Raw genomic sequence first — 144,179 nt, forward strand, 5'->3', positions numbered from 1 at the left:
TAGTTGTGTGTGGGATCTGAATTGTAGGAACGAACAGCATAATCATAAGACTGGTTTGTTATTTTACCTGTTTTGTGCCTCGACTTGAGTATTGGACAGATCTCCTCTCACTCTTACTTTTAATATTTTCCACCCTGCTTGTCTCTATCCTATCTTTGCAAATACATGTTGTCTATTTACATTTTTAATAAATATATATCCTATTTGAATGAAACAGCCTCAAGGTTAATTCATGCAGATCAACCTCACTGCTGATCTGAGCTTCTATTAGTAAAGTATTGTGGTAACTTGCGTATCAACCCAGTCTCGTTTTCAGAGGACTTGACCGCTGTGGGTTATATGTGTGGGGGTCACTAGATAACAGGACTTTATTCAGCAATGATTATTTCTTCGGATATTGATACCAGATAAAACGAAAACTATAGTTTAAAGTCCTAAGACAATCGAAAGTACTTACTAATAAAACAATAACTGTAATGATAAATTAAAACAATTTGTCCATTGCAACATTTTGGCTGCATCTTATCAGATCAGCATGCTTTCATTTCATTAAACTATTTACAAGAGGAAGGGGAGTAGGGAGACAGGGCGGTAGTTCTGAGGAGAGGTGGGGTCAAGAGTAGGTTTCTTGAGGAGTGGGATGACAGCAGCTTGTTTAAATGCAGAGGGGAAACAGCCAGAGAGGAGTGAGGAGTTGAGGAGGGAGGAGATGAAGGGGAGAAGATCAGGAGCAGTCACTTGGAGGAGGCAAGAAGGGAGAGGGTCCAGGGCACACGTAGGTTTGTGACGTGGGAGAGCAGAAACTTCAGCATCTGAGAGGGGTGAGAATGAAGAAAAGGAAGCTTGATTGGTGGGTGTTTGGGTGTGATGGGAGAGGAGGGGGGAGTATTGAAGAGCCTGCGGATGTCTGTCATCTTGGAGGAGAAAAAGGAGGCGAAATCATCAGCAGTGAGAGATGAGGGAGGAGGAGGGGGAGGGGGGGCAAGGAGGGAGGAGAAGGTGGAGTAGAGTTTGCGGGGGTTGTTGACAGAGGATTCTGAAGAGCCGGTATGTTTTATATAAACTGTATTATGTTTTATATTAATAATAGTATGCAGACCGAGCAAATTAGATTTATCGAGCTAGCAACAGCCACCAAGGCAGATGTTCAAGGCATACCCTCTAGACTTTCCTCTCTCCACTTTGACTTCTGTTTATTATGATGAGAGGATCACTCAAACAGATAAATAGCCCACAGTTGCCAGTTTGCTTAGTATCTGTTTGTAGATTTGTTGTTTATCCATACAGGCAGGAGCTGTCTTTAATAATTATTGATTGACAGTTGCTAATGATGACTGTGGGATCAGACCTCTCCCAGTATATCAAAGGAAGCCATCTGGTTTCCACATCCCAAACCTCCCCCCAGGAAGACGAACTTTACAAGGGCCAGAGGCCTGACCTCAAGGCAACACTTCTTGGAAACCTGTGACTGACCTGCCCACAGAACCACATGTCATGCAATGTATAAAAGCTGTAAATATCTTGTTGTTCAGAGAGACTCTACTCAGGTGGAGAGCTTCCATGTCAGAACCTCCCAGGCCTGGCATGTTAAATAAATACATTATCCTCTGTGCTTCAAGACTACAATTCTTTACTGGGTTCTTCAGATTCAAAGAGTGATTAGAAGTAAGACTTCTTGGCTGAGGTGAGTGAGGAGGAGAATGTGGACAGTAGAGAGCGGTAGAGTTCAAGGGTAGCTGGGAGTTTGGACATCTTCCACTTCTGTTCAGCAGCATGCAGACTGGATCGGGTTGAGCGGAGAACGGAAGAGAACCAAGGATGAGATGAGAGAGGACAGAGAGAGTCAAGGGAGGAGGTGAGGGAGGAGAACAAAGAGGAGGTAGCACAGTTGACAGATAGATGGGAAAAACAGTCAATGGAAGGTAAGAGAGTGAGGGCAGTGGAGGAAAGGGAGACAGAGTGGAGATTACAGCAGAAGGTGACAGAGGGAGTGGGTGGAGTGGGGAGGGATGGGAGAGAAAGGGAGGAGATGAAGTGGTGGTCCGAAATGTCCATGGGTGTCACGGAGAGTGTTGAAGGGGAGCAGCCTCTAGAAGAAGATGAGGTCTAGCTGGCGGCCAGCCCTGTGAGTGGGGGGAGACGGGGAGAGAGAGAAGTTAAAGGAGTGAAGGAGAGGAAGAAATCTGGCACAGTGGGAAGGATTGGAGAGGTGGATGTTGAAGTCTCCCAGGAGGATGGTAGGTGAGGACAGCGAGGGGAGGGAGGAGAGAAGAAAGTCAAGTTCATCCAGGAAGCAGGTTAGTGGACCGGGAGGATGGTAGAGAACTAGAAGGAAGAGGTGAGAGGGAGAGGTGATTTCCACTGCATGGAATTCAAAGTTGTGGGTTGAGATAGAGGAGAGAGAGGGGGGGGACAGAGAAGAGGAGAGAAGGGGAGAGCAGGAGACCTGTTCCTCCTCCCCGCCCGGTAAGACGAGGTGAGTGGGACAGGACGAACAGAGAGGATAAGGCAGCAGAGGTGGTCGAGTTCTCAGGGGAGATCCATGTATCGGTGAGAGCGAGGAAATCCAGGGAGTGGTGGGAGGAGGAGGCAGAGAGGCAGAGAGATGAGGGATTAAGGAGGCAATGGCATGCAGGTGCACCCCGAGAGGTAGGATAGAGCAGGACAGGAATCGGAAAGAGATAGTCATGGCTGCCTGGTGTTGCTGTGCGGCGTCTCCTGGCAGCCTTCTCCTCAATGGAGTCCCACAGAGTCCCTGCCCTTTGGAATTGTGGCCCTTCGGAAGGGGGGCGCTGAGGCTACTGGTGCTGACTGCTGGCACAGAGGTCCAGAAGGCTGTTAAATACTCCACCTGTAGCTAATTAGGATGGTACACACCTGCGTTGCGTTGAATGACACAAGGCTGTCGAGATGGCACAATCCCTCCCAGACCGGACTGCTAATAGCAATGCCAATGCCCGTGCACAATGTGAGGTCCATACAGAAATGGTTTGTCGAGATCACTGTAAAATAACTTGACTGGCCTACACAGAAACCTGACCTCAAACCCACTGAACACCTTTGGGATGAATTTGCCGACTGCGAGCCAGACCTGACCTCACTGATGATCTTCTGGCTGAATGGATGCAAATCCCTCAACAATGTTCCAACATCTAGTGGAAAGCCTTCCCAGAAGAGTGGAGGCTGTTAAAGCAGGAAAGGGGGGACCAGCTACGTATCAATGTTCATGATTTTGGAATGAGACGTTCGACGAGCAGGTGTCCACATACCTTTGGCCATGTAGTGTGTTTGAGTTATTGTGGCAAAATAAGGGCAGAACTGTACACCTGCAGAATGGAGGCCAGTGGATTAAATAGAAATCAAAGCTGCAAATGGCCTTCTGCTACTTACAGGCATGAATAAAAGCAACCATAAGCCCATTAATGCCCTGTGCTCTGAGACAGCTGAGATACAGACTAGAGACTACCTGATCTGCCCTCTGCAGGGGGTTTATCAGTCGCTACCCCCATAGCTCTATTGTTTTTCAGTACTCTTTAGCATATAAAACAGTTCATTCAGTTTTTCTCCTATATACCCATTTTAGGTCATCAATTTAGTAATTTATAATGCCATACATCACGTAAATTAAACACCTTCCAACTGAGCTGTTGCTATATGCCCACTTTATGTATTCAACTCAGTTATTTATAATAACACCATTGATTAAGTTTGAATAAAGTGATATATGATAAATATCCCTTTCTTTATCATTGTTAAAATTCAGCATGTATTTGACTGATCAGGTAAATTCAGATTTAAAATGATTTACCTGTGGGCAATAGTACAAATGCACTCCAGAACAAAACTTGAACACATATGGTATGAAATACAACAAGTTTGAATTAAACAGTCAAACAACTAATACAAATGACCCGCTTCCTGAGACTAGAAAACGTATTTAAACCTCTCAAACTGGAAGAACAAGCCACTCACTCATGAATTCAGCTACTTATTTGAGACTTCCTTCTAATTTAAGGAGGGAAGTCAGATATGTGTTTAGGTTTGAGAGTAAGTTACCCATTAAAGCTTGTATACTAATGTGTAACTATGGCCCATTCTCTTTAAAGCCTGAGAAATCCAGTCAACCAGTTTCTATAACATTACAACAATGGTGAATGTCATATTTTGAATAGTGTACCTCAGTGCTGTATGCCCCAGAGATTAATAGCCGTGCAAGTTCATTAACTGTGTCACGTGATTTCAAGGTAACCATTTAGATGCTACTTATTCGTAAAACTAGAATCTGTTACATCTCTGAGTCATTTACTTTTAAACACTTTCAAATTAGTTGTTTTTAGTGACAACATTCAGAAACTTAATTTGTTTAACACCCCCACACATTTCTTTTTAAACAGGTGGTTAGGTGGGCAGTTTAGGTACCCAAACCAGTTGTTTGTAATAAATAATAGTGAAATCTTGTAAAGTAATAATACTATTTACAAAACATAGCCATAGAAAGACATAAAAACAACTACAATAATAATCATAGTAAAATAAAATAAATCAAGGCATCTTACAGTTTTCCTGTGTTTCTGTGCAGCCTTAATTGTGTGAAATAAATGAACTTCGTAAGTGGATAACTAAAATAAAAATAGTAATGAAACCTTCAAATATTATCCTGTCAGTCTTGTATTTATAACTCATAACTAAGTCCACTGCTGTTAAACCCACGTTTCTGTGCCTACCTCATTCCCGCTCTATTCTCTATTTCTGTCTCTGCCTGAAAAGCAACAACAAAGCAATGTGTCTCTCTGCCTGTCCCTCTGTGCGCTGATCTTAGAGCATAAGACCATAAGACAGTGTCCAATCGAGAGGAGGCCATTCGCCCCATCGTGCTCGTTTGGTGTCCATTAATAACTGAGTGATCCAAGGATCCTATCCAGTCTGTTTTTGAATGTTCCCAAATTTTCAGCTTCAACCACATCGCTGGGGACAATCCATAAACCTAAACCCTCTTTCCTACACCAGGATTTCAACCCTGTGTTAAACTTTCTAATCTCCCTGGCCTGGCACGTGGTACCGGAAGTATTTCAGAGAAAACTACCGTGGAGGTTCTGCTCTTTAGTTTTGTTCCTAACTCTTTAAATTTGTCTTGCAGAACCTCTGTCCCACCTTTTCCTATGTCATTGGTTCCAATGTGGACCATGACCAGCGGATTCCCCCCGGCTTTGGTATATCTGTTTGTGTCACTCTTAAGTGTGTGTCAGTGTGTGACTGTGTCAGTTTGTGTCTCACTCTGGGAGAGCTGGAAAATTTAATAACAGCACACATACCTCAGATATTCCACACACACACACATACACCTCAAATATTCCACACACACACACACCTCAAATATTCCATACAGCACACCCACACACACAACACCAAACACCCACAGGGGGCACTCTGCCTATTCCTCCTTTATTCAGGTTTAACAATCACATCACTAGTTAACAATTAAACACAATAAACACTTCTTTCAAACAAAACAAAGAAACAAAAAAGCAAAAAAAAAGAAAACAAGGAAGAAAGTTAAGGAGAGAAAACAGAGACACCGGAGCCCAAATGCGTGTTTATCTAAGCGGAGGCAGCCGCCGCTGTGCCCGGCGCTGTGCGGTCAGTCTGCGGACGCGCGCTTGGCTCTCAGCAGCAGCCCGTGAGGAACGACAGGCCAGGCCACGGGGCGGCCACAGGGACGGGCTGCCAGACCTCTGTGTGTGAGCGGGGGGGCGGCAGCGTGTGTCGGGAGGGACGTGTCCTGCATTGTGCTCCTCAGCGGCGCACGGACTTATGAGAAAACGCAGACGGACGCGGCAGCCCTGTCGTGTCACTTGTCCCTGCCCTCGTTCGTTCTCCTTGGAGTGGGAGAGCCTGAGCGGTCAGCGCTGGCGGGGGGAGGACCGGGTCCCGCTCTACCAGCACACTGCGCCCCCCAGCACACACACCTCCCCCAGACAAACACTGCGCTTAGAATCACAACACTATCAATACTCACCTCATAACAACAATCATTAATATTATAATCATTATATCTTTTTTAAAACAACATTCTTTGACTGCAGCCCTTGACGAAAGGCAGATTATTTAGAAAGGACGGACCCTCTGACAGGAACACTCAGGTGTGGGAGTTGTGCTCGACAGCCACAGAACTACAGAGAGCGCTTGTGCGTCACATAGAGTATATTCAAATAGAAATATGTGTGTGTGTGGGGATTGTATACAAGGATACAGACGAGAGCAAGCATCATTAGACCAGGGACGGCACGCTACAGTAAAAGTGGCCACAAACAGGCACAGGAAGAACTCAGTCTGAGAATGACCGTGGCACCGACATCACGCAACTGAAGCCCACGCGGGGGGCTGCGGACCCTGTGGAGCGCCTCACCACCTGGCCACCAGCAGAGGCTGGAGCACAACGGCCATTCGCACTAGTGTTTGACTAGAGTGTGTGTGTTTACGTGTGTGTGTGTGTATATCTGAGTGTGTATCTATACTATAAAAAAAATATATCTACAAACTTCTCGTCATTCAAAATAATATCTTCTACCTCCCTTTACCTCAATCAAGGAATACGAGTACAGCGTTATTGCGTTGTTTGTTCAGATTAAATTACTTTGTTCAGATTTCACTATTTGGTTCAGGTTCAGTTGTTCCCCTCCAGGATAGAGGTGGCGCTGCAGCCTGACAATTCAGTGCAGGAGAGCGCTCTGCCCCACCCTGCTCTGCCCGTGGCTTCAGGGCAAACGGTGAGCTGGAGAGGCTCCTAGCACCAAAAAACGAACAGAAGAATTCTGTGAAAAGAAAGAATGAGACCAGATCCCCTGTCTGAGCCACAGCCTCACTATAAGAGTGACAAACCTGCTGCGCCAGCAGACCATGTCCTGACAGCAGAGGGGGTGTGAACGCAGTGCCCAGCTCAGACAGGGGTGACATCACTGATGACCTCACACACTGAGCCCTGGGACACTCAGAGAGGGGTGATGTCACTGTGATGACCTCACACACTGAGCCCTGGGACTCTCAGAGAGGGGTGATGTCACTGTGATGACCTCACACACTGAGCCCTGGGACACTCAGAGAGGGGTGATGTCACTGTGATGACCTCACACACTGAGCCCTGGGACACTCAGAGAGGGGTGATGTCACTGTGATGACCTCACACACTGAGCCCTGGGACTCTCAGAGAGGGGTGATGTCACTGTGATGACCTCACACACTGAGTCCTGGGACTTTCAGAGAGGGGTGATGTCACTGTGATGACCTCACACATGCTGTGTGTAAGGAGCTGCAGAATCACACAGCTATGCAGGCAGTGGGGGGTTGTATATAAAGGGGGTCTGGCGCAGTGGAAGTTTGTGTTTGGTATCCCTGCAACGGGACTACAGTCAGCCGAGCCCATCTATCTCTGTTCATTCCACAGGATCAGACTTTCTCAGATCTCCAGCAAACAACTTACACAACTTACACCATTAGCCATCCTGCATACCTAACTTCCCGGCCTCAATCTCACGGGCCACCTGGCTGGAGGTGTGTCTATCTGTGTGTGTGTGTGTGTGTGTGTGTGTGTGTGTGTGTGTGTGTGTGAGTGTGTGTGTTCACCCAACCCCCATCGGTAAAAACCATCATATTGCTTTAAGAGAACAACGACAAAAAAGTCACTAAAACAAAAAAGTTTAAAATAAAAACATAAAATTATAAAAAAATAAGATTAACAATTGGAAAGAAAAGCCCCGAACAGCACAGTTATTATTACAGAGATTATTCAAACACGTCACCACAAACACAGAGCTGACAGTCGAGCGTCGTCTACAGTTACACACAGGCTACATGTGCTAGTTGTCATGAGTGAGACGTTGCTGAAAGAGAGCGAGAAGAGACTGGGGGGCAGACCTCAGGGGTCAGGGGTCACCTGACCTCCCCACAAGGCGTACACTGGGGAGGCGGGGGGGCGTCAGGCCGCTCTGTGAGCCGGAGGGATAAAGTGCACAAAGACTCGTCGCCATGAGGCTGGGCGGGGCTGTGGGGGCTGGTGCATTGTGGGTAACAGTGCGTGCTCGGGGGTTAGATTAATACTGATCCAGACTGCAGCTGGGGGGGGGGGGTGGAGGGGCTGGCCAGGTCAGTCTGGTTTATTGGGGGGGCTCTACAGTGCTTGTTAGGTGTTCCAGGTGGGACAGCGTTGGTCCTGGGGGGTGCGGGGGATCCTATCTGGGGCAGGGGAGGTGAGGGATGGGGGGGAATGAGAAGGGGGCTTGATTTGGGTGGGGGGTGCAACTGAGAGATGGAGAGAGGGATGGGGGGCATTGAGGGGTGCTATTGAGATCAGGTTCCCAGTCCGGCCGCTGACCCCCTGACCCGGAGGGGCGGAGGAGCCGGAGGAACCGGGGAGTTGCTCGGAGACGCGCGGTGGCGCGGGGAGATCGGGAGACGGTGTCGTCGCTGTGGTCGGTGCGCGCCCGAGCTTCTCACGAAACTGCAGGCACTGGATCTCAATCTGCAGCAGGAAGAGGAGCGGGAAAGACAGGGAGAAAGAGACAGAGAGAGAGGGGATAGAGAGAGGGACAGGGAGGGAGAGGGAGAGAGAGGGACAGAGAAGAAGAGCGGGAGGGAGAGGGATAGAGAGGGAGAGGGACAGAGAAGAAGAGAGAGACAGGGAGGGCGAGGGAGAGAGGAGGAGTCGGGGACAGGGAGGGGTTTGGAGAGGGCAGAGTGACAGCACAAAGCAGGGTTAAATGCCTGAAAAATAAAAAGTCAACACAAGGCTCGGGTCAGGGGACTGAAACTGAAGACGCACAAACACACAGGAAACGCACAGGAAACACACGCCTCAACCGCACGGTCCTGCAACAGGAGTGTGCAGCAGACACACACTCCTCACACACACGCACACACACACAGCCGCACACTTCCGTCCCCACGCTGCTCCTGGGGACAGTGGTACAGAGGGAGAGAGAGAGAGAGAGGGAAAAGGAGAGAGACAGAGAAAGGAAGAGAGACACCAACAGAGGGAGATAACTCGTCACCAGAGCGCAGCGAGGGCAGAGCGGCTGTGACAGTGGGGGTGTAACACACTGTGTGTGTGTGTGTGTGTGGGGAGGGGGGGGTGTAATGCTGGGTTAAAGCAGGTGACCATGTGTTACACACCCACTGTGCTGAATCAAGATCATTTCAATTACACAAGATGAGCAAACATAGGTGAGGACAGAATGCAACACAGTGCTCTCCAAGAGGAATACCCTTGTGACACAAGGACACACGATTCTTCACACTGTAGGGTGGCAGGGGGTTACAAACACAGACCCGAGCCTGACCTCCTGACCCTACAGCCTCCCAGCACCTCACAACCCTACTGCTGCCTGTATGGGATAGGGCCTGAACGGAGTAGATTGGACTGGAATAGACTGGACTGCACAGTCCAGTATGGCTCAACTCAGCCCAGCCCAGCCCATTCCAGTACAGCTCAGCCTAGCACAGTCCAGTCCAGCTCAGTCTAGTCCAATCCAGCTCAGTCAAGTCTAGAACAGTCCAGTCCCGCTCAGCCCAGCTCAGTCCAGTCCAGTACAGCAAAGTCCAGATACACTGAGTCCAGTCCCGCTCAGCCCAGCCCAGCTCAGTCCAGTCCAGCTAAGGGGACGGATGGGGGGCAGGGAGACACTTACTTGTCTCGGGGATGTGAGAGTCCAGGGTGGGGAGATTGGTGTTCCCCTGGGCCCCACATGGCCCGCCCTCCCTCACACCGTTCTCCCGCGCCACGCTGCCCGCCAGCACCTCGGCCAGGCTGCCACCAGGGGGAGCCACACCGCCCAGCACGGTGTCCTGAGCCCCCTCAGCCTGGAAACACAGAGTGGGGGGGGCAAGGCGGTGGTCAATATGGGGTGCAGGTGGGATGGAGGGCACAGAGTGGGGTGAGTGGACGGGTCAACACTAGGGTGACCATTTCATTGCACAGTCGAAGGGATGCTCAGGAACGGATCAAGACTCAGCAGCTCATATTAGTGTTCATTTCTTGGTAGATGCCCTCGTCTGGGGCCTGAACCTGGCTATCACCCTGGCACAGTGCCATTAATATGAAATTAATATCACGGTATTTTCCACCATCCAGACAATAATGATATATCACGATATACAAAAAAAAAAAAGTGACATTTTATGAGTCCTTCAAATAATTTTAGTAATAATATGAATAATAATAAATGACAAGAGATTACTTTTAACCTCATCAAACATGGAAGGTGAGGCATTGGACATAGTATTGTACCTGAAAAGCTTTTAATTATGCAAATGTTTTATTTTTTGTGGCAAAACTGTGCAAACATGCAACACACATAAAAGTATATTAATTAAATAAGTAAAACTGAAAATTACTCTGGATGTAAAGAAAATTTAAACCATTATTCCTACATGGTAACAGGTTTTTTTTTTTCAAATACAAAAAGCGCAGCCTGTTTCCAGCACAACACCGTGTTACAATGTAACCTTCTCAAACGGAAACTCTGGTCAACTTCGCCCCCGTGTAAGGGGGCGGCCACCAGCCGACTTTCAGAGCGTTCACGGACTTAAAAACCTGTTACACTGCGCCCTGTTTTTCCTCTGTCTTTATTTGTGTGTAGCTCCTTGATAGTTAGTGCCATCTGCATTTCTTAATCAAATGAGATAGAAAAAAAGGGGTTAATCTACAGAAGCTGCAGGAAAAAAATAAACATTAATATTTTGAGGGTGTACTGCTGCCAGGGAATTTATTTTTTAATTGCCACAAAATATACTAATTAGAAACATGTACCAGACAAAAGACAGGATTCGAACCACACACCACCGGCGCCGCGCCGTCTTCACACACTGTATCCTGAAGGAGAGTGTATCGCACCAGAAATACACTCGTTTATGAAGTTTCTGTCCTGCCTATCCAGTTCTGTCGTATCGTACACTGTGGCAGCAACATGCTTCCGTATTAATCGGCTGACCGAGTAACAAATAAAGACGCAAGCAGATGCAAATTAGCCCTGTGTGCTCTGAGAGATGGCAGATTGCGCAAACCCCTACATACGCAAGTGAGACATCGTCTGAAAGATCCTGTCTCTAGTTATCACCAAGTAATTAACGGTAATTCTGTGCAAGATGAATTGTGGTGTGCTTCACAGCGGACGGGGTGTTGTGTCCTCGGTGTCGACGGCAGTTTAATAATGCTCTGACTTGCTACACGGACCAGACGCAGATCAGTCTGTATGTTGGAAGAAGTGATATTTCTCACATGCCAAAATGGGCCCCTCTGGGTATGTTTAAGATTATGACATGCATAGCAAAACACACTTTACTGTCAAGCTGCACAACATTGAGTTGTTTATTGTGTGTACAATGTATTCAGTGTGTGTGTACAAAGTGTTCAGTGTGTGTGCAGTGTGTTCAGTGTGTGTGTGCAGTGTGTTCAGTGTGTGTGTACAATGTGTTCAGTGTGTATGTACAATGTGTTCAGTGTGTGTGCAGTGTGTTCAGTGTGTGTGTACAATGTGTTCAGTGTGTGTGTACAATGTGTTGAGTGTGTGTATAGTGTACAATGTGTTCAGTGTACGTACAATGTGTTCAGTGTGTGTGCAGTGTGTTCAGTGTGTGTGTACAATGTGTTCAGTGTGTGTGCAGTGTGTTCAGTGTGTGTGTACAGTGTGTTCAGTGTATGTACAATGTGTTCATTGTGTGTGCAGTGTGTTCAGTGTGTGTGTACAATGTGTTCAGTGTGTGTTCAGTGTGTGTACAATGTGTTCAGTGTGTGTGCAGTGTTCAGTTTGTGTGTACAATGCGTTCAGTGTGTTCAGTGTGTGTGTACAATGTGTTCAGTGTGTGTGCAGTGTTCAGTTTGTGTGTACAATGTGTTCAGTGTGTGTGCAGTGTTCAGTGTGTGTTCAGAGTGTGTGTACAATGTGTCCAGTGTGTGTGTTCAGTGTGTGTGTTCAGAGTGTGTGTACAATGTGTCCAGTGTGTGTGTTCAGTGTGTGTGAGTGTGTTCAGTGTGTGTGTTCAGAGTGTGTGTACAATGTGTCCAGTGTCCATGATACAACACTGTCATGACAGACTGCGCTCAGGGCTGTGACCCCGTGACCCCTGACCTGCGACCTCACCTTGGCATCGCCGCCGCTGGGCTCGTGGCCCACACTGTCTATGGAGCTGACCTTGGACTGGGCCTTGTCCTTGAAGTTCACCTTGTGGGTCTCGATCTTCACCTCCCCACCCCCTGCGGGAGAGACAGGCCACGGTCAGCCACACCCTGAGTGACCATCCTGCACAGGCAGACAGACAGGCAGGCAGACAGACAGACGGGCGGGGGTGCAGATGGGCAGACAGAACAGACAGGTGGCCGGGCAGACAGACGGGCAGACAGACAGACAGACACCCCCCTGTGGGACAAAGACACAGTACTGTACCTGGCTTGTGCTTGATGTTGGCCTTGGAGCCGCACTTGGACGTGATTTTACTCAGGTCCACCTTCTTATTGAGGATCTGGACCTGCGGGGAGACAGGAAAGTGAGGGGGGCCACAGCGTTGAGCGTGGGACCCTCCGCTGGGACACAGGGACACTCACAGCCCACACCCTCCCAAGAAAATTAAGAGATGTAAACAATGAGGATGGTTCTCTGGGCTGGTCGGGTGTGCAGCATGGGGCCCAAGAGCCACAGAACCGCAGGGGACACTGGGACCTTTAAATGACGAATGAGGTGAGACTCCCAGGGGCCACCCTGCCAGAGATGCCACACCCACATCCCCCAATAACCGCACACACCCCAGAGACACGCTCGATACTCTTAACTGTGTGCATGGTGCTTTTTGTCACTGTGGCAGTGGCAGCTGCGCAGGTGAGTGGACTTCCTCTCACTGGATGAATGGACGTGTCCCACTGTACGCACCTTTGCACCCAGTCTAACTGTGTTGCGCTGTGTCCATTTCTTCATGAACTCCCACAGGTGGGATGAGGAATCACACCGAAACTAAACTGACCTGAATGAAACTGAGTTGTGGCGGTAGGGGGTGAGTGCTGCTGCCTCACAGCTCTTCTGACCCGGGATCTGCTTGTGTGGAGAGGCCCCTTCTCCCCGGGGCCTCCGTCTTCCTGCCACAGCCCACACACAGGCTGACTGACCAGTGTGTGTCTGTGTGTGTGTGGTGGGGAGTGTGTGTGATGCCTGGCTTCCCGTTCTGGGTGTGCCCTGCTGTACACCCTGTGCCCACCTGCTCACCACCACCCCGTACTAGATGGTGCAGTTACTGACAATGGATGGATGGATGGATGGATGGATCACAGTGTACTGATGCAGATCTGGAGCTCAAGCCACAACATATCGAGAAAAAATCTCACGGCGATGGTCTAGCGCTTGCCTCACAAAGCAGAGCGAACCTCAGTGCCCCCTGCCAGTGCCCTTTTGTGAGGAGCTGAGGTGTCCCGGGCCCCTGCAGACGCCACTAGAGGCGTGAAAATTAAAATGAGAAGGAGTGACAGGGCGCTGTTTAAACCCATGATGGCAGGAAGTCACAGAGAGCCTGGAAGAGTGGCGCTGCCCGGGATTTCACACCCTGCAATTCCACCTCAAAGAGACTGGGCTGTGTGTCCGCTGTGCCCCCCAGCACCGGTCCCTGTCCACTGTGCCCCTCAGCACTGGATCCTGGGCACCCTGTCGGTTCTGCAATGTTGTTGCCCTGAGAGAGTGAGGGTGGAGGTGACGCACAGCGGTGTGGTGGACAGGGCTGCGTGTGGCCCAGGGACAAGTCAGCGGTGTGGTGGACAGGGCTGTGTGTGGCCCAGGCAGCGGTCAGCAGTGTGGTGGACAGGGATGCGTGTGGCCCAGGGAGAGGTCAGTGGTGTGGTGGATAGAGCTGCATGTGGCCCAGGGAGCGGTCAGCAGTGTGGTGGACAGGGATGTGTGTGGACCATGGACGGGTCAGTGGTGTGGTGGACAGGGCTGCGTGTGGACCAGGGAGCGGTGAGCGGTGTGGTGGGCAGGGCTGCGTATGGACATGGGATGGGTCAGCAGTGTGGTGGACAGGGCTACGTGTGGCCAAGGGAGAGGTCAGCGGTTAATGAATTGTTGGTTATTTTGCAGGCAGTCGGCAGCCAGAGAGAAGCAGAAGCAGGTTAATGAGGGGACCAGTGGGCCCCGGGCCACAGCACAAGGCCAGTGAAGACCACAGAGGGACATGTGTGTCTGAGGTCAGGAAGAGAGGGAAGCGCTGAGCAACGATAGCAAAAGTGAGATGGGGCATGACTCCCGCCCTCTGACCTCTGACCCTTTGCCCTCTGCCCACCATGACCGCCAGGCTCCTCTCCCACAGCTGGCCCACATGGTGACCCCCCAGCCCAACCCCGACTGGGACAGCTCTGTGGTTCAGGCCGCAGTTGCGTGCCAGAGCAGCTCGGCCCGCGTGGATCAGTGGTGCTGCTGGAGTGACACAGAGCAGTGAGAGGAGCTGTGCTACACAGGCAGCATGGCACCACTGAACACACACCCACTCAACACCGATGGGAGCCGGGCGACCCGAGAAGCTTGTGCCCCGGTGTTCATGGACCGCACACCGGCAGCCCTCAAGGGCATCACCCCCTGGCACCGGCGCCGCCCTGCGATGGCATGACTGAGCATGGAGGAGGATGGCGATGGTGGGGAGGATGCTGATGAAGAGCCCGCACTGAGAAGCAGGCCCCTGCTGGTTTAGTCCCCCTGACCGGGCCCTGGGCTGCTCACCCTGCACTGAGAGGCAGGGTGGGTCACAGGTCCCCCCCAGCTCAGGTTTCGGGTGCGGCTGGCTCAGCCTCATTAGCCAGTCAATTAGTTACCAGGCAATCAAGCAATTAACAATGCCCGGCCAGCCGAACGCTGTGTTGGGGGGGCGGATTAGAGCCAGGGACCCGCATCACTGCACACGGCCCACAGAACCAGCGCGGGCCCAGTGCGGCCCCAGGGAGTGAGGGATGGCAGAGAGGCGAGGGCGGCCCCAGGACCCCCGTACTTACATTCCCGCCACCCGGCACATGCTTGATATTGTCCTTGGAGCCACAGCGTGAGGTGATGTGGCTGAAGTCCAGCTTTTTGGTGACTATCTGAACCTACAACAGAGCAGCACAGCAGAGAGGACGGGGTCACCGGGGGGTCAGGAGGTTAGAGGTTAGGTAGGGGGGGCGCAGGCGGCAGAAGCTTCTACAAGCAGCGCAAACACTCAGCTCTGGAGGCACTCACTCTCGCACACTCACACACTATCACACTCACTCAACCGTAAAGGCACTGAGTCTCTCACACTCACACACTCAGCTCTGGAGGCACTTACTCTCACATACTCACTAAGCTCTGGGGGCACTCACTCTCTCACTCAGCCCTGGAGGCACTCACTCTCTCATACTCACACACTCTCACACTCACTCTCACACACTCACTCAGCCCTGGAAGCACCCACTCTCTCACACTCATACACAATCTCACACTCACTCTCACATACTCACTCTCACACACTTACTCAGCCCTGGAGGCACTCACTCTCTCACATACTCACTCTCACACACTTACTCAGCCCTGGAGGGCACTCACTGTCTCATACTGTCCCACAGGCATGCTCACTCTCACACACTCACTGTCCCACCAGCATGCTCACTCTCACATACACGCACACCCTCTCTCTCGTATACACAGTCCCACTGACACGCTCACACTCTCTCATATTTACAGTGAGGGGAAAAAAGTATTTGATCCCCTGCTGATTTTGTACGTTTGCCCACTGACAAAGAAATGATCAGTCTATAATTTTAATGGTAGGTGTATTTTAACAGTGAGAGACAGAATAACAACAAAAAAATCCAGAAAAACGCATTTCAAAAAAGTTATACATTGATTTGCATGTTAATGAGGGAAATAAGTATTTGACCCCTTCGACTTAGTACTTGGTGGCAAAACCCTTGTTGGCAATCACAGAGGTCAGACGTTTCTTGTAGTTGGCACCCAGGTTTGCACACATCTCAGGAGGGATTTTGTCCCACTCCTCTTTGCAGATCCTCTCCAAGTCATTAAGGTTTCGAGGCTGACGTTTGGCAACTCGAACCTTCAGCTCCCTCCACAGATTTTCTATGGGATTAAGGTCTGGAGACTGGCTAGGCCACTCCAGGACCTTAATGTGCTTCTTCTTGAGCCACTCCTTTGTTGCCTTGGCTGTGTGTCTTGGGTCATTGTCATGCTGGAATACCCATCCACAACCCATTTTCAATGCCCTGGTTGAGGGAAGGAGGTTCTCACCCAAGATTTGACGGTACATGGCCCCGTCCATCATCCCTTTGATGCGGTGCAGTTGTCCTGTCCCCTTAGCAGAAAAACACCACCAAAGCATAATGTTTCCACCTCCATGTTTGACGGTGGGGATGGTGTTCTTGGGGTCATTCCTCCTCTTCCAAACACGGCGAGTTGAGTTGATGCCAAAGAGCTCGATTTTGGTCTCATCTGACCACAACACTTTCACCCAGTTCTCCTCTGAATCATTCAGATGTTCATTGGCAAACTTCAGACGGGCCTGTACATGTACTTTCTTGAGCAGGGGGACCTTGCGGGCGCTGCAGGATTTCAGTCCTTCACGGCGTAGTGTGTTACCAATTGTTTTCTTGGTGACTATGGTCCCAGCTGCTGTGTAGTTCTGGGCTGATTCCTCACCGTTCTCATGATCATTGAAACTCCATGAGGTGAGATCTTGCATGGAGCCCCAGACCGAGGGACACTGACAGTTATTTTGTGTTTCTTCCATTTGCGAATAATCGCACCAACTGTTGTCACCTTCTCACCAAGCTGCTTGGTGATGGTGTTGTAGCCCATTCCAGCCTTGTGTAGGTCTACAATCTTGTCCCTGACATCCTTGGACAGCTCTTTGGTCTTGGCCATGGTGGAGAATTTGGAATCTGATTGATTGATTGCTTCTGTTGACAGGTGTCTTTTATACAGGTAACGAGCTGAGATTAGGAGCACTCCCTTTAAGAGAGTGCTCCTAATCTCAGCTCGTTACCTGTATAAAAGACACCTGGGAGCCAGAAATCTTGCTGATTGATAGGGGATCAAATACTTATTTCCCTCATTAACATGCAAATCAATTTATAACTTTTTTGAAATGCGTTTTTCTGGATTTTTTTGTTGTTATTCTGTCTCTCACTGTTAAAATACACCTACCATTAAAATTATAGACTGATCATTTCTTTGTCAGTGGGCAAACGTACAAAATCAGCAGGGGATCAAATACACCGACTCACATATGCACACACCCACAGTCAGAGCAGTGCCCGTCACATCCCAGCCACACCAGGAACTAACAGTAAAACAATTAGTAAAACTACTACTAATAACAACAGCAATAATAATAATAATGAATGTGGCTCCATAACCGAGGCATCAGCATACGAGGATGTGGTGGAATTACTCAGTGTCACTTCACACAGGCGTCTCTTTCACTCCGGGGGATTCCTGGTGGGGTGCTGAGTGTGTGGGACAATGTGAGGGGGGTAGCATTCACCTCTCCCTCTCCTTCCAGACTGCGCTGTGTCTCAGTCTCTCCCTCCCCTCAGTGTGATTCCAATGCTGTGCAGTTGGGCAGCATTCAGTGAGAGCACAGTGCTGCAGTGTGTGTAGTGCTGTGGGGAGAGTGTGCAGTGTTTGTAGTGTGTGCAGTGTGCTGTGGGGAGTGTGTAGTGTGTGTAGTGTTGTGTGCAGTGTGCTGTGTGCAGTATGTGTAGTGTTGTGTGCAGTGTGTGTAGTATTGTGTGCTGTGTGCAGTATGTGTAGTGTTGTGTGCAGTGTGTGCAGTGAGAGTGAAGCACAGCTTTCATCAACTTCGTGAAATCGCTTCTTACATTACAATGATGATTATTATGACCTCATTATTATTATTATGACTTCATTATTATTATCATGACCTCATTATTATGATTATGACTTCATTATTATTATTATAACCTCTTTTCACACACTGCCCCCCCCGCCCCTGCAGAGCCCAATGCCCCACCGAGCCCTGGCAGAGCCGTGTCATTGTGGGGGGGCCAGGGCTGCATCAGTGCAGGCAGACAGGGGCCCCCAGCATAGCAGCCTGTCTGTCTGTCTGTGTGTTAGTGTTTAATTAGTTAATGAAGATCCTGTGTCCAGCTGCACTGCTCGCCTGGTACACAATCAGGGAGGGACACACACACACACACACACTCAAAGACACACACAGGAGTGCATGGCAGATGTCTGTTTGTCTGTTAGACTCAGTGTGTGTGGGTGTGTGTGTGTGTGTGTGTGTCCTGCTCCAGGCCATGCAGTGAAGGAGAACACATTAGTGACAAGCTCAGCCATGGGAGCAGCAGCTGCCACATTAATACAGATGTGGATACAGATGTGCAAGCCTATGTGCGTACAGAGTGTCTGAGCATGCATGTACAGAGAGTATGTGCGCACCAGTGTGTGTCTGGTTACAGCAAGTGTCGTGTCTTGTGTGTGTATCAGTGTCAGCGTGTGTCAGTCCTTGCCCTTGTGCATGGCCATGTATCCTTGTGTGTGTATCAGTGTGTGGGTGAGTGTGTGTCAGTCAGTGTGTCAGTGTGTGTGTGTGTGTGTGTATCAGTCCATGTTCTTGTGCATGGCCATGTATCCTTGTGTGTCTCTTTTAATATTTATTTCAATGTTTATCTTAAAATAGAATAATGAAGGTTGGCATCCATGCATGTCTGCAGAGTCAAGGGGGGCACACTGCCTCACAGTGTTGGGCTCAGGAGACACTCCACACGTGTGACACACGTACAGTGCATTCTCAAATATAGAGGTGCATTGTGGGTATTCTCCACAGCGATCGTCCAGTTTCCCACGGAGAGGACCAGGCTGACCGATCGCTGCGACGGAAGAATGAAACACGCGGAGAGGAGGAATGAGAAACAAGGGAACATGAGAGAACGACAGAGGAGGCAAAGGACGGGAGAAAGATAGGATTCCAAGGAGCTGTGAACAAGAGATCGATGGAGGAGTGCAGAAAATATCTGAGGTTCACGAGAGAGTGTGAGAGAGAGAGAGAGAGTGAGAGAGAGTGAGAGCAGTGCAGACAGGAGCTGGGGGAGCAGAGGAGGGCGGTGGTGGGTGGGACTCACGCTGCCCTGGCTGCTCTGTCTCTGGGAGCCGTGTGGCCCCGACACTGCCTCCCCCCGTGGCCCCGCACTGCCCTGGGGAGACAACACCAGCCCAGTCACACTGGGGCACAGGAGGGACAGGGGGCAATCACCCCCACACAAGAGAGGCAAAAATGTCACACGGGGGACAGAAAGGCAATGCCCTCAATCGAATGGAGAGAGAGAAAGGGGGGGGGACACCCCAGGGAGAGAGACACTGAGAGACACAGACACTCAGGGGGGCAGAGAGACAGAGGAGGACAGACAGCCGGGTGAGAGAGACACTGAGAGACATCGGGACAGACAGTGAGACAGGACTGCAGCGTGGATACTGTAACTAAGGGGGCTGCGGGGGGCTGCAGGGGGCGGGCCCTCTGACCGGCAGGGGGAACGGGAAGTGGACCGAGCTGCCCGTTGGTCTGGGTCAGCTGAGACAAGGGGCCCTCTGCCCACTGAGACACGGGGCCCTACCTCTGCCTGTGTCGTTTAGCGCACTCAGCACAGCCAGCCTGTCCCCCCCCGCACTGGGTCCAGACACGGGGTCTTGCTGTGGGGGGGCACACTGCCATAGTGAGGCTAGGCAAGGAGGACGGGGTCAGTGTGTACTCAGTCCCAAAGCCCCGCCCTTCTCCCTGTCCTGCCCAATCGCTCAGCCGGGAGCCTAGCAGTCACCACAGTCGCTGTGATTGGCTGCTGCTCCCCAGTGAGTCCCAATCAGGTGCCTGGACTGTGACAAGGCGTGGGAAGTCCAGTAGAACAGCAGAATAAAGAAAAAGAACGTCCTGAAATACATGTGTCTCTGTCTCTGTACACTGTAGGGCTGCGACGCACAGACATTAAACACAGACAGAAAAGAGAAAAAACATCTTGGCAGATATTTACACTGTCCTTCTCGCTGTGTCTCACACACACACACAGAAACACTCACACACACACACACAGATACACACAAACACTCACAGACACGAACAGACACGCACAGACACCCACAGACATGCACACACAACACTCATACACACACACACAGTTCCCCGCACCCCCGATGGCCTACCCTGCCTCCCCCCGGCTGATACTTCATGTTGTCGGTGGAGCCGATCTTGGAGCGCACGTTCCTGATGTCGGGGGCGGCGCCGGTGCTGGGGCTGGTGGCGGGGCGCGGCGCGGGGCGGGGGGCCGGGCTGCTGCGGGGGGGCGCGCGCGGCACGGGGGGCTTCCTCTCGGCCGTGGGGGTGCGGGTGCACTCAGAGGTCACCCCCGGGGTGCTGGGGGTCGTGGCCGAGCTCCTGGTTGGGGTCGTCCGGGGTCGGCTGGGGTCAACTGGTCCAGAGAGGGGTTTGTGAGGAAGAGAAGTAGAGACAGAAAGAGAGAGACATAGAAAGAGATTGGAAGAGAAGTAGAGGCAGAAAGAGAGAGATGAAGAGGAAGAGAAGTAGATACAGAGAGAGAGAGGAAGAGTAAGAGCAGTAGAAACAGAAAGAGAGGAAGACAGAGAAAAAGAGTGGAAGAAGAAAAGTAGAGACAGAAAGAGGAGAGGAAGACAGAGAGAGAATTGATAATACTATTTTTCTGGTGTATGTTCTTGTTATTTCTGTGTTGATGTACATTAAAATGATCTTATTTTTTAAATATAAATTATAATTAATATCATACTTTTATTTTTTCTGTACCTTAATACAGTTTATAAAGCATGTGATTTTGTATTTATTTACATATATATTAATTTACATATAAAGCTCCTTCAACAGAACTGAGTAAGAATGAGATGATCTCCAGTAGCGCTACTGAGAGCTGAGGCTGCAGTCTGTCGGCCGGCCACTGGGGGCACCTGTGCCTGTGAGGAGATCGCCGACTCCTGGTGCACTAAAAAGGTCTTACTTTAAGTCTTGGCCTTAGTCTAAGTCCTGTGAAACTGGACTCACGCAAGACCTCGTGATAAGACCGTGGCAGGTCCGCGTCAGCCCTGGCTCAGCAACAAAGTCTGGTCTTATTATGTTTGTGAAGAACGTAAAAAAACAAATGGCTGCTTGTAAAGTAAAAAAATATCAATTTCACAGAAGATTAAAAACTTGCGATAGTGTGATAGCGATAGCAACTAATCTTAAGAAAACTTGTAATTCTGTGGGAAAATGCAGACAAAAATAAAGCCTTAAATGAAATAACACAAAACGCAAATGCCATCAATGCCACCGTAGTGCCCACTGTACGTGTCATTTTAAATTCGTTTTTAAAAGTACTTAGTTTTACATAAGATTAAATACAGTACAAACAATAATAGACATATAGTTTTTATAGAAACGAGCAGGGAAGCCACGCCATGCCATGCTGGCGAATTTTTCTAAAGCTTTTGCATTCTCCTGTGTTATTTCTCATACTGTATGTATATGAGAAGGCTTTTGCCTGAAATACCCTTTAAAGTAATCATTCAGAATGACCTGGCATACGTGCTGCCATATTGGTTTCAGTTTCTATAGTAAGAGATACCTTTTCCCCATTGAAGCCTGGTGCAGGGTAGGCTTAACAAATGACTTCCATTTCAGACCAAACTGATTTTATTTAGTTTTGTGCAACAGGCCTATTTATTTTGGACCTGGGCCAGGCCACTGAACCGGGCCTGCATGGCTTGAGGGCAAGTGCGGAAGACGCCCAGCCTGCCGGGGGGGTTGTGTTTGGGCCGGGTGGGGGGGCTCGGCTCTGTCTGATCTGTTTGATCGGTTCCGTTGCATAAACAAAGGCCGCTGCTTTGGCAACGCTGGTGCCCTGATGTCTGGCCAATCAAGAGAGCCGAAGCGGCACGGGGCCAAGCGAACCTGGCGTGGTGCGCAGAGAGATGGGCTTCCTCGCCTCCACGGGCTTACTGTCCGTCTTGATGGCTAGAGAGAGAGGGAGAGAGAGAGGGAGGAAGACAGGGAAGCAGAGAGAGAGGGAGAGGGGGAGAGAGAGAGAGAGAGAGAGAGAAAAACATAAACTTTGTTCTGCAATATCATAAGTATTATTATTAACACATTTCTTCTGTATTATTATAATTTTTTCCTTTAATGCTCTGGCAACACCAGAGCATCATGCCAATAAAGCTTAGTGTGTCAGTCAGTGTCAGCGCATCAGTGTCTCAGCATGTGTGCCAGTGTGTCAGTGTGTGAGTGTGTCAGTCAGTGTGAGTGTGTGTCAGTGCGTCAGTGTCTCAGCATCTGTGCCAGTGTGTGAGTGTGTCAACGTGAGTGCGTCAGCGTCTCAGCATGTGTGCCAGTGTGTCAGTGTCAGTGTGTCGGGGTTACTCACAGGTGGGGCGCCGGGGCGGTGGGGCGCTGGTGGGGGTGCGGGCAGGGCGGGGAGTCGGTTTGGCGGGGGCTGTGGAGGGGCTGGTCTTGGCGGCAGCCATCCGGGCTGGGGGGGCTGCGCTGCTGGCTTTGGGCACCGGGGGGCGCTTCTCCACACTGCGGCCCTCAGGAACCTGGAGGGACAGAGAGACAGGTGTCAGAGAAAGAGTGAGGGACAGTGCGGTAGAGTGTGGTGCAATGTGATGCAGTGTGGTACAGTGTGATGCAGTGTGGTAGCGTGTGGTTCAGTGTGGTAGCATGTGGTACAGTGTAGTACAGTGTGATGCAATGTGGTAGCGTGTGGTACAGTGTGGTTCAGTGTGATGCAGTGTGGTAGAGTGGTACAGCGTGATGCAGTGTGGTAGAGTGTGGTACAGCGTGATGCAATGTGGTAGAGTGTGGTAGAGTGTGGTACAGCGTGATGCAATGTGGTAGAGTGTGGTAGAGTGTGGTGCAGTGTGGTGCAGTGTGATGCAGTGTGATGCAGTGTGGTAGAGTGTGGTACAGTGTGATGCAATGTGGTAGCGTGTGGTTCAGTGTGGTAGCATGTGGTACAGTGTAGTACAGTGTGATGCAATGTGGTAGCGTGTGGTACAGTGTGGTTCAGTGTGATGCAGTGTGGTAGAGTGGTACAGCGTGATGCAGTGTGGTAGAGTGTGGTACAGCGTGATGCAATGTGGTAGAGTGTGGTAGAGTGTGGTACAGCGTGATGCAATGTGGTAGAGTGTGGTAGAGTGTGGTGCAGTGTGGTGCAGTGTGATGCAGTGTGATGCAGTGTGGTAGAGTGTGGTACAGTGTAATGCAATGTGGTAGCGTGTGGTTCAGTGTGGTAGCATGTGGTACAGTGTAGTACAGTGTGATGCAATGTGGTAGCGTGTGGTACAGTGTGGTTCAGTGTGATGCAGTGTGGTAGAGTGGTACAGTGTGATGCAGTGTGGTAGAGTGTGGTACAGCATGATGCAATGTGGTAGAGTGTGGTAGAGTGTGGTGCAGTGTGATGCAGTGTGGTAGAGTGTGGTACAGTGTGATGCAATGTGGTAAAGTGTGGTAGAGCGTGGTGCAATGTGGTAGAGTGTGGTACAGCGTGATGCAGTGTGGTAGAGTGTGGTACAGTGTGGCGCAGTGTGTTGTACTGTGCTGCAGTGTGGTGCAGTGTATTGTACTGTGGTAAAGTATGATGCAGTTTGATGTACTGTGCTGCAGTGTGGAGCAGTGTGGTAGAATGTGATGCAGTGTGGTAGAGTGTGGTGCAGTGTGATGCAGTGTGGTAGAGTGTTGTGCAGTGTGATGCAATGTGGTAGAGTGTGGTGCAGTGTGGTACAGCGTGATGCAGTGTGATGCAGTGTGGTAGAGTGTGGTGCAGTGAGATGCAGTGTGGTACAGTGAGGTACAGTGTGATGCAATGTGGTAGAGTGTGGTGCAGTGTTGTACAGTGTGGTACAGTGTGATGCAGTGTGGTGCAGTGTGATGCAGTGTGGTAGAGTGTGGTACAGTGTGATGCAGTGTGGTAGTGTGTTGTACAGTGTGATGCAGTGTGGTAGAGTGTGGTGCAGTGTGATGCAGTGTAGTAGAGTGTGGTACAGTGTGGTGCAGTGTGGTAGAATGTGGTACAGTGTGATGCAGTGTGATGCAGTGTGGTGCAGTGTGATGCAGTGTGGTAGAGTGTGGTGCAGTGTGATGCAGTGTGGTGCAGTGTGATGCAGTGTGATGCAGTGTGGTAGAGTGTGGTGCAGTGTGGTGCAGTCTGGTAGAGTGTGATGCAGTGTGGTAGAGTGTGGTGCAATGTGATGCAGTGCGGTAGAGTGTGGTACAGTGTGATGCAGTGTGGTACAGTGTGGTACAGTGTGATGCAGTGTGGTAGAGTGAGGTACAGTGTGATGCAATGTGGTAAGAGTGTGGTACAGTGTGATGCAGTGTGGTAGAGTGAGGTACAGTGTGATGCAGTGCAGTAGAGTGTGGTACAGTGTGATGCAGTGTGGTAGAGTGAGGTACAGTGTGATGCAATGTGGTAGAGTGTGGTACAGTGTGATGCAGTGTGGTAGTGTTGTACAGTGTGATGCAGTGTGGTAGAGTGTGATACAGCGTGATGCAGTGTGGTACAGTGTGGTACAGTGTGATGCAGTGCAGTAGAGTGTGGTGCAATGTGATGCAGTGTGGTAGTGTTGTACAGTGTGATGCAGTGTGGTACTGTGTTGTACAGTGTGATGCAGTGTGGTAGATTGTGGTACAGTGTGATGCAATGTGGTAGAGTGTGGTACAGTGTGATGCAGTGTGGTAGTGTTGTACAGTGTGATGCAGTGTGGTAGAGTGTGGTACAGTGTGATGCAATGTGGTAGAGTGTGGTACAGTGTGATGCAGTCTGGTAGAGTGTGGTAGAATGTGGTGCAGTGTGATGCAGTGTGGTAGAGTGTGGTGCAGTGTGATGCAGTGTGGTAGCGTGGAACAGTGTGATGCAATGTGGTAGAGTGTGGTGCAGTGTGATGCAGTGTGGTAGAGCGTGGTGCAGTGTGATGCAGTGTGGTAGAGTGTGGTGCAGTGTGATGCAGTGTGGTAGCGTGGAACAGTGTGATGCAATGTGGTAGAGTGTGATGCAGTGTGGTAGAGTGTGGTGCAGTGAGATGCAGTCTGGTAGAGTGTGGTAGAGTGAGGTACAGTGTGATGCAGTGTGGTAGAGTGTGGTACAGCGTGATGCAGTGTGGTAGAGTATGGTGCAGTCTGGTAGAGTGTGGTAGAGTGAGGTACAGTGTGATGCAGTGTGGTAGAGTGTGGTACAGCGTGATGCAGTGTGGTAGAGTATGGTGCAGTGCGGTAGAGTGTGGTAGAGTGTAGTGCAGTGTGGTAGAGTGTTATGCAGTGTGATGCAATGTGGTAGAGTGTGGTGCAGTGTGGTACAGCGTGATGCAGTGTGATGCAGTGTGGTAGAGTGTGGTGCAGTGAGATGCAGTGTGGTAGAGTGAGGTACAGTGTGATGCAGTGTGGTAGAGTGTGGTACAGCGTGATGCAGTGTGGTAGAGTGTGGTACAGTGTGATGCAGTGTGGTAGAGTGTGGTAGAGTGTGGTACAGCGTGATGCAATGTGGTAGAGTGTGGTGCTGTGTGTTGCAGTGCGATGCAGTGTGGTGCTGTGTGTTGCAGTGCGATGCAGTGTGTTGCAGTGTGTTGTACTGTGGTGCAGTGCGATGCAGTGTGTTGTACTGTGCTGCAGTGTGGTGCAGTGTGTGTGCAGTGTGGTTGTGGGCCAGTGGGTGAAGGCTCAGGGAGAGGGAGACAGGGGCAGGGGGGCACTGAGTGAATGAGAGACAGTGTGTGAGTGAGGGAGTAAGGGAATGATGGAGTGAGAGAGTGAATGAGTGAGAGATTGACCCCCCTATTCACACTGGGTTTGTTTCAGATGACCTCAGCTCAGTTAGTTTGCTTTGCAACAGTAGGTGCATTTGCACGGCCATGTCTGACGCATCGGTACGCTTGATCAGGATCAGTGGTGTTGCGTCTACACGGCCGTTTGATCAGATCAACTGTCAGCCGCCACAGGGGTCTCGATGCACACCAGCACCAAGACTGCATTATGTGCACATCCTTTAGAACACAGGGCTGCATCAAAAACTGTCCTTTTATCTCGTTGCGAATTATAGTTTCTAACAAGTTAACCCAATGCACTTTTTCACAACCGAATAATTTAAAATTAAAATAGTTATATATTTTTGCTAACATAAAATAACAAGCCACTTAGTGTTAGTTTTAACAGTATTTTATGTATAGTCTGCTCCACTGCTGTGAAGGCTATTTGTCTGCTCCTGTCTCTAAAACACACCGCCGCAGTGCATGCTGGGACTGGAGCCCGTCGAGCGTGTACACTGCCAGGATCAAATGCTACTGGTCATCAGATCCGGATCTGAACCATCTGCCTGAGAGGTGTGTTTGATCCGATCGCCGAGCGTTTACACTGCCATTGCGGAGCAGATCAAATGGTACCGACGCCTTTGATCTAGATCAGAAATAACGCGTACAATAACGAATATACATGACTAATAAAGTACATACATACAGTCATCCCAACACACGTGACAGTCAACCAAATCATATACGTGTGCGTCACGATGTGCAGGATCTCATCAACCTGTGCAGCAAAGCACAGCAGTTTCTGAATCTAGGTGTAACAGAGCACTGCAGTGCACAGGAACCCAGCGCAGAGAGGCTGTCAGAGACAGTCCAGTCCAGGAGAGTTGCTGAGGCAAGCAGGAGGTCAGATATCAGGAAAGCAGACTGGTGAGGACAACCCAGGAGCCGCGGTCAGCAGTGCAGCTGAGGTCAAAGGCAGGGAGTCACAAAGGCACAGGAGAAAGCTCAGAGATGGAGCAATGAAGATGACCAGACTGGGCAGAGATGCAGGCACAGAGGGGTTCAGATGGGGAGTGCTGGTCCAATGTGAGCTGAGGGTGCACAAGGTGCTGAAGCGTGTGATTGAGTGGCTGAGTGGTTGGGGGATGTGGCTGAGCCTGGATCAGAAGGCGGGCGATGACCTCTGCTGGCGCACTTGTGAACTGTGGGACTTGTGGACGTGTGAGGTGAAAGTGTGACACTGTGGCAGCAGTCTGTATCGTTTAATCACGCTATGGTAGTCACTGCACACAACAACGGGCTGCTGTGCTCGTGAATATTACAATCAGTGCTGCACTGCCGAATGGTGAATGTTCTGCCTATAACAATATACAATACAGTGTGACGTCCCCTAAATATCTCTGGAGTATTGTACTGCTACTGCCATACAGATATAGTGCTACTTTACACAACACATACACAACAGGGTGACTTCAGCAAGGGTTTTTACAGCAATGCGTTATTTGTGACATTTCTCACACAGAAGTATAAGAATGAGCTGTGCGATGAAAGAAAACATGACGGCTCACACGCAGCATCTTTAGACCAAACTGCAGATCTGTGTGGCATTACCTCTAATGTGCATTTCTTTCCATTCAGAAATACCTGTGTAACACCTGGATGAATATATTGAACAATATCCAGTTGTGTTCAGATCACTGATGTTACTGTTAACAATAAGTAAATGGACAGACACATACAGACTCACTGGAACTGTACAGACACGCTGCTACACGCTATCTCTCAATTCCTGATGGCTAAAGAACCCAGACCCCTCCGTGTCACTCCAGTGCACCAAAAGCAGCTCCTTCAGGCCCAGATCGGTTTGCTTGCCAATCGAAACCTCACACCGAACCGAACTGAGTACAAAGAAAACTACACTGAGTGAGTGAGAGTGAAGGAGAGAGTGAGAGAATGAGGGAGTGGGGGAGTGAATGAGTGAAAGGGAGAGAGTGTTGTTACATTGTTATATATATATATATATATAATTTTATTTTTTTATAATGCTTTGGCAATACTAATGTACACTCACCTAAAGGATTATTAGGAACACCATACTAATACTGTGTTTGACCCCCTTTCGCCTTCAGAACTGCCTTAATTCTACGTGGCATTGATTCAACAAGGTGCTGAAAGCATTCTTTAGAAATGTTGGCCCATATTGATAGGATAGCATCTTGCAGTTGATGGAGATTTGTGGGATGCACATCCAGGGCACGAAGCTCCCGTTCCACCACATCCCAAAGATGCTCTATTGGGTTGAGATCTGGTGACTGTGGGGGCCAGTTTAGTACAGTGAACTCATTGTCATGTTCAAGAAACAAATTTGAAATGAATCGACCTTTGTGACATGGTGCATTATCCTGCTGGAAGTAGCCATCAGAGGATGGGTACATGGTGGTCATAAAGGGATGGACATGGTCAGAAACAATGCTCAGGTAGGCCGTGGCATTTAAACGATGCCCAATTGACTCTAAGGGGCCTAAAGTGTGCCAAGAAAACATCCCCCACACCATTACACCACCACCACCAGCCTTCACAGTGGTAACAAGGCATGATGGATCCATGTTCTCATTCTGTTTACGCCAAATTCTGACTCTACCATCTGAATGTCTCAACAGAAATCGAGACTCATCAGACCAGGCAACATTTTTCCAGTCTTCAACTGTCCAATTTTGGTGAGCTTGTGCAAATTGTAGCCTCTTTTTCCTATTTGTAGTGGAGATGAGTGGTACCCGGTGGGGTCTTCTGCTGTTGTAGCCCATCCGCCTCAAGGTTGTACGTGTTGTGGCTTCACAAATGCTTTGCTGCATACCTCGGTTGTAACGAGTGCTTATTTCAGTCAAAGTTGCTCTTCTATCAGCTTGAATCAGTCGGCCCATTCTCCTCTGACCTCTAGCATCAACAAGGCATTTTCGCCCACAGGACTGCCGCATACTGGATGTTTTTCCCTTTTCACACCATTCTTTGTAAACCTTATAAATGGTTGTGCGTGAAAATCCCAGTAACTGAGCAGATTGTGAAATACTCAGACCGGCCCGTCTGGCACCAACAACCATGCCACGCTCAAAATTGCTAAATCACCTTTCTTTCCCATTCAGACATTCAGTTTGGAGTTCAGGAGATTGTCTTGACCAGGACCACACCCCTAAATGCATTGAAGCAACTGCCATGTGATTGGTTGGTTAGATAATTGCATTAATGAGAAATTGAACAGGTGTTCCTAATAATCCTTTAGGTGAGTGTACAACTGTCATGCCAATAAAGCAATCTGAATCTGAATTTGAGTGAGAGTGAGAGAATGAGGGAGTGGAGGAGTGAGAGAGTGATGGAGTGAATGAGTGAAAGAGTGAGGGAGTGAGAGTGAGAGAATGAGGGAGTGGAGGAGTGAGAGTGAGGGAGTGAATGAGTGAAAGGGTGAGTGAGTGAAGGAGTGAAAGGGTGAGGGAGTGAGAGTGAGAGAATGAGGGAGTGGAGGAGTGAGGGAGGGACACTTCCACTCTCCTGTCATTGCTGCCGCAGGGGCAGGAGAAGGAGGTCGGGGGCTGGGGCCTCGCACTCACCTTGGCTCTGCCCTCTCGGGGCGTGGCGGGGGGGCGGGGTGCGCTGGGCGTGGCGGGGGGGCGGGGCGCGCTGGGCGTGGTCCGCCGGGCGCCAGCGGTGGGGGTGGTGGCCGTGGCACCGGAGGTGGTGGCCATGGCACTCGGGGTCTTTTTGTTGGGGGTGGTGGCAGAGGAGGAGGCGGTGGGGCGCTTGGGGGCAGCCCCGGTGGCCAGGGTGGTGGGACGGGGTTTGGCAGAGCTCAGCCTGGGAGCAGCCCCCCCCACCCCCGCCTGAGAGAGACCACGACACCCACACAGACACAGACGAGACAAACACAAACACACAGCACACAACACACAAAGAAAAACAAAAGAGGAAGGCATGACATGACAGCAGCCAGCGAGAGAAACCACAACACCTGCAGCAACAACAACAACAACAACAACAACAACAACAGGGCAGCCAGAGCAGCACAGCATGAGGCTGGGCACTGGCCTGAGAGAGGGGACACATTGACGCACCCACACACTGATGCACCCACACACTGACGCACTCAAACTGGTACACACACTGACACACACACTCACACACTGGCACACTGACGCACTCTCACACTAACTCTCTCTTTCTCGTCGCTCTCTCCCTCAGCAGCAGTATAAAGCAGGTGAGAAAAGCAGGCCAAATGAATAAAATAATAATAATAATAATAATAATAATAATAATAATAATAATAGTAAACAGGGTGGCAGCTCCGTGACCTCTGACCTGTGTGGAGCTTACCCTGCTCTTCTTGTCCGGACTGGGCGGCAGGTCCTTGCTGGGCGCTGTGCTCACACCGTTGGCAGCTGGAGCTTTCCCCGCCTTCACCTTCTCTTTCTCCTTTTCCTCTTTCTTCTCTTTCTCTTTCTCCTTCTCTTTCTCTCCTTTCTCCTGCTTGATCTCCTGTTTATTCTCCTGCTTGTTCTCCTGCTTGTTCTCTGGTTTGTTCTCCTGCTTGTTCTCCGGTTTGATCTCCGGTTTGATCTCTTGCTTCTGGGGCTTCTCTGAATTCACTGAGAAGAAAAAAAAGACCAACCTCAGGGCGGTGTGAGTATAGATTACAGAACAGAGAGCCTTTACACTGTGTATAGTACACAGCCCCTACAGCATAGAGCCCTGAGCCCTGACTCTACACACAGCCCCTACAGTACAGAGAGCCCTGACTCTACACACAGCCCCTATAGTACAGAGAGCCCTGACTCTACACACAGCCCCTACAGTACAGAGCCCTGACTCTACACACAGCCCCTACAGTACAGAGCCCTGACTCTACACACAGCCCCTACAGTACAGAGAGCCCTGACTCTACACACAGCACCTACAGTACAGAGCCCTGACTCTACACACAGCCCCTACAGTAAAGAGAGCCCTGACTCTACACACAGCACCTACAGTACAGAGCCCTGACTCTACACACAGCCCCTAGAGTACAGAGCCCTGACTCTACACACAGCCCCTACAGTACAGAGCCCTGACTCTACACACAGCACCTACAGTACAGAGCCCTGACTCTACACACAGCCCCTACAGCATAGAGCCCTGAGCCCTGACTCTACACACAGCCCCTACAGTACAGAGCCCTGACTCTACACACAGCCCCTACAGTACAGAGAGCCCTGATTCTACACACAGCCCCTACAGTACAGAGAGCCCTGATTCTACACACAGCCCCTACAGTACAGAGAGCCCTGATTCTACACACAACCCCTACAGTACAGAGCCCTGACTCTACACACAGCCCCTACAGTACAGAGAGCCCTGACTCTACACACAGCCCCTACAGTACAGAGAGCCCTGACTCTACACACAGCACCTACAGTACAGAGCCCTGACTCTACACACAGCCCCTACAGTACAGAGCCCTGACTCTACACACAGCCCCTACAGTACAGAGAGGTCTGACTCTACACACAACCCCTACAGTACAGAGCCCTGACTCTACACACAGCCCCTACAGTACAGAGAGCCCTGACTCTACACACAGCACCTACAGTACAGAGAGCCCTGATTCTACACACAGCCCCTACAGTACAGAGCCCTGACTCTACACACAGCCCCTAGAGTACAGAGAGCCCTGACTCTACACACAGCCCCTACAGTACAGAGAGCCCTGATTCTACACACAGCCCCTACAGTACAGAGCCCTGACTCTACACACAGCCCCTACAGTACAGAGCCCTGACTCTACACACAGCCCCTAGAGTACAGAGAGCCCTGACTCTTCACACAGCCCCTACAGTACAGAGAGCCCTGATTCTACACACAGCCCCTACAGGATAGAACCCTGACTCTACACACAGCCCCTACAGTAAAGAGAGCCCTGACTCTACACACAGCCCCTACAGTACAGATAGCCCTGACTCTACACACAGCCCCTACAGCATAGAGCCCTGAGCCCTGACTCTACACACAGCCCCTACAGTACAGAGCCCTGACTCTACACACAGCCCCTACAGTACAGAGAGCCCTGACTCTACACACAGCCCCTACAGTACAGAGCCCTGACTCTACACACAGCCCCTACAGTACAGAGCCCTGACTCTACACACAGCCCCTACAGTACAGAGCCCTGACTCTACACACAGCCCCTACAGTACAGAGCCCTGACTCTACACACAGCCCCTACAGTACAGAGAGCCCTGACTCTACACACAGCCCCTACAGTACAGAGCCCTGACTCTACACACAGCCCCTACAGTACAGAGAGCCCTGACTCTACACACAGCCCCTACAGTACAGAGAGCCCTGATTCTACACACAGCCCCTACAGTACAGAGCCCTGACTCTACACACAGCCCCTAGAGTACAGAGAGCCCTGACTCTACACACAGCCCCTACAGTACAGAGCCCTGACTCTACACACAGCCCCTACAGTACAGAGCCCTGACTCTACACACAGCACCTACAGTACAGAGCCCTGACTCTACACACAGCCCCTACAGTACAGAGCCCTGACTCTACACACAGCCCCTACAGGATAGAGCCCTGACTCTACACACAGCCCCTACAGTACAGAGAGCCCTGATTCTACACACAGCCCCTACAGTACAGAGCCCTGACTCTACACACAGCACCTACAGTACAGAGCCCTGACTCTACACACAGCCCCTACAGTACAGAGCCCTGACTCTACACACAGCCCCTACAGTACAGAGAGCCCTGACTCTACACACAGCACCTACAGTACAGAGCCCTGACTCTACACACAGCACCTACAGTACAGAGCCCTGACTCTACACACAGCCCCTACAGTACAGAGAGCCCTGATTCTACACACAGCCCCTATAGTACAGAGAGCCCTGATTCTACACACAGCTCCTACAGTACAGAGCCCTGACTCTACGCACAGCCCCTAGAGTATAGAGCCCAGACTCTACACATAGCCGCAGTGAAAGCACATTGTGAGTCTGTGGAACAGCCTCCCATGACACAGCGCCACTCACACAGACGGCACACACAGCCTGCACTGCTCAAAGGAAAGCTGCAGCATTCTCCCTCACTCTCCCTATACAACTCTCTCCCTTCCCTTCTGCCTTTCATTCTCACTCTCTCCTTCTCTCTCTGCCTTCCTCTCCCTGTCCTCTTTCTTCTGTCTATGTCTCCCTCCCTCACTCCTCCCCCTCTTCTCCCTCTTGCTGTCCCTCTGTATATATAATATACACTGTTATTAAAAGTGCCACATGCAGTCAACCTTTGACCCCCTGTTCTGAGAAAGGCCCACCCCTAGCGCAAGGCTGACGGTGTCTGGCAGATCTGATTAACATGTGTGTGTTTATCTGTGTGTGTCTGTGTGGGAGCTGTGTGTGTCCAGTCCTTGGTATTTTTTTTAAGCTATGGACAGAAACAACAAACATTTTCAAGGACTGGCTGCCCTTGAGTCGCATGGCTCCCAGCGGCCCAGTCTGCTGTCCCTCCCTTCTGCAGACAGTGACAGTAGGGTACAAACACAGTGACAGTAGAATACAGACACACTGACAGTACAGACACAGTGACAGTAGAGTACAGACACAGTGACAGTACAGACACAGTGACAGTAGGGTACAGACACAGTGACAGTACAGACACAGTGACAGTAGAGTACAGACACAGTGACAGTACAGACGCAGTGACAGAAGAGTACAGACACAGTGACAGTACAGACACAGTGCCAGTACAAACACAGTGACAGTAGAGTACAGACACAGTGACAGTACAGACACAGTGACAGTAGGGTACAGACACAGTGACAGTACAGACACAGTGACAGTACAGACACAGTGACAGTACAGACGCAGTGACAGAAGAGTACAGACACAGTGACAGTACAGACACAGTGCCAGTACAAACACAGTGACAGTAGAGTACAGACACAGTGACAGTACAGACGCAGTGACAGTAGAGTACAGACACAGTGACAGTACAGACGCAGTGACAGTACAGACGCAGTGACAGTAGAGTACAGACACAGTGACAGTACAGACACAGTGACAGTACAGACGCAGTGACAGTAGAGTACAGACACAGTGACAGTACAGACACAGTGACAGTACAGACGCAGTGACAGTAGAGTACAGACACAGTGACAGTACAGAACAGACACAGTGACAGTAGAGTACAGACACAGTGACAGTAGGGTACAGACACAGTGACAGTACAGACGCAGTGACAGTAGAGTACAGGCACAGTGACAGTACAGACAGTGACAGTACAGACAGTGACAGTAGGGTACAGACAAAGTGACAGTACAGACAGTGACAGTAGGGTACAGACACAGTGACAGTAGAGCACAGACACAGTGACAGTAGGGTACAGGCACAGTGACAGTAGAGTACAGACACAGTGACAGTACAGACACAGTGACAGTAGAGTACAGACACAGTGACAGTACAGACACAGTGACAGTAGGGTACAGACACAGTGACAGTACAGACACAGTGACAGTAGAGCACAGACACAGTGACAGTAGGGTACAGACACAGTGACAGTACAGACACAGTGACAGTAGAGCACAGACACAGTGACAGTAGGGTACAGACACAGTGACAGTACAGACACAGTGACAGTAGAGCACAGACACAGTGACAGTATAGAACAGACACAGTGACAGTACAGACACAGTGACAGTACAGAACAGACACAGTGACAGTACAGTACAGACACAGTGACAGTAGAGTACAGGCACAGTGACAGTAGAGTACAGACACAGTGACAGTACAGACACAGTGACAGTAGAGCACAGACACAGTGACAGTACAGACACAGTGACAGTACAGACACAGTGACAGTAGAGTACAGACACAGTGACAGTAGAGCACAGACACAGTGACAGTACAGACACAGTGACAGTACAGACACAGTGACAGTAGAGCACAGACACAGTGACAGTACAGAACAGACACAGTGACAGTACAGAACAGACACAGTGACAGTACAGACACAGTGACAGTAGGGTACAGGCACAGTGACAGTACAGACACAGTGACAGTAGAGCACAGACACAGTGACAGTACAGAACAGACACAGTGACAGTAGAGTACAGACACAGTGACAGTACAGACACAGTGACAGTAGAGCACAGACACAGTGACAGTAGGGTACAGACACAGTGACAGTAGGGTACAGACACAGTGACAGTAGGGTACAGGCACAGTGACAGTAGAGTACAGACACAGTGACAGTAGAGCACAGACACAGTGACAGTAGAGCACAGACACAGTGACAGTACAGACACAGTGCCAGTACAGAACAGACACAGTGACAGTACAGTACAGACACAGTGACAGTACAGTACAGACACAGTGACAGTAGGGTACAGACACAGTGACAGTACAGACACAGTGACAGTAGGGTACAGGCACAGTGACAGTAGAGTACAGACACAGTGACAGTACAGACACAGTGACAGTACAGACACAGTGACAGTAGAGTACAGACACAGTGACAGTACAGACACAGTGACAGTAGAGCACAGACACAGTGACAGTACAGACACAGTGACAGTAGGGTACAGGCACAGTGACAGTAGAGTACAGACACAGTGACAGTACAGACACAGTGACAGTAGGGTACAGACACAGTGACAGTACAGACACAGTGACAGTAGAGCACAGACACAGTGACAGTAGGATACAGGCACAGTGACAGTAGAGTACAGACACAGTGACAGTAGGGTACAGACACAGTGACAGTAGAGGACAGACACAGTGACAGTACAGACACAGTGACAGTACAGACACAGTGACAGTAGAGCACAGACACAGTGACAGTACAGACACAGTGACAGTAGAGCACAGACACAGTGACAGTACAGAACAGACACAGTGACAGTACAGAACAGACACAGTGACAGTACAGACACAGTGACAGTAGGGTACAGGCACAGTGACAGTACAGACACAGTGACAGTAGAGCACAGACACAGTGACAGTACAGAACAGACACAGTGACAGTAGAGTACAGACACAGTGACAGTACAGACACAGTGACAGTAGAGCACAGACACAGTGACAGTAGGGTACAGACACAGTGACAGTAGGGTACAGACACAGTGACAGTAGGGTACAGGCACAGTGACAGTAGAGTACAGACACAGTGACAGTAGAGCACAGACACAGTGACAGTAGAGCACAGACACAGTGACAGTACAGACACAGTGCCAGTACAGAACAGACACAGTGACAGTACAGTACAGACACAGTGACAGTACAGTACAGACACAGTGACAGTAGGGTACAGACACAGTGACAGTACAGACACAGTGACAGTAGGGTACAGGCACAGTGACAGTAGAGTACAGACACAGTGACAGTACAGACACAGTGACAGTACAGACACAGTGACAGTAGAGTACAGACACAGTGACAGTACAGACACAGTGACAGTAGAGCACAGACACAGTGACAGTACAGACACAGTGACAGTAGGGTACAGGCACAGTGACAGTAGAGTACAGACACAGTGACAGTACAGACACAGTGACAGTAGGGTACAGACACAGTGACAGTACAGACACAGTGACAGTAGAGCACAGACACAGTGACAGTACAGACACAGTGAAAGTAGAGCACAGACACAGTGACAGCACAGACACAGTGACAGTAGAGCACAGACACAGTGACAGTACAGACACAGTGAAAGTAGAGCACAGACACAGTGACAGCACAGACACAGTGACAGTACAGAACAGACACAGTGGCAGTAGAGTACAGACACAGTGACAGTACAGACACAGTGACAGTAGGGTACAGACACAGTGACAGTACAGACACAGTGACAGTAGAGCACAGACACAGTGACAGTACAGAACAGACACAGTGACAGTACAGAACAGACACAGTGGCAGTAGGGTACAGACACAGTGACAGTACAGACACAGTGACAGTAGGGTACAGACACAGTGACAGTACAGACACAGTGAAAGTAGAGCACAGACACAGTGACAGTACAGACACAGTGAAAGTAGAGCACAGACACAGTGACAGTACAGGCACAGTGAAAGTAGAGCACAGACACAGTGACAGCACAGACACAGTGACAGTAGAGCACAGACACAGTGACAGTACAGACACAGTGAAAGTAGAGCACAGACACAGTGACAGTACAGACACAGTGAAAGTAGAGCACAGACACAGTGACAGTACAGACACAGTGACAGTAGAGCACAGACACAGTGACAGTACAGACGCAGTGACAGTACAGACACAGTGCCAGTACAGACACAGTGACAGTACAGACACAGTGCCAGTACAGAACAGACACAGTGACAGTAGAGCACAGACACAGTGACAGTACAGACACAGTGACAGTAGGGTACAGGCACAGTGACAGTAGAGTACAGACACAGTGACAGTACAGACACAGTGACAGTAGGGTACAGACACAGTGACAGTACAGACACAGTGACAGTAGAGCACAGACACAGTGACAGTAGGATACAGGCACAGTGACAGTAGAGTACAGACACAGTGACAGTAGGGTACAGACACAGTGACAGTAGAGGACAGACACAGTGACAGTACAGACACAGTGACAGTACAGACACAGTGACAGTAGAGCACAGACACAGTGACAGTACAGACACAGTGACAGTAGAGCACAGACACAGTGACAGTAGAGCACAGACACAGTGACAGTAGGGTACAGGCACAGTGACAGTAGAGTACAGACACAGTGACAGTAGGGTACAGACACAGTGACAGTACAGACACAGTGACAGTAGAGCACAGACACAGTGACAGTACAGACAGAGTGACAGTACAGACAGAGTGACAGTAGAGTACAGACACAGTGACAGTAGAGCACAGACACAGTGACAGTAGAGCACAGACACAGTGACAGTAGAGCACAGACACAGTGACAGTACAGACACAGTGACAGTAGGGTACAGGCACAGTGACAGTAGAGTACAGACACAGTGACAGTAGGGTACAGACACAGTGACAGTACAGACACAGTGACAGTAGAGGACAGACACAGTGACAGTACAGACACAGTGACAGTACAGACACAGTGACAGTAGAGCACAGACACAGTGACAGTAGAGCACAGACACAGTGACAGTAGGGTACAGACACAGTGACAGTACAGACACAGTGACAGTAGAGCACAGACACAGTGACAGTAGGGTACAGTAGGGAGCTGAACTGGGACAGGACGCTGCTTCATTAATCACTCTGTCCTCGTTAGCACAGCAGCCCCTTTCACTGTGCTGTAAACGGTACAACCCCATTCTGCTCCCCACGCTCACAGCACTGGGAGCGTATGTTAACCCCCTGCACCCTGTCCTGCCCCTTCCTGCATCCAGTCCTGCCCCGTCCTGCATCCAGTCCTGCCCCGTCCTGCATCCAGTCCTGCCCCCTGTCCTGCAGCCTGTCCTGCCGCCTGTCCTGCCCCCTGTCCTGCATCCAGTCCTGCCCCCTGTCTTGCCGCCTGTCCTGCCCCCTGTCCTGCATCCAGTCCTGCCCCCTGTCCTGCAGCCTGTCCTGCAGCCTGTCCTGCCACCTGTCCTGCACCCTGACTCTGCCACTTGTCCGGCCCTCTGTCCTGCCCCACCAGTGCTCCCACTACAATCCAGCAGCTAAAGCAACACTGCAGCACTTCAGAGAAGGGGGGGACAGTAGGGAAATAGTATGAGGACAAGTGAGAACAAGGAGCAGCTCACAGCCAGAGTGACCGGTGCTGCTGTCTCCAGTACCGTGAGCACCTCGGCCTCGGACCGGCCCGCAGGCGCAGCTGTGGCTGTGCTGGTGACCCGCGCTGGGATGGGGGTTCGGACCCCAGGCGGGAGGAGCAGGGGGTCTGACCACACATATCAGCGAGACGACGGCGCAAACAGACCCTGAATCAAACGCCTGCCTGCAGCTGCGCAGACAAAAGATGCCGTTTCACAGAGAGACGCTGAGAGCAGACGCCCCTGAGAGCCACGCTGCTGTCTGCCCCACCAAGCGCTGCGGGAACCAGGCACTGGACCAGAGCATCGCCCGTATCGCACTAGCACACCGCACAACACACACTATCGCCCTCTCTAACACACACACTCACTCACACAGTACACACACAGCACACACACACAGACACACACACACACACACAATTGAACACACCGCTCACACTCACTCACACACACATAGTTTAAGCCACCACTCACACTCACACACACAAACACACAGACGCACACGCACTCACACCCGAGGGCTGTGTACGCAGGCAGCAGGTGGTCAGTCAGGCTCTGACAGCAGTTTGTGGAGCAGCAGACAGACTGGCCGAGGCCAGACAGCCCTGAAGACACAGCACACAGCCCTGCGCACACAACACACCACAACACAACACACTGCACCTACTTGCCAAACAACACAGCACAAACTACACACTGCACTGTCCCTCCACCACAACACACAAGATACACAAAGCACACTACACCGTGCTCACAACACACATCACAGCACACTACACCATGTTCACAACACAGAGCACAGTAATATACCAGAACTTACAACACAAGACACAACAACACTATACACACAGCACATAACACAGTGCATATAATCATACACACACACAGTATCACAGCTCAGTGCTTTCAACGAACAGCACAAGGAGTGGAAAAACAGACATAACGCAGCGCTCAGAAAACGCAACACTTTAAACGCATCACACAACACACACACAGAGCTTCACACTGGCAGACACCCCTGACATGCCCTTTAGGAGAGGGCTGACCGGGGCTGGTGGGCACTCAGTGGGCACAGACCCGGGGCCCCAGCCATTCAAGGCAACCACAGTCGGCTCAGGTACAACACTGCGTGAGAGCGAGCTTTCTGTGTCTTAGCCTTCCTTTGTCACAGCCTGCCCCTCTCTCCCTCCCTTCCTCCCTCCCTCTCCCTCTCAGTGGATTGTCAATGCTCGGCAGGCGTGACAGCTCTGCCCGTACCAGCGCGGTCACCGCTCTCACAGCACAGCGCTGCCGGTGCACCGGAGAGGAAACCACAACAACATTGTCTGTGCACCCCCTGTCAAACTCTACCTCCCTCTCTCTCTCTGTGCACCTGTGTCACTCCTGCATCTGATCCGTGCACACAGACACACATTCCTCAAGCCAAGCGATGATCACAATACCCCCCCACACACACAACCCTCACCCCACCTCTCTGGACTCACAACACCCCCCACTCACACGCTGTACAGCATCCAGCAGCCTGAACTGTCAGAGCTCAAAGGACGCCTGAGTCTGTGCAATAGACATATATATAAATACAGCAATGTGCTTAAATGACAAACAAACACACACACACACCCCCACTCAGACAGGCAGCGCTCCACCTGTGTGTCACGCAGGTGACGCAGCACTTCCACACGTGTGTGTCCCGACACCGTGGGCACTCCGTGGGTACACAGCGCCGGCACGGCCTCAGGCCTGCTGACATTTCTTTTGTCCTTCAATATTAGTACAATGAATATCAGGGAGGGGGGGCTGACGCTGCCGAGACCCTTAAACCTGCGCAGACCCCCGGGGCCTGTCCTCGCAACACAACACAAAACAACACAGTCAGTGCTCTCGGTCCCTGTCTCCTGTGAGTCCACAACCCCCCCAAGGTGGACACGGCTCCTCTCGCTCACCTGCACGCCGGTGCCCCCCTCCCCTCTACTCCCTGCTGTTGCAGCTGCCACCCGCCCCCCATCCTCTCCCAACTCCTGTTCTCTCTCGCTCCCCCCATCTTTCACCGCTTTCCTCTCCGCAATCCTCTCTCTTTCTCAACCGAGAGGAAAACAAAAACACACAGAGCGGCAGGAGAGACGCAGAGCGGGCAGCGTGGGGCACACAGGCCCCGGAGCTGTGAAGGGCGTTTGGAGGAGAAGAGAGGCAGGGCTGAGGAGCACCCCCGCGCCTCTCCGGCCCCCGAGAGAACACGGCTGACCTACCCTGGGCCGGGCTGGCGGGGCCGCCGCTGTGCCAGGCGCTGTGCGCTGGGGGGGGCACCGGCTCCCGTGCCGCGCTCTCGGGGATGCCCTCCAGGGAGCCGTGGGAGAAACCGGGGGGAGGGTCACCCGGCCTTGCGTCGACGCGGCCCAGCGTGGGGGGGGGCGTGGGCGGCTGCTCGTCGGACACGGTGAGGGAGCGGCGCATGCTGGCGGGGGGGCGGCGGGGGCTGCCGGGGCCGGCAGGTGCACCGGTCGCAGGGGGGGCAGGGTAGGTGTCGGGCAGCTGCAGGCTGGAGGGCACGGACAGGTGGGAGCACTCGGACAGCGCCCGTCTTATGGCCTTGCGCTGTGGCGCCCGGCCCCCCCTGCACAGCCCCCCCTCCTCACCGCTGTCCTCCGAGGACCCGCCGCCCCCCGGCCGCCCCGCACCGCCCCCGCCCTCCAGGTAGTTGTCGTTGACGACCCCGATCACGCACGAGGGGTCCCACGGGCCGGCGCCCCCCGGCTCGGACGAGACCGACAGGTCCGGCAGCCGCACAGGCGATGGGGGGGCCCCCGGGAGCAGCCCGTTGTCCGTGCGGCGTGGGGGGGGTGCCAGGTGGCCGGGCGGGGGGGTCTTGCCGCAGGAGGAGGGCGAGGAGGACAGGGGGCTCTCCGGACTCTCGCCCGCGCTGCCCAGCCCCGCCCCCCCCCGGCCCGGCACCCGCAGCTCCGCGTCCGGCCTGCCCCCCCCAGGCCCGTCAAAGAAGCACAGCTTGTCCTCGTCCGTCAGCCCGGGCCCCCGGCCCCCTGGCCCCTCCGCAGGCCCCCCGCCTGGCGGTGCGCCCCCCCCGCGCTGCCAGTCCCACCCCGCCTCCTGCAGGGGGGGGGACTTGCACAGCTCACTGTACTCCGAGAGCGGAGGCCCCCCCGGCTGCTTGGAGAGGGAAGACATCGCTCTTCTCGGTGCCGCTGCGGTCGCTGTGGTCTGCGCTGCCTGCGTATGCGTGTGCGTGTGTGTCTGTGTCTGTCTCTCCGTGCCTCTATCTCTCTCTCTCCACTGCACGGAGACTGAGCTGGCTGCTCTCCTCTCTCTTCCTTTCTCCCTCTCTCTCCCTCTCTCTCTCCTCAGTTCTCATCACGTGACTCCCTCTCAGACGCCCCCCAGCTCCCCATTCGCTGTGCTGGCCAGAGTGGCAGCTGCCTCCTCCAGTAGCGAGCCCCATCCCGTCCCTCTCTCTCACTCCATACGTCCCCTCCTCTCTCTCTCTCTCTCTCTCTCTCTCTCTCTCTCTCTCTCTCTCTCTCTCTCTCTCATCCCACCCTCCCCTGGGAACCTGGCTCCACCGTGACAGACTCCAGCACAGAGAGCAGATCAGAGACCCGTCCCCCCTCAGCAACACTGTCCCCGGGACACAGCAGTCCATAGCCCGCGTGTCTGAGTGTCTCAGTGTGTAAACCTACAGCGGGCAGGAGGGGTGAATCAGTGTGTGTGTGTGTGTGTGTGTGTGTGTGTCTCAGTGTGTGTGTGTCTGTGTCTCTGTGTGTGTGTCTGCGTGTCTCAGTCTGTGTGTGTGTTTGTGTGTGTGTGTCTACGTGTCTCAGTGTGTGTGTGTCTGCGTGTCTCAGTCTGTGTGTGTGTTTGTGTGTGTGTGTCTACGTGTCTCAGTGTGTGTGTGAGTGTGTGTCTCAGTGTGTGTCTGCGTGTCTCAGTCTGTGTGTGTGTTTGTGTGTGTGTGTCTGCGTGTCTCAGTGTGTGTGTGTGTCTACGTGTCTCAGTGTGTGTGTCTGCGTGTCTCAGTGTGTGTGTGTCAAGGCTGTGTGTGTGTCTCTGTGTCACTATGTGTGTATGTGTGTCAGTGTGTGTGTGAGGCTCTGTGTCACTGTATGTGTCACATAGTGTCAGTCTACCCAATTACTAGGTTAAAATACATTACAAATACTTCACAAACTACTACTGCTATTTATATTCTTGATACAAATTGTTGGATTGATCTACACAGGGGTTCCCAGTCCTGCTCCTGGAGGAGCCCCCACTCTGCTGGTTTATGTTCCAACCGAGCTCTCAATTATTTAATTGAACCCTTAATTGAAGTAATCTGATTACATCTGACTCTTTAAATCTTTAACTGATAAAAAGTTGGTTCCTTAATAAGATAATATTTTTTTATTCTTAACTTAAAACCCTTACTGTTAAAAGTAATTAAAAGGCTCAGACTTAAGAAATTATTAGTTCAATTAAGGGTTCAATTAAGCAATTGAGAGCTCGGCTGGAACAAAGACCAGCAGGGTCAGTGTCCCGCCAGGACCAGGACTGAAAATCTCTGCTCTATACAACGAGTGTAAAATAATTAGTCACAGGTCGTTTCGAGCGATAACTTCCTCATCTGTAAGTCGGGTCTTTAACCTTCACGTCGGGTAACTTATTTTCTAACTCGTCCTCTCGCCTCTCACGATGTACACGTATATTTATTTACCACAGTAAATATGGATGACTTTTTAATGACAAATTAAGCTATGGTAACAAGGCTTAATCCAGGCATGTGCATGTTCAGTACAGCTGCTGAACCCGGGGAGCTTGTGTCAGTCCCCTCGGCTCGGCTCGGGTCCGGCCCGGCTCCGGCCCGGCTCAGGGTCGGCTCGGGTGTGCCAGTGGAACACAGGCATACACGTCCAATGAGAGGCAGTGGAAGACAAAATATTTGTGTGTCAGTGTGTGTGTGTGTGTGTGTCTGTGTTTCTATATTCATTGTATTTCTCCTCGGATGAATCCTCCGCTGGGACAGGCTGACCTTTCTTACAGTAACATTTTATTCTCAACACTTTCGTAACACTCTGTCATTCTCTCTCTCTCTGCCCCCCTCTATTTCTCTTGCTTTCTTGCTCTCCCTGTCTACCTCTCTCTCTCTCGTCCTGCCTCTCTCTCAGCTAGTTTGCTCCTTCTCCTTCTCTCTCCCTCTTCATCCCTCGTTTCCTTGCTGTATCCTGGCTCTGGCCCTGTAGTTGTTTTCCTGCCCGAGCCTGCTGTGCTCTTTGTTAATTGTGCGGCTGTCTTTGTTGTTGCCCAGCGCCCCGGCCTGTGAGAACACAGAGCCCCGGCATCCAGTGCACACACAGGAGGAACAGGGGGAGGGGAGAGAGGAATGGAGAGATCGCAGGGATAGAAGGATGACCTGCTGTGTTTACAGTGTGTTTGATGACTGTCAACTCCGATCACGTCAGCCTGACAGTCAGTGTGAACAGAACACACACACACACACTGACACAGAACACAAATACACACACACACACACACACACAGACACAGCACACACACACACACACTGACACAGCACACACACAGACACAGCACACAAACACACACACATACACACACTGAAACAGCACACACACACAGACACAGCACACAAACACACACACATACACACACTGAAACAGCACACACACACACAGACACAGCACACACACTGACACAGCACACACACACTGACACAGCACACAAACACAGCACACACACACACACACACACTGAAACAGCACACACATAAGAAGAACAAACAAGAGGAGGCCATTCGACCCATCGTGCTCGTCTGCACATATATACACACACACATTGATACACACACTGACACAGCAGACACGCACACCCTCACACACACAAACACAGACCCACACACACACATACACACACACAGGCACACACCCTCACACACTCACACAAACACACACACAGCATACTCACACACTGACACTCACACAAAGAGAAAGAGGCAGTGGGAAATATCCCCGCAATGTGCAACACAAAGTGTGCTGCTGGAGTCCGCGGTCCCCCCCATCCAGCTGTGTCGCTGGGCAGCGCTGACTCAGGGCTCTGCAGCAGGAGAGTGGAGCCAGCCAGTGGCAGCACGGTGAGGGGCAGGGCTCGGGCGGCACAGCACTGGAGATGCACAGGTCATCCCAGAGGTGTTCTGTGCAGGAGCAAGGACAGGGCTCTGAGCAAGGGCTGTGCAAATTATACAGCACTATCCCCCTTCAACGTACAGTGCTCCACCCAGCTCTGTGTGTGTGGTGTGTTGTGTTGTGCTGGTAGAAGTATCCCTCAAATCCAAACTGGCAGCGACTCTGCGGTCCAGAGCCTCACAATACAGCACTGTGCCGCCCCACAACGGTGCCCGCTCTCTGCCCAGCACCGAACCTCTGTGGCCGTGGCCCCTCGGCTCTGAAAGGATAGCCTGTCCCATTATCTCACACAATGCGCTGCTCAGCTGAGCTGCAATTATCCAGACTCGTTATGGAGCACAGATTTAACTCACACATCCCCGTCACTACAGCATCCCAATTGCTCCCCCAGACCAGGGCAGCACAGGGCTGGAGAGCAGACACACAACCCCCCCACTCTCCTCACGTCACCCAGCAGCACACTGATACGGGTGTGGGACTCAACAGTGCCCCCATCACACACAGAAAGCTTGCCAGGGGCCCAGGCTCTCTGGCGCTTTGTGATGACATCACTGAGATGCTCGGGTAAGAGTGAGGCCAATAGAAACCCTCTGTACGACTGTGAGCCCCTGCTGTATCTGCACATGATGACACTGTGTGGCTGAGTGCAAGGACCTGCAGTTCCCCTCCCACACTGCTAGCGACCCACAGCGGTCTGGTCCCACCCGCCCAGAACTCCACACACATCGCGCCCAGCGAAGATCAAAGCACGATGGGCAGCACCTGCACTGTTCTCACACTGAGGACCAGACTGATACACACAGCAGCAAAGTGCAACTCACACACACACATTGTCACACACACACACTCTTACTGTCACACAACAGACACACCACACACTCTTGCACACATACTGTCACACACTCACACACCGTCACACTCACGCACACACGCATGCACATAACATCGTCACACTGTCACACACACACAAACATACTGCAAACACAGCTGTGTGCTCCCCACGCTGGAGAGTGGTGTTGGGGTCAGACATCTGGGTGAGACAGAGCCGATAAAATAATCACAATTCAATCTCTGCTCTCCAAACACAAAAACTAAACCCTGCTGGCCACTCTGCACCCCCCCACGTCAACGACTGACTGACTGCCTGACTGACTGACTGAGAGAGTAGAGAAAGCAGAGCGAGAGACAAAGAGAAATGGAGAGAGAGACAGCTTGGGGGTAGGTTGGGTGACTGGGGAAGATGGCAGCAGCATGTTGGGCAGAGAGAGAGGGAGGGAGAGAGGGAGATGGAGTGTGAAGGATTGTTAGAGAGGATGGGGAGCTGGGGGGAGGGGGTTCACAGTCTTGTTGGTGTTTCTATTCTTGGCTTCTGCACATAATCCTGCACCCCCCTCCCCCTCCCCCTGCACCCTCCTCCTTTCGGCACCCCCCCCTCTTTCCTCGACATCCCCCGAACCCGCGGTAGCCTAGGCAACCGCCTCCTGTCCCCATGGCAACAGGCTCCTCGTCATGTGACCCGGGAGAAGATGGAATTCAAGGGGAATGAGGAAGGGCAAAGAGAGGGAGAGAGAGAGAGACAGGGAGAGGGGGATAGGAGTGAGGGAGTGGGAGATAGGAGTGAGGGAGAGAGAGGAGTGGAGTGGAGTGAGGGATATGGGAATAGGAGTGAGGGAGGGACAGGGAGAGGGGGATAGGAGTGAGGGAGAGAGGGGAGAGTGAAGTGGAGTGAGGGAGAGGGGGATAGGAGTGAGGGAAAGAGGGGAGAGTGGAGTGGAGTGGAGTGAGGGAGAGGGGGATAGGAGTGAGGGAGAGAGGGGAGAGTGGAAAGTGGAGTGGAGTGAGGGAGAGGGGGATAGGAGTGAGGGAGACAGGGAGATCAGAGTGGAGTGAGGGAGAGGGGAGAGGGAGAAAGAGATAGAGGGGCATTGGAGGCAAAGAGGAATAGACAGTGAAAGAGAGATTAAGAGGGAGAGAGGGAAGGGGGGACTAAGGAAGGGAGAGAGGGGGAGAGGACAGAGAAAGGGAGAGAAGAAAAGAGAAGGAGAGGACAGGGAGTTAGGAAAGGAGGGAGAGGGAGGGGAGAAGAGAGAAAGGGAGAAGATGAAAAGAAGAGAGAGAGAGAGAGAGAGAGAGAGAGAGAGGGAGCTGGCTGAGTGCCACTGGGGTACTGTAGTGCCGTGTCACAGAGGTCCGAGGAAGGGGGTCACAGCTGCGTTCCGGCAGTCAGCCAACGCTGGCCCAGCGCTGCGGGGGTTACCTGGGACCACGGAGGAGTGACTCAGTGATCCAGCAGTGTGTCAGAGAGCAAGGCGCACAGACACACACCACTGACACACTGCCTGGGGCCGGACTGGGCAGCCAGACGCACAGGGAACAGAGAGAGAGGCAGAGAGGGGGAGTGATTGTGTGTGTGTGTGTGAGTGTTTGCTGTGTACAGGTGTGAGTCAGTGTGTGTGTGTGTGTCTGTGTGTGAGAGTGTGAGTCAGTGTGTTGACTCTGTCTCTGACTCAGCACCACAGGGTCGCAGCTCCGGACAGTCAGCACTGTGTCTGCGCTCATCAGCCTCTTGTCTGGGCTGTGCAAAGCGTGGCGCTGCTCATGCGACCGGACGGCCGGTCCCGGGCTCGGGCTCACAGTACCACACTGGAGTCATTCAGCACAGCCTTGAGACACAGACAACACACAGGAGGACAAGGGCACCCAGACCGGGGGGAAGGGGAGACGGGCAACGGAGAACAGCCCCATGGTCGGCACAGGGCATGGTAGGGGGGCAGAAAGAACAGCCCCACGTATGGCACAGGGCCAGGGCATGGTGGTGGGGGGCAGGACAGAGAGGGAGCTGCAGCCTCAACCTACTTTCAGTGCCAGATCTCTGCAGCATCTGCCCCGGCTGCCATGGCAACAGCAGCTGCTGCTCAGCCAGGGAGGCCCCCCCCACCCCACCTCTCCCCCTTTCCCCAGCGGGGGGGGCACTGTCTCACACACAGAGACAGAGGGGGGGCAGCAGCACTGCAGACCAGCTGTCACGCACTCTGACCCTTGACCCAGGGGGCAAAAACAGCCACCCCTCAGAGTCCCCCCTCCATGGGAGTCTCCCATAATTGTGCTCCTGTAAACCTCGCACACGGCGCTATTAATAATAATACTGATAATATGAATAATCTGTTGCAGGGCTGTGTGAGTTTCCTGTGCAGCCAGGACTTCAGTGACAAAATGAATCCAATACTGTGAGCAGATCAGGTACAGAACTAACCTCAGCTAAAGAGTGATGTCATCAACAAGCGCCAGCGACCCGTGCCCCATGGAGACTCTGTGAGCGTGTGAGTGGCCCATGTGCTGCCCTACAGGGAGTGATCAGGACAGAAGCGCCTCCTCTTCCCAACTGATCTCCTGAGGAGGAGACCGAGACGTCCTGGCACAGACATCTGCGCCCCCCCCGGCAGTGCACCTGGGCCCCCAGCACAGAGCATCTACAGCACACCTCCACTCACGGCAGAGTGGAAACAAGAGCTAGACGACACGGCAGACAGAGACCGAATGGCCAGATATTGAACACTATTTTGAAGACCTGCAGAGTGAGTCCCCTGAACCTGACACCGACCCTGAACACGCACACAGACAACCCTCCAGTGAGACCCCCAGACACACACACCACACGCCCCGCACATCACCGCCCCAACACACACAGATACACACAAACAGATACACACATATATTTACACACATATACATATACACTAGGACTGGGCGATATGGCCAAAATACAATATTGCGGTATTTTTCACATTCTTGACGGTATGACGGTATTTTTTAAAGGCCATTTTATACTGTTCATAAAGCAAAAATAATAGGACACAACTGACATTGAATTACGTTTCCTGTTCTGTGTCAGTTGTCTTGAAACCACATAATGTACACACTATCGACGACGCACCTTTATTCGGGATAGATTCACTGGTGTCACTTTGCTGCGAAGTTTCAGCAACACTCCTCTCCTCCATCTCGTCCTTGTTGATTGTGGATTGATCACGTTTGTTTATGTCAGCACGCAATACACATGGAATTTATTTTCGATATTTGACTGAGGCACATTCATTCCAGAACAAGGGTCACGTTCGAGAAGTTCAGTTCTGCGCAGAGACTTAGAGATGCACATTACTGCAGTGTTTCTGCGTGACGCCACTAAGACCCAGCCACAGAAATCTGCGCAGAATCACACAGCCCAGCACAGCTCTGAGATGCTGCTGCGAGAGGCGAGCTGTGGCTGTCAGACAAAAGATTATGCAGAAATCAAGAGGGACGTGTTAAGCTGAATGAAAACTACTGCTGCCCCCTTGTTAGTGGAGGCGAATGTCAACTTTCATTATACAGTGAAGCTGTGAACAGCATTGTCAAAACCACAGATTATTACAATTAAATTATTACATCAATTATTTTTTTAAATTGAATGTAAATCTATGATGCACAATAATTAAGTTGTTACTTAAATGATTGGCAATTCTATTTTTTTAAATAATAAATCATCCAATTACATTGATTTCTGCAGGGTTTGTGAAGAAAGGTGGTCGCGTTCTTGTAGCGCAGATTTGAGCAGTTCTGCGCAGATCTGCAGGATCCAACCTATCCCATTGGTGGAGCTGTGAAGATCTGTGGAAATTTGCGTTACACAAACTCATTTACACGTCTCATTTCAGACAGCGTAGTCTCAAGCAGCCGGCGCAGCTTACTGGTAGCTGAATACTATGACTCAATGACACAGTAACTAGTAAATTATTCAAAACTTTAAAATACCGATATGAAGGTATAGTAAAAGTCCCAACCGGTCCGTAAATGAATACCGGTGTATCGTTTTTTATGGTATACTGCCCAGCCCTAATACACACACACACAAAAAAACAGATACACACACACATATATATACACTCACACATAGACACACACACAAAGCGAAAAAATCAGTGTCTCTGCAATAGCGGTCACAGTGCCTCACAATGCTGTCGCTCCTCCTGGGTGGGAGTGGGGGGCAGTGGGGGGCCGCGGTGTCCAGGGTTCGACTGGGAGAGAGGGGGGAGCATGGCGTTCCCGTGGCGACAGACCCAGATGTGTGCTGACACAGATTAACGAGCCGCGCTGCCACGGTAATTAAGGAGAGCGCAGAGCCTGACGCCAGAGCAGGGGGCAGAGTAATTACACAGCAGCACCAGGAGCTGCCTGACACGCCCCCCATATAAATAGAAGGACCAGCTCGTTACATAACTACACACTAACACCTATCAATACTGAATGAGCTGCAGGGAGCGCAGAGAGAGGGAGAGAGAGAGGGGAAAGAAGAGAGAGAGAGAGAGAGACGTCGTTCTGAGTGCTCAGAGCAAGTCTGCTACAAATACAGTCCTGCTTTGTGTCAGAGAGAGATCAGAAGACCTGCTGCCTTAACTCTCACACTGCCAGACACACTCACACACACATCAAATAACACAACACACACACACATTTAACACACACATACACACACAAATCAAATAACACACTGATCCACTGAACACACTGATCCACTGAGACACTGAGCTACTGAACACATTGTATCAGCCCATAATTGAGTCACAGAACGTCTGAACACAATGTATCAGCCCTGCACTGAGACACTGGGCCTCTGAACACACTGTATTAGCCCAGCACTGAGACACTGAGCTACTGAACACACTGCAGAACTGAGACACTGAGCTACTGAACATATAAGCCTGGCACTGAAACACTGAACACACTACCACCCACAGAAATACAATTCAGCAAATGTATTCTTTAAACATTAAGTCACAGACAGCTGAGCAGTACTGATGAGCAGACAACTTCAGTAGAGACCCCCCCATCGCATCTTCATACCCCCTCCACACACACACACAGCTCCCTCGTTAACGTGACTGACAGTCAGCACCACTCCCCTCTCCTCCAGCGTCCTCTCGCTGTGTTAACGAGCTCTCACAGTGACAGCCAGCCCTGACACTCCGAAAACCTGCCCCCAAAATTACACAGTGCTGCTGCAGCTGCGCCACACTGTCACACAGACACCCGAGGAGTGAGGGAGAGAGAGAGGGAGAGAGAGAGAGAGAGAGAGAGAGAGGACACATGTACCAGGAAACACAGTAATAAGGATAAAACAGTACTGACCTGTGTGAGGAGGCAGCGGCAGCGTGTGGGTTAGGGGTCAGCGGCCGTCAGCACATGGAAGAGAAAGAAAGAGCTCCAGTTATTGATGGGGGCCAGGCAGGCTGGGGCGTGGGGCATTAGTGTTAAGTGTTATTACAGGAGACATGAGGCAGAGAAGATGACCCCACTCACTGAAACACAACACGGCTGCAATGCCAATAACCAGACAGAACCAGGAGGAAGAGCAGGAAGAAGAGTAGAAAAAAGAAAATAGATACCAACAATATTGACATGAGTTTATTACCGCTGTTATTATACTAACCTGAGTCTATTACCACTGATATTACACTTTTGTGAGTCTATTACCATTGTTATTAGACTGACTTGAGTCTATAACCACTGCTATTACACTGACCTGGGAAACACAGTGTACTTCCACTGCTATTACACTGACCTGCATCTATTACCACTCCTATTACACTGACCTGAGTCTATTACCACTGCTATTACACTGACCTGGGAAACACAGTATATTACCACTGCTATTACAATGACCTGCATCTATTACCACTGCTATTGCACTGACCTGAGTCTATTACCACTGCTATTACACTGACCTGGGAAACACAGTCTATTACCACTGCTATTACACTGACATGAGTCTATTACCACTGCTATTACACTGACCTGAGTCTATTACCACTGCTATTACACTGACTTGAGTCTATTACCACTGCTATTATACTGACCTGGGAAACACAGTCTATTACCACTGCTATTACACTGACTTGCATCTATTACCACTGCTATTACACTGACTTGAGTCTATTACCACTGCTATTATACTGACCTGGGAAACACAGTATATTACCACTGCTATTACACTGACTTGCATCTATTACCACTGCTATTACACTGACCTGAGTCTATTACCACTGCTATTACACTGACCTGGGAAACACAGTCTATTACCACTGCTATTACACTGACCTGAGTCTATTACCACTGCTATTACACTGACCTGAGTCTATTACCACTGCTATTATACTGACCTGGGAAACACAGTCTATTACCACTGCTATTACACTGACCTGAGTCTATTACCACTGCTATTACACTGACCTGAGTCTATTACCACTGCTATTATACTGACCTGGGAAACACAGTCTATTACCACTGCTATTACACTGACCTGAGTCTATTACCACTGCTATTATACTGACCTGGGAAACACAGTCTATTACCACTGCTATTACATTGACCTGAGTCTATTACCACTGCTATTACACTGACCTGAGTCTATTACCACTGCTATTATACTGACCTGGGAAACACAGTCTATTACCACTGCTATTACACTGACTTGCATCTATTACCACTGCTATTACACTGACCTGAGTCTATTACCACTGCTATTACACTGACCTGGGAAACACAGTCTATTACCACTGCTATTACACTGACCTGAGTCTATTACCACTGCTATTACACTGACCTGGGAAACACAGTCTATTACCACTGCTATTACACTGACCTGAGTCATTCTCGTTCATAATCTACCTCAATCCATCACTGAAGCAGCAGGAATCTCAGTTCCAGGCAGCAGGAAAGCTCTGGACTCTCAGAGGCCTGCAATCTATCTCAATCCACCACTAAAGCAGCAGGGCCTGTAGCTTTACTGAAGCTCTGAAGGCCTGTAGCAGCTTTTATTTCAAGTGACTGTCTTCTGAAAAGTAAGAATTAGATATTTTATTGTTATTTCTGTGGTCTAATAGTAATGTATTCTGAAAATGATGATAAGAATGTTATGTTGTCAGTGTAATATGTTCACTGTGGTAAGTTATATTGAGTTTACTAGTGACTTTACATGTAAAAAATGTTTTTTAACCAGGAAATTGCTGCTAAAGTAGGTGCCTTAGAAGATCATATTGCTACTTTAAGGGACATTATAAAAACTGAGCAATTAATAGAGGCCAGCTTTAATAAAACAAGACTGACGGGGTGTGTCTCGTTAAGTCACACTGAGATGGAGGGTGTTCCTGGCTTTCCAGTTTCTATCCAGGATGTTGGGCTCACCCCTTAGTTCCTGAAGAGGTGCTGGAGGTCCGGCCGTCTCTTCCTCTCTCTCCACCATGAATAAACAGCAGTGGATTACTGTCAGAAGGGGCCTAAAGTTAAGGCTGCTCCTACTGTTCCTGTACTTAATATTATGAACAGATGTTATGCTCTAACACAACATAAAGAGGTTATTTTAGTTGGAGACTCCATTATTAAACATGTTGGTAGATCCTCTAGAATTACAAAGAATGTTTTCCAAGGGCTAGAGTCAAAGATATTACCTCTCAATTAGATCATGTAATAGAACAACACAAACAGATCTCTACTGTGGTTTTACATGCTGGCACCAATGATACAAGGTTGAGAGAATCGGAGATCCTTAAAAAAGATACAGAACTCGTTCAAAAGCTAAAGGAGTATGAGAGGAACATTATAATTTCAGGCCCATTATGGGCAGAGGTTGTGAAGCTTTTAGCAGACTGTTCTCTCAACAACTGGTGAAAAGTTTGGTGTGCTGTGGAGAATATTGGATTTATTAACAACTGGGATATGTTCTGGGAAAGACGTAGTTTTTCTGGAAAAGATGGATTACATCCTAACAGGAGGGGTAATTTGATTTGATTAATTTGAAAATAATTTGATTTCTTGTCTTCCTAAGTGTTGACTACATTTCCCCAATCCTGGTATTCTTCCCGATTCTAAATCCTTTTCTGTACAGAAAAAACAATATGTCAGTATAATCTCTGAGCTGTCCTGTAATAATCGTATTAAGACTATTAAATGAACATCCAGGAATTATAGTAGTAGGCACGGTCATTCACTCCTAAGTGTTAATGTAAATAATCTGATTAGAGTCCCAACCATCGCAGCTACACCTTCAGTAATTGAAGATGTAAAACTGCCGTGCCTTACTCACTATTCGCTCATTAAATAAATCCTCTCTTATCAATGATTTAATTTCACATTATAAACTTTACTTTCTGTTCTTGACTGAGACTTGGCTTAGTTTAGATGATAACATCTCTTTGATTGAAGCCTCTCCTTTAATTATACTTTTGTTCAATGATCATAACTGCAGACAAAACAATGGGGAGGAACTTTCTTCTTTTGAATCCTTGTCTCTGTTATTAGCTAGCCAACCACCTTTTTTATTGTAATAATTTATCGCCCACCTAAACCTAGTCAGTTTTCTCTGTCTGAATTTGCTGAATATTTATGACACATTAATTATGATAGGATTCTTGTACTTGGAGATTTTAACCTTCACATTGATAATAAAGCTGATTCAAAGGCTATTGACTTTTTAAGGCTCCTGGATTCTCTTGATTTTATTCAGCATGTTTCAGGGCCTGCCCATAATCATGGCCATACCTTAGATCTTGTCATCTCTCATGGTCTAGTTGTTAATATTTCATCCATAATTGATCCTAATATCTCCGATCACTCTTGTATTTTATTTGAAGCCATTGTATCTGTACCCAGAAAGAGTGGGGCCCACACTATTAAAAGTCATGTTATTAATTCTTCAACTGTACAAAAGTTTTCTGAAATAATAAGTTCAGCGCCATCACCTCCTTTGCAGTCTCTGTCTACTGAATTACTAGTTGACAGATTTAACCACCTTTGTACTACTACTCTTCATACAGTTGCTGCAGTCAAGGTTAGATTAGCTTCACTTACACATAATGCTCCCTGGATTAACAATACTATCCGTCAAATGAAAAGAGACTCGTAAAATGGAATGAAAATGGAGGGCTACAAAATTGCATATCTATTTTGATATTATGAAAGATTATCTATCAAGGTACAATGAAGCTATAAGATCTGCAAGATGTGCATATATATCCAAATTGATTGAGGAAAATAAAAATAACTCAACAATAGATACATTGATAAATCCTTCATTCTCACCCATCCGCAACATAGAAGTGTCTTCGTCCAAGTGTGAAGAATTTCTCAATTACTTTGAAAATAAAATAAAGACTATTAGGGAACACATTCCACCTTATGGTTCTAAGTTAATTATTTCAGATAGATGGGAAAGTAGTGATGGAATCATTTTCTTGTATTACTGTACAGGAACTAAACATGATTGTCATGCACATGAAACCCACAGCTTGTATGTTAGATCCCATTCTAACAAGTTCCTGAAGCATGTCCTCAGTTACTCGTGTAATGATATTCTTGCCATTATGAACAGTTAGCTGGAAAATGGAATCGTTCCGGCTTCTTTCAAAATTGCTCTGGTTAAAAAACCCAACTTAGACAGTTCACCCATTTCAAATCTCCCTTTTCTAGCAAAAGTTCTGAAACAGGTAGTGCTTAAACAACTTAATGGGTTTCTCATTACTAATAATATGTTTGAAAATTTTCAGTCTGGGTTTCGTTCAAATCACAGTACAGAAACTGCCCTGGTAAGAGTAATAAATGACATATTAATATTAATAAGTGCAGATTGAAATGCTATATCCATTCTTGTTCTTTTGGACTTTAGTGCTGCGTTTGATACTGTGGATCATTCCATCTTAATTAGTTGTCTTAAGGGATGGGTGGGTCTAGATGGTAAAGTACTAAACTGGTTTAGATCCTACCTTACAAACAGGCAGTTTTTTGTTTCACTGGGGGAGTCTGTCTGTGGTGTCCCTCAGGGTTCGATTCTGGGTCCGATTTTATTATCTTTGTACATGTTACCTTTAGGTCAGATTATTCATAAACTTGCAGTAAATGTCCACTGCTATGCTGATGATACACAGTTATACATCTCTGTGAAACCTGGGGACATCAGCACAACAGCAGCTATACTTGAGTGTATCACTGATATCAAAACTTGGATGTCCTTACATGTTTTGCAATTAAACTCTGATTAGACAGAAGTGTTGTTAGTAGGCTCTCGGCAACAAAATGATTAATCAAAAATACATTTGGGGGACTTAACTCCTAATTTGAAGTCTGAAGTGAGTAATTTGGGTGTTATCCCTGATTCTATTTTAAGTTTCGAGTCACATATTAAAATGATTCCAATAGTATGTTTTTATCATCTAAGAAACATTGCCAAAATTAGATCTTTTCTTTATCTTTATCTGATGCTGAAAAAATAATCCATGCTTTTATTTCATGTAGACTGGACTACTGTAATGCTCTTTTTTCTGGACTTACTAGCCAAGCTTTATTAAGGCTGCAGCTTGTGCACAATGCAGCTGCAAGGCTCCTTACCAAAACCAGAAGGAGAGCACATATAACTCCTGTACTTGCTTCTTTGCACTGGCTTCCAGTGAAATATCGAACTGATTTTAAAATGTTATTGCTTACATTTAAAGCACTAAATGGAATGGCACCAGATTACCTCTGAGCTGTTGTCTCTTTATCAACCTCGGCGTGCATTGAGGCCTCCTCTGTATTCCAAGACTCAGGAGGAGAGGAGAGGTTGCCTTCTGTGTTTCTGCTCCGCAGCTGTGCAACTCTCTCCCCGACCATGGCAGAGCTCACCTACAGTAGCTACTTTAACATCTAGGCTTAAGACCTATTTTTATAATTTAGCTTCTTGAATTTATATATTGTTGTTTTTAGTTGTTTTAAATTGTCTTTTTCTCTTTTTGCGATTTATGATGCTTTTCATTTTGTTTAATTTATTTATTAATTTATGTCTTGTTATTAATGTTGATTTCAATTTTTGTGTTCTGTTACCTTCTTTTTTGTTTTTGTGCAGCACCTTGAACCTTGTGGTATGAAAGGCGCTCTATAACTAAAGATTATTATTATTATTATTATTATTATTATTATTATTATTATTACCACTGCTATTACACTGACCTGAGTCTATTACCACTGCTGTTAAACTGGGCTGCAATTGTGTAAGTCTGCAGACTGATTTGTACTGAACAACACAGAGGTAGACAGAAAGACAGATAGATAGATGATAGATAAATAGACAGACACCCCTGAGCCCCACGCCCCCCCACTGCAGTAGCCAGCCAGCAGGCCGTCAGCTCATCACCTTGCCAAGCGACCGACGCACACAACGCCTCCTATCAGCCCACCTGAGTGAGGTGAGCTGTCACCCCCCCCACACACAACCCACTGCCCAGCCCCTCACCATTAGTGCAGCAGAGACACACCATGCAGGGCCAAACCCAGACGACACACACTCTCACAGTGACACTCACACACTCACACAGTCACACTCGCACAGTGACACTCACACACTCGCACAGTCACACTCGCACAGTGACACTCACACACTCGCACAGTGACACTCACACACTCGCAGTCACACTCGCACAGTGAGACTCACACACTCTCACAGTGACACTCACACACTCGCACAGTCACACTCTCACAGTGACACTCACACACTCGTACATGGACACACTCGCACAGTGAGACTCACACACTCGCACAGTGAGACTCACACACTCGCACAGTGACACTCACACACTCACACAGTGAGACTCACACACTCTCACAGTGACACACACTCGCAGTCACACTCTCACAGTGACACTCACACACTCGTACAGTCACACTCGCACAGTGAGACTCACACACTCGCACAGTGAGACTCACACACTCGCACAGTGACACTCACACACTCGCACAGTGACACTCACACACTCGCAGTCACACTCGCACAGTGACTCACACACTCGCACAGTGAGACTCACACACTCGCACAGTGAGACTCACACACTCGCACAGTGAGACTCACACACTCACACAGTGACTCACACACTCGCAGTCACACTCGCACAGTGACTCACACACTCGCACAGTGACAGTCACACACTCGCAGTCACACTCGCACAGTGACTCACACACTCGCACAGTGAGACTCACACACTCTCACAGTGACACTCACACACTCGTACAGTCACACTCGCACAGTGACACTCACACACTCGCACAGTGACACTCACACACTCGCAGTCACACTCGCACAGTGACTCACACACTCGCACAGTGAGACTCACACACTCTCACAGTGACACTCACACACTCGTACAGTCACACTCACACACTCGCACAGTGAGACTAACACACTCGCACAGTGACACTCACACACTCACACAGTGACTCACACACTCGCAGTCACACTCGCACAGTGAGACTCACACACTCGCACAGTGACACTCACACACTCGCACAGTGAGACTAACACACTCGCACAGTGACACTCACACACTCACACAGTGACACACACTCGCAGTCACACTCGCACAGTGAGACTCACACACACGCACAGTGACACTCACACACTCGCACAGTGACTCACACACTCGCACAGTGAGACTCACACACTCGCACAGTGAGACTCACACACACGCACAGTGACACTCACACACTCGCACAGTGACTCACACACTCGCACAGTGAGACTCACACACTCGCACAGTGAGACTCACACACACGCACAGTGACACTCACACACTCGCACAGTGACACTCACACACTCGCAGTTAGTCAGTGAGTCAGGCAGGCAGCGAGTCAGTTGCCCCAGGCCTTGCCCCAAGGCCATGCCCCCAGGCCATGCCCAGCCTCTCGCTCTGGGAGCTCATGCTGCCGCGACGCACCTTCCTGCCCTTCCCTTCTCTCCTCTTTCTTCCCGTCCTGCGCTGACTTCGCCGCTACCTGCCTCGGCTCCTGCCCTGGAAAGGGGGGCGCGGCCAGCACCCTTGCCCCTTCCACAGACTGGGGGGGCGCAGCAGCAGCTTCCTGGGGGGGGACAATCTCTGGAGGCTTCTCAGTGGGAGAGGGGAGTTTGGTAAAGCTGGAGGGGGCATCTGGGGCATCTGTAGGGGGGAGGACTGTGGTATCTTTTGAAGGGTGGACTGTGGTATCTTTTGCAGGGGAGGTTGGGGTATCTTTAGAAGGGGGGACTGGGGTATCTTTAGAAGGGGGGACTGGGGTATCTTTAAGAGGGGGGACTGGGGTATCTTTAAGAAGGGGGACTGGGGTATCTTTAGGAGGGGGGACTGGGGTATCTTTAGCAGGGGGGACTGGGGTATCTTTTGCAGGGGGGACTGGGGTATCTTTTGCAGGGGGCGCTGGAGTGTCTTTTGGAGGAGGGGCTGGGGTATCTTTAGGAGGGGGGACTGGGGTATCCTTAGCAGGGGGGACTGGGGTATCTTTTGCAGGGGAGGTTGGGGTATCTTTAGGAGTGGGGACTGGGGTATCTTTAGGAGTGGGGACTGGGGTATCTTTAGCGGGGGGGGCTGGGCTATCTTTTGCAGGGGAGGCTGGGGTATCTTGAGGAGTGGGGACTGGGGTATCTTTAGCAGGGGGGGCTGGAGTGTCTTTAGGAGGGGGGGCTGGGGTATCTTTAGGAGTGGGGACTGGGGTATCTTTAGCAGGGGGGGCTAGAGTGTCTTTAGGAGGGGGGGCTGGGGTATCTTTAGGAGTGGAGACTGGGGTATCTTTAGCAGGGGGGGCTGGAGTGTCTATAGGAGGGGGGGCTGGGGTATCTTTAGGGGGGATTTTGTGTAGGCTGGATACAGCAGTTGTATTGCCACTGGGCGAGTGAGGCAGGGGGGCAATAGGGCTTGAAGCAGGGGGAGGGTTAGGGGAGAGAGTCGGGGCATCCTTTACCCCAGAGGCAGTATGTAGCTCCTTGGTGGGGGAAGAGGCTGCTGGTACAGGGGGCAGCTTCTCACTTAGGGAGGGGGGTTGGCCAGGGCTGGAGGGGGCTGCAGTAATCTGTTTAGGGGAGAGGGCAGGGGTATCAGCAGGGGGTATTTCTGGCTGGATGGATACAGTTAAAGGGGCACCCTTTACCCCTGGGGCAGTACCTGGCTCCAGTGCAGGGGCATCTTTAGGCAGTTTGGGAGAGGAAGTGGGGGGCTGCGAGAGTGAGGGGGGGGCTGTGTCAACAGCTGCGGGACAGGCAGGGGCCTGCACAATGTGGGGGGGGCAGCTGGGTCCTGTCGGGGAGGCAGCAGGGGGGAGCAGGGGAGCACCTGGCACAGGGGTCTTCTCCTGGTTGTGGGTGGGGGCTGGAGCAGCAGTGAGCTGTTGAGTGCTGGGCACATCTTGTTTGCCCCTCTGTCCATCAGGCTGGGGGGCCGGCGGGTGGACAGTGGGGGCTATCGGCGAGTCCCCGTCCCTCTCCCCCTCCCCCTCCTGCCCTCTCCTCCTGCCCTTGCCCTTCTTGCCCCTGCCTGGCCGCCCACCCCAGTCCTCGTGCTCCCAGCCCTCCTCCCGGCGGGGGGGGATCCTGTAAGGGGTGAACGGGGAGGCCACAGGTGGCGTGTTCTCTGAGGGGGGCCCCTGGGGGAGGTCCCACGCCTCCTCCCTCGGCCTCCTCTTCTTCTTCTTCTTCTGGTGCTGCTGCCTGCGGTCCGGCCCCTCGCTCTCCCTGCCCCCCCTGCCCGCGGCCTCCTCGCACGCCAGGCTGATCACCGTGGCGACGCTGGGGGTGAAGAGGGGCAGGTCCGCTCGCAGCCCCCCCACGCCCCCCCAGCCAGGGGTCACGCTGGGGTCACCCTGGGCTTCACACAGGGAGAGGGAGGAGACACAGATTACACTGACATCCTCACCCAGCCCGGGGTACACTGTCACACTGACACAGTCACACTAACATCCTCACACAGTGACACACTGTCCCCTATACCCAGCCTGTAGTACAGTCACACACTGACACACTGTCCTCTATACCCAGCCTGTAGTACAGTCACACACTGACACACTGTCCTCTATACCCAGCCTGTAGTACAGTCACACACTGACACACTGTCCTCTATAACCAGCCTGTAGTACAGTCACACACTGACACACTGTCCTCTATATCCAGCCTGTAGTACACTGTCACACACTGACACACTGTCCTCTATACCCAGCCTGTAGTACAGACACACACTGACACGCTGTCCTCTATATCCAGCCTGTAGTACACTGTCACACACTGACACACTGTCCTCTATACCCAGCCTGTAGTACAGTCACACACTGACACGCTGTCCTTTATACCCAGCCTGTAGTACAGACACACACTGACACGCTGTCCTCTATATCCAGCCTGTAGTACACTGTCACACACTGAAACACTGTCCTCTATACCAAGCCTGTAGTACTGTCACACACTGACACACTGTCCCCTATACCCAGCCTGTAGTAGTCACACAGTGACACGCTGTCCCCTATACCCAGCCTGTAGTAAAGTCACACACTGTCCCCTATACCCAGCCTGTAGTACACTGTCACACACTGACACGCTGTCTCCTATACCCAGCCTGTAGTACAGTCACACACTGACACGCTGTCTCCTATACCCAGCCTGTAGTAGTCACACACTGACACACTGTCTCCTATACCCAGCCTGTAGTACAGTCACACACTGACACGCTGTCCCCTATACCCAGCCTGTAGTACAGTCACACACTGTCACACTGTCCTCTATACCCTGCCTGTAGTACACTGTCACACACTGACACGCATGTTCCCTATACTCAGCCTGTAGTACACTGTCACACACTGTCACACTGTCCCCTATACCCAGCCTGTAGTGCACTGTCACACACTGTCACACTGTCCCCTATACCCAGCCTGTAGTACACTGTCACACGCTGACATGCTGTCCTTTATACCCAGCCTGTAGTACAGTCACACACTGTCACACCGTCCCCTATAACCAGCCTGTAGTACAGTCACACACTGTCACACTGTCCCCTATACCCAGCCTGTAGTACACTGTCACACTGTCCCCTATACCCAGCCTGTAGTACACTGTCACACTGACACACCGTCCCCTATAACCAGCCTGTAGTACAGTCACACACTGTCACACTGTCCCCTATACCCAGCCTGTAGTACACTGACACACTGTCCCCTATACCCAGCCTGTAGTACAGTCACACACTGACACACTGTCCCCTATACCCAGCCTGTAGTAGTCACACACTGTCACACCGTCCCCTATAACCAGCCTGTAGTACAGTCACACACTGTTACACTGTCCTCTATACCCAGCCTGTAGTACAGTCACACACTGTCACACTGTCCCCTATACCCAGCCTGTAGTACAGTCACACACTGACACACTGTCCCCTACACCCAGCCTGTAGTACAGTCACACACTGACACACTGTCCCCTATACAAAGGCCTGTAGTACACTGTTACACACTGACACACTGTCCTCTATACCCAGCCTGTAGTACAGTCACACACTGACACACTGTCCCCTATACCCAGTCTGTAGTACAGTCACACACTGACACACTGTCCTCTATACCCAGCCTGTAGTACAGTCACACACTGACACGCTGTCCTTTATACCCAGCCTGCAGTACTGTCACACACTGACACACTGTCCTCTATACCCAGCCTGTAGTACAGTCACACACTGACACACTGTCCTCTATACCCAGCCTGTAGTACAGTCACACACTGACACACTGTCCTCTATAACCAGCCTGTAGTACAGTCACACACTGACACACTGTCCCCTATACCCAGCCTGTAGTACAGTCACACACTGACACACTGTCCTCTATACCCAGCCTGTAGTACAGACACACACTGACACGCTGTCCTCTATATCCAGCCTGTAGTACACTGTTACACACTGACACACTGTCCTCTATACCCAGCCTGTAGTACAGTCACACACTGACACACTGTCCCCTATACCCAGCCTGTAGTACAGTCACACACTGACACACTGTCCTCTATACCCAGCCTGTAGTACAGTCACACACTGACACGCTGTCCTTTATACCCAGCCTGCAGTACTGTCACACACTGACACACTGTCCTCTATACCCAGCCTGTAGTACAGTCACACACTGACACACTGTCCTCTATACCCAGCCTGTAGTACAGTCACACACTGTCACACTGTCCTCTATATCCAGCCTGTAGTACACTGTCACACACTGACACACTGTCCTCTATACCCAGCCTGTAGTACAGACACACACTGACACGCTGTCCCCTATACCCAGCCTGTAGTACACTGTCACACTGACACACTGTCCCCTATACCCAGCCTGTAGTACACTGTCACACTGACACACTGTCCCCTATACCCAGCCTGTAGTACACTGTCACACTGACACACTGTCCCCTATACCCAGCCTGTAGTACACTGTCACACTGACACACTGTCCCCTATACCCAGCCTGTAGTACACTGTCACACTGACACACTGTCCCCTATACCCAGCCTGTAGTACACTGTCACACACTGTCACACTGTCCCCTATACCCAGCCTGTAGTACAGTCACACACTGACACACTGTCCCCTATACCCAGCCTGTAGTACAGTCACACACTGTCACACCGTCCCCTATAACCAGCCTGTAGTACAGTCACACACTGTCACACTGTCCCCTATACCCAGCCTGTAGTACAGTCACACACTGTCCTCTATACCCAGCCTGTAGTACACTGTCACACTGACACACTGTCCCCTATACCCAGCCTGTAGTACAGTCACACACTGTCACACCATCCCCTATACCCAGCCTGTAGTACACTGTCACACACTGACACACTGTCCCCTATACCCAGCCTGTAGTACAGTCACACACTGACACGCTGTCCTTTATACCCAGCCTGTAGTACACTGTCACACACTGACATGCTATCCCCTATACCGTGTCAGGGGTACACTGTCACACACTGTCCGTGTCCTGTGGCAGCAGCACTGTGAGCGACAGTGGGCTGCGTGTCCATCAGTTCAGCGTGTGGGTCATGTGACACTGCAGACTCAGCTAGAGACACTAACAGACAAAGTAACATACAGTATGTCAAGTCTAATCTAGTCTAGTGTAGCACAGCGTTGTGCGATACAGTGCAGTGCGGTATAACAGAGCATAGAACAGTACAGTATTATAGACTGCATTGTCCTGTACTGTACTGTATTACATTGTACTGTATTGTATTGTTCTGTAATGTATTTTACTGTACAGTATTGCTCTGTACTGTATTGTGTTGTATTGTGCAATACAGTATTGTACTGTATTGTATTGCTCTGTACTGTATTATATTGTATTGTATTGTGTGACACTGTACTATATTGTATTGTGCAATACTGTATTGTACTGCAGGAGAGAGGGGTGCAGGGGTGTGAGGGACAGGGGGCAGGATGGAGGGACACAAGAAGGAGGGCACAAAGGAGCGAGTGACAGATGGACAGAGCATGGTGGGAGTCGGGTCACTGGGAGTTAGAGGCAGACAAAGAGCAGATACGGGGGGTCATGTGAGTGCTGTGCCTGGCACTGCCACCCACTGGGAGGGGTGGGCGGGAAGGAAGCCATGGCACGAGGGCAGAGAGCCAACCTCTAACCAAAAGCACTGTCTGTGTGAATATTAACGCACCTGTGCATTGCGGGGAACAGCGCAGTGTGTTAAATACAGTGTGAACTCTGCTGACTGAACAGTACTACTGTAATACTGACACACAATCACACAAACACACACACAGACATACACTACACACTCACACATACACTCTCCACACACTCTCACACAAACACACACTTCACACACACACAGTCTGCCTTGTCTGCTCACAGTGAGAAAGAGCTGTAATCCCATAAACCTCTGGAGGAGATGAACGCCCAAGTGAGAGAGGTGTGTGTGTGAGAGAGAGTGAGTGAGTGAGTGAGTGAGTGAGTGAGTGTGTGTTTGTTTGTGTGTAAGAGTGCGATTGTGTGTGTGTGAAACAGTGGGACTGTGTGAGTGTGAGGGCCCAGACCCCTCCATGGCCCCGAGGCAGAGCGCCCCCTACCTTTGGCCAGCTCCTGTGCCGGGGGCTCCGTGCTGTGCAGCTCGGCAGGGGAGCGGGGGCTCAGTGGCACAGCCGTTGAGGGGGGGGTCTGCTGGGGCTCAGCGACACTACGGGGCTCCCTCTGCTGGGGGGGGGGCCCGACATCAGCCAACAATGACACCCCTTAAAAACAAACACACACACTGAGACTGACACAATAACACACACAAACACACACTGAGAGTGACACACTGACACACAAACACTGAAACACACAGGGTGTGTGTGGGGTAAAGTCGTCTACATAAAAAGTTATTTGCTGGAGTTCAACCGCCATTTTTAAAATGCCAGCAGAGACGCAAGAAGTGAGGAGAGTTTTGATTAAAAATGAGCGAAATCAGCAGCAAACAGCGGTCTGTCGAGGAGAGACACTTCAGTAACAATATGGTCTCACCAGGTCAATAACTAGTTAGGAGTTGTCAAATGGCAGCAATGAACACACAAACAGTGGGACACAAAGACCCTGTAACACACACTCAGTGAATTTGACACATTAAAGCCCTGAAATGTCACACAAAGCACACACACACTGAAACACACACAACACACACACACACTGAGACACAGATACACGCACAACCTGACACACAGAGACACACACAAACACTGACACTCACACACACACACAGTCACAGCAGAGTCAATCTGACAAGAGAGACACGGAGATGAAGACCTGTGAGGGTGGGTCCTACGGGGGGCAACGGGCTGCCGAGCTTCGGCTGAGGAGGGCCTGGCTGAGACCCCCACACCTCCGGGACACCCAACATCCCTGCTGCGCCAGAGAGAGAGAGAGAGAGAGAGGGGGGTTGGCCATCCTTGTAGGGAGGACACACACACAGAGGTGAGGACGGGTATAACGGGGTTCCCACCTGACAGGAAGTCAGCAGCCAGTATGTGCTGCTCTGCAATGGGCCGCACTTCCCCCTGGGCTTCCTGGTGCTGCACTGGCGTCTGTCCGCCCTGTGTCACTGCAGAGACGGCTGTACAGGAAACACAAGCAGCAGCGCGTGAGTTCCTCCGGGGGCCAGCACTGCTGACCAGCACTGAAAAGTGTACAGCAAAAAATGCTATTGCTGTCGAGAACTCAGTTAACCAACACTGAAGAGGAAGGGAGAGATGGGTAGGGAGGGAGGGAGAGAGAACCCCGAGCCTTGTTAGACTGCAGTCACCGAGACTGACCCCCGACTGACCCCAAACTCCTCTGTGCTGTCTGTCTCCAGGGATGACTAACTAATGATTCACTGCATTTCTCTGTCTGTCTCTCTCTCTCTCCCTCTGTCTCTTCCTCAATCTCTCTCCATCCTTTTCTTTTCAGTACCTCTCTAACTGTGAAAATCTCTCTCTCTCTCTCTCTCTCTGCGTTTGTCTCTGTCTGCCCTCACCCCCCCGCCCTCCCCTCCTGTGTGTGAATGTTGCTGCCAGAGGAGCTGAGCTGCAGTATCCCAAAATCACCCCCATGCCAAATCTCTCTGCAGACAGCACCCAGAGAGGGGGGAGGGGGGGGGGAGGGAGAGACAGAGGAAGAGGGAGATCGGGGGAAGGGTGGGAAGGAGGGGGAAAGAGGAATGTAGAGACGATGGGGGAGAGGGAGAGGTAAGGAGTGGGGGAGCAAGAGACAGGGCAAATTAGGAACAGCCAGCCAGGGAGAAAAGTGTGAGAGGGAGGGAAGCAGGGTGAGGGTGAGGACAGAGGAGAACCACAGGCACACAGAGAGAGAGAAAGACAGAAGCAGAGGCACTGCTCTGTGACAAACTCGGTCTGAATGTCAGTCTGAGGTTTATTTTACCCCCCCCCCCACATCCCCCAGACTTGAGTCTCAGAGACAAAGTGTGAAACTGAATCGCCTTCGGAGGGAGAGAGGGAGAGAGGGAAAGAGAAATACAGAGTTCTGACTTTGTCTCTATATGAATGGACATGTTTATTGTCCTTTATCATTTCCCTCTGATGCACCGGTGCCTCTGCTCTGGACTCTTACAGTGAAGCTGCGACTTCATTTGCATTTCAGCTGAAGACGGACAGAGAGCCAGGCAGAGAGACAGAGAGACAGCCAGGCAGATTGGCAGACAGGCAGGCAGACTCAGCGGTGCTGTGAAAAGTGCTGAACTAGTGCACAGAAACACAGACACAACGACAGAGCTGTCCAGCCTGTAGAAGTCACTGCATCCTCAAAGTGTGGCTACATACCTACTGGGACCCTGCTGACCTGGACACCTCACACCAGCTCCTCACACACAGCTGTGTCACAACAGCATCTGAGCACGTGATAGCACCCCCTGTCCCGCCCCGTCCTGTCCCACAGAGCGTGTGCCTCTCGCTTCTGTCTGTGTGTCTGTGTCTGCAGTGTGCTCAGTGCTCAGTGTTGTGTCTGTGTCTGCAGTGTGCGCAGTGCTCAGTGTTGAGTACTCGTGACTGACACACATTCAGCCTCTTTCTAACTTTTACTTTTCTTCGTTCTCTCTCTCTGTCTCTCCGAGTCTCTGACCCACTTTCTTTCCTCCGAATTGAGCTCCTCGCACTGCAGAACCCCCCCAGGACGGGACTCTCAGGCTATATTTATCCCTGTCATTATTCAGCGCAGCTGGCAGTGAAGCGCAGTGCTGACCCAGCAGCGCCGCACGAGCCCAGTTAACCCTTCACTGCATGGCACCCCCGGCACACCCAGTCCTGCAGCACTACAGCCTGGACCGACACGAAGACACACACTGAGAGTCAGAACATCACAACACAACGACACAGCGAGAGTCAGAACATCACAACACAACGACACAGCGAGTCAGAACATCACAACACAATGACACAGCGAGAGTCAGAACGTCACAACGACACACACTGAGAGTCAGAACATCACATCACAATGACACACACTGAGAGTCAGAACATCACAACACAATGACAAACAGTGAGAGTCAGAACATCACAACACAATGACACAGCGAGAGTCAGAACGTCACAACGACACACACTGAGAGTCAGAACATCACATCACAACGACACACACTGAGAGTCAGAACATCACAACACAACGACACACACTGAGAGTCAGAACATCACAACACAACGACACAGCGAGAGTCAGAACATCACAACACAGCGAGAGTCAGAACATCACAACACAACGACACAGCGAGTCAGAACATCACAACACAATGACACAGCGAGAGTCAGAACATCACAACGACACACTGAGAGTCAGAACATCACAACACAACGACACAGCGAGAGTCAGAACATCACAACGACACACTGAGAGTCAGAACATCACAACACAACGACACAGCGAGTCAGAACATCACAACACAATGACACAGCGAGAGTCAGAACATCACGACACACTGAGAGTCAGAACATCACAACACAATGACAAACAGTGAGAGTCAGAACATCACAACACAATGACACAGCGAGAGTCAGAACATCACAACACAATGACACAGCGAGAGTCAGAACATCACAACAACACACACTGAGAGTCAGAACATCACAACGACACACAGTGAGAGTCAGAACATCACAACACAACGACACAGCGAGAGTCAGAACATCACATCACAACGACACACAGTGAGTCAACATCACATCACAACGACACACAGTGAGAGTCAGAACATCACATCACAACGACACAGCGAGAGTCAGAACATCACAACGACACACACTGAGAGTCAGAACATCACAACGACACACAGTGAGAGTCAGAACATCACAACACAACGACACAGCGAGAGTCAGAACATCACATCACAACGACACACAGTGAGTCAGAACATCACATCACAAGGACACACACTGAGAGTCAGAACATCACAACACAACGACACACAGTGAGAGTCAGAACATCACAACACAACGACACACAGCGAGAGTCAGAACATCACAACACAACGACACAGCAAGAGTCAGAACATCACATCACAATGACAAACAGTGAGAGTCAGAACATCACAACACAATGACACAGCGAGAGTCAGAACATCACAACACAACGACACAGCGAGAGTCAGAACATCACAACACAACGACACAGCGAGAGTCAGAACATCACAACGACACACACTGAGAGTCAGAACATCACATCACAACGACACAGCGAGAGTCAGAACATCACAACACAATGACACAGCGAGAGTCAGAACATCACGACACACTGAGTCAGAACATCACATCACAATGACACAGCGAGAGTCAGAACATCACAACACAACGACACACACTGAGAGTCAGAACATCACAACACAATGACACACACTGAGAGTCAGAACATCACAACACAATGACAAACAGTGAGAGTCAGAACATCACAACACAATAACACAGCGAGAGTCAGAACGTCACAACGACACACACTGAGAGTCAGAACATCACATCACAACGACACACACTGAGAGTCAGAACATCACAACACAACGACACACACTGAGAGTCAGAACATCACAACACAACGACACAGCGAGAGTCAGAACATCACAACACAACGACACAGCGAGAGTCAGAACATCACAACGACACACACTGAGAGTCAGAACATCACAACACAATGACACAGCGAGAGTCAGAACATCACAACGACACACTGAGAGTCAGAACATCACACAATGACACACACTGAGAGTCAGAACATCACAACACAATGACAAACAGTGAGAGTCAGAACATCACAACACAATAACACAGCGAGAGTCAGAACGTCACAACGACACACACTGAGAGTCAGAACATCACATCATAACGACAAACAGTGAGAGTCAGAACATCACAACACAATGACACACTGAGAGTCAGAACATCACAACACAATGACACAGCGAGTCAGAACATCACAACACAATGACACAGCGAGAGTCAGAACATCACAACGACACACTGAGAGTCAGAACATCACATCACAATGACACACACTGAGAGTCAGAACATCACAACACAATGACAAACAGTGAGAGTCAAAACATCACAACACAATGACACAGCGAGAGTCAGAACGTCACAACGACACACACTGAGAGTCAGAACATCACATCACAACGACACACAGCGAGTCAGAACATCACAACACAACGACACACACTGAGAGTCAGAACATCACAACACAACGACACAGCGAGAGTCAGAACATCACAACGACACACAGTGAGAGTCAGAACATCACATCACAACGACACGCACTGAGAGTCAGAACATCACAACACAATGACACAGCGAGAGTCAGAACATCACAACACAATGACACAGCGAGAGTCAGAACATCACAACGACACACACTGAGAGTCAGAACATCACAACACAATGACACAGCGAGAGTCAGAACACCACAACGACACACACTGAGAGTCAGAACATCACATCACAACGACACAGCGAGAGTCAGAACATCACATCACAACGACACACAGTGAGAGTCAGAACATCACAACACAACGACACAGCGAGAGTCAGAACATCACAACACAACGACACAGCGAGAGTCAGAACATCACAACACAATGACACAGCGAGAGTCAGAACATCACAACGACACACAGCGAGTCAGAACATCACAACGACACACAGTGAGAGTCAGAACATCACAACGACACACACTGAGAGTCAGAACATCACAACACAACGACACAGCGAGAGTCAGAACATCACAACACAACGACACAGCGAGAGTCAGAACATCATAACACAATGACACAGCGAGAGTCAGACCATCACAGCGACACACTGAGAGTCAGAACATCACATCACAATGACACAGTGAGAGTCAGACCATCACAACGACACACAGTGAGAGTCAGAACATCACAACGACACACACTGAGAGTCAGAACATCACATCACAACGACACACACTGAGAGTCAGAACATCACAACACAACGACACACAGTGACTCAGATCATCACAACGACACACACTGAGAGTCAGAACATCACAACACAATGACACACTGAGAGTCAGAACATCACAACACAACGACACACAGTGAGTCAGAACATCACAACACAATGACACACTGAGAGTCAGAACATCACAACACAACGACACACAGTGAGTCAGAACATCACAACACAATGACACAGCGAGAGTCAGAACATCACAACGACACACACTGAGAGTCAGAACATCACAACACAATGACACACAGCGAGAGTCAGAACATCACAACACAACGACACAGCGAGAGTCAGAACATCACAACACAACGACACAGCGAGAGTCAGAACATCACAACGACACACAGTGAGAGTCAGAACATCACATCACAACGACACACACTGAGAGTCAGAACATCACAACACAACGACACAGCGAGAGTCAGAACATCACAACGACACACACTGAGAGTCAGAACATCACATCACAACGACACAGCGAGAGTCAGAACATCACAACGACACACACTGAGAGTCAGAACATCACAACACAACGACACAGCGAGAGTCAGAACATCACAACACAATGACACAGCGAGAGTCAGAACATCACAACACAATGACACAGCGAGAGTCAGAACATCACAACGACACACACTGAGAGTCAGAACATCACAACACAACGACACAGCGAGAGTCAGAACATCACAACACAATGACACAGCGAGAGTCAGAACATCACAACACAATGACACAGCGAGAGTCAGAACATCACAACGACACACACTGAGAGTCAGAACATCACAACACAACGACACACTGAGAGTCAGAACATCACATCACAACGACACAGCGAGAGTCAGAACATCACATCACAATGACAAACAGTGAGAGTCAGAACATCACAACACAATGACACAGCGAGAGTCAGAACATCACAACACAACGACACAGCGAGAGTCAGAACATCACAACACAATGACAAACAGTGAGAGTCAGAACATCACAACGACACACAGTGAGAGTCAGAACATCACAACGACACACACTGAGAGTCAGAACATCACAACACAACGACACAGCGAGAGTCAGAACATCACAACGACACACAGTGAGAGTCAGAACATCACAACGACACACACTGAGAGTCAGAACATCACAACACAACGACACAGCGAGAGTCAGAACATCACAACGACACACAGTGAGAGTCAGAACATCACAACGACACACACTGAGAGTCAGAACATCACAACGACACACAGTGAGAGTCAGAACATCACAATGACACACTGAGAGTCAGAACATCACATCACAACGACACACAGTGAGTCAGAACATCACAACACAACGACACACAGTGAGTCAGAACATCACAACACAATGACACACTGAGAGTCAGAACATCACAACACAACGACACACAGTGAGTCAGAACATCACATCACAACGACACACAGTGAGTCAGAACATCACAACACAATGACACACTGAGAGTCAGAACATCACAACACAATGACACACTGAGAGTCAGAACATCACAACACAACGACACACAGTGAGTCAGAACATCACAACACAACGACACACAGTGAGTCAGAACATCACAACACAATGACACACTGAGAGTCAGAACATCACAACACAACGACACACAGTGAGTCAGAACATCACAACACAACGACACACAGTGAGTCAGAACATCACAACACAAAGACACAGTGAGTCAGAACATCACAACACAACGACACACAGCGAGAGTCAGAACATCATAACACAACGACACACAGTGAGTCAGAACATCACAACACAAAGACACACTGAGAGTCAGAACATCACAACACAACAACACACAGCGAGTCAGAACATCACAACACAATGAAACAGTGAGTCAGAACTTCACAACACAATGGTGCCAATGAACCCGTCAAGGCTCCTCCCGCTGACGTCGGGAGCGCAGAGTCCGGCTTTCAAACCTTGCTTGAACACATGAATAATTAATCTGAGCCGTTTCTTGCAGCGTGGGGTGTTGTGTATTAGAGATGTGTGTGACGCACACTGCGAGCCTGTCCTTCACGCCTGTCCTTGCCTGCGTCCGTATGGCAGAGCGCATCGTGAGGTCCGCACGCAAGGTTATGTATTATTAGTCTGCGTGGCGATGCTGACGATTCCATCTAGTACTGGCTCTCCTCCTGTGGTTGTGAAGCTCTCAGCGTGAAACCCTGCAGAGATGTGGCTACAATAGTCATCGTTGGTTATACCTCTATCAAATCAAGAGGCAACGCCCCCCTTTTCTTCCGGCATTGAGACACGATGCATTATGGGATTACACGGAGGTCCGGTGGAGAGAGGGTCTTTGGTTAGACCTGAGTGTAATCAATGCAGGACAGTAAAGTGTAGTAAAATTACTCTGGTAAGACATGGGATGTGCTTGGGGCAGGAAAGAGAGGACAGAAAAATAACACGCACACACACTCTGAGAAATTATGGTTTGGAGATTGTGTGTGGTACAACTGGACTTGTAGTTGCATCGTACCGTGGTAAAAACTTAGTAAAAAGTAGTAGTATGGTGTGGTAAAAAAAAACATGAAATAGGCTGTATTATGGTTTACCGTGGTAAAATCAATCAAATGTGGTAAGAACACAGTAAAATGTAGTGTACTGCACTTTGGCAAAAACACTCCGACAAAAACGGGGCCTCTGGCCCTTATGGCCTGTGTGTGTTCGTGTGTATCCTGACCAGGATTGTACAATGTTTTTAGCAGTTTTATCCTGTTATGGACCATGGTAAACTCCACTCACAGAGGGGCTATTTCCACTGCAGCTCAACAACATGGGCGTGTCTAATCCCCGTCCTGCAGCCCTCTTGGGAAAAACCCAGCCGCTCATGCGGGTCAGCGCCCGAAGGAGCGGTGTGACGATTGTCGAGGCGCCCCACGTCCGTGCTTCTGCTAAGACACGTCACTGTATTCAGACACAGCCACGTCCTGGAAGACCAGGAATCTCCAGAGCTCAGCCGGGAAGCTCCTTCCTGCGTCCTGTTTCTCTCCCAATCTCTCCACCCCTCCCTCTCTGCACATCTATTCTCTCTTTCTTAATCCATCTGCTCTTCTTCCTCTTTCCCCCTCACTCTCCTTCTCCCTTTCTGTTAATCCCTCTCTCTAAACCTCAACCTCAACCTCAATCTCTGGGTCTCAGCCCTCCCCCTCGCCATTAATCCTGTTCATGCTTCTTTCTCCATATCTCCGTCTCCCTCTCTCTCCCTCCATCAGTGTGGAGTTTCTCTTCAATTCTAAGTTATATTGACTTAGACAAGTTAAACAGGGATCACCAAAGCTTCTCAACTTTACACTCGTGCCCTTGCCTGGTCTCTCTCTCTCTCTCTCTCTCTCTCTCGCTCTCTCACTCTCTCCCTCTCTCTCTCTCTCCTCTGTGAAGCCACTCTCGGTGCATTTCATTCCAGGTACACGATTCTCTTCAGTTCAAAGCTGCTTTCTCGCCGGCGCTGGCAAAGTAAAAGTGACACGCACAAGACAGACATTTAATCTCCGCTTGCGCTCTCCATCTTTCCGTCGCTCTCTCTCTCCATCTCGGCCTAACAGGTGGAGGGAGGGGGAGAGGGACGGAGATGAGGGGAAGAAGGAGATGTGCGTGCGCGAGAGAGAGTGTTTCAGCGCTTCTTGCTGCGGAGGACAGAATCTATAAAAAGCCGTGCTGGCAGTGCAGTCAGCAGCCCAGCTGTGTGAGACGCCGCCTGACCCAGGCTGAGCGGCCCGGCGCGGCACGTGGCTGACCGCCCCCCCGAGGACTCATCGGTACAGAGAGAGAGAGAGGGTGTCCTTTCAGCACAGGACTGACCTGCACAACCCTGAGGACTCATCGGTACACTGAGAGAGAGAGAGAGACCCATGAATCATGCTTTGACAGCTGTGCACACTCTCACACACACACACACGCACAGTGGCTCTGGCTCTCGGGGCGCTTGGCAGGGGACCTGGGGGACCCCGAGTCTGGAGCATATCCTCTGCAGGGCTCAGGCAGGGACAGCCTTTATATAAGAGCCCAGTCAGCGCAGTCCAGCGCGGCAGGCTTTACATAAGGCAGCGTCCCCCCCAGCGCAGGCCATCAGAGCCGCAGCTTATGTAACACAGCACAACGCAACACCTTTCACACTCGCCCCACTGCTCAGAGATGGGCATGGGGGGTAGGGAGATGAGCTCATGTGAGGGACGTGTCTCTGCCGCAGTTCTCTGGGAAATGAGGTCCACACTGCACAGTGACACAGATCCCAGCCCCCCTGGGACCCCCCCCACACACACACATACTCACACTCACTGACACACAAACACACACAGACACACACAGAGACACACACACAAACACTCACTCAATTACACTCACACACGCACACACACCTCCCCCGGGGGGCATAGCAGGCTGCTCCCCACTCTCTCACACTCGGAGCAGAGACACGACTCACAGACAGGAGATGCTGCGCACACAGCAGAGCGCCCCACTGCGGTGTCTCCTGTGTGTAGGATGTGCCATGTTGTATGTGTAATCTGGTGTGTGTGTTTTTACATGTTCCCCCTAGCTTGCATGTATCTATGAATTCATAGATTTCCGTTTCCTTTCTGTCTGCACTATCCATTTTGATATAATTGGTGGTGTGGAGCAGGAGGGAGAGAGGAGCGAGACGGATCCAGAGGAAGGAGGCTGGACGAGGTGTGGTGTGAGACAAGACTTTATTAGCACAGTGCAGCTACACACACACACACACACACACACACACACACTCAGAGCGATGCAGAAACAACCACAGACATGCACTGGCACCCTCTTCAGTGCAGTGTCACACAAAGAGAGAGAGAGAGACTGACTTTTAACAACATGGATAAAGAGGAGAGAGACAAGAAATCTGAGAAAAGAAGAGAGAGGAGGCTGTGTGTGAAGGACAGGAGACAGGAGACAGACAGGCTACGAAACACAAAGACAAGTCAGGTCAACCAGCCACTCAGTCAATGATACAGTCAATCCATCAAATAAAAATGTATAAATATATTAATAAATAAATCAATCAGTTAATAAATTAATAAATCAGTGCAATGAGATCGGAGTCAGAAAGGCAAGAGCATCATCAGAGTGCAGAGCGCAGTTGCAGTGCCGAGTCAGGCTGCCACCCGTGCGGTTAGTGAGGTCCTGCTGCTGCGGAGATTAGGGCGGAGCTGGGCAGAGGTGTGGGCAGGTTGTGTAGAGCTGGGCGGGTTGTGTAGAGCTGGGTAGAGGTGTGTAGAGCTGGGCAGAGGTGTGGGCAGGTTGTGTAGAGCTGGGCGGGTTGTGTAGAGCTGGGTAGAGGTGTGTAGAGTTGGGCAGAGGTGTGGGCAGGTTGTGTAGAGCTGGGCAGAGGTGTGGGCGGTTTGTGTAGAGCTGGGCAGAGGTGTGGGCACGTTGTGTAGAGCTGGGCGGGTTGTGTAGAGCTGGGCAGAGGTGTGTAGAGCTGGGCAGAGGTGTGGGCGGTTTGTGTAGAGCTGGGCAGAGGTGTGGGCACGTTGTGTAGAGCTGGGCGGGTTGTGTAGAGCTGGGCAGAGGTGTGTAGAGCTGGGCAGAGGTGTGGGCAGGTTGTGTAGAGCTGGGCAGAGGTGTTTGGGCGGGTTGTGTAGAGCTGGGCAGGTGTGTAGAGCTGGGCAGAGGTGTGGGCAGGTTGTGTAGAGCTGGGCAGAGGTGTGGGCGGGTTGTGTAGAGCTGGGCAGAGGTGTGTAGAGCTGGGCAGAGTTGTGGGCAGGTTGTGTAGAGCTGGGCAGAGGTGTGGGCGGGTTGTGTAGAGCTGGGCAGAGATTTGGGCAGGGTGGTGGGGTGGTGCAAGTGACAGAGGGGTAATAGATGGAGGGGAAAGGTGGGTGTGGGGGCAGCAACCTGACAGGTCTGAGCCCTGGGCCTGATCACCCGGTATTGTGCACGGTCAGTCTGTCCACTACTGTCCTGCTGATCTCTGCAGTGTCCATGTCCCATGTCCTTCTATGTGTGTCCTCTGTCCCTCCATCCCACCCCCAGGGGCCATGTATGCGTCCAGTCCTGTGCATTGCGTCTGTGTGTGCGTCTGTGTGTCCATTCAGTCTGTCCGGGGTTGATTTTGCGAGTGTCCACAGGGCCCTGTCTGTCTGTCCTTCGGTCCCGTTTGTCATGCAGATCGTCTTCAGCATCCACAGTCCATCTGTCCCGTCTCTCCACCCGCTGTCCCCCTGTAGTGTACTGCCAGTACAGTTTCTGTGTACACAGTCTGCCTGTCCCCGTCTCCCAGCAGCCCCTGTCCGTCTGACTTTCTCTCCATCTGTGACGGACGAGCCGGAGACAACTACCCCAGGCCAGGAGGGACAGGGGAGCGGCTGGGAGAGAGGGACAGGGGGAGGAAAGAGAGTGGGGGGGGGTGGGCAGGTGGCTGGAGTGGGCAGGGGTCCAGGGTTTGGAGTCGGGGGGCCCCAGGGACACAGCTGGTCTTCTGACTAGACTGGACTGTGAGAAGCAATGGAGGGAGGGAGGTAGAGAGGGGAGAGGGGGCAGCGCTGGGGTCACTTCATTCTCTAAACTGTTGGAATAGAGGGATGAGGGAGGAGTGGAAAAATGGGAGGAGGGGAGAAGGAGGCGAGTTGGAATTGCAGGTAGGGGGAGGAGAGAGATAAGAAAGGGAGAGAAGGAAGATAAGGACACAGAGGTAGAAAGACAAGAAGAGAAAAGAAGAGGCAGATGAAGGGGGGGGCAGTGGGATGTGGAGAGAATGAGAGAGAGTTGGTTAGTATTGGCCTCAGCACTGAACAGCACACTGCACCCCCGCATGCACCCTGCGCCACAGCCACCCATGGACATACTGTCAGCTGACCCCTGTCATCACTCCCTAGTATGCCGAGCTGTGCCGGAGCCCCAAGTGTAGCGTGCCGTGCCGTATTGTATTGTATTGTATTATATTGTGTTGGAATCATCAAGAGTCAACGAGCTGAGCCAGGGGAAAGTACAGCCCCCCCACCATGTCCGTAGTCTGTACTATTCCAGCAAGCAACACACACACAGATCGGCATGCACCCCCCCAAACTGCTGACACTGCATGCAGGACGACACACAAGCAAGCAGGCTGACAACACCACGACTGAGACAACACTGGCACTCTTGACGCACCATGCTGTGTTACTGCTCCCTGCCTCTCCACCGTGACACACTGCACTGTGTCACTGCTGTCTCCCCTACACCTCAGAGCCTAAACCAATACAATCCCTCTGTGCCCCCCAACACCACAAACACCCCACAGGCCAATACAATAAACTGCACAACACACACCAGCCTAGAGCAGACCAGCCCCAGGGGAATGCCAGCCCCTGCGTATACACACTGTGTAAACGCCCAGACACACTGCAAATACAAATACTGACCCACTCTTTATGAACACACTGTATACGGTCACTGTACACACACACTGAGTACACGATCAATTCATTTACACACACACACAACCCAAGTACACAGTCAGTATATACACACACACACACACACACACACACTCAGACAGAGCTCTAGGGCCGGCACACACAGCCTGTTTATCATATGATTGCTTCCGTTTCACTCGTGCTTTTGTAGTTCAGAAGACACAAAACACAGCCAAGCACACATAACATTAACACAAGATTTCACAGATACAAGATATGACTTGATATTACAAAATAAATCCCTGCGAAGGGAACTTTACAAATAAAAATGTATTGATTGATTGATTGATTGATTGATTAACTGTAGCCTCTGTAATGCAGCTGAGGTTGAGTGCTGCAGATAACACTGAATGAAAGTTGTTTTTGTTTATATTAAGCATCCCGTTTTAAGAAAGGGTTAATTCAATATTTTGGATATGTGGCCTGCGAGGTGAGCACCTTTGGTCTAGAGTGATCCTCAAAACAAACAGAAAAGGCAGGAGAGAAACCATACAACCCACAAAGATAAAGATCTGATTAAATAAAACACACACACACACACACACACACACACACAGAGCACTCAGAGAGAGCGACCACACACAGGACGCTGGATTGGATTTAGACTGTGGCCCCTATGGGCTAGGGCTGTGCAGCAGGGGGCAAAAAACACTGCAGGACACACACCCCTCCAGGCCAAACAACAGCACAGCAACTATACAACTAGCCATGCAGGCTGGAGAGCTCATCCAATGGGCCACATGCTCCTCACAGCGTCTGTCCTGTTTATTTCCCTTTTATTCATTTCAGTGTTGATATGGTAACTGCTTTTTATCACTTTTACTCTATTACTTTATTGTATTAGTTAATTGTATTGCATCCCTTTATTGCTATTTATGTATTTATTGTAGTGCTAACTCATACTCTGCTGTTTTTATCTCTAGACATTTCATTTGTTAATAGTTTAATGCTTTTGTGAAACGCTGTCACTGTTCTTGTAATGAGAGGCATTCGACAGATACAGGCGTTGATGAAGATCAATGTGTTATTCTTATGACACAGTAGGAAGTGCAGCCTGGTCTGCCCTTGGATGGTCAGTGTCCACTGAGCAGGCGTCTCCGAGGACACCAGCCCGGACGCCTCTGCCATAATGCCACAGCGTCTCGCCCGCCTAGGTATGCAGACACACGGAGCCCAGGAGCCACAGGACGCAAAACTGAACTTAAACAAATCTAACGCAGACGAGACGTGAGACCGGCAGCCAAAGTAGGCGAGACAGAGAGAAGTGCGTGCCCAGGGGTCAGGAAGAAGAGAGGGATTGTGGGACAGCTCTTACCAGGTTTCTGTGCCCCCTGTCCCTCCTGCTCCCCATTCTCCAACACGGCCTGCACACCGCCTGCACAGACAGACACACAGACGCGTTACTGCACAAACAGATGCACTACTGCACAGACAGACACACACATACATTACAGTAGAGCCGCATTTCTGCGCAGACAGACACACAGATGCATTACTGCAGAGCTGCATTACTGCGCAGACACAGACCCACTACTGCAACGAACAGACGCACACAGACATTACTGTAGAGCCGCATTACTGTACAGACAGACATATTACTGTGCTGACAGACACACAGATGCATTACTGCAGAGCTGCATTACTGCACAGACACACAGCCGCATTACTGCACAGACAAGCAGCCCACCACTGACACAGACACGCACATGCAAACACGCACAGAACACCACACTGACACACACACACACAGCACCGCACTTACACTCAGACACGCACACACAGAGCACTGCACTGACACACACAGAGCACCGCAGACACGCACACACGCACATGCACGCACGCAGCACTGCACTGACACACACAGACAATATTGTCTGCCTGTGTAACACTGCAATAACTGAACAGACAGCTCATACTGAAACCCCCCCCCCACTCTAACCTCCCTCCCTCCGCCAGACGTCCCCAGGACCAGTTATATAACACTGACCTGCTCTCTCTCTCTCTCTCTCTCTGCGCTGTAATTTTCCATCCCTCTCTCCCCTCCCCTGAGCTTCAGACTGATGCAGACAGACACATTACTGTGCTGACAGACACACAGATGCATTACTGCAAAGCTGCATTACTGCACAGACAAGCAGCCCACCGCACAGACAGAGCACCGCAATGACACACACAGACACGCGCACGCACACACACACACCCCCACAGAGCACCACACTGACACACATTAGGTGCGCCTTTTGAATATACACCGATCAGCCATAACATTATGACCACCTGCCTAATCTTGTGTAGGTCCCCCTTTTGCCGCCAAAACAGCCCTGACCCGTCAAGGCATGGACTCCACTAGACCTCTGAAGGTGTGCTGTGGTATCTGGCACCAAGACGTTAGCAGCAGATCCTTGAAGTCCTGTAAGTTGCGAGGTGTAGCCTCCATGGATCGGACTCGTTTGTCCAGAACATCCCACAGATGCTCGATTGGATTGAGATCTGGGGAATTTGGAGGCCAAGTCAACACCTTGAACTCGTGATTCATCAGACCAGGCCACCTTCTTCCATTGCTCCGTGGTCCAGTTCTGATGCTCACGTGCCCATTGTAGGCGCTTTCGGCAGTGGACAGGGGTCAGCATGGGCACCCTGACTGGTCTGCGGCTACGCGGCCCCATACGCAACAAATTGTGACGCACTGTGTGTTCTGACACATTTCTATCAGAACCAGCATTAACTTTTTCAGCAATTTGAGCTACAGTAGCTTGTCTGTTGGATCGGGCCAGACACGGGCCAGCCTTCGCTCCCCACTTGCATCAGTGAGCCTTGGCCGCACATGACCCTGTCGCCGGTTCACCGCTTTTCCTTCCTTGGACACTTTTGACAGGTTCTGACCACTGCAGACCGGGAACACCCCACAAGAGCTGCAGTTTTGGAGATGTTCTGACCCAGTCGTCTAGCCATCACAATTTGGCCCTTGTCAAAGTCGCTCAGATCCTTACGCTGCCCATTTTTCCTGATTCTAACACATCAACTTTGAGGACAAAATGTTCACTTGCTGCCTAATATATCCCACCCACTGACAAGTGCCATGATAACAAGATTATCAGTGTTATTCACTTCACCTGTCAGTGGTCATAATGTTATGGCTGACCGGTGTATATTTTCAAATTATTTATGTATAGATATGTTGTTATGAAGTATATTTTGATGGGCTTTTGCTTCCCATGTTTTGATTAGTTATTATCTGACACTCGCTGCTGGAGATGAGTGACAGCTTGACCACGCCCACTGTTGTGGGAAGCCGAGCCCATATGAGGAAGTGATGGGGAGAACATGGCAGTCCTAGCAGTAGTGGAAGCTACAGTTTTTCAGCCTCGTCTACTACTCTAAAACTCTATCCTCTGCCTCCTCCTACTCCTCTCACCTCTATTTATATATTTATTTACGTTTTCTATGAGTACAATGGATTATGGATTGTACAAATTAATTAAGTGATGTTTACTAAACGAAAGACAGCATCTCAAGGAATGAACACTGAGCCACGAAAGGAAGAACAACGGGACCGGTGCGTTGAACATCTACCAACTACTGCCGGGGCCGTAGTGTTTAAATTGGCTTGGAAGCCACTACATTCAAGTTGAAAAATGACGCATTGTGGAATCCACGTGCCATTGTGATGCGATGTGATGTGAATTCAAGTGCAAGGAGCATTACTCTCCTTTCCTCTCTCCATCCCCATCCAGCCTTCTATCACTCCCTCACACTCGTCATCCACCTATACTCCTCTTCCCAGTGTGAGTGAGCCTGTCTCTCTAATACATCATATAAATCACATATATAAGGCATGCCTGTGTCTGGGAGTGTGTGCGTCAGTGTGTCCGTCTCCGTCTCTTTCTGCATCGACACACTCACACACTCATATTGCTCACATTAAACCATTCAGTCAGGAGTCCCACATGCAGCGCACACAACACAATCACTCCCCTCTCTCTCTCTCCACCCCCAAAGCCCTCAGCCCAGGACTCCACTACTGAACACACCGAGTGTGGCCCCATGGCCCGGCCTGAACGCACCAAGGGTGGCCCCGCGGCCCGGCCTGAACACACTGAGGGTGGCCCCGTGGCCCGGCCCAAGCATCAGTCCCGCTCCAACACTGCACAATAACAGCGATGAATGTGTTCAGATTATTCCCATTGTCCCCCAACTCACCCTGGCTCTGGCCGTCTGCTGCGACCTCATCCTTGTCCAGCAGGGGCCGGTAGTCTGTCTTGCCCACTGTCTCGCCAACCTGGTCATCGAAGCTCTCGGCCTCCAGCTGGGCCATGAAGTCACGCTCCACCAGCGGCTCGGGGTCCCTGGGGGCCGCACTGTCGCTCAGCGCGTCGCTCAGACTGAGGTCATCCATGGCACTGCAGGAACAAGCCCCCCCCAGTCCATCAGCCACTGATCACAACACCACAAGGGGGAGCCACTTCACAGGGTTCCCACACAAATCAGATTTTTTTTCCATGATTTTTCCACGATCATTTTCTGATTTTCCATGACTAAATGTATTCATTTACAACAAAAATGCTGGAAAGTTGAAAATGCACACAGAAAATATTGAAGATATTGATAAAAACAATAGGAAAGAACCACAATCAGCTTTTGTCATGATGGCCTCCTCCTCCCCACAGCCATCCACTCCCCCCACTTTAATAAAACAGGCTCCCATCAGCTAATACAGAGCACACAGATGTAAATTAAACCTAGTACTATCTGATCAATGTATATGTAGTATAAATGGTAATTACAGTAGAAACTATACAAAACAATATTAACAATCCATATTTTAAGGATTTTAGCAGTAATTCTGAATTGCCTTGAATATAAACTACTATAAATCAGCTAAATTAATTAATAAAAACATACATTCAAACATTACAATAGACACATGGTCCGTTCAGTAGGGGACTACAGTAATCTTTTCCCTTACGCTGCTTATAGACAACTGCTTTGTTTTAAACTTGAAAGCTTTTTATTATCAGGTTTCCTTTCTTTAAAAAAAAAACCCGTATAAATAATGATTTTCACCAATAGATGACCAGATTTTAATTTGAGGAGTTTGGATTTTACTGATTTATACCCATTTTAAACATGCTCAATATCATTTTCAGTTTCTTATCAGTAATTTCTTATGAAACACTACTTCACAAGCGTGTGTGATATTACGACATTATCTTGTCAGCACTCACATCGCAGCTGTTCTGCAGTGCACAGCTCACACAGACGCCTGCTGGAGGTCATGTGTTTAATATCACTCTATATGATTGGCTCACACACGGAGGTTGGTCAGCATTGTGGCATTGAGGACAGTACTGGCGCTGACACAATACAGCAGCACGTAGAAACAAACGGCACAGGAAACTCAGCACAGTGAGCTTTGGGATAAACAGTGTATATTGGTAACTTTGTAGAACTTGTTTGTGGTTTTGAAATAAAATTGAATGCGTTGAATAGAACAATATGTATTACAATATGTTATTATTTACTTGATTTGACATTACATTACATTATTTGTCATTTAGCAGACGCTCTTATCCAGGGCGACTTACATTTGTGAAGATAGCACTGCCCCAACCTGCTATATGCTGCCTGCATATAACACATAAACACCTCATAAAGTTTGAGCATTTAATGCAGGCAGGGGTTCTCAACACTGTCCTGGGAGCCCCTGTGTCTGCTGTTTGTTCTAACAGAGCGCTCTCTCGTTTAATTGAAATCTTAAATGGAATTATCAACCAACACACAAAAGCTGAAAATAACAGGAAATGTCTCATTAATCACTTAATTTGTTCAATTACAGGATTGCTGAAATGACTGAGAGCTGAAAGCGCAGGTGAGCAAATATTAGAAGAGACAGTGGCTCACCAGGACCTGGGCTGAGAAACACTGCCTACATTAAATGCTCAAACTTTATGACGTGTCCGTTGCTTTTAAATTAAGGAGCCAAATGTATGATGTGCATACTTAGTTCAAATCATGTAAATAATAATATTGTTCTATTCAACAAATTAAATTGTACAATTTCAAAACCACTGATGTAGGCTATAGTACAAAACTTTTTTAAACCAGATACATTTTTTTGCACGGATTTTCACCCGGTTTTAGCTTTTTTTTTTTCAAAATAAAAACCGAAAACACAGAACTCCGTGTTTGATAATGAGAAAACAACAATTAAAACAGCAGTTCATCTTTATTCACAAAAACAACATATCCTGGTGAAGATCTTGTGTAGATCGAAACGTTTTAGCTAAAAACCTGTGAAGCATGGGTTACATAAATATTTTTTATTTGTGCACTGGAGCTGTGGTAAATGTGCGGGTGTTTCTTTCTTTTTACTTTATATGGATTTTTTGTACCCTGCACCTACTAAATAAGTTGTGTGTGTGATAACTTTTACTATTACCTTTATTTCTCATAAAAGGGCAAGCATCATTCTGGCAGATCCTGACCAATATAGTCACGATCACGTACACAGATTTACGTCATTCTGCTCCAAATCTACATAAATACTGTGAATGTGCTGGCTGAATGGTCAGTTCTGTTCAGAATGACGTACAACGCAACCGATGATCTTGAGGATCTGTGCAGAGTGAGGAAAGTCTGCGTGTTGTGAACGCACCAAGCTGCTGTGTGTTGCTATATGGGTATAGGAGTTCTGTATGTGCTTAGCGTGTATGCGCTGCACACTGACTCTCCCAAGACTTGGAACTCTCTGTGTACATAATATCAGCACAGAGCACTGTGTGCCATGACATTCATAATAACCACATGTATTACAGAGGACGCACTAAAATGACATTTTAAACAGGATTTAATACAATTGTATTCTGCACCATGAAACTTACTTTGTATCAGAGTGTACATTATATCCCATGTATGTTGTAAATGGATTTGACTGTGTGATTTCCCATGACTTTCCCATTCATTTTCCATGACCATTTTTTTTCCATGACTTTTCCAGGATTTTCCATGACCGTGGGAACCCTGCACTTCAGTGGAGGTAGTGTCTGCGTTCGTGTGTGTCTGTGTCAGCATCTGAGTGTGTGGGTGTGTGTGTGTGTCTGTCTGTGAGAATGAAAGGGTGGGTGCGTCTCTCTGGCCAGTTGGGTATTACAGTGCGTCTGTGTCTGTGTCTTGTGTGAGACAGAGAGACAGGAGGAGGCCCTGATGGTTTTGTGAGGTTCTGATTAGAGAGTGACATGAAGAAGGGACCCCCGCGGGATGGGAAGAAATAAACATTCAGTTTTGCGGTTTGAGACGGTACAGGAGTGAAGCTCACGGGACAGGGCGGGACTGGGAAAAGAACAAAAATAGAGCTCTCGGGACGGGCAGGAACAGGACTGTCCCCTGGAGACAGGAATAAGTATATTTGTCTTTTAAAAGTTATGAAACACTACCTGCTGAACACTGAGAGGTCACTGTCCTCCTTCCAGCTAATCAATGTCTGATCTGATATTAATCTTTATACTTATTTATTTCAGAGAGCTTTATTTTCGGTTGCATGTATAAAAAGAGCTCTTCAGGTGCGGACTATGTTTAATACCTCACCCTCTCAGGTTTTAAAAGCCACTGTTGTCTTATTATTATTATTTTAAGGACTCATCAAATTGTATTCAGAATGTTTTTAATTCTGTATATTGTGATATTACCTCATCATCCAAACAGTGGAACATATCGTGATATTAATTTCAGTTCATATCGCCCCACCACTCATTCTAGCCAGAATAAATGATCGATTACATTTTGCAAATATAGCTTTTAAGAATCCGTAGTGGAGTGAGAGGTTAATGCCCCGTGTATAATTAATAGGTTCAGCCTTCTTTGTTTTAGAAAAGTATCAGGACAGGACGGGACTCAAGAATCAGTCCCGAGTCACTCGCTAGTTCTGGTCTCTGCTCGAACCATGTTCTGCTCCCCCCTCTCTCCCTCTCTGAGCTGCGTCTCTCTGCTAGAAGAGCAGCATCGCCTCCCAGTGGAGAGCAGGAGACAGAGCGAGAGGAGGAGAGAGCGATAGAGGGAGATGGAGAGATAATGGGGAGCAGCTCTCTCACGCTCTCTGTGGCTTCAGTGTCTAATCCCCGCCCCCCCCTCGCTCAGGACAGCATTATTATCCTGCTGTATTAACCCCCCCTGTGTTTCCACTGTCAGTGAAGCTTTATTGCACCGCCTGTGTTAACCCCCGAGTGCTGTGCTGTGTGACTGAGAGAGAGGGGGATGGGGGTAAAGAGAGAGGGGGATGGGGGAGCGCGGATGGCTATGTCATCAGCAGTACGTACCGGAGCTGCGGGTCTCAGTTGTGTGCGCGGTGGGTCTGAGATAACCAGAGAGAGAGAGAGAGAGAGAGAGAGAGAGAGAGAGAGAGTTAATCCACTGATCTGAACACACAGCAGCACATCCAAATAATCCCACCACCCTCTCTCACGCATGTACACACACACACCAGGCCCAGCCCACGTTCAGTGACAGCGCAATGACAGCACAGTGTGGAGCCGCGAGTGAAGACCGCCCGTCTCCTGTCCCGGGGTCTCTGTGCCTGTCGTCTCGGGGTCTCCACCTCTATCTCACTGTCCCAGGATATCAAGTCTCTTTCTCTCTGTATCCCAGTGTCTCTGTCAGTCTCTCGGTATTTGTGTCCCTGTGCATCTCGTCTGTGTGTTTGTCTCTTGTTCTGCATCTCTCAGCTTCTCTCGCTCTCCCTGTGTGCCCCTCCCTGCTCAGACAGCCCATTCCCCAGCTGCCTGCCATTCCCGCCGTGTGACACAGCTCTGAGTTTAGCGCACTGACTCACTGCCGCTCCCACACGGACAGCCTACCCCTCACTGACGCTCCCACAATGCCACACGGACAGCCTGGCCCTCACTGACGCTCCCACAATGTCACACGGACAGCCTGGCCCTCACTGACGCTCCCACAATGTCACACGGACAGCCTGGCCCTCACTGACGCTCCCACACTCCCACACAGACAGCCTGGTTCCCCTCCCCCTCAGGGCCACACCAGGAGAGCTGGGTGCAGTGAACCAGCCGAGACTTGCGTCTGTCTGTCCAAAGGCACTCGGACACGGACACACTCACAGCAAGCAGCCAGAGAGACAGGCAGGGGAGACAGCTGCCACAGACAGAGAGGGAGAGGCAGCTGCCAGACAGCACTCAGACTCAGGCTGTTGAACCGCCATCTCCAGATAAACTTTAATTCCCAGTCTATCCGTCTCCCCTATGAAAAAGGCCCAAAATACCACACGCATTCTCTCCCACTCCACCACTCTATCAGAGACAGCCTCTGTCCCTCACCCTCACTCTCCCTCCTCTCCCCACTGCTCAGAGGCGTGACGGGGAGCGAGGTTATCAAAGGAAGCACTGCTTGTGTTAAAACAGACACCTCCTGACTCTCTCTCTCTCTCTCTCTCTCTCTCTCTCTCTCTCACACACACACACGTCTCTCCCATCCCTCTCTCTCTCACACACACTGAAACCTGAGGTCCCAGAGAGGAGGAGAGAAGGAGGACAGGGCTTCTGTCTGTGTCTCCTCCCTCCACTGCCCCTGCTTCCATCTACTCCTCTCCAGCCCTGTTTTATATCCTCTCCTCTGTTTTCCTCTCTCCCTTCTCCAATCCTCGTATTCCCTCCCTCTCTGTATCTGTGTCCATTACAGTTGATGTTAATACTGTGGACTAAGATGAATGTTATATATGTCTGCCTGTTTTCTTTCAACTTATTGACATATTTCACTTACTTTTAGTTATTATTTTCTTAATTATCAAAGTATTTATTTTATAATTACTACAGCATGCATCATCTGTATTGTACATGCTTTGGCAACACCAAAGGGCAAGAGATCGTGCCAATAAAGCTCAGCTGAACTTGAATAATCATCACAGAAACATCGAATTGAATAAACATCTGAATCCTAACCGGAGCCTTTGCACAACAACTCAACACACACCATCCCTCCTCCCTACACAACTCAACACACACTGTCGCTTTCTCCTACACTGAACACTGGCTGGCAGGGGGTAATCACAACACCTCAGCTATATCTCCCTAGCCACTGCAAACACACACTTGCTCGATCAATCGTCACACGTATCTCTCTCTGTGTCCCCGTGTGAGTGTGCGCGTCTCTGTACGAGTGTCCCTGTGTGAGTGTGTGCGCCTCTCTGTACGAGTGTCCCTGTGTGAGTGTGCGTGTCCCTGTGTGAGTGTGTGCGCGTCTCTGTACGAGTGTCCCTGTGTGAGTGTGTGCGCCTCTCTGTACGAGCGTCCCTGTGTGAGTGTGCGCGTCTCTGTACGAGTGTCCCTGTGTGAGTGTGCGCGTCTCTGTACGAGTGTCCCTGTGTGAGTGTGCGCGTCTCTCTGTACGAGCGTCCCTGTGTGAGTGTGTGCGCCTCTCTGTACGAGCGTCCCTGTGTGAGTGTGTGCGCCTCTCTGTACGAGCGTCCCTGTGTGAGTGTGTGCGCCTCTCTGTACGAGCGTCCCTGTGTGAGTGTGCGCGTCTCTGTACTAGTGTCCCTGTGTGAGTGTGCGCGTCTCTGTACGAGTGTCCCTGTGTGAGTGTGTGCGCCTCTCTGTACGAGCGTCCCTGTGTGAGTGTGTGCGCCTCTCTGTACGAGTGTCCCTGTGTGAGTGTGTGCGCGTCTCTGTACGAGTGTCCCTGTGTGAGTGTGTGCGCGTCTCTGTACGAGTGTCCCTGTGTGAGTGTGTGTGCATCTCTGGCAACAGGGAAATCACACAGAGCAGAGACAGCGGAGAAAACGGTGCAGAGCCTCACACTGCTAGAGCACCCGAACACCTCGAGAGTGTGAGTGTGAGTGTGACAGTGACAGTGACAGGCAGTGAGTGTGCGAGTGAGAGAGAGTAACACCCCCACCGCCCTGGCTCTCATTCACAAATCCAGCCTTGGCAGCTCAGAGCCACTAAGCTGACAGAGCAGGTCACTGAGCCCAGTTATGTAGTGGGGCAGCAGTGTGCAGTAGTGTGATGTGTACTGGGGCAGCAGTGTGCAGTAGTGTGATGTGTAGTGGGGCAGCAGTGTGCAGTAGTGTGCAGTAGTGTGATGTGTAGTGTGCAGTAGTGTGATGTGTAATGGGGCAGCAGTGTGCAGTAGTGTGATGTGTAGTGGGGCAGCAGTGTGCAGTAGTGTGATGTGTAGTGGGGCAGCAGTGTGCAGCAGTGTGCAGTAGTGTGATGTGTAGTGTGCAGTAGTGTGATGTGTAGTGGGGCAGTAGTGTGCAGTAGTGTGATGTGTAGTGGGGCAGCAGTGTGCAGTAGTGTGATGTGTAGTGTGCAGTAGTGTGATGTGTAGTGGGGCAGCAGTGTGCAGCAGTGTGCAGTAGTGTGATGTGTAGTGTGCAGTAGTGTGATGTGTAGTGTGCAGTAGTGTGATGTGTAATGGGGCAGCAGTGTGCAGTAGTGTGATGTGTAGTGGGGCAGCAGTGTGCAGTAGTGTGATGTGTAGTGTGCAGTAGTGTGATGTGTAGTGGGGCAGCAGTGTGCAGTAGTGTGATGTGTAGTGTGCAGTAGTGTGATGTGTAGTGGGGCAGCAGTGTGCAGTAGTGTGATGTGTAGTGTGCAGTAGTGTGATGTGTAGTGGGGCAGCAGTGTGCAGCAGTGTGCAGTAGTGTGATGTGTAGTGTGCAGTAGTGTGATGTGTAATGGGGCAGCAGTGTGCAGTAGTGTGATGTGTAGTGGGGCAGCAGTGTGCAGTAGTGTGATGTGTAGTGGGGCAGCAGTGTGCAGTAATGTGATGTGTAGTGTGCAGTAGTGTGATGTGTAGTGGGGCAGCAGTGTGCAGTAATGTGATGTGTAGTGGGGCAGCAGTGTGCAGTAGTGTGATGTGTAGTGGGGCAGCAGTGTGCAGTAGTGTGATGTGTAGTGGGGCAGCAGTGTGCAGTAATGTGATGTGTAGTGTGCAGTAGTGTGATGTGTAGTGGGGCAGCAGTGTGCAGTAGTGTGATGTGTAGTGGGGCAGCAGTGTGCAGTAGTGTGATGTGTAGTGGGGCAGCAGTGTGCAGTAGTGTGCAGTAGTGTGATGTGTAGTGTGCAGTAGTGTGATGTGTAATGGGGCAGCAGTGTGCAGTAGTGTGATGTGTAGTGGGGCAGCAGTGTGCAGTAGTGTGATGTGTAGTGTGCAGTAGTGTGATGTGTAGTGGGGCAGCAGTGTGCAGTAGTGTGATGTGTAGTGGGGCAGCAGTGTGCAGCAGTGTGCAGTAGTGTGATGTGTAGTGTGCAGTAGTGTGATGTGTAGTGTGCAGTAGTGTGATGTGTAGTGGGGCAGCAGTGTGCAGCAGTGTGCAGTAGTGTGATGTGTAGTGTGCAGTAGTGTGATGTGTAGTGGGGCAGCAGTGTGCAGTAGTGTGATGTGTAGTGGGGCAGCAGTGTGCAGTAGTGTGATGTGTAGTGGGGCAGCAGTGTGCAGTAGTGTGATGTGTAGTCTGCAGTAGTGTGATGTGTAGTGGGGCAGCAGTGTGCAGTAGTGTGATGTGTAGTCTGCAGTAGTGTGATGTGTAGTGGGGCAGCAGTGTGCAGTAGTGTGATGTGTAATGGGGCAGCAGTGTGCAGTAGTGTGATGTGTAGTGGGGCAGTAGTGTGATGTGTAATGGTCATAGTGTGAGCAGGCAGTGTGCAGTAGTGTGATGTGTAGTGGGGCAGCAGTGTGCAGTAGTGTGATGTGTAGAGTGTGCAGTAGTGTGATGTGTAATGGGGACTCACAGTCTGTGTGTATCTCTCTTAGTGTGATCTGTAGTGTGCAGTAGTGTGCAGTAGTGTTATGTGTAGTGTGCAGTAGTGTGATGTTGTAATGGGGAGTGTGATCTGTAGTGTGCAGTAGTGTGATCTGTAGTGTGCAGTAGTGTGCAGTAGTGTTATGTGTAGTGTGCAGTAGTGTGATGTGTAATGGGGCAGCAGTGTGCAGTAGTGTGATGTGTAGTGGGGCAGAAGTGTGCAGTAGTGTGATGTGTAGTGGGGCAGCAGTGTGCAGTAGTGTGATGTGTAATGGGGCAGCGGTGTGCAGTAGTGTTATGTGTAGTGTGCAGTAGTGTGATGTGTAGTGTGCAGTAGTGTGATGTGTAATGGGGCAGCAGTGTTATGTGTAGTGTGCAGTAGTGTGATGTGTAGTGTGCAGTAGTGTGATGTGTAGTGGGGCAGCAGTGTGCAGTAGTGTTATGTGTAGTGTGCAGTAGTGTGATGTGTAGTGGGGCAGCAGTGTGCAGTAGTGTTATGTGTAGTGTGCAGTAGTGTGATGTGTAGTGTGCAGTAGTGTGATGTGTAGTGTGCAGTAGTGTGATGTGTAATGGGGCAGCAGTGTGCAGTAGTGTGATGTGTAGTGTGCAGTAGTGTGATGTGTAGTGGGGCAGCAGTGTGCAGTAGTGTGATGTGTAATGGGGCAGCAGTGTGCAGTAGTGTGATGTGTAGTGTGCAGTAGTGTGATGTGTAATGGGGCAGTAGTGTGCAGTAGTGTGATGTGTAGTGGGGCAGCAGTGTGCAGTAGTGTGATGTGTAGTGTGCAGTAGTGTGATGTGTAGTGGGGCAGCAGTGTGCAGCAGTGTGCAGTAGTGTGATGTGTAGTGTGCAGTAGTGTGATGTGTAATGGGGCAGCAGTGTGCAGTAGTGTGATGTGTAGTGGGGCAGCAGTGTGCAGTAGTGTGATGTGTAGTGGGGCAGCAGTGTGCAGTAATGTGATGTGTAGTGTGCAGTAGTGTGATGTGTAGTGGGGCAGCAGTGTGCAGTAGTGTGATGTGTAGTGGGGCAGCAGTGTGATGTGTAGTGTGCAGTAGTGTGATGTGTAATGGGGCAGCTGTGTGCAGTAGTGTGATGTGTAGTGGGGCAGCAGTGTGCAGTAGTGTGATGTGTAGTGGGGCAGCAATGTGCAGTAGTGTGATGTGTAGTGGGGCAGAAGTGTGCAGTAGTGTGATGTGTAGTGTGCAGTAGTGTGATGTGTAGTGTGCAGTAGTGTGATGTGTAGTGTGCAGTAGTGTGATGTGTAATGGGGCAGCAGTGTTATGTGTAGTGTGCAGTAGTGTGATGTGTAGTGGGGCAGTAGTGTGATGTGTAGTGTGCAGTAGTGTGATGTGTAGTGGGCAGCAGTGTGCAGTAGTGTTATGTGTAGTGTGCAGTAGTGTGATGTGTAGTGTGCAGTAGTGTGATGTGTAATGGGGCAGCAGTGTGCAGTAGTGTGATGTGTAGTGGGGCAGCAGTGTGCAGTAGTGTGATGTGTAATGGGGCAGCGGTGTGCAGTAGTGTTATGTGTAGTGTGCAGTAGTGTGATGTGTAGTGTGCAGTAGTGTGATGTGTAATGGGGCAGCAGTGTTATGTGTAGTGTGCAGTAGTGTGATGTGTAGTGGGGCAGTAGTGTGATGTGTAGTGTGATGTGTAGTGTGCAGTAGTGTGATGTGTAATGGGGCAGCAGTGTGCAGTAGTGTGATGTGTAGTGTGCAGTAGTGTGATGTGTAGTGGGGCAGCAGTGTGCAGTAGTGTGATGTGTAGTGTGCAGTAGTGTGATGTGTAATGGGGCAGCAGTGTGCAGTAGTGTGATGTGTAGTGTGCAGTAGTGTGATGTGTAATGGGGCAGCAGTGTGCAGCAGTGTGCAGTAGTGTGATGTGTAGTGTGCAGTAGTGTGATGTGTAGTGGGGCAGCAGTGTGCAGTAGTGTTATGTGTAGTGGGGCAGCAGTGTGCAGTAGTGTGATGTGTAGTGTGCAGTAGTGTGATGTGTAGTGGGGCAGCAGTGTGCAGTAGTGTGATGTGTAGTGTGCAGTAGTGCGATGTGTAGTGGGGCAGCAGTGGGACTTCTGCATCGCCTCACAGCCACCGCTCGCCTCCCGCAGCAGCTTCTCAGAGCTGCACTGGCTGCGGTGATTCTGCACTGAGATTCCCAGCCCCACCCACAGAAATCTGTGCAGAACTGCGCTTCTCGATCCCTGTCTTGGAACGAATGCTGCCTCAACCAATGAATGAAAATAAATGCCAGGTGTATTTCGTGTTGATGTAAACAATCAAACGTGAGAAATGCACAATGCATGAAGACCAGATGGAGGAGAGTACTGCAGGTGAAACTTCCCAGCAAAGTGACCCAGTGAATCTGTCCCTGAGAAAGGTGCGTCGTTAATAGTGCGGACATGGTTTGGTTTCATGACAACTGACACAGAACAGCGAAACGTAAAACGTAATTCAATGCTAGTTGTGTCCTATTATTGTTGCTTTACGAGCAGTATAAAATGGCCATTAAACCACTTTATTTTGTTTCCATTCTGTAGTCATGAAATATATAATAAATATATTTAGACCTTTTTGTTGTGATACTATTTTTTGGCCATATCGCCCAGCCCTACAGCAGCCCTGTCTCTGCTGGCTCATGGGAACCGGAACAGAAGCTGGAGTGGGACGGACTGAGCGGGCCAGAATTCTGCTCGGGCAGCAGCCGGGCAAGGAGGCGAGACACTGACTCACAGGGCAGACTGGGGCAGGACAACAGGACAAATCAATCCGACAATCACCCTGTCAGTCAAATCAAATCTCTCTAGATAGAATGTTTGATGAACAGAACACAGAACACAGAACACAGCGCGGCTCTGAGATCCAGTCTCCCTGCAGACCCACCTGGCCCGTAATCAGCTGCTACACAGCTGCACACCCGCCCACCCTACCCAGCCCCGCTCCAGGTTAATCACTCTGCCTCCCAGCCTCTTTAATCAATCCCGGCTGATCTCTCAGCCCAATCCCCTCGCAGTGCAGTGGCACGCAGGCCTCTGAGCCCGGCTGACTCGCCTGCCCCTGATCTGACTGACAATAACAACAATAACAACAATAACAACAACAACAACAACAACAACAATATAATAATGATCATAATAATGACAAGATTCAGTATCGGCCTGCAGCCCCATCTCTCCCCCTGCCTGGTCTGGCCGGGAGTGACAGCATGACTCAGCACAGCAGGGCCTACTCAGCTTACACACTCTCGCACAGCTCTCACTCACTACACACACTGTACTGTGCTGTGACGCACTGTCCTGTAGTGCCAATAGTGCTGAATCGCTGTGGCTCTGGGCTCACCTGACGTCTGGAGCAGAGACAGCCTGAGCATCCACCTCTGCTCCCTCTCACTAACCCTGTCCCTACATCAACACACGTGTACACGCACACTGCTCCAGCTGAGCTACACTGTCAGAACACAGACACACACACACTAACATGCACACATCAAGGCGGCAGCCGCGTCTCAGGGCCTCTCCCCTGCCTTCGCCCACACCCCCGCTGCGGTGCTGCCTCCCCGTTTCTGCTGTCGCATCATCTGGCGGACAGCTTTATCCACAGCAATGTCCGATACCACAGCCCCCCACAGGCAGAACCTCCGCTCCCATTCCCATTTCACTACCTTACATCAAATCAGCGCCATGCCACCCGTGCCCTGTGCACCTCAGCTCCTCTCACTGCTCTGCGTCAGTCCAGCCCAGGTCAGCTGTCTGGTGCTTGTTGGTGAGATCACTATTATGCTTGTGTTACAGTTAGACTAAAAATGGTATCACCTTCTTCAGGTGTGTTCAGATGCTGTGCAGTTAGAGGACAGTCAGATATGTGAACGACTGCTTTACTTTAGTAAAAGTGGGACAGAAAACCTTGTACACACAAAAAAATTGTACACAGTGAGCTACTGTATCCGCACCCCCAGACGCGCACAGCACACCCTGACACACACACTACGCACCACACACCCCGACACACAGTCAGAAAGCACCGCACACCCTGACACACACAGTGCGACGCGCACCTCACACCCTGACACACACTGGTCACTCTCAATGAGACACCCTGCGTCTGACCGAGTGCTGCTGACTTCTGGCTGCTGCAGTAATCTCTGCAGCGGGGCAGTAATCCCGCTGGAGCCGCAGTGAGGGAGATCCTCCGTTAATAACTCCCATAATCCTGCTCCTGCAGCGGATTACTGCCCCAGGCCCTGCTGTACTGTCCTCGTTATCATCAGTATTATTATTGTTGCTATAATAACTTTCAGATGGTCTTTTCAGAAAAGGTGTCGTCATCGTGGCCAACCGCTGGGCAGTGGGATGGGCACAGAGCAGCACAGCACTGTGGGCAACGCTGCGGTTAGTGGGTGCGGTGCTGTCCACTGGAGACGGACCAGGTCCACACAGTAGGCAGACTACAGTGCAGCAAAGTACAGCAGATACAAAGCCATGCAGTACTGGAGGTGTAGTCCATGTGCACCTGGGAGTGCAGTAAGCACAGTGCAGTGTAGAAAGCACAGTGTAGTGTAGTGTAGTGAAGTGTAGTAAGCACAGCACAGTGTAGTGTAGTGCAGTGCAGTGTAGTGTAGTAAGCACAGCGCAGTGTAGTGTAGTGAAGTGAAGTGTAGTAAGCACAGTGCAGTGCAGTGTAGTGAAGTGTAGTAAGCACAGTGTAGTGTAGTGAAGTGTAGTAAGCACAGTGTAGTGTAGAAAGTACAGTGCAGTGCAGTGTAGTGAAGTGTAGTAAGCACAGTGTAGTGTAGTGAAGTGTAGTAAGCACAGCACAGTGTAGTGCAGTGCAGTGTAGTGTAGTAAGCACAGTGCAGTGCAGTGTAGTGAAGTGTAGTAAGCACAGCGCAGTGTAGTGTAGTGAAGTGTAGTAAGCACAGCGCAGTGTAGTGAAGTGTAGTAAGCATAGTGTAGTGTAGTAAGCACAGTGCAGTGTAGTGAAGTGTAGTAAGCACAGTGCAGTGTAGTAAGCACAGTGCAGTGCAGTGTAGTGAAGTGTAGTAAGCACAGTGTAGTGTAGTAAGCACAGTGCAGTGCAGTGTAGTGAAGTGTAGTAAGCACAGTGTAGTGTAGTGTAGTGTAGTAAGCACAGTGTAGTGTAGTTAAGTGTAGTAAGCACAGTGCAGTGCAGTGCAGTAAGCACAGCGCAGTGTAGTAAGCACAGTGCAGTGCAGTGTAGTAAGCACAGCGTAGTGTAGTGTAGTGAAGTGAAGTGTAGTAAGCACAGTGCAGTGCAGTGTAGTGCAGTGTAGTAAGCACAGTGTAGTGTAGTGTAGTTAAGTGTAGTAAGCACAGTGCAGTGCAGTGTAGTAAGCAGAGTGTAGTGTAGTGTAGTGAAGTGTAATAAGCACAGTGTAGTGTAGTGTAGTGAAGTGTAGTAAGCACAGTGCAGTGCAGTGCAGTAAACACAGTGTAGTGTAGTGTAGTGAAGTGTAGTAAGCACAGTGCAGTGCAGTGCAGTGTAGTAAGCACAGTGTAGTGTAGTGTAGTTAAGTGTAGTAAGCACAGTGCAGTGTAGTAAGCACAGTGTAGTGTGTGTAGTGAAGTGTAGTAAGCACAGTGTAGTGTAGTGTAGTAAGCACAGTGCAGTGCAGTGTAGTAAGCACAGTGTAGTGCAGTGTAGTAAGCGCAGTGCAGTGCAGTGTAGTAAGCACAGTGTAGTGTAGTGTAGTAAGCACAGTGCAGTGCAGTGCAGTGTAGTAAGCACAGTGCAGTGCAGTGTAGTAAGCACAGTGCAGTGTAGTGTAGTAAGCACAGTGCAGTGCAGTGTAGTAAGCACAGTGCAGTGCAGTGCAGTGCAGTAAGCACAGTGTAGTGTAGTGTAGTAAGCACAGTGCAGTGCAGTGCAGTGTAGTAAGCACAGTGTAGTGTAGTGTAGTAAGCACAGTGCAGTGCAGTGCAGTGTAGTAAGCACAGTGTAGTGTAGTGTAGTAAGCACAGTGTAGTGTAGTGTAGTAAGCACAGTGCAGTGCAGTGCAGTGTAGTAAGCACAGTGCAGTGCAGTGCAGTAAGCACAGTGTAGTGTAGTGTAGTAAGCACAGTGCAGTGCAGTGCAGTGTAGTAAGCACAGTGCAGTGCAGTGCAGTAAGCACAGTGTAGTGTAGTGTAGTAAGCACAGTGCAGTGCAGTGCAGTGTAGTAAGCACAGTGTAGTGTAGTGTAGTAAGCACAGTGCAGTGCAGTGCAGTGTAGTAAGCACAGTGTAGTGTAGTGTAGTAAGCACAGTGCAGTGCAGTGTAGTAAGCACAGTGTAGTGTAGTGTAGTAAGCACAGTGTAGTGTAGTGTAGTAAGCACAGTGCAGTGCAGTGCAGTGTAGTAAGCACAGTGCAGTGCAGTGCAGTAAGCACAGTGTAGTGTAGTGTAGTAAGCACAGTGCAGTGCAGTGCAGTGTAGTAAGCACAGTGCAGTGCAGTGCAGTAAGCACAGTGTAGTGTAGTGTAGTAAGCACAGTGCAGTGCAGTGCAGTGTAGTAAGCACAGTGTAGTGTAGTGTAGTAAGCACAGTGCAGTGCAGTGCAGTGTAGTAAGCACAGTGTAGTGTAGTGTAGTAAGCACAGTGCAGTGCAGTGTAGTAAGCACAGTGTAGTGTAGTAAGCACAGTGCAGTGCAGTGCAGTGCAGTGTAGTAAGCACAGTGTAGTGTAGTGTAGTAAGCACAGTGCAGTGCAGTACACTACAGACACAGGTCTTTCCAGACAGCGGGCTCTCCAGTGCTGTGGGACCGGGCTGATCAATTCTGATCTCGGGTCACCGACAGCGCGACGCGTCCGGCCATCACGCAACTCTAGCGCAACACGAGCAGTAACAGCAGCTCAGTCCTCACTCTGGCCCCGTCACTCGGCCCAGCCCGCACTCCGCCCGGCTGCCCGGCTCTTACGATGGCTGTCCGGTGGGGTGTCACTCTCACTCCCGCACCACCTCCCTCGCCCCGGGCCAGCCCGTCCCGAGCCCCGGTTCTGCCCCATGACCCCACCCTCAAGCACAGGCCCGGCCCTCCCGGCGGCCCGGCTCGGCCGCAGACTCACCGGTCCGGTCTCCGGAGTGCGCGTCTGTCCGCGGGTCGGTCCGAGGGTCTCCTGGCTGCGGAGTCTGCGGGCTCAGGCGTTGCGAACACACTGCACGGCTACACCCCTGCCTCCCCTGACACTGCCGGCCAATCACACGCCCGCACGTAAGATGGACGGGTGAGCCATCCAATCGCGTTGAAGGAGGAGAATAACAGACGGCTCCGGCACCAACTGTTTTTGTGGAATTCTGTTTTAATCACGCCCCCTCATGTCGCTCCTCCCACCCGAGCCTTCCCCTGACGGGCGGAAATATTGTCCAATGAGCAGCTTTTACTCCTTTTAAGGGCTGGGAGAGACACCCAATCAGTAGAGCGATCAGCCGTTTTAACCTACCACCCCCCGCCCCCAGTTGATAAGCATGGAACACAACCAATGAGGATGAGGGGTTTCCAACTAAGAAGTCGATGAATGACCAATGAGGAGTAGGGAATGCACACTGGGGGCGGGACTCGGAGGGATTAGATTTCCAAAATAATTGTGATGTAATACGAGCTGCCCCGCTGGGATTATGCGGGACAGGCGCTTGGGGAAGCGCACCACAGCTAGCACACTGACCGGCTTTACCACAGGCCTGTCTGTGACACAGAGTTAAAGCTTATTTGTATTTCATATTACAGGATTCTGTACTACTAACACAGGAGGCTGGGGGCGGCACAACAGAGGGCTGTTGTAACTGCACAACAATATTCGGCTATAGTAACTACTGCACTGTTACTACATCACAGCCCCTTACTGCAGCAGCACCGTTACACACTACAACAGGGCACTATGGACACTGTGCTACAATGACAGGGTGGTCCCACTGTAGCAGCGTGATGCGGTTACAGGCAGTTGTGTCACAGGGCAGGTACAATAGGGGGCGTTTCAGGGTGTGTGTTTGCGAAGTGCGGTCCGGGGGGATGCTGGCGAAGGGCAGTTCCCAGTTGCAATTCATGGCATGGATCAGAGGAGGGGCGATCGGGACAAATAGGGTGCATCACGGAAAAAAAGGGGCAGTGGCTCTCACCACCTCTGCACGTCCCTGATACTGAGGGGTTCTACCTCTACCAACACAACAGAGCACAACACAGAGCCCTGCAGCCCCCAAGACACACACACACCCGCACACTCACACACACACCCGCACACTCACTCGCACACACACCCGCACACTCACAGTGCAGTGAGGACACAGGAAATGCGCTGCTCCAATAAATATTTATTTTCTCATTCTGATACAGAATACAGTGTGAGTGGCCAGCGCACAAGGACACTCAGCCCGATCCCTCGCTCACTCTCTCTCCCCCACTCACCAGGAGGACACGGACTCGAACCCCAGCTGGGCTCCCCGGACCACCGGCTCCGCTTCCATACGCCTGCCCTTCATAAAGCCAGCAAGTGCAGCAGCCGGTCAGGGTGTAAGACAGTCGAAATACAATCCAGTACAACCCATCAACCAGTCCATGTGTCAGTCAGTCAGTCAGTCAGTCAGTCAGTCAGTGCATCATGTTTCAGTGCGTCCGTCAGCCCGTGGCCAGTCAACGCCGGTGTTGTTCAGCAGGTCCGCCAGCAGTGCGATGAGCTGCCCGTGCTGGTCCCGTGTGTCGGGGCTCAGGGCGTAGGGCGCCCCCTGCAGGCCGCGCTGCAGCATTGCCCGGAGGGAGCGGCGCAGCCCCTTCAGCAGCTCCCAGCTCTGCACGGACAGTTGGCAGCGCACCAGAGATGAACCGGCCAGCGCCACCTCCACGCACTGCCCGGACACTGCGGGAGAGAGGGGTCAACGTACAGAGGTCAACACGAGAGAGAGAGACAGACAGACAGACGGGTGCAAGACTACAGTGTCTCAGTCAGGGCTACAGGATGTCAGTACCCGTCTCAGGGTGTCAGTCAGTACCTCTGTCAGTGCGTCAGTACCTGTCTCAGTGAGGCTGCAGTCTGCCAGCAGCAGCAGGGCGAGGGGGGGGACACAGGACGAGTCTCTGATGAACACTTTGCCGTTGGACTGGACAGCTGTGAAGAAGGTCAGCCAGCGACTGGGGAACTGCTCCACTCCCCTGCAACACACGCAGAGTCAATACACACACACACAAAATTAACACACACACTGGTAATACAAACACACGTCGTTAATACAAACACACACAGAGTCTGACCTGTTGGCGGTGGAGCGGTGCAGCAGCACAGAGCCCCTGTCAGTGCGAAAGCTCAGCCTGTCGGGCCGGAACTTGCCCTGCCGTGTCACCTGCCCCCGACGCACCTGCAACACACAGCACACTGTACTACACACCATTAAACACACAGCACACTATACTACAGACGCCACACTGTACTACACACCACTAAACACAGCACACTGTACTACACACCGCACCCTGTATGAGGCAGGGGTCACAGTGGGGGTGCCTGTGTGAGGCCGGGGTACCTATATGAGGCCGGGGTCACAGTGGGAATGCCTGTGTGAGGCCGGGGTACCTGTATGAGGCCGGGGTCACAGTGGGGGTACCTGTATGAGGTTGGGGTACAGCCCAGCCAGCAGCACAGCCATCACCAGCTGGTCCTCATGGCTGAACTGGTTGCACTGGGAGGACGGGGACACACAGTCGGAGGCGCGGGGCACCAGCTGGGCATCGAACAGGTTTTCACTGAGCTGCTGCATCAGACCTGAGATGGGGAGGGAGCAGATGTAAGGGAGAGGACTGATGGAGAGACAGCAGGCCGAAACCCCCCACACTTCCTCTCCCCCTCACCCTGGATGTAGCGCAGGCTGTGCTGGGACAGGGAGTGCTGCTCCAGGTACTGCTGCCGGGCCGCGGGGCTCCTCTTCTGCAGCACATCCCTCCAGCCCTGCACCACACGGCTGAAGGCCAGGTGATCACTGCAGCTGGAGCCCGACAGCGCCACCTTCGCCTGGGGAGGGACAGGGACAGGACTGTCTGTCAACGCTCTATAAACTTGTCAGGCCAATGAAGCTCGATTTGAATTAGAGGGGACAGAGAGGGTTTATTAAACACACTACACATATTGACACACATGGAGAGAGACAGAGACGGAGAGGGACAGGGAGACAGGGACAGAGACAGACGGACCTGTGAGACGCGGGGGCGGTTGGTCAGGCCGCCGGTGAAGGGGTCTCGCGTCAGGCAGGCGGCGGAGGCCATCAGGGGCAGAGCACAGCGCAGCAGAGCCCCCAGCACCAGCACCTTGCCCAGCCGGGGGTCAGAGGTCACGCATGCCACGCACTGGCCCAGCGCCGTCAGGGCCTCCGCGCTGTCCAGCACTCCTGCAGATGGAGTTAGAGAGGGACGGAGAGAGAGAGACACATTAGTCACTGCCCAGCTTCGTGCCCCTGGAGGGACGCCCTTCCCACTGAGGTGAGGACCAAACCGAGCCAGAGGACACCGCAGCGCCTCGACGCTCAGAGCCAGCACCCAACGCTCACCGATCTCCTGCAGGGTCCTCACAGCCTCGCGCACCGCAGCCCTGTCCGGACTGTCCAGAGCCTGGGACAGGAACTCCACCGCCTGGGACACAGAGGGACATGGGACACAGTCAACGGGAGAGACAGGTATAGACAGGTACAGGAAAACAGAGGCTCTCCCTCTCTCACCTTGCTGCTGGGGCTGTGTATTTTGGACTGTACCACTAGGTTCTCCAGGGGGGTGCGCAGTATCTCGGGGACAGGGAAGGGCTGCATGGCGTCCAGGTGCTGGCGTGGGAACAGGTGGTAGGCATGGCCGGGCTGGCAGCGCCCCGCCCTCCCCTGGCGCTGAGTGACACTGGAGCGAGAGACCCACACCGTGTCCAGAGACGACACCTGGGAGACAGGGGGACTTTTACTGTGAACCGAATTGGAGTGCGTCATTCAGTATGTCAGTGGCTCAGTGCGTCAGTCAGTGTGTCAGTCAATGTCTGTATTCAGTCAGTGTGTCAGTGGTCAGTGTGTCAGCAGTGTGTCAGTACCTTGGTGCGCAAGTTGTATCTCTGCTCTTTGTGGCAGCCCGTGTCCACCACATGCACCACGTCGTCCACGGTCAGCGAGGTCTCTGCGATGTTGGTTGCCAGGATGATCTTCCGCTGGCCAGGGGGGGGGTGCTGGAATATGGCCTGCTGGTCCATCACCGGGAGGTTCGAGTGCACTGGTGGGGAGACAGAGAGGGGTCAGCGTCACGGCCTCGCGCCTCTGTGCGTCGCCCTCACATGCAAACTGCATTACGCACACAGACACCCTGTGCTCACCCGGCAGTATGAGCTGTCTGCCCTGCTGGAAGGCCGCTCTCTCCTCCAGCCGCTGCTGAACCCCCCGGATTTCCTGCCAGCCTGGGAGGAAGCACAGCACCGCGCCTGAGAGAGAGAGAGTCAGATACTCATGACAGTGAAAGGCAGTGAGGGTAAAGAGTGCGGTGAGAGGCAGAGAGGCGAGGTCACCTGGCTCTCCGCGCTGGTCAATGTGCTCAATGACATCGGTCACCAGGTCCAGATCTGGAGTGGGGTCGTCCTCCTGCAACACACACACAATAAGCAACACACACACTGAGCAACACACTCAAACACACACACACACACCACACTGTATTCATATAAACACACACACACAACACACTATATTCATATACACACACAAACTCACACTCAGGGCTGTGCGATATGATGGGAGCCAGAAATCTTGCTGATTGATAGGGGGATTATTTCCCTCATTAACATGCAAATCAATTTATAACTTTTTTGAAATGCGTTTTTCAGGATTTTTTGTTGTTATTCTGTCTCTCACTGTTAAAATACACCTACCATTAAAATGATAGACTGATCATTTCTTTGTCAGTGGGCAAACGTACAAAATCAGCAGGGGATCAAATACTTTTTTCCCCCACTGTATATATATATCCCATAACAACATAACACACGTAATAGTAATCACACACCACTTGCGCTGTAATGTGTTGCATTCTGCATATATTTACCATGACAGCCTGCATGGGGTATGTGTTAGTTTTGCATATTTAATGATTAACTTGTAGCTTTAATGTCTTTGGTCTTATTTTGTAGCTTGATTGGATAAAAACAAGAAATATCGAGATATATATCGTGCATCATCCAAACTTCTAAAAATAGAGATATTATCATATCACCCAGCCCTACTCACACTCACACTCGCTCTCTCACCAGACTGCTCCCATTGCCGTCGGCAGGTCCGGGCATGGGGGGTGCAGGGCGGCCCATCTCCCGCAGCACGTCCTCCAGGAAGCTCTGGCGCACCGGGTGCATGAAGCCGGGCACGCGCACCACGGCCCCCCGGCCCCCGAAGTACCGCGCCAGCCGCTCCGGGTCGCCTGTGGCGCTCATGAGCAGCACCCGCAGGCCGGGGTTCTGGTCCAGGGCCCGGCGAAGCAGCACCAGCAGCAGGTCGGTGTGCACGTCACGCTCATGCACCTCGTCCACCACCACGTGGCTGACCCCCTGCAGAGCCCCGTTGCCCTGCAGCTTCCTCAGCAGCACCCCCACAGTGAGGAAGAGCAGGGCCCCCCCACTGCGGGACGGGGGCCGGCTGTCCAGACGCACCTGGGGAGGGACAGCAAGAGGCAGTCAGGGGATCGGTGCGACAGTCAGTCAGGGGGTCAGTGTGTCAGTCAGTCAGGAGGTCAGTGTGTCAGTCGGTCAGTCAGGGGGTCAGTTTGTCGGTCGGGGGGTCGGTACCTGGTGGCCGACGCAGTGGCTGAGCGAGGGCCCGAGCTGCTGGGACACTCTGGTGGCCACTGCGACAGCGCTGATGCGGCGGGGCTGCGTGACCAGGATGTTGCAGTGTGCGGCGCGGCCCTCCAGGGCCTCGTGCTGCAGCAGGAACAGGGGGACACGCGTGGTCTTGCCGCAGCCCGTCTCCCCGGCCACCACGGTGACGCGCCCCCCCGCCACGGCCTGCAGCAGCCGCTCCCGGTGCGGGTCCACGGGCAGAGCCCCCTCCCAGCCCCGCGCCGTGCGCGCCGCCCACAGCGCCCGCAGTGCCGCGCTCAGGGCCTGCGCCTTCCGGGGGGGCAGCGGCGCGTAGGACTGGCCGGTGACGGCGTCCAGGACCACCTCCTCCTCAGTCTGCTCTTCCTCCTCCTCCTCCTCCTCCTCCTCCCTCTGTGAGGCCAGCTGCTGCTCTTCCTGCTCCACTGGGTACTGAACACAGCAGCACGACACTGAGCCAACGCTGAACACACAGACACACACTGAACACAGCAGCACGAGCACTGAGCCAACGCTGAACACACACTGAACACAGCAGCACAAGCACTGAGCCAACACTGAACACACACTGAACACAGCAGCACGAGCACTGAGCCAACGCTGAACACACACTGAACACAGCAGCACAAGCACTGAGCCAACGCTGAACACACACTGAACACAGCAGCACAAGCACTGAGCCAACGCTGAACACACACTGAACACACAGACACACACTGAACACAGCAGCACGAGCACTGAGCCAACGCTGAACACACAGACACACACTGAACACAGCAGCACGAGCACTGAGCCAACGCTGAACACACACTGAACACAGCAGCACAAGCACTGAGCCAACGCTGAACACACACTGAACACAGCAGCACGAGCACTGAGCCAACGCTGAACACACACTGAACACAGCAGCACAAGCACTGAGCCAACGCTGAACACACACTGAACACACAGACACACACTGAACACAGCAGCACAAGCACTGAGCCAACGCTGAACACACACTGAACACACAGACACACACTGAACACAGCAGCACGAGCACTGAGCCAACGCTGAACACACAGACACACACTGAACACAGCAGCACGAGCACTGAGCCAACGCTGAACACACACTGAACACACAGACACACACTGAACACAGCAGCACGAGCACTGAGCCAACGCTGAACACACCTGGGTGAGGTAGTGGAGCAGGCGGTCCTGCAGCCGGGGGGGGATGGTCAGGGCGCAGGGCCGGCGCTCCAGGGCGCCTAGCTGCCGGACGCTGTCCAGGTGGTACATGGCGTGGGTCAGCGGCCGGTTGCTCCCATCAATCAGGCCACGCTCCTGTGGGGGGGCACAGTAACACTGAGACAGGCAGACAACAGCCCTCTGCTCTCACCCTGCCTGGCACTACATCCCTCCCTCTCTCTCTCTCACATCATACAGTGTCCAATCGAGAGGCCATCGTGCTCGTTTGTACATCGTGCACCATTAATAACTGAGTGATCCAAGGATCCTATCTAGTCTCTCTGTGTCCGTCAAATTCAAATCGAACTTTATCGGCATGACAAGTTCACACAGGTGCTGCCAAAGCATTTACAGACAGAGCAGAGAACGGCCTCTCTCCCCCCTCCCCCTCTCCCTCTCCCTCTCCCTCTCCCTCTCCCTCTCCCTCTCCCCCCTCCATCCCTCTCCCCACTCTCCCACCTTCAGGGTCAGGCAGGCCAGTGCAGCCGCCCTGTTCTCCGCCTCGCTCTTGTGCCGTCCAGTGGCTGTGAAGCTCAGGGGCTCCGGCCAGCAAAGGCTCAGCTGGCAGGTCCTGGGCTTCCTCTGGTCAGTGCGATACTGCAGCAGCTCCTGCACACAGCACAGCACAGAGCACTCAACACTGCACACAGACCACACACACAGAGCACTCAACACTGCACACAGACCACACACACAGAGCACTCAACACTGTACAGAGCACTCAACACTGCACACAGACCACACACACAGAGCACTCAACACTGCACACAGACCACACACACAGAGCACTCAACACTGCACACAGACCACACACACAGAGCACTCAACACTGTACAGAGCACTCAACACTGCAGATAGACCACACACACAAAACAGCTCTGAACATACTGAACACACAGGACACACAGACAACAGGATAGACAGACTGACGGAGGGAGGGATGGACAGACACTCACAGAGATGCTTTGGGAGGAGGTGGCGATCTGGATGACTTTGGCCAGCAGGGCTTTGGGCTGAGGGAAGAGAGAGAGAGCATGGGCCCCCCTGCGGTCCCCTGGGGCCGGCCTGGACACAGAGCAGCATGCAGAGGGTGGGTGATGGGAGGGAGGGAGAGAGAGAGAAAGGGAGAGAAAGCAGGATGAGAGGGAGAGAGAAGGGAAGGTGAGGGACTGGTTATAAACAAACACAGAGGCAAACACTGTCCCTCACCATCCTCAATCGACCGACCCCACTATACTACAACACACTACACTGCACAGACACTACACTGCAGCCACTCAGGGGTACCTGGGCTCGGGGGGGGGGCGCGGCACGTCTCTCTGAGGCTGCCAGAAGTCGGTGGCGTCCAGCACGCCCTCCTGCTCCTCCTCTTCCTCCTCCTCATCCTCCTCGGACAGAGAGGCAGGTCTCCCACTCAGTGCAGAAAGGCGTTGAGGCAACTCAGCACCCGGCCCCAACACACCCATCTCCTGAACACACACAGAGGAGAGAGAGAGAGTCCTCAATCAAACACACCCATCTCCTGAACACACATAGAGAAGAGAGAGAAAGAGAGATGGACAGACAGAGTCCTCAATCGAACACACGCTTCCTGTTTATCCCACACCTCAATGGGACAGAAACGCTTCCCCAGGAGGTGGGAGCAAGGCTGAGCAGGCTGGCTGGACAAAAGTCTCTCACAGCTGGGACAGTGAACCCTCCCCCACCCGGTGTGACCTCTGACCTTGAGTGTGCGGCAGGCGGCGGCGGCGGCCCTGCGCTCAGCGTCGATCTTGCGCAAGCCAGAGCCCTCCCACTGCATCCTGCTCGGCCACTTTACGGTCACTGTGGCCCTCTGAAACACACGTGCACACACTGTCACACACAGGATTGTAGAGCTGATCGAGCGAGCGAGAGTGAGGGGACAGGCGAACGGGCGAGAGCGAGGGGACAGGTGAGCGAGAGAGAGCGAGGGGACAGGTGAGCGAGAGAGCGAGGGAGCGAGAGGACAGGTGGGCGAGAGAGTGAGCAGACAGGTGGGCGAGAGAGAGAGTGAGCGTGGGGACAGGTGGGCAAGATAGAGAGAGAGAGAGAGAGAGCGGGGACAGGTGAGCGAGAGAGAGTGAGCGTGGGGACAGGTGGGCAAGAGAGAGTGAGTGAGGGGACAGGTGGGCGAGAGAGAGAGTGAGCGAGCGAGGGGACCAGTGAGCGGACACTGTGGGTCACTGGTGGTCACTGGAGGGGACAGGCGAGCGAGGGGACAGCAGAGCGACAGTGCGAGACTGAGGGGACAGGCGAGCAAGGGCACGATGTGGGTCACTGGAGGGGACAGGCGAGCGAGGGGACAGGCGTGTGTTGGGCGCTCAGACTCACCTTGACGTGGCCCTCTGTGCAGCTGTACTGGATGTGCTGGGAGAGGTCCGAGAGCCCCAGGGCCCGGGACAGCGTGTTGTGCAGCAGGTTCTTCGGGTGAGGAAACTCCTTCAGGAGGTCCTTATGACCTGTAGAAACGCACACACTGTTACTCACACGAACACACGTCTCTGTTGTGAGCATCTCAGTGTGTGTGTGTCTCTGTGTCTCAGTGCATCTCAGATTGAGTGCGTCTCAGTGCCTGTGTGTGTGAGAGTAACGGGGTTAAGTCTGAGACACACTCTCACACACACAGACAGTGTATCAGTATTTACTGCACCCTTCTCCTACACCAGCCCCTGCAGGACCACAGCTGATCCGTGGCTGTTGTCTCCATCAGGTCAAGGGCTGCCGCCGAGCTGGACCCACTGACCCACTGACCCACTGGCCTGTTTGTACACGAGCACTGAGCCGCGTCTCGACCCTCGAGTGCTGGCACCACTTCAAAGTGCCGCAGAGGGCGGCCGTGTCACCTTCACAGCACACGCGTGACCGCTGCCGGGAGCTGCGCGATGAGTGACACAGGTCACACCCCACTCGTGTACAGAGGTCACACCCCACTCGTGTACAGAGGTCACACCCCACTCGTGTACACAGGTCACACACCCCACTCGTGTACACAGGTCACACACCCCACTCGTGTACAGAGGTCACACCCCACTCGTGTACAGAGGCCACACACCCCACTCGTGTACAGAGGTCACACCCCACTCGTGTACAGAGGTCACACCCCACTCGTGTACAGAGGCCACACACCCCACTCGTGTTTACGCTCAGTGTGTGTTCACGGGTCAATGTTAAGTGGACTCTCCTCTCTGAGCTGCTCCCCGGTGAAGCTGCCTCTGCCGGCTGCCTGTCACTCACCTCGCCGCTGCGCCGCCCTGCGCTCCGCTTCCTCCTGCGTCTCCGCCTCGGTGCCGAGCCGCCTGCAGGGGCAGATCCGGTACCGACCGACCCGAGCCCAGCCGGGTCCCAGCGCCGCCGCGAACACGCGTGAGATGCCCCGGAGCACAAACCCGGCGCTGTACGCCGCCATGTTTCAACTGAGCAGCGCCTGGCGACGTGACGTCAGTGGCAGAGGCAGGGACAGCTCGACCACAGCGCCGCCGCCGGCCCGGAGGACCACAGCGCCGCCGGCAGGAGCGCTGCTGGAGCATAAGAGCAAGAGACAGTGTCCAGTCGAGAGGAGCCCATTCGCCCCATCGTGCTCGTTTGGTGTCCATTAATAACTAAGTGATCAAGGATCCTATCCAGTCTGTTTTTGAATGATCCCAAATTGTCTCTTCAGCCACATCGCTGGGGAGTTTGTTCAGATTGTGATGCCTCTCTGTGTGAAGAAGTGTCTCCTGTTTTCTGTCTTGAATGCCTTGAAGCCCAATTTCCATTTGTGTCCCCGGGTGCGTGTGTCCCTGCTGATCTGGAAAAGCTCCTCTGGTTTGATGTGGTTGATGCCTTTCATGATTTTGAAGACTTGGATCAAGTCCCCACGTAGTCTCCTCTGTTCCAGGTGAAAAGGTTCAGGTCCTCAGTCTCTCAGTAGGACTTTCCCTTCAGACCTGGAATAAGTCTGGTTTCTCTCCTCTGAACTGCCTCTAGAGTTGAGTTTACTCTGTTCTCTTTACGGTGTCTGTAAACGTGTTGACAGCACTTGTGTAAACGTGTCAAGCCAATAAAGCCTGTTTTGAATGAGAATTTGTGTTAGGATTGAGCTCAGACAAAGCAGACAGAGAGCCAGTCCAAACAGCAGAGCTGCGGGGAATAGCGCGGGTAGGGCGGTCTGTTTGACTTTTTCACTGAGCTGCAGTGTGTCTGTAATTCATGTGTCTTTTTCTCATGGCGTGAAGAGCACATTTGCCCAGTGTCAACATGTGTTGTGTGAGTGCACAGGGTTACAGCAAAGCAACACATGTGTCTGTCAACGCATAGGCTAAAACAACACACAAGAAAACCACCCAGACATTTAAACTGCATCAAACACACAAACCACATTAGAGGAAACCAGAGGGCATCAACGCTGCAATTAGTGCCACACTAGTTTATTATTCCTTTCATAAATATATGCATTTCATACAGCTCTGGAAACAAATAAGAGACTACTCCAAGTTCAGAAGTCAATGTTAAGTGGTCTCTTGTTTTTTTCCAGAGCTGTATATATAAATGATATGATAATGCTAGAATATAAGAACATAAGAAAGTTTACAAATGAGAGGAGGCCATTCGACCCATTGTGCTCTTTTGATGGTCTGCCTGCTACTCTAATTTAATAGAGATGCATAAGAATAACCCGCGTTTTCTTTTTAATACAATAGCGAAACTTACTAACCAGCAGGTAAAGCCTTCAGAGGTTATCCCCCCCAATTTCACCTGTAGTGACTTAATGGATCATTTCAATAGTAAAGTTAACAGCATTAGAAAACAAATACTATAGCCGACACATGCAGTCCTTCACAGCCCCTGCCTACCTTGGACTCGTTTAACGAAGTAAATCACCAGGAATTGGTCTCCTTAATTACTAAAATGAAAACTACAACCTGCGCACTAGACCCTATACCCACTAAACTGCTAAAACAATCTACCATTAATTATTCACCTAATACACAATATTATTAATGCCACTTTATCCTCAGGATCTGTTCCCAAATAGTTTAAAATAGCTGTAATTAAACCACTTATGAAATCCAGTGCTGACCCTAACCTACTTAAACACTATCGACCTCTCAAACCTTCCCTTCCTTTCTAAGGGTCTAGAGAAAGTAGTTGCAAACCAATTGCAAGCTTTTTTAACTGATAATCATCTTTATGAAAAGTTTCAATCAGGCTTCCACTTCAGCCACAGTACAGAAACGGCTTTTGACACAATCGAACACAAAATCTTGTTACACCGATTAGAAAACTGTATTGGCCTATCTCGCAATGTGCTGTCATGGTTTAAATCATATCTGTCAAACAGACTCCAATATGTACAGATTAACGAGAACCACTCAAATTTAACTGAGGTTAAGTACGGAGTCCCACAGGGCTCAGTCCTCGGACCTATACTTTTTTCATTGTACATGCGCCCTTTAGGTGATATCATTCGACGACATAATATTAACTTTCACAGTTACGCAGACGACACACAATTATATCTGTCAGTAAATCCAAACAAATACATAGACCTAAAAAAACGAATGTGCTGTCTGTCTGAGATTAAAACATGGATGACAAGAAATGTTCTTATGCTTAATTCTGACAAAACAGAAGTCATAATTTTAGGAGACAAAAATCAAACTGTTCATCATGCACTGATAAAACTGAGTAATGATAACTTTAATTTCTCCCCTAAGGAGATGGCATGAAACCTGGGTGTCATCTGTGATCATAATCTATCCTTTGAATCACACATTCACAATGTGTCGAGATCTTCCTTCCTCCAGCTCAGAAACATTGCTAGACTAAGACAATTCCTCTCGTTACAGGACACTGAGAAATTGATACACACCTTTGTTACATCTAGATTGGATTACTGTAATGCCATTCTGTCAGGCAGCACAAACAGCTATTTCTGCACTTCAGTCCAAAATGCTGCTGCAGGAATCCTAACTGAAACAGAAACACATGAACACATCACTCCAGTATTGGCTTCTCTTCACTGGCTGCCCGTGCACTACAGGATAGACTTTAAAGTGCTCTTATTAACATTTAAAGCACTAAAGGGACTGGCACCTCCCTACCTAAAAGATCTCCATATTGAATACACTCCAGGTTGGCCACTGAGATCCCAGGAAGCCGGTTACTTAGTGCTCCCTAAAATACACAAGAGAAACGCAGGTGGTAGAGCATTCAGTTATAGGGCCCCGAAGCTGTGGAACGATCTTCCAGCCAATGTAAGAGATGCCCCCTCTGTCTTAGCCTTTAAATCACAGCTGAAGACTCATCTGTTCTGTCTCTGTTTTTCTAGCCCATAGTGGACATGCAATTGCACAACTGTCTTTGGAAATGTCCTGCACTGCATGACCAGTATCTGAGCACGACTGCCCTCTTGTCTTCCAGCAACAGCCCCCTCTGAGGATCCGATGAGGCACCTCGTCCCCCACCATGGAAGGCACAACCCTCCTCCAGGGCACCCCACCACGGAGGACCAACGGGGCATCCACACCCAAGGTCTGACGAGTCATCGCCACCCAAGGTCTGTTGATGGTCCAAACCCTCCACCCCTGATGGCCAGCGAGAGGCCTCCTCCAGAGGAAGAGCACAGCCAGCAGCACCGATAAAGAACTTTCTGATCTCCTTGCTGCTGTAATAACTATACTGCCTGGAGGGGAGGCAGCCATTAGGCCTGGGCCCTAAGCCGTGGACCCCCAGAGATTCATTTTCTCCCACATGCCAACCATAGTTTTGTTTTTCTCTCCTCCGTGCCTAAATGGTTTATTTATTTAAATGTTCACTTTCTTTATTTTAGATAATGTAAATTGTTCACAGGTCTATATTTGTTTTACTTTATTTTATTTATGTATTATTCTATTCCTCTGTACACCTGTTGCATGTTTACCAGTCTGTAAAGCGCTCTGTGGCTACCCTGCGAAGGGCACTATACAAATAAAAATGGATTGATTGATTGATATTATATACAGAGGCACACCTCTGAGAGCACTGCCCTGCACAGCCACACCAGCAGAGCAGCAGCAGGCCGGTGCCGTGGCCCGTGATCACTGCATGAAGGGAGGCGAGGCGGCCTGTACCCAGCTCACACCCTTTGAGTCGATGACGCCAGGACTTCAGGCAGCGCAGGGAACTTACTCTGTGATGGGGAAGAGGCTTTGACATGAACACTAGGCCAACTTTGGACTCTTAACCGAACAGCACAGTAATGTGAAGCCTTTGCTCCCACTATTTATAACTCTGTACACAGGGTACGATTCGTGAAGAACACAGGATATGTGAGAGCGCGGGGTGGAGTGATTTGCACAAAATGCCCTCTGCACACAGAAACAGCTGTAAACCACAACGCCTTATACGACAGCAAACAAGGACGTGATGCCAGTCAGTAACGAGGAGAGTCTAGAAGATGATTTATATTGAACTGTACTAGTCTGTGTAAGATTGGTGAAATGTCTTACTCAGTTCGGAGGCTGAATGTACAAACCTGTTTCAGAAGTGAGGATTTTCTTAGACATTTCCATGGCTTTCAGACCTCACACATCTATTGCTATGACTTAAATACCTGACCGAACATATTTGATTTTAAGGTTAAAGATACCTATTGTCTTCACAGATCAAAGACTGACATATTCAGAGAATATCTGACACATAATTTGAAACACAAATACATGTGTTATTAAATTCTAGGTGTTCCTCACGTTTCCCTCGTCCTGTAAGATCTGTGACCGGACCGTGAACAGGACAGGTCTGTTGGACATGAGATTGGCAGGATATTCATCGGTGTCCTGAAACACTGAGGACAGCTCATATGAAGGGTTTACTGCAGGCGGCACCGTGCAGCAAGGGGTGGGGGGGGACTGCAACGTGTGGCTCGCAGTGCTGCTGTATCCTCAGAGACCTGCGCAGCGGCCACTCAGTGTCACCGAGGTGTGCAGCCCTGTCCAAACACGCTGTGCGCTGATGCCGTGTTTATCGGAGGCTTGGGCTCAGTGTGCACACTGGGCGGGTTTGTTGTCACGTCTGTCCTCCTCAGGGCGGCTCAGGGAGTCGTGCCCCAGGCCTGCCAGGGATTAGGAGACGGACACGGCGAAGAGGATGTTGATTCTGCCAGTGTGCCCCAGTCAACAGCACGGCCCCTCTGCGCCGAGCCACCCTTCTCCTCGACTTACATATAAGAGCTGGGCTCCGGGATCGCTCACACAGCCCACAGAGACAGAGAGAGACACCATCACTGAGTCCCTGCTTTCAGGTAAGAGAGACACAGCTGTCCAGCACTTCTCCATCCCTAAGCTCTGACTTTCTATCTACTTATCTATGTATCTTTCAACTCTCTTTCTCTCTGTCCCTGCCTGTCTGTCTCTCTCGCTGTGTCCCTCTCTATCTATCTGTTCCTCTCGTTGTCCTCTGCATGTGTCTCTGTGTCTGTGTCCCTGCAGAAGTGTGGCCATGGCGTTGCTCCAGATGTCCGCGCTGCTCTGCACTGTCCTGGCGCTCAGAGTGGCTTCAGGTAGGAGCTGTGCTGCTGCTCTCAGGGGTCCCTGTAACTGGGGCCGAATGCGTAAAACAACACCATTATTTTTCTAGTGTATCTTTTCACAGATTTAACTGAAATCTTGTGTTTTTTTCAGATTTAAGAAAACATTAAGTATTTTTTCCCCTAACAGTTATACATATTTTGATTTTTTAAATAAATGTTAAAGATCAGTTTGGGAAAATAAATATTTACATTTACATTACATTTAGATTTAAGATAAATATCTATTGCAAAGCTATATATTTAATTTGTGAGTGAAAGATTTAAGATTTACTGTAATTTAAATAATTAATTAATAACCCAGATTGAGGTTTTAGGGCCATATGTATTTAAACTGCAAATATTTATTTTTCAACAGATATTTTGCATTTATTTAACAATTTTCAAAATCTAAATAGTTATAAATGTTTAAAAAAGGCTTAATTATTTTTGAATTCTGGAAAACCCCAGATGTGTGTGTTTGGGGGTTGGGGGGGATACATTATTTCTTAATTTTTTGTGTTGTTTGACATATGGTGGTAATATGTCTGGTAATGGGGCTACCCATATAAGAACACACGCTTATGGTAGAGATGTGTGATGCTCATATTCGTCTCATGTTAAATGCTAGTGAGAGGCCGTGGGGTTTTCCCTTCTTTAAAATGCCCATCAGCGACACAGCAGCTGAAGACCAGCCGCTGAGTTCACTGGTCTTTCTCTGTGCTGTTTTACACCATATACTTGAGTACGGCGCAGTTTTACTGCATTTATTCGAGTACAGCTAATTTTTACTGCATTTACTCAAGTACAGCGCATTTTTACCTCATATACTCAAGTACAGCGCACTTTAACTGCACTTACTCGAGTACAGAGCACTGTAACCGTATATAATCGAGTACAGCACATATGCCGCTGTAGATCCCGGCGCTCTTACCGTACATACTGGAAGGCAGGGCAGTCTCACTGGGGCGCTGACCCCGCCTGACCCTGCCTGACCCCGCTCTGCCCACAGGCGCTGTGATCGAGGTGGAGAAGAGGAGCCTGTGTCTGGACTGTCCACAGGGCTGGACCAGCATCGGTGAACGCTGCTTCCAGTACTTCCCATTCAAGAAGAGCTGGGCTGAGGCTGAGGTACCCGGGGCCGAGAGCAGCGCTGGCACAGGCTGGCGGGGCCTGGGGGTCGGGTAGGGGCTACAGGGCCTGGAGGGGGTGGGCTCCCTGTCGGCCCCGGGCACTGGGGCGTGCTGTGTGTGAGAGTGTGTGAAAAACACAGCATCCACATTAACAGTATCAACAGCAATAATCCAAAAATCAATAGTAATATTATTTGGACTGATTCTAACTAATCTCTCCCTCCCTCCCTCTGCCCCGCCCCGCCCTCTCCCCTCTGCAGCTGCACTGTCTCAGCGTGGGGGGGAACCTGGCCTCTGTAAGCAGTGCAGACGAGCACACGGCCCTGTGGCAGCTGCTCCGCGGCGCAGACAGCTCACAGCAGGCCGCCTGGCTGGGGGGCAGCGACTGCCAGAAGGTACCGTGCTGAACCGAATCTCACCCCCCGTGTGGCTGAGCTCGCCTGCAGGACCGGACTGAGCGGGCCTGAGCGGAACAATCATAATTAAAACATCTCTCTCTCTGTCTGTGTGCGTGTGTGTGTCTGCGTGTGTGTGCGTGTGTGCGTGTGTGTATGTGTGTGTGTGTCTGTGCAGGAGGGCACCTGGCTGTGGAGTGATGGCAGTGTGTTTAAATACACTGGCTGGAACCTTGGGGAGCCCAACAACCTGCTGGTAGAGAATTGCCTACATATGGGCTGGGCAGGTGGGTCTGGCCTGGGCACCTACACACACACTGAAGAGTCGTAGAAATCCAGAGAGAGATATATATTTCCAATCAAAGGTTTTTATGAAAAGCAGCTGCATGGAAGAGGTTCAAGAGGTGATCTCAAGAACAGTCTTAGAGAAGTTACAAACTACAGGCACTTTTATGCAGACCAGACAGGAGAGAAAGATAACAGACCCATATGTCTGTCCCGGGATGAGTGGAGTTTGGTGTCTGCCTGACAACTCATTAGGAAAACCCATATATGGTTAAACCGGGGAAAATGTAAGGCATATGTAATGTTTAATTATATATATATTGAATATATCAAGACCAAATGTCTGGAGAAAACTGGTTCTTATCAGACTGTTCCTCTGGGTATCAGGGTTGCACTGTGCCACAGTACCATAGCACAGTGAGACAGTGAGACAGTGACCTTGTTTACACAGACACACAGGGGAAGAAATGCAATTCATCACACACACACACACACACACACACACGCACACGCATACACTCACACACACAGATACGCACACACACACACGCACACGCATACACTCACACACACGCACACACACGCACACACGCACACACACGCACACACGCACACACACACACGCACACGCATACACTCACACACACACTCACACACACACACCTCCTCTGTCTCTCTCTCACTGGGCAGGTGGGCCTGGCTTGGGCACTTACACACACTCATACCTCCTTCTCTCTCCGTCAGCTCTCTCTCCTGATGTTCCAGTAATTTGCTGAGACAGGAAGTTTTTCAGGCATGTTAAACTGATTTTCAGAGTACACACACGCACACACACCAAGTGTACACACATGATATACAGGCAGAGTATACATATATCTTATACACATAGAACACACAAACTCACACACACACAGATGTACTACCCAGACACTGTGAGTCCTGGGACCCTGATGACTCCCCCATCTCTGTGTTTCAGGTCTGAAGGGCTGGAACGACATCAAGTGTGAGAGTCAGTACGCCTTCATCTGTGCCCTGAAGGGCGAAGGCGGCGCCGGGGTCGTGGGGTAGCCCTGAGAAGAGAGGGGTGGAGGAGAGGAGCAGAGGAGGAGAGGATGGAGATTCTGGAGAGGGCGCTCTCTCTCTAACTTGCCCACTGCTTCTACTTCTGAAATAAATTCCTTCTGCATTCCACACGTGTGATCAGTGTGTCCAGTGTGTGTGTGTGCACGAGGGAGTGATGTGCGAATCATGTAAAGGTGTGAAGTCATGGGCATCGTTAACGTTTAGTGATCCTAACATATTTATTGTATGTGTAAAAATGAACCTCACCGTGTATTTCCAATACAAGTACAGGTTAATTAGAAAAGGGGCCCAGTTTGGAGGATCGCACATCTCTGTTGCAACAGGCTGTTCCTGCTGTCTGCGTTACGCACGTTGCATCTCCCTCACTGCCCTGCCCCCCCATCGCTCCAGCGTTGGCTGTGTAGCCCCCGCCCTGTGGCAGCTGCAGCCAGCTGGCTTGCTTTGCCCCAGCGCTGATGGGAAGTGCCGACACCGCGGGGGCAGTGATCTAGGGGCGGGAGCACTGGGGCAGTGAACTCTGAGTCGTCCAAACAGACATCCCGTGGGTGTCTTACAGGGTCAAAACATCACGGACAGGACAACAGCCTGAATGCCCTCCTGGAAAACAGACGCACTGTGTCTACAGTGTTCATAACTGGGAGCCAATGAGACTTATAGTGGGGCCATAACATTTCAACTGCATGGCTAAAATACATACATACATACATACATACATACATACATACATAAAGGAAGCAAGCAACAGTAAAATAGATGTCTCCTGATTACAGCTGAGGACCGCTTCATGTTTTCTCAGGTTCATGCACAGATTTTTGACCTTGTGTTATTGCGTGTATCTTATAATGTACAGAAAAGTGTATGATAGTGTTCGTATAGCCCTGTGGATCGCCTTGTTGTACCGGTGTCAACAAAAATAAATAATAATTATAATAATAATGTGATACATAGCCACATGCTTCGTAATCTAATAATCCTGAGGTATGGGATGCTGTGATAAATAAGGGATTAAACTGATACAAATGACCACATATCAGGAGCAGTAACATGTTTATGTTTGTAATGGTGTTAAAAAATGTGGAAGAAAAAAAAACGATTTACTTATCTATAGAGTGTAGTTTCTTTTACATCAGAACACACATTTCAAGATGTAAAATGTTCTCACACTAATTGTGGGCTATTGGGGCTGCGTAGTGAATTTTCGGTGCTTTATACACAAACCTACCATTACAAAGCAATGGAGACCACCACTGCGGGGGGCATGCAGGCTTGCTGCTTTTGTGTTTCACGTGCCGTGTTGATCAAATACAATATTTTGTTTCTGCAGCAAAAAAGTTGCGTGTCTTGCAAATGTTCCAACACACACAGATTATTTATACATTACAGTATAGCCAGCATCATTAGAGTTGATTTACTGACCAGTTCTTGTTCTCGGTTTCACTCGGTGCTTTTGGTACACAGATGGAGATGCGTGAAAGATGAAGTGAAACAGTGGTGTTGCCCATACATGTACAATGTCTGCACTGGAAATCTAAAACAACAATTACATCTCAAAAGCCATCAGCCAATAGTTAAACACCAGCGTTTTAAAACACTCAGGAGCAGAATCTAATCATACTGTTTAAAAGTTGAACTTTTAGTAAAAACAATGTGAAAAAGACTCTGACTGTTCTTCAGAGGAGTGCCTCAGTAAGGGGGCTTTTCACAAGCCTGGCTTCCAGATACTCCTGCGTCTCCTCCACACAGCTCCTCCACAGGGACAAAACACTCCGAAGACAGAAGTGTGCCACAATAATTTATTTAGCATGGAGATTAAGGGAAAGTAACAGTTGATTATATGAGTGAAATATGCTCACTCTGCGCAGGCGGCCGCCCAGCTGCACGAGCCGCACATAGTGCGTGCCGTAGGTGTCAATCAGCTGCCGGTACTTGTGCTTGGTGAAGGAGCTGTATTGCAAGGGCAGCTGCTGCAGGTGCTGGGAGAATCCGTCGCTGAGGCGGGGATGCTCAGCCAGTCTGAAACTGAGAGGGACAGAGAGGCTCTCACACACTGCAATTTAGAATAAATACATATATAAATAAATTGTGAGGCCGCACGGGGTTGCGTGCTGTGGACACTCCTGGAACTAACCTGTGCCTCTCTGGACCCGGGGGAGGGGAGCTGCCAGCAGAACAGCTTACCTGCTGTTCCAAATGTGACTGGCTCCCCGCCTCGATAAAACAGGGAAGTGCCTGTCTTCCCATTGTAGAGAGGCAGGAGGAGAGCCCGAGGGATGGAGAGGAGTGGAGCGTGCCAGTGTGAGAGAAGAGTATTGAGGATAATAGAAGTGTAGCCTGACGGGACTTTATTATAACATTGACAATGGATTACGGATCACAGATTATGGACCAGTTGCCAGTGTGTTTGCTGTGTTTATTATTAATTTTATGTGTAGAGAGGATGCAGATGACAGCAGACAGGGACCCAAGTGTGGTGACAATGGACAGGAAAAACACGAATCCAAAAGGCAAACACTGCAACAAGGAGAATCCAGGAAGCGTAGAGCAGGGGTCCGGGCACAGGGGGAAACATGGGAAAACCAACAAAAGACTAGACTGCTCGGACTGGTACTCTTTGAGCAATTGAGACTGTGCAATGAGCACGGGGAACAGAGGGGGATACACTCAGCACTGACACGCTAGGGAGATGCAGGACAGGTGTGCTCATTGCTTGGGAAACAAGAATCAATCACATACGCATGTTGGTGAATAAGGAGCAAATGAACTGAAAGAGGAGGCTAAAACTTGGGTAACTGGTGGTGAGCTGGAGAAGGTCATGTTGAGGACGTGACTCAAGCGAGGCTCAGGAGGAGCCGGGGTTTTATTTGCTCTCCTGTCTGTTTTGGTTTAGCACACTGTTGAATAAACGCACAACTCTTTGTGTTTCCTTAAACCCACCTGAGAGCCCCAGCAGTGCTGGTCCTGCCCCCCACTGTCACAAATAAAACATGATGCGATCCCTGCCCGCGCCTTGCCTCACCTGTAGTGCTTGCAGGTGATGTCGTGGGTGGCGAAGGTGACTTTGTGGCTCTTGGCGAGATGTGCAGCAAACCTGGCAAGCTGCGACTGGCTGCCCCCCAGGACAGCCGTGCCAGTGGGGGCCAGGTCCAGCCCCACGGCCCAGTTGCTGTTGATGTTGGAGGCGGAGCTCTCCAGCAGGGCCTGGGTGGAGGGGTGCAGCGCGGCGCTCATTCGCAGCCTGCAGTCCCCCAGGGACAGGGGCAGCTTCTGCAGCCGGTGCTGCACCAGCGGGTTCTCACACAGGGTGCACATTCCGACATTGCCTATTTATATCATTATTTTTGTTTACTATTGTAGCGTTATGTTGGGTGTATTTTGATAAGAGCATTTTGGCTCTGAGCTGAAGCACTGACCTCTCCCCCCCAAAGTTATCAGATTTCCTTAGCTCATCAGCTTGGAACTGGTTTGCATCAGAGTGACAGTTTTGGGGAGGATGGCACCAAGAATGGGCCGAATGGTTTGGAGTCCTGCTGTGAAATGTCTGGAGAAAGGGGCCTGTAGGTGATAAAAACTCTTTGAAGTGGACGAGAGCCGAAATCCCAACATAGAGCTACGAACCCGGGCCAACCGGCATTTCCAAAAGATGGCATGGATTGACATCAGTCATAAATCAAGCCCCCCTCCAATAGGACACTGGGGGCTGAAACCGAAATCCAATCTCAAAAATTCAAGAACCAATCACCTATTGATCTGACAGACTATAAAGAACAGCGCACGGTCTCTTTCTCTCTCTCTCTCACCTGAACCAGAAACTCGCTGCCACAGCTCAACCTGTAGCTCTGTTGCCAGAACCGGAACCAGAAACCAACCAAGTCTTTGCCGGCAACAGAAGAGTTAAACTGGGAGAAGGAGATTGAGCTGTACGAAGAATTCTTTTAAAGGACTTTATTAAATAAAGAACTTTACAGACTGTGCTGCCCGCCTGTGCCCACCTGATCAGTGGAGTTTTACAGCTGGACAATTGACTAAGTCGACTGAATACGAAAGTGTTCAGTCATTTACATAGCTATTTGAGTCTTAAGAAACTTGACCCTTGGAACGAACAGGGCCCTGCTTTCCTCAAAGACTTTGTCTTCAAGTAACTACGGTGGAAACCCTGCTTGCCAAGAAGATTTTGTGCACAACCTTGGAGCCTTCAAACCAGTGGAAAATCTGTTTGGAAAAGACTCTACATTCGCGAAACCCCAACTTCCAGGTGCATCGACTGAGTGGAAGTTCTTGGACAAAGCCGAACCGGACTGCCTTTGTTCCAAACCACACGGACCTCGTGCCGTGTGCTGTTATCTGAGCCCGAAGCCAGAGAGGCCTCTCTGCGACGAAGTTCACATAAGTTTAACAGTTTGGAGTTCATGATTCATGACATTTGAGAAATCAATTAGAAATGTTAATCTGTGATTCATAACTCTAGAATGTGTAATATCATTTAGTTTTCTTAAATATAAATGTGTGTTGCATTAAACTGTTTTGTTGATAATTTTAGGAATAAAATCTGTCAACGCCGAGAAATATCTTCTCATTCCTGTTTAACTGTTTAGTCTGAAATTGACACAAGTGAATAGACATTAGATTATTGGTGGCCCTGCCTATCCTTAATCATTGAATAATAATCAGTTAAGGGAAATTGTGGTAACAAGTAATGATAGGATCTTTCTCGGCACCTAAACGTAAATGAGACTGATATATATATAACGAGAAGTTACCTGACATAAATACTAACCTGTGTAGTTATTTAATGTCTGACTAACAATACTAATGAGAGACTCACCTTCGTCTTACTAACCGGTATTGTAGTCAATGTGTTTATAACCTTTTTTTTCTTAACGATTTGTGTTATCATATGCGATCCCATGGTCTTTGATTTGGTCACGGAAGTGATTTGTCTTTGATTTGTTGATCTAGAGTTGAATTTTAATTAATTTTTCCCTTTTGTATAATTAGTGTAGTGCTACATTTAGTCTTTGTTTTGAATAAATTTGACAATTTATATCTTTGGAATTGGTGTCTGCGTCAAATTATTACAGAAATTGAGTTCTACAAGATTCCAGGATTCGTGATAAGGTGATACTATAAATTCACTTCTTTAATTGAAATTTATAAGTGTACCTTACGCTACACTATTCTATACATTTTGCTTTCAATTGTTTTATCTCAACATCCATTTTTTCTCAGCTTTATTTGGCTCTTATGTTTTATTGTGAATACGTTATTCATGGCGCTTATTCGAGCCCATGTTAGGCCCCCCAATCCTCCTTTGCCATTGCTCTGTCTGCTCACAGTCCTCTGCCCCTGTCCGGGCCCGTCTCTGAGGTGTGTGTGTAATACTAGGCAATTGCATGTTGAACTCGAAACTCCGTGAATGCACTGAGTAGTGGAGCTGAACTGCTGTAATAATAGTGTGTGTTAAACACCTTGAAACAGAAGACAAATTCGTTCCCCAGCAGCAATTTTATTCTCATACTTTTGTGTGAAAAGTACTTTTAGGAAATCAATATGGCCCTTAAAAACATATCAATCTATCAAGCACATTTCCAGCGGCACACTAGATGATGCATCTAATGAATATGAAATTAATATTAAGAATAAAGAGAAAACTGTCAAAATACCGTAACAGGCGCTGCAATACTCTATGCAGTGATAAGTGGATGTCCTATAAAATACAGACCATTCATTGTTAAGTAATAATACAATATAGGCCTAATAAAAACAGTAGGGTATAACCTAATAATCAGTGGAAGAAACACAAAGAAGATCACCCAATAATATGCACTAACTGAAACAAGAATTAGAAATAGTAATGAAGACAACAACGAATAATCAAGTGACAATAATACTGAAGGGAAATGCAGAGTCACTGCCCCGTCTGTGACACTGGTGTTGTGTGGTGCTGTCTGTCCGGCTGAGGGCAGGAAGTGAGAGGAGCTCAAAATAGAGGAAACTGTCTTCCTGAGACAATAGCAGAACATGGTGCGTTTCGTTTCGTTCAGCAGCAGCTTCCGGCCTGAGCTCTGTCACACCGTTCGAGCTCCGCAGTGCAGGACAACACACAGAGTGGAGATCACAGCGAGAGAGGCACCTGTGGAGTTGTGTGCAGTGTGTAGTGTGTTGCACTGGGTCCGAGTCCTATGGAGGCCCTGCACCAGGCTGAGAAGGAGACACTTAAATCAATGAACAACTCACACTGTGCTGCGTCTCATTCAATCGTCCAGTTGTCTTCTTTTATTAACAGTGTGTCTCTGCTCTGCTGCATCCTGTAGGTCAGAGCTGGAGTGCATTGTGCAAGATTGGCATCATGAACGGCACTAAATAGTGTGCATGTAATATTCCTCATTCTTGTTCCTAGTAGTTCCATTAGTAGTATTAGTAGTAGTATATGTAGTGCCTATAAAGTGCAGTGATTTAAATTGTGTTTCTAGCTGTGTGTGTGGGGGGGGGGAGAAGCCGTCCTCTCACCCCCACCCGCAGCGAGCGCTGCAGGGAGAGGAAGGGCGGCGGCTCTGTGCTCAGTGTGGCTTGGCTGGGAGCATCAGCCCCTCTTGCTGTCGGACCCTGGATCAGACTCGGACATGGAGACGCTCCTCCTGCTTCTCCTGGCTGCGCTTGCAGGTAAGACTCTCACACACAGGGGCTGATGGGAGAGCCGTCACCTGGGCACCTGCGCCAAGGACACAGAGCCAGACTCCTCTCACTGCTGCCACAGGGCTCTGTGTGTGTCTGTACTGGAGCAGCGGGGCTCTGTGTGTGTCTGTACTGGAGGAGTGGGGCTCTCTGTGTCTGTACTGGAGCAGCGGGGCTCTGTGTGTCTGTACTGGAGCAGCAGGGCTCTGTGTGTGTCTGTACTGGAGCAGCGGGGCTCTGTGTGTCTGTACTGGAGCAGCAGGGCTCTGTGTGTGTCTGTACTGGAGCAGCGGGGCTCTGTGTGTGTCTGTACTGGAGCAGCGGGGCTCTGTGTGTGTCTGTACTGGAGCAGCAGGGCTCTGCGTGTGTCTGTACTGGAGCAGCGGGGCTCTGTGTGTCTGTACTGGAGCAGCGGGGCTCTGTGTGTGTCTGTACTGGAGCAGCGGGGCTCTGTGTGTCTGTACTGGAGCAGCGGGGCTCTGTGTGTCTGTACTGGAGCAGCAGGGCTCTGTGTGTGTCTGTACTGGAGCAGCGGGGCTCTGTGTGTGTCTGTACTGGAGCAGCGGGGCTCTGTGTGTGTCTGTACTGGAGCAGCAGAGCTCTGTGTCTGTACTGGAGCAGCAGGGCTCTGCGTGTCTACAGACACACTCTAGTGTTCACTAGCCTCAGTATGAAATTCAATATCATTCAGATCTGATGCTTAAACTTTTGTGTTGTCTGAGCAGACGCGATTCTAGGGTATGTGGGGGCCCCAGGCAAGATAATTCCTGATGGTGATGCGGGGGGGGTTCCCATTTGGAGTTTGTTCAGATTGTGACGCCTCTCTGTGTGAAGAAGTGTCTCCTGTTGCCTTGAAGCCTAATTTCCATTTGTGTCCCTGGTGCGTGTGTCCCTGCTGATCTGGAAAAGCTCCTCTGGTTTGATGTGGTCGATGCCCTTCATGATTTTGAAGACTTGGATCAAGTCCCCACGTAGTCTCCTCTGTTCCAAGGTGAAAAGGTTCAGGTCCTCAGTCTCTCAGTAGGACATTCCCTTCAGACCTGGAATAAGTCTGGTTGCTCTCCTCTGAACTGCCTCTAGAGCAGCGATATCTTTCTTGAAGTGTGGAGCCCAGAACTGTCCACAGTATCCAGATGAGCTCTGACTAGTGCATTGTACAGTCTGAACATCACTGCCCTTGTTCTCAATTCTACACTTTTGACAATATACCCTAGCATTGTGTTTGCCTTTTTTATTGCTTCCCCAAATTGTTTGGATGGAGAAAGTGAGGAGTCCACATAGACTCCTAGGTCTTTCTCATGCGTTACTTCATCTAGTTCTATTCCTCCCATAGTGTAATTATAGTGGACATTTCTGTTACCTGCATGTATTACCTTGCACTTGTCCACAACTGAATATCATCTAAGTCCCTTTGAATAGCCTGTGCTGCCAAGATTGTATCTGCTGAGTCACCTATTTTAGTATCATTGGCAAATTTGACAAGTTTGCCAACTATCCCTTTGATCTGTATCTTCAACAGGAGGCTCTGGGAGGCCAGATCCAGTTTCGGTGACAGGGGCTGTGGGCGGGTCAGTGAGTGTGCGGTGTGGCTACAACGAGGGGGACAGAGCTCTGGTCAAGTACTGGTGCCGAGGGACGTCCCTCCCCTCCTGTGAGACTGTGAGCCGCAGCGACTCTGCCCAGAGAGAGACGGACAGAGTGTCCATCAGAGACGACCAGAGCCAGGGGGTCTTCACTGTGACTGTGAGGAGGCTGGAGAGGGAGGACGCGGGAGAGTACTGGTGTGCGGTGAACAGAACAGGACTTCTTACTGGAGTTTGTCATCGTCTCACACTGCTTCAGGGTAAGGAGACACTGTCCTGCATCACCTGCCACCTGAAACCCCCTCACATAGACAACAGGGTCACCAATCGCATCACAGCAGCGCAGCACAGAGCTGAGTGAGTGAACACGTCTGCAGTGTCTCTGCCGTGTCGCTGTGTTCCCACTGTCCCGACACACACAGGGCCTCAGTGCGCAGTGGGAGCTGTCAGTGCTCTGATCTGCACATGGCAGACAGCCTCCCTCAGAACACCATTCAGAATTGTTAAAATCTTTGAAGAAATAATTAGAGAAATATCTACACGGGTAGTTTAAAACAACAAACAAACAAACAAACAGAATAGTTAGAGATCTCTTATCTGAGTTCAGTAGGTGGAAATCCTGAAGATCAGTTCACTCCTAGCAGAAGGAATCCGAAACCACTGGCCACACGACTTCCAAACGCTCCTTCAGGGACAGGGCTGCTGGGACAGGCTCGCCATCTTTGTCCAAGTCCAACGTTGAATAATTAAAAACAACTGAAACAATTGGAGCTCTCAGAGGAAAAGAATTATAAAAACAACAAATCAGGGCTTCTTCAAAACAATAGTCAGGTACACGACCCAATTAACCTTCAATTAACAAGGATCAATAGAGATGATATGAAAATATGATTAATTATTTTATAATTTCTTCTTCTTTGAGTAGACTTTCTGAATGGAAGGGTTTACAATAAAGAGCAGCTTTAAAATAGTATGTGCACCCATCTAAATAAATAAGTGTATAATGTATAATAATCAATCAATAAGTGAATAATTACCCGTCACGCCCCACCCGTGACATGGGTTACACAAGCAAAGTAATCATTAAAGCTATACAGTAATATAGAGAGTGTAATCTGCTCTGAGAGGTTTCTGTGCTCTGAGGGTTATCTGTGCAGCTCCAGCTCCCCCTGCTGGCAGGGAGGGGTGTCTGTGCACAGCTGCCATCGCAGACTGCCCCACAGCCCTGAGACAGTCCTGAGACACAGGACCAGTGTCCCGTCCTGATGATGTCACGGCGGAGGGGGGTCAGGCTGCAGCCATTCATGTGTCTCTGTGTTCACAGGTGCTCCTGATCTCTGGGTGAGCAGTGACAATGTGTTTGGACGGGAGGGAGAATCAGTCAGCGTCCAGTGTCACTATAATGTGCGTTTCAACACTTATGTGAAGTACTGGTGTAGAGGGGAGCACTGGAGATCCTGTCAGATTGTGAGACGCAGAGATGATGTCCCTGGAGAGACAGATGTAGTGTCCATCAGTGATGATCAAACCCAGGGAGTCTTCACTGTGACTGTGAGGAGGCTGGACGAGAGGGACAAAGGCTGGTACTGGTGTGCTATACAGATAGTGGGCTCTGATAGAGGGGCTCGAGTCTTCCTGGATGTTGCTGGAGGTGAGTATCACTGTCAGTCAACTCTGTCTGTAACCGTCTCCCTACAGAGACACACTGGACACTGCGGTGTGAGGGACAGAGAGTTTAACACAGCTGCCCTACACTGCTCTGGCTGCACGGTGCTGAGTGGGTCAGTGTCTGTACTCTGAGAGAGCTCAGCGCTGTAGTGAACACTGTCCAGACCCTCCATCTCTAGCTGTCCTTCTCCTTCACTGTCCTTTATTCAGGCTGAGACATGTGTGCTCTGCCTTCACTAGTCGTGCGCTGAGACACTGTTGTACAGAGGTCTAGGGGTCAGTTCCAGCGTCCACAGCAGTGCTGTTGAATACTCTCTCCTGTCTCTCAGCGTCTCTGTTGCCTGTCCCTGTCCTGCAGCTCAGCGCACTCTGTCTTGTCTCTGCGGTCTGTCCTCAGCTGGTCCTCTCCTCTCTCAGGGTCAAGGTGCTGCTGCTTTATTTCACCCTGATTCAGACTCCGGCTGTTTCCTCTGTCCCGAGTCACTGACCCCTCACCTGCTCCTCCCCACAGCTCTGAGTCCAGCCCCTGCCAGCCCCACAGCCCCCAGAGTTTCCTCAGAGAGCCCTGCCGCAGCCCCCCCCGAGACGCCCTCAGGTACCCCACACGAGTACAGGGAGCTGGGGCAAACACTGGGGTAACATTGAGCACTGTATCTGTGAACTCAACTCTGAGATCCATTTTACCAGGAGTCGTATTATCTTATCCTGCCAAAGTCAGTAGCATCTGAGATAGTAAATGACTGCTTTCTAACTCAGTTTGTCAGGGAACCAACCAGGGAGAGTGCATGCATTGACTTCGAGTCAGGGGGACACTAGTTAGAGAACCAATGGCAAATTGTGATCACAACATGGTTAGCTTTGAGGCATTCTTTCATAAAACAAGGTCCAAGTCTAAAACAATGGTCTACAATTTTAGAAAAGCAAACCTTGAAGGTATGAGGCGGCACTTAGAAGAGGTAGACTGGAGCACATTGGATACAGAGTCAGTTGAAAATGGATGGGTATATTTTAAGAATATACTACTTGAGGCTCAGGAGCAATTTGTACCAAAACTTAGCAAACTGAGGAACAAAGAACATTGCCCAAATTGGTTTAACAGAGGTATGCAAAAATATATCAAGAGAAAGAAAATGTTGTATAGCGCATACAAAAGGGATGGTGACGAAACAAAATACATAGAATATGTTGAGCTGCAAAGAGATCTTAAGAAAGGGATCAGGAAAGCAAAGAGGGAAATGGAAAGAAACACAGCTCTTGGAGCTAAAACCAATGCAAAGAGCTTTTTTCAATATTACAATAGCAAGCGGTCAATAAAGGAGGAAGTGAAACAGATAAAGGGCAAAAATGGAGGTCTATTGGAAAACGAATAAGATGTGGCAAATATTCTAAATGAGTATTTCACAGAGGTTTTTACAAAAGAAAAGACAGATGACATGCCACAGGTTAACAATCAGTCAAATGTCATACCAATCCACAAGAAAGGGGACAAAACTGAGCCAGGAAATTACAGACCAATCAGTCTCACCTGCATCACCTGTAAAATGTTGGAAAAAAAGATCACCTGGGCCAGATGGGATATTTCCAACAGTACTTAAAGAAATGAGGGAAATTATTTATAGGCCACTAACTCAATTATTCCAAATGACACTTAGAACAGGGGATGTGCCAACTGACTGGAAGACAGCAAATGTCATATCAATCCACAAGAAAGGGGACAAAACTGAGCCAGGAAATTACAGACCAATCAGTCTCACCTGCATCACCTGTAAAATGTTGGAAAAAATGATTAGACAGAAAATAGAGGAGCATCTTAATGAAAACCATATTCTTGGAGATAGTCAACATGGGTTTAGACGAGGCAGATCATGTCTTACTAATTTATTAGAGTTTTTTTAACACGCAACTGCAGCTGTAGATCAGGTGAAAGCATATGACATGATATACTTAGATTTCCAAAAAGCTTTTGATAAGGTTCCACACCAAAGACTGATCCTCAAATTGGAAGCTGTAGGTATTCAGGGTAATGTAAGTAGATGGATTATGAACTGGTTGATGTATAGGAAACAGAGGGTGTCGATTAGAGGAGTCGCTTCTAACTGGAGTGAGGTTGTTAGTGGAGTTCCACAGGGATCAGTACTAGGGCCTGTGCTTTTTCTAATCTAAATTAATGATCTGGACTCTGGGATAGTTAGCAAACTTGTCAAATTTGCTGATGATACTAAAATAGGTGGCTCAGCAGATACAATCTCAGCAGCACAGGCTATTCAGAGGGACTTATAGATAATATTCAGTTGTGGGCCGACACCTGGCAAATGAAATGGACAAGTGCAAACCAGAGGAGCTTTTCCAGATCAGCAGGGACACACGCACCCGGGGACACAAATGGAAATTGGGTTTCAAGGCATTCAAGACAGAAAACAGGAGACACTTCTTCACACAGAGGCATCACAATCTGAACAAACTCCCCAGCGATGTGGCTGAAGAGACAATTTGGGAACATTCAAAAACAGACTGGATAGGATCCTTGGATCACTTAGTTATTAATGGACACCAAACGAGCACGATGGGGCGAATGTCCGCCTCTTGATTGTAAACTTTCTTATGTTCTTATCTGTGTGAATTAACAATACGAGTGTGTGTTTGTGTGTGTGTTTATGTGTGTGCGACGAGTGTGTATGTCAATCCTTGTCCACAATCTAAATCCAATTATAAACTGTTGTCTTTCTCCCGGTTTGATGTGAATGTTGTGATTCCTGGTGCGTTCCTTTCAGGCTCAGCAACAGCTGCCCCAGCACACCCTAGGCAGCAGCAGACTTCCAGGCCCCCAGGAGCCGCAGACCCCCAGACGCACCCTCACCCTCACCCTCACCCTCACCACAGGTAACTGGAGGGGCACATGGAGGGGCACTGGGGTGCGCGGGGCCACCGATGGCATGGCCTGGTCTGGCCCACTGTCACTGGGAGAGCATCTGAGTGCAGGACCGAGGTCCAATGTGAACAGAGAGACAGACTACGGGGGGGGGCTACTGTAAAAGACGAGCGATAATTCAGACGTCCACCTCTCATTGATAACTGCGCATTCATGGGATTAAATATTCCCCATTGTCAACAGAGCAAGAATGAAGCATTACCTGAGGTTCTCCTCTCATCTCTCTGCCCTTGTCCGCAGCGTCCTGGCGATCTGTGGGTCTGTGCTGCTGCTCCTGCTCCTGCTCTGCATCGTCTCAGTGATCGTGCTGAAGAGGAGGGCTGGTGAGTTGCTCTGTGTGTCTGTTCAGTGTGGCGTGTCTCTCCATCGTGACCCAGAGAGATCTGAAGTGTCCCCAGAAGGCAGGGTAGGCGTGCGGCGAAGGTTAAATTAAAAGAATGAAACAAACGAAACAATGACAAGCCGTTGTGATATTTAATCCATAATTGCTGATATCAAGAATACAATTGCTGATATCAGCAATTCATGGTACGCCATTGTGACATTTAATCCTTAACCGGATGTTAATTAGTATGTATTTTTTATTACATTAGTTATCATTTAGCAGATGCTCTTATCCAGGGCGACTTACATTTGTACCCATTTATACAGCTGATATCAATACTAAAACCGGAAGTTAATTAGTATGCATTTTGATATCAAAAATAGGAACCGGATGTTAATTAATATGCATTTTTGATATCAAAAATAGAACCGGATGCTATTTAGTATCAAAATACAAAATACAATTTCTGATATCAATAATACAATTGTTTGATATCAAAAATACCAGATCATTCTTGATATCAGCAACTGTATTCTTGATATCAGCAATTATGGATTAAATGTCACAACAGCTTGCCATACTAAACGAAACGACTTCAACAATTACTAACACGTTGGGGAAACATGTTAAAATCTAGACTAGACTGTATTTGAGCTGCTGAACCAGCGATCAGAGCTGGGACCCTCGCTGTAAATAAAAGCCAGGCGCAGTAGCGGCCCTTGGTGTTAACCACAGTGGAGAGGCCTGTGCAGGAGCAGCCGGCAGCCACGCAGCTCTGAGCACGCCCTCACTGGTCACACTGTCGCTGTGTGCAGTGCTGCCGGGACTGGTCAGGATATGCCATGGGCAGCTACGTTTACATTTTAGATTAAATGATTTGAGAAATGGTCAGTAATATGGCGGGCAGTCTCGTGTGCTATGCATGTTCATGGTGTCATAATTAATATATTAAAACTCAAACAGTCTCCTCCTCACCGACTACAAAATGATACAGAATTAACATGTTTCACATTTTAATCCATTTGAGCAAAATAACGTTTTCACACTTGCATTTCTTCTGTTCGTTACAATTCATAAAAGACAGCCATTCTCTTCAGAAATCAAAGACAAGTGTTCAAAGAGCTGCTTATGAATAATACGTTCAGTTGAGCTCTTGGTTTTCCCTGCAGGTCAACAGAAGGAAGGTGTGCAGAGATCTGGCCAGGAGGTGAGAGACCGCTTCCAGAAACAGCCGTCCTGCACACAGATGCTGCAGTTCATGCCTGTATTTGAAACCACATACTACCACACTGCGCATACTACATTCCTACATTCCTGCAGTGTGCAGTCTGCAGATTGGACGTAGTATCAGAATGTGTTGTGGCTACATTCGCCAAAATGTACAGTATACACCCAGAGCTCACTACAATGAATACTGCATCCCAGCATGCTTCACGTCTGTCACATGACATACATAGTACACTGAATCATTCGTCTTCATACTGCATGTGTGTTTGTGTACCTATGCAGTGTGCAGTATTTAGGGTAGTGTGCGGCCTCAAATACAGCCAGTGTCAATTAATGCTTTTCTGAATTTAATCCAGCCTTCTGTACTGTGTGTGTGTGTGCACCGCTTCTGCAGCTGGGACTGCTCCTGGCCACTTTCCTAGAATAGAAGAGCCCCCACCCTGTGAGCCCTGAGACACTCAGAGAGGGGTGATGTCACTGTGATGACCTCACACACTGAGCCCTGAGACACTCAGAGAGGGGTGATGTCACTGTGATGACCTCACACACTGTTACACAAGCCTGTCTGTGTTGATGCTGCTGTTAAGTGCTTTGGAGCAGGTGGACGTTCCTTCCCTCTGTCTGTGTGTTTGCAGCGCAGGCCCTGCTGCGAGGGGCCCAGCGTTGCCCTCCGCCCTGTGTCTCAGACCACAGCCTCTGCTCTTCTTCCTCCCCAGACAGCAGCAGATCCGGGGCAGACAGACGCCATGTACAGCACTGTGTCCTTCTGCAACGATGGCAATCCCCCAGAACAGCACACAGTAAGAGGGGCTCCCCCAGAACAGCACACAGTAAGAAGGTTCCCCCCAGAACAGCACACAGTAAGAGGGGCTCCCCCACAACAGCACACAGTAAGAGGGGCTCCCCCACAACAGCACACAGTAAGAGGGGCTCCCCCACAACAGCACAGGTGGGGTAAGGCAGCACTGTGGAGTAGTGGTTAGGGCTCTAGACTCATAACTGGAAGGTTCAAATCCCGGGTGTGGCAGTGCTGTTGTACCCTTGAGCAAGGTACTTCACTTAGATTGCCCAGCTGTATAAATGGGTACAAATGTAAGTCACCCTGGATAAGACAAATAATGTAATGTAATGCATGTTATACAGTAAGAGGGGTTTGTTACACAGTGGGAGGGGGTTATTATACAATGGGGGGGGCTTGTTACAGTACAGGAAATAAAGGGATTGTTACAGTACCAGTTTCTGTCCATAGAAATGATTCTAATGTCTCTGCCCTGTCTCTCCCTCTCCTCAGCCCTCAGTAGGTGACATCACCTACACTACAGTGGTGTTCACCGAGGGGTCTGGACAAAGAACACAGGACACAGGACAGGTATGGATCAGGACAGAGAACAGAGCTGGTGTGAATTCCATTTCCACTTCCATCTCTGACATTGAACTATTAATGTGGCAGAGGGTGTGTCTTCATTGTTAAATGATTGCTCCAGGTTCCACACACAGCAGAGTCTATATATATCAGTGTTAATTTTTAGTTTTAGTCTTACTCTTTTGAAATGCTTATCAGTTTTAGTCACTTTTTAGCCATCTTTCATTAGTTTTAGTTAATATTAGTTGATGAAAACACCTGTCATTTTAGTCTAGTTTTAGTCAATGTGATTTTAGTCACAGTTTAGTCCATGTATTTTATTTTTACTCCATTATCACCATTATGCATTATGTCTGATGACAAATGCTTACATCAATTAGTGGATGGATGCAAAACATAAACATATTGATTGACTTGATTTAATTTAATTTGAAATGTATTTGAACTCACAAACAGCTATTGATAACTTTATGGTCACAAATGACTGTAATTCACATTGTTTTCAGTTTGAAGTCTCTTTTGAAAATGTGTGTAATAAGAACAGAGTTACAAGAGCAGTATGGAGGCATATAGTGGACTTTATTCAAAAGCAAATGTAATCCCACAATTGCATTTTCTTTTTCCATCCCTGCACGTATTATTTAGGTCAAAATACAAATACAATCATGCCATTTGTATTTTGATATTACAGTACGCACATTCACTGACAATATTACAATTTGTTTTTGCATTAACAGTTAATTTTCAAAGACTTCCCCCGCTGATACACAAAATATTGGATGTTTAAAGTGATATTAAAAGCATAAGCATATTGTTAAGCCCTAAAGCGTGAAATGTGTATCATGCTGTAAGCGCTTAACTTTCTTACTGCACTTATAAGTTAACCAATTAGATCCTAACATTACTAATTACAAGACCCGCAGTTACCAGTCCTGTATACAAAATAACAGGTGTTTAACTTTACACAGTCTGTATTAACTTCACATTAAGCCCAGTACAGTAAACCACATCAAATGCGATCAAATTTTAGCAAACGCACGCTTGGGTACAATCAGGTCGCATTCTGTTGCGCAGATATCCGCCGATTCCTCACAGTATTTTGTCTCGTTATCGTCACTGAAAATACGTCTTGATGAATATTTTTTGTCATATGTTTCATTGACGAAATGAACACTGGTCTCAGATAAAACCATAGACAATGACCGCTAGAGCACACTCCTATACCGTGTCCATTGACAATGACTGCTAGAGGACACTCCAACACCATGTCCATAGGCAATGACCGCTAGAGGACACTCCTGCACCGTGTCCCTAGGCAATGACCGCTAGAGGACACTCCTGCACCGTGTCCCTAGGCAATGACCGCTAGAGGACACTCCTGCACCGTGTCCATAGGCAATGACCGCTAGAGGACACTCCTGCACCGTGTCCCTAGTCAATGACCGCTAGAGGACACTCCTGCACCGTGTCCATAGGCAATGACTGCTAGAGGACACTCCTGCACCGTGTCCATAGGCAATGACCGCTAGAGCACACTCCTATACCGTGTCCATTGACAATGACTGCTAGAGGACACTCCAACACCATGTCCATAGGCAATGACCGCTAGAGGACACTCCTGCACCGTGTCCCTAGGCAATGACTGCTAGAGGACACTCCTGCACCGTGTCCCTAGGCAATGACCGCTAGAGGACACTCCTGCACCGTGTCCATAGGCAATGACCGCTAGAGGACACTCCTGCACCGTGTCCCTAGTCAATGACCGCTAGAGGACACTCCTGCACCGTGTCCATAGGCAATGACTGCTAGAGGACACTCCTGCACCGTGTCCATAGGCAATGACCACTAGAGGACACTCCTGCACCGTGTTCATAGGCAATGACTGCTAGAGGACACTCCTGCACCGTGTCCATAGGCAATGACTGCTAGAGGACACTCCTGCACTGTGTCCCTGCTCCTCACAGTAAGGGGACAGCACCCTCACAGTGTCCTCTCTGCTCGTGTCCCTCAGGGTGCCGAGGAGTCTGCTGGGGCTGTCACCTACTCCTCCATGGCCTTTCAGAAGAGGAACCCTCCCCCTGCTGAGAGCGACTCGGCAATGTACTCCACCATTACGGCCCCGCGGCCCTGATACCGGCCGGCACTTGCTGCCCGGTGTGACTGCGGGGTGGGCAGCCGTGAGTCCATCACAGTGCGTCGTCACCACAGGGAGCGCCAGGCCTCACAGCGGAGGAGCGGACGGCTGGTGTGGACCCTCTGTACCGGGCCGGCCCAGCGGGGCGAGAGGCTGGGAGAACAGGCCCTGCCTCTTAGTTCTGTGGACTGTGTGTTGTTATTGCTATTTTATTATATTTGGGGTTTGTTATGTTTCTATTTGTTTCCAAGACAGAAATGTGCAATAAATGAATATTTAAACAATTAAAAAATGATCATCATCATCAGCATTATTACAGCAGGGAGCACTTGGGACAGGATGCCACACACTGCACACCTGTGACTGAACACTGGGACAAAGTGACTGAACACCGGGACACAGTGCTGGGAGTTCTGTAGCGCTGCTTCAGCTTTTGTTCTGTGTGTCGAGTTTTAATCACAGTGTGTAAACAAGTGAGAAACTGTAATTAAGGATTTGCATGAAATTATCAAACTGCCACAGAGGGCAGGGTGACTGACAGGGACAGGATCATGTATCTTATGTTATGTATGTTAGAATCTGTATCCAATGTGCCCCAGTCTAACTCTTCTAAATGCCGCCTCATACTTTCAAGGTTTGCTTTTCTAAAATTGTTGACCATTGTTTTAGACTTGGTCCTTGTTTTTTTGAAAGTATGCCTAGTACTAAAGGGACTAGCAGAATTAAAAACAAACAAATCACCTGGGCCAGATGGGATATTTCCAACAGTACTTAAAGAAATGAGGGAAATTATTTATAGGCTGTTAACTCAAATATTCCAAATGACACTTAGAACAGGGGATGTGCCAACTGACTGGAAGACAGCAAATGTCATACTGTAGCATTAAGGGGGGTTGTATTTTGATAAGAGCATTCTAGCCCTGAGCTGGAACTTTGAAGACTTCTCCCCCAAAGTTACCAGAATTCCTGAGCTCATCGGCCCATGCACTGTTCTATGTCAAAGTGACAATTTAGAGAGTCGGCTAACCTACAATGGGCCAAATGGCTTGGAATCCCTGCTGTGAAAATGTCTGGGGAATATGGCGTGGAGGTCATAAAACTCTTTGAAGTGGGCAAGAGCCGAAATCCCGAAACAGAGCTACGAACCCAGGCCAACCGGCATTTCCAAAAGATGGCATGGATTGACATCAGTCATAAATCGATGACTGGGGGCTGGCACAAATCCAACCTCGCAAACTCAAGAACCAATCACCTATGATCTATCAGGCATATAAAGTAGCGCACAGCACCTTTTTCTCTCTCTCTCACCTGAACCGGTAACTCGCTGCCTCAACTCAACTTAGCTCTGTTGCCAGAAGCAGAACCGGAAACCAACCAAGTCTTTGCCGGCAACAGAAGAGTTAAACTGGGAGAAGGAGATTGAGCCCTCCGAAGAATTCTTTAAAGAACTTTAAAGAACTTTAGAAACTGCGCATGCCCGCCTGTACCCATCTGATCAGTGGAGTTTTACAGCTGGACAATTGACTTTTGCCTAGGTTCCACTGGCTTAAGTACGGTGGCTCATTGAGGACATGGAAAAAAAAAAGCCCTTCTGGTTATCTCATGATCACGACATAACAAATTGTTTTGACGTGATCACGAGATGAATTACCTCGTGTTAACCCGTGATCACGACATAACGGGGCCGTTATGTCGTGATCACGAGTTAACGTTACCTCTCGCTATCAGAGAAAGCGGAAGTGATGTCCTTTTTCATGAGACAATGCGGAGACTTGTTTATTGAAGGACTACACATCAAAGGAGTGGCCACCCCTTAACTGGCGACACAGGGGCTTTAAATACTCTATTCAATGATTCAATTAAACATCGAACTGCACGGGGACTGGAGGGGGAGAACACAAAACGTGGCAATGTGATATAGGTGTATTTAATCAAAGTAATCAAAGTGAAAAACGTACAGTGGACTGAGAGACTGCTACATATGTAACAGTTAAAACTGTATAAAAACATACACAAACAATGTCATGCTTATCAAAAGGGACCACTGTGCGGTGATTCAGACACTCTGTCCATGTGGTCCGGACCTCAGCAAGGGTACAGATGAAGATATATAATTTCAAGCAGGCATAAATATACTCAGTGAAACAGACTTAACCCCACTATTGTATGGAATAATAATAACAGGAAAAGCATGAGTATTATAGTAATAACAATAAACACGCATATGGGATTCGAACCACATTCATTGAAAACCTTCACCCCAGCCGCTACACAACCACACATCACCTTCCTGTGAAAGAGGTTGAAAGCTGTTCTGAGGGGTTACCTCATTTGTAATGTGTTCATTATGTAGAATGAATGTATTTACGAATAGGCACACGTAAAATATGCTAATATGAACATGTGTATGATTATTATAATTGTAGTTTGGATAGTTTTTATGAGTCGTGTCAAGAAAACTAAATCAAATGGCAGCGCATTCATGGTCCCACTCTGTCCAACCCCTACTGGCACCGTGGACACACACTCACAACGGGCACTTTTGAGTGACAATTAACCTGAACCGCATGTCTTTGCACTGGGTGGAAATGGGAGGAGACCACAATACACTTAGAAAAGAAGCGAGATATGGACAGAATAAGCAAACTTCACAGAAGTTTAATGCATTACGCAAATTTCAGTCCAGTGGGTAGCCTATACATTAACCAAGAAGTTGTGTTGTAATGAAGTTTGCGACAGTTTCAGGATCACTTCAATTATTGAAAGGCATAAAACAATGTCTGCATTAGCCTTGTAGGAAATAAACCCGAATGTGTTGACAGCACCGTCCCAGTCTCAGCATTGTCTCATGAAAATGACATCACTTCCGCTTTCTCTGATAGCGATAGGTAACGTTATCTCGTGATCACGACATAACGGGTGATCACGAGATAACCGGAGGGGCTTTATTTTCATGTCCTCAACGAGCCACCGTACTTAAGCGTCGTGCCGCACCGGAGTCCAGAGCTGTTTCTGTAAACCAGGCCGCTGTGATCCGTCCTCTGATGCAGGAGCAGCGACTGTGGGTTTGGATTGTGTTAAAAACAGAGACAGGAAAAACTAGAGCCACACAGCCTGAGTGGACAGGACTTTGTGTCTGTTTTATTATTTGTGCTTTACATGATTGTAAACAGCGTAATAAATACACGTTTCTGTTCAGAGATACTAGGAAGAGTTAAACGTGTAGACAACATTATATTTAGACAAGCATGTTCCCTTAAGAATACGTATCTATGCGCAACAATAATACTAAACAGCCAATATGTATTGTTATTATTATCGTCATCATTTGTGCTAGTATATATGCATTTTAAACGGCAGTGTGACTCCCTTAACTTATTACTCTTACTACAGATTTGTAACTGCAAACAACACTTTTTGCCATATTATTTATAATGTACTTATCAGACAATATAGCCGGTTATAATTGAACTAAAGTGTGCGCGTCTCAGTCATGGCATTTATGGACGCATTTATTAAACAAGTCCTTAATGTTTTAGAGGAAACCCAGATCTGCTGTATTTATTTATTCATTAATTTATCTTGTAAATGGACACGTTAACTGAATCGTATTCCTTCACACGGACTGTGTCTGGATTGTCCTGCACACATTGACACACAGCCTGAACACCGGCCAGCTGTCATACAATATTAATACCATTATTATCCTTCAGTTTATTGTAAATAGTCAGGTACTGCACCGGTCCTGTGAAATCACAATGTTTAATACTCGGATATTAACTGTAAGCAGTAAAACATTTAATTGTTTCTGTACGTGGATTTCACTCCATGCTGCTAATAAAACTGTAATTTCTTCGTGATCACACTCGGCATTTGAGATTATATCTCTGACCCAATGTGTCTGATGTCCTCCTGTGTCTCAGTCCAGCGCACTCCTCTCTTCTGACAGTGAATCATGTCCTCAGTGGGACGGACGTTACGGACGCGTCCAGCACCAGATAAAGAAAGAAACAAAGAACCTAAGAAAGTTTACAAACGAGAGGGGGCCATTCAACCCATCGTGCTCGTTTGGTGTTCATTAATATCTAAGTGATCCAAGGATCCTATCCAGTCTATTTTTAAATGTTCCCAAACTTTCAGCTTCAACCACATCGCTGGGTAGTTTATTCCAGATTGTGATACTCTCTGTGTAAAGAAGTGTCTCCTGTTTTTCGTTTTGAATGCCTTGAAGCCCAATTTCCATTTGTGTCCCCGGGTGCGTGTGTCCTTGCTGATCTGGAAAAGCTCCTCTGGTTTGATGTGGTCGATGCCTTTCATGATTTTGAAGACTTGAATCAAGTCCCCACGTAGTCTCCTCTGTTCCAGGGTGAAAAGGTTCAGTTCCTCAGTCTCTCAGTAGGACATTCCCTTCAGACCTGGAATAAGTGTGGTTGCTCTCCTCTGAACTGCCTCTAGAGCAGCGATATCTTTCTTGAAGTGTGGAGCCCAGAACTGTCCACAGTATCCAGATGAGCTCTAACTAGTGCATTGTACAGTCTGAACATCACTGCCCTTGTTCTCAATTCTACACTTTTGACAATATACACTAGCATTGTGTTTGCCTTTTTTATTGTTTCCCCACATTGTTTGGATGGAGAAAGTGAGGAGTCCACATAGACTCCTAGGTCTTTCACATGCGTTACTTCATCTAGTTCTATTCCTCCCATAGTGTAATTATAGTGGACATTTTTGTTACCTGCATGTATTACCTTGCACTTGTCCACATTGAATTTAATCTGCCAGGTGTCGGCCCACAACTGAATATTATCTAAGTCCCTCTGAATAGCCTGTGCTGCCAAGATTGTATCTGCTGAGCCACCTATTTTAGTATCATCTGCACATTTGACAAGTTTGCTAACTATCCCAGAGTCCAGATCATGAATATAGATTAGAAAAAGAACAGGCCCTAGTACTGATCCCTGTGGAACTCCACTAACAACCTCACTCCAGTTAGAAGCAACTCCTCTAATCGACACCCTCTGTTTCCTAGACATCAACCAGTTCATAATCCATCTACTTACATTACCCTGAATGCCTACAGCTTCCAATTTGAGGATCAGTCTTTGGTGTGGAACCTTATCAAAAGCTTTTTGGAAATCTAAGTATATCATATCATATGCTTTCACCTGATCTACAGCTGCAGTTGCGTGTTAAAAAAACTCTAATAAATTAGTAAGACATGATCTGCCTCGTCTAAACCCATGTTGACTATCTCCAAGAATATGGTTTTCATTAAGATGCTCCTCTATTTTCTGTCTAATCATTTTTTCCAACATTTTACAGGTGATGCAGGTGAGACTGATTGGTCTGTAATTTCCTGGCTCAGTTTTGTCCCCTTTCTTGTGGATTGGTATGACATTTGCTGTCTTCCAGTCAGTTGGCACATCCCCTGTTCTAAGTGTCATTTGGAATATTTGAGTTAGCGGCCTATAAATCATTTCCCTCATTTCTTTAAGTACTGTTGGAAATATCCCATCTGGCCCAGGGGATTTGTTTGTTTTTAATTCTGCTAGTCCCTTTAGTACCTCCTCCTCATTTATCCTGATCTCTCTTAGGGTTTGACTGGACTGATTGTCAACCTGTGGCGTGTCATCTGTTTTTCCTTTTGTAAAAACCTCTGTGGAATACTCATTTAGAATATTTGCCACATCTTGTTCGTTTTCCAAGATACCTCCATTTTTGCCCTTTATCTGTTTCACTTCCTCCTTTATTGACCGCTTGCTGTTGTAATATTGAAAAAAGCTCTTTGCATTAGTTTTAGCTCCAAGAGCTGTGTTTCTTTCTATTTCCCTCTTTGCTTTCCTGATCCCTTTCTTAAGATTTCTTTGCAGCTCAACATATTCTATGTATTTTGTTTTGTCTCCATCCCTTTTATATGCGCTATACAACATTTTCTTTCTCTTGATATTTTTTTGCATACCTCTATTAAACCATTTTGGCCAGTGTTTTTTGGTCCTCAATTTGCAAAGTTTTGGTACAAATTGCTCCTGAGCCTCAAGTAGTATATTCTTAAAATATACCCGTCCATTTTCAACTGACTCTGATCCAATGTGCTCTAGTCTACCTCTTCTAAGTATCGCCTCATACCTTCAAGGTTTGCTTTTCTGAAATTGTAGACCATTGTTTTAGACTTGGACCTTGTTTTTTTAAAGAATGCCTCAAAGCTAACCATATTGTGATCACAATTTGCCATTGGTTCTCTAACTAGTCTCTGACTCTATCTTGGTCATTTGAAAAGATCAAGTTAATACATGCGCTCTCTCTGGTTGGTTCCCTGACAAATTGAGTTAGAAAGCAGTCATTTACCATCTCAACCATTTCTATTTCTGCTTCTGTAGTCCCCACTGGGCTTTCCCAGTCTAAGTTTGGGAAATTGAAATCCCCCATTATAACAGCCACATCCTTGCTACATGCAGTCCTGATTACACTGTACAATGCAGCATCTTTCTGAATATGTGAGTTTGGTGGCCTGTAACACTCCTACCACTAATCCTCCAGATCTCTTGTTCAAAAGTTTCACCCACAAAGATTCTGTTCCGTTACTGGGATCTAATATGAGTTCTTCTGCTTCAATGTCATTTTTCACATATAATGCTACCCCACCACCTCTTCGATTTTGCCTGTCACTCCTAAACTGTGTGTATCCTTCCAACTTGTATTCATCCCCATCATTTTCTGTAAGCCATGTTTCTGTCACTCCTACAACATCATAGTAACATGCCAGCACTGTGGCTTCCAAGTCTAACATCTTGTTCCTTATACTCCTGGCATTGAGGTACAAACATTTCAGGACTTTCCTACTAGCAGTTTCCCTTGGTTTTCTTTCCTTAGTGGAACATCTCCCATTGTCAGAGCTCCCTGCCCCCCTGGTCCCAGGTTTAAATGATTCTCACTTTCACTGCACATACGCTCTCCCAATGCATTAGCCCCCTTTCTGTTTAGATGTAGACCGTCCGGTTTGTACAGGTCTCATCTATCCCAGAAGAAAGACCAATGCTCCATAAACCTAAACCCCTCTTCCCTACACCAAGCTTTCAACCACGTGTTAAACTTTCTAATCTCTGCCTGTCTCCCTGGTCTGGCACGTGGTACCGGAAGTATTTCAGAGAAAACTACCGTGGAGGTTCTGCTCTTTAGTTTTGTTCCTAACTCTTTAAATTTGTCTTGCAGAGCCTCTGTCCTACCTTTTCCTATGTCATTGGTTCCAATGTGGACCATGACCCCTGGATTCCCCCCGGCTTTGGCCAGTAGCCCGTCTACTAGTTTAGGGAGATCTGCAACCTGAGCACCAGGCAGGCAAGATACCATGCGGGTCTCCTTGTCACTAGAACACACTGTGTGATCTACACCTCTAAGAATTGAGTCTCCTACTATAACTACCTTCTTCTTCTGGGGGGGAGTGTGGGCACCATGGTGCTCTGGTGCTCAACTGCCCCCCCATCACCCTCTGAGCTGTCACTGTCCAACTCGGTGTCCAGCAGTTGGAACCTGTTGGGCAATTCAAGCTCTTGGGGTGTCTCTAGGGGTTGTACATGCCCTTTTCTGCGGTTACGACCTACTGTAACCCAGCAGTTCTCTACACTGTACTGCTCTGAGGTCTCAACTCTCCTAGGTTTTGGCTGCACACCATCTCTCTCATGGGCTGATTGACCAATTCTTCCATATCACTAATACAGCGCGGATCGACAAGCTGAGCCAAGATGAGTTCATCCAGGAAGGCAATCATTCTGCAAACCTGATACTGTAGTGGCCACATGCTTCTAGATGTTACTTTTTTTTTTATTGTCTCTTTATACTTCTCTTGGTTCCTGCTGCTAGTCAACTGCCTAACTTTTGTCAGCGAGAAACAGTACAGCTCTTTCTCAACAGCTGCTTTAAGTAGCTTTTGTCTACCTGCCCCCAATTCACACCTAACTGGCCCCACCTGGCTCCTCCTGCAACAGAATTCCTGCTAGTCCTAGACAGAAACTCCCTTCTACAACCTGTTTACTTTCACCAACTCAACAGCTGAACTGAATTGACTTCAATTTAGGCAAACTACAGACAATGCTAACGTCAATTAAGGCAAACTTAAAACAAAATGAGCAATGCTAAGACTATTCTGAAACTAGTCAAACAACAAGATGGCTGCCTCTCTCCTGTACTCTCCGGTCTCTCTCTGTGGCAACCTCCATAAGTCGACTGCAATACGAAAGTGTCAGTCATTTAAATAGCTATTGAGTCTTAAGAAACTTGACCCTTGGAACCAAACAGGGCCCTGCTTTCCTCAAAGACTTTGTCTTCAAGTAACTACGGTGGAAACCCTGCTTACAAAGAAGATTTTGTGCACAACTTTGGAGCCTTCAAACCAGTGGAAAATCTGTTTGGAAAAGACTCTGTTTCGCGAAACCCCAACTTCCAGGTGCATCGACTGAGTGGAAGTTCTTGGACAAAGCCGAACCGGACTGCCTTTGTTCCAAACCACACGGACCTCGTGCCGTGTGCTGTTATCTGAGCCCGAAGCCAGAGAGGCCTCTCTGCGACGAAGTTCAGATAAGTTTAACAGTTTGGAGTTCATGATTCATGACATTTGAGAAATCAATTAGAAATGTTATTCTGTGATTCATAACTCTAGAATGTGTAATATCATTTAGTTTTCTTAAATATAAATGTGTGTTGCATTAAACTGTTTTGTTTGACAATTTTAGAAATAAAACACAGAGAACAGGGTTCGTACGGGTGCTTGAAATCCTTGAAAATGCTTGAATTTTAAGGTGGTATTTTCAAGGTTGTGAAAGTGCTTGAATTTTGAATAAAGTGCTTGAAAGTGCTGGAATTTTGTCAATATATATATATATATATATATATATATATATATTATTTTAAGGTACAACCACTTCACCAGAAGTAAACCCTTCAGGTTCCCTGGACTAGGATTACCCCTGGACTAGGATAACCCAGCGCCGTCAGTGCAGGATGGTGGATCCTCCGCAGGAGACGAGCTCGGGAAGAAAAAAGTCCCAATTGGCACTAAGGGGCCTAAAGTGTACCAAGAAAACATCCCCCACACCATTACACCACCACCACCAGCCTGCACAGTGGTAACAAGGCATGATGGATCCATGTTCTCATTCTGTTTACACCAAATTCTGACTCTACTATCTGAATGTCTCAACAGAAATCGAGACTCATCAGACCAGGCAACATTTTTCCAGTCTTCAACTGTCCAATTTTGGTGAGCTTGTGCAAATTGTAGCCTCTTTTTCCTATTTGTAGTGGAGATGAGTGGTACCCGGTGGGGTCTTCTGCTGTTGTAGCCCATCCGCCTCAAGGTTGTACGTGTTGTGGCTTCACAAATGCTTTGCTGCATACCTCGGTTGTAACGAGTGGTTATTTCAGTCAAATTTGCTCTTCTATCAGCTTGAATCAGTCGGCCCATTCTCCTCTGACCTCTAGCATCAACAAGGCATTTTCGCCCACAGGACTGCCGCATACTGGATGTTTTTCCCTTTTCACACCATTCTTTGTAAACCCTAGAAATGGTTGTGCGTGAAAATCCCAGTAACTGAGCAGATTGTGAAATCTGGCCCGTCTGGCACCAACAACCATGCCACGCTCAAAATTTCTTAAATCACCTTTCTTTCCCATTCAGACATTCAGTTTGGAGTTCAGGAGATTGTCTTGACCAGGACCACACCCCTAAATGCATTGAAGCAACTGCCATGTGATTGGTTGGTTAGATAATTGCATTAATGAGAAATTGAACAGGTGTTCCTAATAATCCTTTAGGTGAGTGTATATTGTCGGTATGTGGACATGTTGATGGTTTAGTATTCGTATTAAATTATTATATGTGTAATTCCATTTAAAAATATAAAAAAGCAGAGACCAGCAGATACTAATGCAAAGTATTTATAGCTGAGGGAGATTAATAACATAAAGACCGTCACCGTTTACTAGGTTAAGGATAAGGGAACTTATACTTGGT

At 49.6% G+C, this 144,179-nt stretch overlaps 4 protein-coding genes across 11 annotated transcripts; 2 read left to right on the forward strand and 2 right to left on the reverse strand.

Moving 5' to 3' along the window:
- Positions 1 to 5,423: 5,423 nt before the first annotated feature.
- LOC136760580 (microtubule-associated protein 4) lies at positions 5,424 to 97,960 on the reverse strand. 6 transcript variants are annotated; one of them, XM_066716060.1, is made up of 18 exons: positions 97,855 to 97,960; positions 86,361 to 86,395; positions 82,249 to 82,448; positions 79,364 to 79,423; positions 65,596 to 65,706; positions 65,400 to 65,495; positions 64,688 to 64,849; positions 58,532 to 60,445; positions 30,168 to 30,439; positions 29,408 to 29,677; positions 22,430 to 22,601; positions 21,961 to 22,023; positions 20,205 to 20,470; positions 15,011 to 15,103; positions 12,435 to 12,516; positions 12,132 to 12,244; positions 9,681 to 9,852; positions 5,424 to 8,757 (listed from the first exon to the last, which is right to left on the reverse strand). In XM_066716060.1, exons 3-18 carry the CDS (start codon positions 82,442 to 82,444, stop codon positions 8,750 to 8,752), a joined length of 4,050 nt encoding a protein of 1,349 aa, XP_066572157.1. In that variant the 5' UTR covers positions 82,445 to 82,448; positions 86,361 to 86,395; positions 97,855 to 97,960; the 3' UTR covers positions 5,424 to 8,749. The 6 variants fall into 6 exon arrangements, with proteins under 6 accessions (XP_066572157.1, XP_066572166.1, XP_066572148.1 ...); XM_066716069.1 differs by having other exon boundaries at positions 5,424 to 8,515; positions 65,400 to 65,498; XM_066716051.1 differs by having other exon boundaries at positions 65,400 to 65,498.
- A 1,119-nt stretch (positions 97,961 to 99,079) lies between these two features.
- On the reverse strand, positions 99,080 to 108,281 carry dhx30 (DEAH (Asp-Glu-Ala-His) box helicase 30). Its single transcript, XM_066716100.1, has 20 exons — positions 108,087 to 108,281; positions 107,184 to 107,311; positions 106,555 to 106,665; positions 106,119 to 106,300; positions 105,788 to 105,896; positions 105,291 to 105,440; positions 104,775 to 104,927; positions 103,567 to 104,031; positions 103,036 to 103,431; positions 102,301 to 102,373; positions 102,112 to 102,216; positions 101,836 to 102,011; positions 101,483 to 101,689; positions 101,315 to 101,396; positions 100,962 to 101,155; positions 100,623 to 100,782; positions 100,379 to 100,536; positions 100,029 to 100,132; positions 99,790 to 99,929; positions 99,080 to 99,636 (listed from the first exon to the last, which is right to left on the reverse strand). Exons 1-20 carry the CDS (start codon positions 108,256 to 108,258, stop codon positions 99,380 to 99,382), a joined length of 3,522 nt encoding a protein of 1,173 aa, XP_066572197.1. The 5' UTR covers positions 108,259 to 108,281; the 3' UTR covers positions 99,080 to 99,379.
- Positions 108,282 to 112,956: 4,675 nt separating this feature from the next.
- On the forward strand, positions 112,957 to 116,380 carry LOC136760621 (galactose-specific lectin nattectin). 2 transcript variants are annotated; one of them, XM_066716102.1, is made up of 7 exons: positions 112,957 to 113,112; positions 113,300 to 113,370; positions 114,389 to 114,507; positions 114,770 to 114,904; positions 115,083 to 115,191; positions 115,934 to 115,982; positions 116,166 to 116,380. In XM_066716102.1, the coding sequence occupies exons 2-6, from the start codon at positions 113,310 to 113,312 to the stop codon at positions 115,963 to 115,965; spliced, it is 456 nt and encodes a 151-aa protein (XP_066572199.1). In that variant the 5' UTR covers positions 112,957 to 113,112; positions 113,300 to 113,309; the 3' UTR covers positions 115,966 to 115,982; positions 116,166 to 116,380. The 2 variants fall into 2 exon arrangements, with proteins under 2 accessions (XP_066572199.1, XP_066572198.1); XM_066716101.1 differs by lacking the exon at positions 115,934 to 115,982.
- A 5,922-nt stretch (positions 116,381 to 122,302) lies between these two features.
- Positions 122,303 to 134,442, forward strand: LOC136760647 (CMRF35-like molecule 1). Of its 2 annotated transcripts, none has more exons than XM_066716103.1 (10): positions 122,303 to 122,932; positions 124,464 to 124,787; positions 125,852 to 126,178; positions 126,707 to 126,790; positions 128,967 to 129,075; positions 129,365 to 129,447; positions 130,619 to 130,656; positions 131,393 to 131,506; positions 131,968 to 132,045; positions 134,051 to 134,442. In XM_066716103.1, exons 1-10 carry the CDS (start codon positions 122,893 to 122,895, stop codon positions 134,168 to 134,170), a joined length of 1,317 nt encoding a protein of 438 aa, XP_066572200.1. In that variant the 5' UTR covers positions 122,303 to 122,892; the 3' UTR covers positions 134,171 to 134,442. The 2 variants fall into 2 exon arrangements, with proteins under 2 accessions (XP_066572200.1, XP_066572201.1); XM_066716104.1 differs by having other exon boundaries at positions 131,393 to 131,476.
- Positions 134,443 to 144,179: the final 9,737 nt, after the last annotated feature.

This window comes from Amia ocellicauda, chromosome 2 (assembly GCF_036373705.1).
Source record: "Amia ocellicauda isolate fAmiCal2 chromosome 2, fAmiCal2.hap1, whole genome shotgun sequence".
NCBI lineage: Eukaryota > Metazoa > Chordata > Actinopteri > Amiiformes > Amiidae > Amia > Amia ocellicauda.

What these genes read in the sequence shown, in the direction of transcription:
- LOC136760580 (XM_066716051.1), bottom strand. Translation starts at nt 82,444, where the DNA reads ATGGATGACCTCAGTCTGAGCGACGCGCTGAGCGACAGTGCGGCCCCC. An exon ending in CTCTCTGCGCACCACGCCAG is followed by an intron (nt 20,471 to 21,960) that starts GTTCGCTTGGCC and finishes TCTCTGGACCAG; the next exon opens with TTGACCCCAGCCGACCCCGG. An exon ending in CAACATCAAGCACAAGCCAG is followed by an intron (nt 12,245 to 12,434) that starts GTACAGTACTGT and finishes TCTCTCCCGCAG; the next exon opens with GGGGTGGGGAGGTGAAGATC.
- dhx30 (XM_066716100.1), bottom strand. Translation starts at nt 108,258, where the DNA reads ATGGCGGCGTACAGCGCCGGGTTTGTGCTCCGGGGCATCTCACGCGTG. An exon ending in CCGCCTGCCGCACACTCAAG is followed by an intron (nt 106,301 to 106,554) that starts GTCAGAGGTCAC and finishes GTGTGTGTTCAG; the next exon opens with GAGATGGGTGTGTTGGGGCC. An exon ending in TGTACCCCAACCTCATACAG is followed by an intron (nt 100,133 to 100,378) that starts GTACCCCCACTG and finishes TGTGTGTTGCAG; the next exon opens with GTGCGTCGGGGGCAGGTGAC.
- LOC136760621 (XM_066716101.1), top strand. Translation starts at nt 113,310, where the DNA reads ATGGCGTTGCTCCAGATGTCCGCGCTGCTCTGCACTGTCCTGGCGCTC. An exon ending in AGAGCTGGGCTGAGGCTGAG is followed by an intron (nt 114,508 to 114,769) that starts GTACCCGGGGCC and finishes TCCCCTCTGCAG; the next exon opens with CTGCACTGTCTCAGCGTGGG. An exon ending in CCTACATATGGGCTGGGCAG is followed by an intron (nt 115,192 to 116,165) that starts GTGGGTCTGGCC and finishes TCTGTGTTTCAG; the next exon opens with GTCTGAAGGGCTGGAACGAC.
- LOC136760647 (XM_066716103.1), top strand. Translation starts at nt 122,893, where the DNA reads ATGGAGACGCTCCTCCTGCTTCTCCTGGCTGCGCTTGCAG. An exon ending in TGCAGAGATCTGGCCAGGAG is followed by an intron (nt 130,657 to 131,392) that starts GTGAGAGACCGC and finishes CTTCCTCCCCAG; the next exon opens with ACAGCAGCAGATCCGGGGCA. An exon ending in GAACACAGGACACAGGACAG is followed by an intron (nt 132,046 to 134,050) that starts GTATGGATCAGG and finishes CGTGTCCCTCAG; the next exon opens with GGTGCCGAGGAGTCTGCTGG.